Genomic DNA, 144,179 nt, shown 5'->3' on the forward strand with positions numbered 1-144,179 from the left:
AGCTAGTCAGCTAATGCTAACACGATAAACTATCCAAACACCAGCTGCCCGACGCTAACGTTAGCTCGGCTGTTGCTGCCCAGCCTGTTGGGCATATGATACCCACCCAGAAAATATACGAGCTCATGACACATTCTTCATTCAGTTTAATATCACACCACTTGATACAAAGGCAGCGTTACATGTCATATCGTCGTGCGAAGACTGAATGTGTATTAATTGCGAACTGTTAATTACAAGATCGATCATGTTAGCTAACGTTAACTAGCTAACTGCTAGGTTAGTCTACTTACCAAGCGCGGATAACTAATGAATCCGACCAGTCTCCTTCTATTGTCTGTTGTGTTATTCTCTGTCAGACGTATTCACACCTCCGAGGCAATTTGCATCCTTACGGGATCCCTGTTATCAGTGAGCCGATCCAAAACATGAGCTGTTTGGCATATATACTTTGCATAGTGGTACTCAATCTAGCGGGTTCAGTATGGGGCCGTGAGTGGAGCTGTGGGGAGGACTCGGGCGGGGGGAGTGCTAGCCAGCCTCCCCCTCTCCTGCCCGGAGCTTACGTATTAAACAAACATGTAAACATAAATAACAGTATCATGTAATAATGATGCAGTATCATGTGTGTCTGGACGCTTTTTATTCAATTATTTTTAAAGCATGCAGTCAGTGGAGAATAATAGGGTGGATTAGGGTAATGTGGGACATTAATGTGGGAAAATTATGCTCCAGTGCATTTATCTGTTTTTCTATTTAATTATTTTAAAGCTAACTATTATATGCAGAATATGTAGGTTATATTGTTTAAAATGACACATGTGAACATGTGATACAGGCTGCTAGTTTTTTAACCAAAAAATTGTAGGCCTACTAAATTAAATGACCAAATATGGGCAAACACATTTCAGAATGTTTTGGCAGATAAGGTTGCTTTGTATAATTAAATGAAACATTAAAAAAAAAATCTATAGCCATGACACCAGTGTCCAAGGTTACAAAATCCAAAAAATTCTGAAACTTTTGAGTTAATTATCTTCTGTTTTAACAAGGAAACATCTTTCATAATGATAGTAGGTGTTGATATAATGTATTGGATTCATATGCAAATAGGGTAAACAAATCAAAATTGCAAAAATTGTTCCACACTACCCTAATCCACCCTAACAGAATAATACATGTATGCAGCTATAAAGACTTCATGTGCAGCATGCGGTCAGTTTGTGGTAATTTAATTATTTGCAACCTTGTGTGTTAATACTTGTTACACTAAATCACTCTATAAACTGAAATGATAGAGGCCTCAAGACAAAACCTGCTTTATTATAATCTTGAATCTCTATCGTATAAGTTAAAGCTCTATATTTATAGGGCCTTTATTTTTTTGTGCTGACATGGTGCATTCTGTTAAATAAAAGTGATAATTATGTTATCAGGTAGCCACAAACTGACTTAGTCCATACAATTTATGAGGTGCCTGAGGAGAACCTCTTCAATAATGTAAGCTATGACTCTATAACTCTAAACAAGCACATCTCCCCCTCAAGAACATTTACATCATTTCCTTAAACACTTAACATGCTGAGGCCAATTACACAACAGTCAGAGGGTTTTTCAGGCCATACAGGGTGCTGCAGTGTAGGGGGATTTAATGTCAGAGTAAGGAATGAATTTGTTTTATGTGCAAATTTTATCTCACATGGGTTCATTGGTTAGTCAAGAAAATCTTGACCTACGCCATGATCAAACAACTGAGTCTTAACAGTAATATTAAAAATAAAAGAAACAGAGATCTATATATCCTGACTTTCAGTCCCAAAGCACTGGATCCTACATCTTCCATAATGCCTTTAATAATGATAATATATTTTAATATATTTTTGTTGTTTGAACTTACTGCTTGGTAATTTCCCACATTCTCCAATATCCACACTTCCCAGCAGGCTTTTGTCTTAAATGAGTAGTCTTCAAGCAGAGTCTAAAATAACCATAATGACATCAAAATGACATAATTAGGGGCATTTTTCTCCCTTCCAAAGCCACATAAAAATAATAATGATTTATTATAGAACATTTATAAACAGAGTTATAAAGTGGTTACCATGTGGCTACAGTCAAATAAAATGGAGCACTGCAACTTAAAAAACATATTTTCACATGTCCATGATGTATGACCTTTAGCATCTTTAGTTTTTCAGATATCAACTTTCAAACAGAGTCTGTTGAATTTGTTTAGTCGCTGCTTTTTTCTCTCCAGCATGGAGATGTTTAAAGACTGCCAAACCTACTGGTAACCACAGTGAATGTGGTTATGCTATATCTGGATGCTGTGATCATATTTGCATAGTATTATAACATTTATTAAGTAAGGGGCATCTCAGTACGCTTACAGTAGCTTATATACATCTGTATATCCTCATCACATTCTTGAGCAGCAAAGGTTGTAACATGTGGTATTGAGCTGGGCTGTAGTAGAGGAAAAGTGGAACTATGATGGTTTACTTTGAAGCACTTAAGTCATTGAAAAAATGTAATCTTGCTACTAAAAGAGAAAAGAAAGACAGGAGCAAGAGAGCTGTTTTGTGTATACAACGTTCATGCAGTGTTTCAGAATGGTTTAATATTGATATGTAATGTGTTTAGCTAGAATGTTCTGTATGATCTATGTTGTTCATTTGATAACCCTTTCCTGGATTACACATATCTTACAGTCAATGCAAAGCACCAACATTCAATAATACATCCAATTCAGTCTTGCAGATTTTGGAAGGGACCATGGGCTGATAGCTAGTGGAGTTTTGCGACACTAACATGAAGTAACCAGTTTTATTGTCAGCCCATAATTATCAAAATGTTATACAATTTCATGATGCTTGTAATGTACATTAACTTTACTCATTGTTTTATATATATTTGAATTGTGTATTTTTAAAGCTCTTTTTCAATGATACTTCCGTGTTGAACAGACTGGGTTAGCACTGATTACAGCCAGGTCTTATTTGGTTGATTTTTTATTATATTATAGAATACACCAGGGACCAGGGTTTGTCTTATGCTCAGTGTAAAAAAAGGCTGCAAAAAATTTCGTATGGGAAAATAAAGACTATATCTACAATAATGACCTAAAATCCTCTCTTTGTCCAAACTATCAAAAGACTAGTGTTTGCTAAGCATAAAATCATATTGTTGATTTCAATACTGAATCAGATAACAGCATGCAAAAAATCCTCCCTTTTCTTTTTCAGTCTCCTCCCCTGATGCCTTCACTCCACAGTTCTGCTGTCTGGTCAGAAGAGGGTAGCATCTACACAAAATTACAAAGCCACACACCTCAGCTTAGTTTCAAATGTCAGCCATAAACCAGTAAAATGTCTATTGTCTCTGCATAAATGTTGAATACTTTAGTACTCAATGCGCTGTCCAAGTTTTAGAATCTTTTTAATTACTTCTAAATAATGTAATGAAAGTATGTAAGAGTCCACCATTCAATGTAAAAGCATTTTAGTACAAAGGGTCTATGACATAAAGGAATCAGATATGTGAGGCAGTATTAGACAGAAACAAGGATTTCACTACTCTTTCTTTTCTCTACTCGAAATGTAAATTCTAAATGTTGCAGCCCGAATCAGATCTGAAACATGAGAGTGGACAATGCAAAAACACATGGAAGACCGCCACAACAATCTTAGCAACCAAGGCTACAGAATAGATAGATGTTTACAGGTATGTGTCCATTTGCGATAAACCGATATCAGCTTATCTCAAACACATCAGATCACATCATCAGATTGAAGCCCTGGCTTTTGACTTGCAGGGAACATTTCTACATATTAACCTCAAGTTTGGGGACTTTGACCATATTTACGTCCACCTTCATAAGAGTATACAGAAAAAGCATAATATATCCCCTCTAAGGTACAGTTGGTCATTTTTTGCCCTGGTTCCCCAAGCAGTTTTATCTGGCCACATCTACACCAACAAACTACTGTCTACACAGAAGCATGGCAGATGTGATTTTCAGCCTGTCTGCATTAGACGGAACAGATTTGTTTCTATTTTGATCAATACAGCTGAGCCTGAACACATCCTGTACAGACACCGCTTGCATTGTGTAAGGGCCTCAGTATGCTTTACATAAAGTGCTTGTCTAACAGCGTCTGAAACCATGCCCATACCTTTACAACTGGAGGAGGGGGGGTGTCCAAAATAGACAATCTGACAGTCACACCTACTTTCATTTTTGGTGAGATATATGGAGGTGTGACACAAAGCAGTGTCTGAACTTCTCTTTCATGCTCTCTTTTTTCAGTTATCTATGAAAGTGCGCAATTATTTTTCTTTCATCTCTGTGTTGAGACTGCAAAGACATCAGTGAATCAGTGATAGGTGATAACCAACAGTAGGATACTAAGCAAAACATGCCTTGAAGATTCACAGAGTGTCACAGAGCTAGTGTTCATAAATATAACAGTGCAGAAAAAGAAAAAGAACTGCTCAGATATATTCTATCATTCAAAATATTTACCAGGGAGGTAGAAATCTGCTTAGATAGATCTCTCTTCCTGTGTAACCCAGGCCAAACCTGACACTCACCGCCCATAAATGTATTCCAGCAAGAGAAAATTACCTTAGCGTTGCAAAGAGAGATCCAATCTCTCAGTGCATGACACGGGACAGGAAAGGCTTCTTACTGTTATTACCATGTGTCAGCTCGCATTAGGAGCACAGGGAACTTGTTGGCCATTGGGGAAAAAAAAGAGGGGGGAGGGCTCAAGAGCACAAATGTCTTTCAGTCACATCTGCCGCCACCATAACCATCCTCCATCCACTGCACTGCTATGATTACCGGCCCCAGATGGGGTTTGAATGAGGTGGGGTCAGTGATGGGCAGCTGGGGGTGGGGGTGAGGAGGTTGGATAGGCAGACAATGGGGAAGGAGAAAAAAAAGATGGATTTAGATTGTAGTTTGTATACCACCTGCAAAATATACTGATCCACTCTTCAACCTTCAAAACCTAGAATGTTCTGTATGATCTATGTTGTTCATTTGATAACCCTTTCCTGGATTACAAATATCTTACAGTCAATGCAAAGCACCAACATTCAATAATACATCCAATTCAGTCTTGCAGATTTTGGAAGGGACCATGGGCTGATAGCTAGTGGAGTATGTGGGGGAGGTCTCCAGGAAAAAGAGAGGGCATCTGAGGAGGAAGCTATGTGAACAGATGTTGCCATAAGGCATTCAGTGACCTTTCAGTAAATGTTAACTCCAAAAAACAAAGGCTGTAATAATCAGAGAGAGCTCAATGCTGTGTCTGTGTTTGATGTGATGGATGATTCACTGGTGAAACTTAGCAAGGTTTATTGTAAAATTGAGCTACTCACCAACTATCAACCTGTGGGTTGAAGGTTGTATTCCTATACTTACCCCAAAGACTCACTTGGGTATCCAAGCTCAACAACAGCACCAAGTAGACCTTTGTGCACCTTTTAGATCCAGCCCACTATCCTAGGAGATGGAAACTATAATGTTCTGGAGGTTGGGTCAAATTTGATGTGGAAGACTGTTCACCTTTTATTACAGACCTGTAATAGATCTTTTGGGTTGTTTTTTAACACCCTAACTACAATGTTGCCTTACCTTAACCAAGTATTGATGTTTTCTAATCTGAATAAATATAAAAGGTCTCTCAACACCAGAGTAAAGGTACTTTATTTTGTCACACATGGAGTTGTACACAGGGTTGGAGAGTAACTAGTTACATGTTATGGCGTTAAATAATTTAATTATACAAAATAAATGTAACTGTAATCCATCACAGTTACTGAGAAAAAATGTATCATTAAATGACAGTTACTGATGAAAATGTTGATGATTATAAAGGAGGTTACATCTGAAGTCACACCTTTAAGATTGTGCTGATGTTTTAATATTGAACATGTAACTGAATACATATATTGCTGTTTTTAATTCTTTGAAATCAATATTTTTTATATTTAGTAAATACATCATGACGTGGGCTTATTTGGAGCACACATGAGCTTAAATGTCACAATACCAATTAAGCTCATGTCAGACTTTTGACTTCTTTGATCAAATCTCTTTATTTTATATTCTAAAACCTACATGAACTAATGAATACATTTTACAATGAGAGATAAATGTTGCTTTATAAGAAATGATCTCTCTTATAAATCATGTCAGTATCCATGAAAAACAGCTGGACTTAGATTTTGGTGCTTAATGGGAACACTTACCCTAACAGCTGGAAACATTGGTTAGAACATTAGAAAAGTCATCACATGTAATAAGTTACATTACTTTGATTAAGTCACTGAAATAGTTACATTACTTATTACATTTTAAATTGAGTAAGTAGTAATCTGTAACCTATTACATTTCCAAAGTAACCCTGGTTGTACAGTGAGATTTAGTTGCTGCTTTTAGTACTAGGTACTAGCCACTGCAGCAAATTATGGATATTAAAAGATATTAAAATAGCTCTCGTAATCAGGGGCACCACCTTCATAAGAAGGAAAAGATTTTACTTAATTAGTTGTTTGATTAGCCAATTAATAAATCAATAAATCATAATAATTAATAAATCAATACGTTTCTGAATCAGTCAAATATGTAAAGTTCATGGCTCTACGGTTCAATAGATCCCCTGTATCACTTCAAAGAATAGACATACACAATTGATTGAGTCTTATGGATTTTATTAACTACACACTACTAATAAATGATGTATAAATAAATGTAATGATGAGTTTGTAATACAATATGAATTCAACAGATGGTTACTCGATATAGCGACATGAATGAAAGATGATGGTGAATGATGAATTTAAATGAAGGATATGTAATTATGTAATAAGTTTTACTGAGTTTTACTTTTCAAGAAAATTTGAATTACTCGATCTGACATCAACCCTTGATTAAAGCAATATTTTGGATCCTACTTTCATCCATGGAGGGCCTCAGCTGTCCGTCCTTCAGAACCACGCGTACGCACACCAAGTGGAAGATCTCAGAGAGCGTCGCAGGTCCGGGCGGGTTGCTGTGAGGAGGATCCGGGTCGGCTGGTCTTCTGTCAGACTGCCTGGTCAGGTGGTTGTCTGCCTGCAGACTATGTCCCTCTCGATTATGATGAGTCGTAGGATTGACAGATGTTTGTCTGCCCAAAAGCTCTCACAGGTTGATGAAAGATGGAGGAAAAAAGGTCCAATTTAACTAGTTCACTGTTTAATTACTATCTGGAGAGATCTCAGTGTTGGCCACATGTCAAAATCCTCAAAAAGGGTCAAAAACAGCTGACTGCAAAACTTAATGAGATGTTTACTTAAAGGATCTTTTCTCTGTACGTTTGCTGACAAAAGTTACAAGCTTACAAAAACTTAAGAAAACTTAGATAAAGAATAACTAAAGATTAAAATAATAAGATGAGGTGACTAAGGTAAGAATGTGTGAGGTGAAGAAAAGAAAAGATGGACAAAGTAAAACCTGAAACAACGCAAAGCCAAGTCAAGTCAAGCAAAGCCGGTTTCAGATGGGTGCAGCTGGGTTTTGTCCTGGGGAGGGATTGTGTGTCAGCCAATCAGATTCATCACAGCTACTTTGAGGATCTAATTTCCAGCTTTTTACCGTGAAAATGTTCATCATCATCATTCATTCAGTATTTAATCCTGATTATAAAATGCATACTATAACATAGTAACAGGAACACAGGATGTATCATTCTGGCATTAATATAACATCAGCTTGATTCATTAAAACCTGAAAAGGATTAATATGATCCAGCATAATCACATTGTTATTCTACTTATTCCATGATAGATAATTGATTATCACCTTAATGTAAGCATAACATCAATGTAACACTTTCTCAAATTAAGTAACATTCTCATACCAACATTTGTGTTTATGAAAAGAGAAAAGATAATGACAGTTCTTCAAATACCCATTTATCAGTGATCGCTGTAATAACTGTTACAATGAAGGTTTCTTTAGGTAATTGATACTGATATAAGTAATTGGTATTGTTTAAACCATACTATTTACTAAGATGTTCTTGTTTAAGTTTTTAACACTAATTCTCTCACTTTCATGCTCTGTGTGGTTTCAGGAGACACAGAAGGGGAAGTCAGGAATGTGCAGTGTCTTTTAATTTATGACGGTCTGTGTGACTCTGATCTGATGGTAGAAGTCTCTACGATAAGTTATGACGTCCAAAGGAGACACCAAAATCTGTCTTATGTTACTTTTATGTAGTTCTTGTCACTTTTGGTTGCTCCATGGGATGTTAATGGATATTTGTTTGTCCAAGAGAGAGACCATGTCAGTCTCTATATCAAACCTGGTCCACTTTACTCATCTCAGGGTCAAAGGTGACACTGTCCAGATGATGTTCTGAGCCGTACTGATGCTGATGCTACACCACTATGCAGCACCTGGGGACCAACTCCAGTTCTATGGCAGTACCTTGGTCATGGACACTGACAGGAGAATTAACCTAACATATATGTTTTTGATACTGGGAGGAAGCCCATCCAAGTACAGGCAGAACCTTCTTGCTGTGAGGCTACAATGCGAACCACTGAGCCACCCTACCACCCAGTGTCTTACAAGTGTGTCAGAGGAAAGGCTGTGCTTTCTCAATGTGTCTGTTCTTCCGTTCAACTCATTTTTGTGGTTTTCTGATTGGATAATTAAAGCAGCTCCAATTTGTGGTTTTAACTCAGGCTAAGTGATGGAACTATTTTTTTGGCAAACAACAGCCAAGCGTGATACCTGTGTTTGGAATTCCAGGTTTGGTACCATGATAACTGTATGAAAACCTGTTATCACCAGCCATATCTGTTAGACCCTGATTAAACAGATGGATAAATGAAACACAAAATAGTTACATCACGTAGGTCCCCAAATGACATTACAAACATCATTTTAACAAATTCAAATATTTGAAATACTTGCCATGTCATTTTAAATGCTAACATCACTATTTTGTTTTCATTGCAGTGATGCAGGTGAGTTTTGGTGCCTATCACCACTTCATACATCAGGAGACAATAAATGTCTGGTGAATCAGATTGTAGCAGAGACAACACAAAGGTCAATCATTATTAGCCCACTTTAATGATAACCAAATTCACTAAATGTCATGACCTCGGGCCTTATCGCCATGGAAACTACCTCTGGTATGAAAACACTGACGAAGTAGAGAGTGCATGCGTGCAAGGGGTTCAGGGAAATTAGAAACGAGCTTGTTGAATGGTCAGCACAGTTTCATGTGTTGTTAATGGGCATGCAGCATTGAATATGAATGCAGTGTTAAATGTCAATAGTAATCCTTAGTGTTATCTTTGTATTAGCAGTTTCAGAAGATGTGTTGCATTGAAGAACTTTGGTAAACATGACAAACGGTGATGATATTGACAACAGAACTGTTTTGATAAAAAAAAGGGTTGATTAATAGTCAATCATACTTTTGTTTTGCCTATTTATATACAGTAAATCAGTGTTATCTGTTGAGATAAGATACCACCTTCTAACCCTTTGAAATGATTTTATTGTTGAGGGCACTTTTCCACATACTCCTCATCCACTGTAGCCTTGCAGATAGTCCTGACACATTTGGGACATTGTTTCTGGAAAGACGTTGCTTCTGAGTACCAGAGACCCAGAGTCTTAATCAAAGTTTTTATTCCCTCTTTCTCTTCATCCTGCTCTAATCTTGTTTCCTTCCACATATGCTTCACTTTACACAACACAAACTGCAAAGTTTTGAATGTGATGGGATAATGAGCTTGCTGCATGTCATTTTCTCTAATTAACGCAGCGGAAGAGGCTTCTTATTACTCATGTACGGAGAAGACTTTGTTAGCGATAATAATTTATATAAATCATCTCAGTCTGTTAGTGTTGTGTATGGGCTGGGCCATTTATTGTGGCGCCATTTCATGCAGTGATATCAGCCTCAGCTGCTCAGCAAATATGTTTTATTCCTTCTTATTTTGAGCTTTGTGCTCACTACTGAATATACTTATATAGCACATTTCTAGTCTTTTTCAAGTGCTTTTAAACTACATGTCACATTTATACACTGATGACAGGAGCTACCGCGCAGGCTACCAACCGGCTCATCAGATGGAGGCTAACCATTCATAAACATTCACACACCATTGGCACAGCCATCTGAAGCAATTTGGGGTTCAGTATCTTGCTGGTGGATGACCACTCTTCCTCCTGAGCTACAGCCACCCCAGCCAGATACATGTTAAAAGGTATGGTTCAGTAGTTTTTGGGATATACCCTCATTTGCTTGTCTTTCCAAGAGAAAGATGGCAAGATGGAAATAAAGAGAGTCAGGACATAGTTAGTTTAACTTAGTATGAAAGAGTGGACAGAGGTGGGAACATCTAGCTGTCTTCTGCTTGATAAAAGCAATTTGTAGGCACTGCTTACATGCAGGTTGTAAGCAATGGCAGCATGTAGTTTCCAAATGACTGTCACTTACCCTGTTGTTCAACAGGGTTCTTACATGCTCATGTCTTGGTTTGCGAGTATAGCATTTGTTTTGGTTGGTGAATCTTGTCAAAATTGGCAGGAGAGGAAATGATATGTTACAAATTGCAATTTGAGGTTTCAGGTTTGGTGAAACAGGTCATTAACTCTCACCACACAACAAAAATCCATCTACAGACAGGTCACCAATTAACACTTCTGGTTTGTTTCATCTGTAAACCAACAGTTAAGTGAAATAATACAGTTTGTGGTTTTAGGGAGGCAGTAAACATTTCTTAGGGCCTGATTTACTAAAGGTTTGTGCGTGTAAAAACGTGTGCAAACTTGACATCACCCGCAAAAAATGTGCAAGCTGATCTACTAACACAGCGCACTGATGAATAATGAATATGTAATATGAGACATTTTAACCCCAGTGTGCAAAATACAGGGAGGAGAAAATGTAAGTATGTTATTTAACACACACATTGTGATTTACCAAACCTGAAGGTATTATTTCTGACACTAACTGTGTCTATAAATAAAACCTTTGAAGGACAGGTATTAACCTGCTGTTACTATAGAGAGGAGGAGACGGAGGCACAATGACAGAATACACACAGGACAGAGTTTTTACACCTGTGTTAATATTTTTGGAATATTTGTGGTTTTACTAACAGCATTGACTTCATCACTAATACTCTCCATATGTTGGTTTTTCTGGTAATATTAGTTTTTGTTATAACTCAATATATTAGTTAACCTCTTCCACTAGAACCTGATCACATTTCATTTTGTTCTTGCAGCTTTCTGCTCGTCCAAACTCTCCATAAAGACACAAAACCCTCATTTAAATACTGCTGTCTCCACCCTGTTGCACCTGTTTTCATTTACACAGTTATTCTTAGTAGATCACCTGCAAAACGCATGCTAACCAAACGCGGAATCTATTGCACTGTGCACGCAATTTAGTACCCACTATTTGGGATCTTAGTAAATCAGGCCCTTAGTGTACAAAAGTGGGTGCAGTGAAGTTTCCAAGTTTGGTACCATCATGTCTGCACGGAGATCAAACAACATCCATATCTGACTGTATACATCTATCCAATAAACTAAAGAAAAGGGGGGGGGGGGGGGACTGTTGTACGACTACAGCTGATAGAGATGATGCAAAATGATGATGATTAGTGAGTGTCTGAAATCTTTTTGGTGTTCATTATTGAACCAGTACAGCACCTCAGGTAGGTCCTGGGACACACGTCTTTGAGTTGTTCTAAAGAGCAGGACAAAAACCCTTTGGTACTGTAAGGCAACCTTTAGCTTCTACGCTCAGAGCTGTTGGAACTGAGAGCCTGACGAACTGAAAGCAACATAAACTCACAACTTCATTCTTTAGCCTGACTTTTGAGTAAAATATTTATATTGTATTTAATAATTTATGTTATTTGGTTTTATGTTGTTGATTTTTATTCCATCTTACCTATTTTATGGTCCTACATTTTTTTTTTTATTTCTATTTTCAATATATTCCATTAGTGTTTAATATTATTCACCCTTTTTCATGTGTGCTTTAGTCATTGTTTGTACTGCCTACATTTGCTTTCTCTTATTATTGGCTTTACAGTCATCTGTAGACCCCAGACAGAGTGGTGTGTTAATGAGCTATCAGATGAATTAGACAGACTACTCTAACCCAATGAACACTTAAAAGTCACATGTTGGACATTTCCACCAGCATGTACTATTTTTAACAATTTTAGTGACATACATATGAGAGTTGATACGACACAAGCAAGGATCTAGTCAGGAGATAGTTTGAAACCGATAAGACATGGGTGCTCACAGGCAGTGCACAGAAGCAATGCAAAGTGGTTGCATAGAAGGTTGGATGCATAGAAGCAGATTTTTTTCAGTCCAACAAGTGCAGAAGTGTTCAGTCTTTTCTTAAATATTAAGAGGGACACTGCAGATTGAACAGAGTTTTGTGGAACTACAGAAGAGAAGAGTCTAGCAGCTGTCTTGGGGCCTTGTTGTGGTGGTTGTATCAGACACCGCTACATCAGGAGTGTAGTGAGCAGGACGGAGCGTAGACCTGAATGAGGAGGCTCAGGTAGGTGGGAGCTGTTTTGGGAGTAGATGGTAGCAGTAAGTGAGGTAGGGAGACTGAGCACTGACTCTTGAGGAACCCCTTTGGAAAACACTTACCTATCCTACAAGACAGTCTAAAAGATGAAGCCAATGTGGAAGTACCATACAGTTAAAAGGCAATATTTTTTTTAACAAGTCATGGTCTTAATTGCTAAATCCAGTCCCTATAATTTGAAATAATTGATCTATTAATAAGATTTGAAGACTTTTAGTATCTTTGATGTCTGCCATGTAGGCAATGATTGATTGACAGCTGTTATTGACAGTTTGCTCCTACAGGGCTTGGCTCCAAACAGAAAAGATGGCGCAGACCATAAACTGCAACGCTGGGCTTCAAACTGGCTCCAAAGAAACCAATGGGTGACATCACACCTCGCTATGTCAGTCTTTATATATAGGCTATTGTCCAGCCTCAATCACCCTCCACTGTGTTTTCAGAATACAATCACTGCACTATTAAGGTGGGGATTCGTGTGTGTGTGTGTGTGTGTGTGTGTGTGTGTGTATGTGTGTGTGTGTGTGTGTGTGTGTGTGTGTGTGTGTGAAGTAAGTGGTTCTGGGTGAGGTTAGCAATCAAACTGACAGCTGAGGTTAAAGGTCTTTGGTGAAATGTAGAGAGGCAAAGAGAAAACTAAGAGGCAGCCATTCTCAAAGAGACATGTGACCACATCTTACATCTAAGAGACAACACCCCAGCTTATTGTGAGTGTCAAGTGTCAAGTGCTAAATTGCCAAATTAAGAGTAGACTCAGTATGGTACAAAATCCTCACAGACATGCTTTAAGAGATGAAAAATACCTGGAATAATGTCAAAAAAAAAGATGATCTTTAAGATGATATTTCCTCCTCCCTCACTGAAACATCCAGAATCTCTTAACATGCAAATATCCACATCATAGGTCACAAATCATGCTCCTAGGTACATGTGTTAAACTGAGATCTAAGGTGAGCACAGACAAAAGTTCCTCCTTCAGCAGATGAATGTGAACTCTGCACATCAGCTACACCATTCTGAACAAAGAGGAGGACAAGAAGAATGAGAATAACACAGTATTTTGGTAAAGGGACACTTTAAACGTATCTGTTTTTGTCTGTGTAATTTTGGCGCTCATTTTTTGCACAGAGTTGCATTTACAAATAAACCCTGCTATCTGCTGCTAGAAGAAAAAAAAAAACTCGATTTTTAGGATTGGATTTGGACTTTACTCAACATCATTAGTTCACTTCAATTATTTATTTTCTGAAGTCTAACTATTTTAAGACAAATGCACATAAACAGATATATCAAATAACCATTGTAACATTATTTAGCACTACTTCAAATCATTTGTTAATATAAGTAATGCATTTTCTTCTAATTGAATTAATTAATTATGCTGTTCTGATTTAAGATAAATTATACAAAACATTTAAATGCCATTTTATTTCAGAAAACATTGAAAGGTAACACTTGTCACAAATGTATTTGTCAATCAAAAGGCAAGAAAAAATAATAAGTATCAAAACTGCTTGGTAACAATTCTAAAATAACAAGTACTGTTCAACATTTCCTTTGTATCCCTGATGACAAAGGGGAATGAAACCACTTGAGACTTTTGTGTTGTATTTTATCCAACTTAAAAACATAAAAAAACTCAATGCCAAAACAATATCTTCCCTGCTTCTCTAGACCAATGGGATAGTGATATATCATGGTTGACAGAACCAGTGTCAAGAGCTGCTGCTGATGTTAGCAGTCACAAATGCCAGTGTTTTAATATGTGCTCCTAACGTGCTCACAGAAACCAAGGTCTGTGTTTTTGCATCTAACATTATGTAAAAGCACATTCTGAACATATAATGCTCACGTATTCATTATTGTTCTCTATAAAACTACAAATACTTACTTTTGAACAGATGCAGGTAGACACGAAAACATTTTTATATGACAGCACTTTGCAGGTTTTAAGTGTGTGTGTGTGCATGGTCTCCTTTGAGAAAACCCCATATATGACTTACATTCACGCCCTGACTGTGCATTGGCACAGTATACTTGACAAAGTATTTCTTTACATTGCAAGCTGGTTTTTCAATGTTTGTAACTTTGGTTTTAGTTCACTGTGGCCCAACTCAAGAAGTACCTGCTGGATGACCTGGAATGTGAGCTTCACCATGTTCTTAAGTGAATGGACCTGCCTTGCATGGACTGATGTGACCAGACCCATCCAGTAAGTTCAATTCTTATCTAGATCTAGATTTAACCTCAGATGGATTTACACTGAGTCTGATATCTGATAATATCCATAATGACAATAATCCATCTGGAAATCAGTTTGGAGATTTCCAGATGGATTGGAACATATTGATGGACAACATAAATATGTTCTCCATATCTATGTATAATAATATATATAAAACTCCATATTTGTACTATCACTGAAACGACAGTGCCCCACAACTGTAAAATCACAAATAACCTGTTATTACCTGCTGCGGTATCTGCATACCATAAAACAGCCTTACTCTCTTTTTATAGAAAACATTGATTTTTAGCAATTTTATGCCAGAAAAGTGTTAGAACTGTTTAGCAGGGTTTTAACAGCTATAATGAACAAAATAAATGACTTAGGCATGGCTCACTGGTGTTGAACAGCCATGGAGCTCTATAGCTGCAACCCTCCCCTTATAGGGTGTTTTGCTTTCCTCTTGCACTATTGAAGGTCACTTGAGAGGTGAGTGGAGACAGTAAACCTGGCTCTTAAATGGACCAGAACTTCCAATCAGGAGCCAGAGTAATGGAAGACTCTGAGCTGATTTAGAGTCAGATGGGTATCTTCTCCAAGCTCAGGGAGTTTCTCTCCCTGACTTTATGCTCTCAGGCAGTTTTGGATGTTAGACTGAGCACCCCCACCAATCAGACGCTGCATAGGTTTATTTTTTAAAAACGCAAAGGTTAGGATGGGGGTTATGGTTGGGCTGAGGGTCTGCTAGTTGCATTAATTCAAAGTCAAAGGGCCTGATTTACTAAGATCCCAAATAGAACTAAATTACCTGCACAGTGCAATAGATTTTGTGCCTTTTTGCGCGTTTAGTTTGTGTGTGTTTTGCAGGTGATCTACTAAGAATAACTGTGTAAATGAAAACAGGTGCAACAGGGTGGAGACAGCAGTATTTAAATGAGGGTTTTGTGTCTTTATGGAGAGTTTGGACGAGCAGAAAGCTGCAAGAACAAAATGAAATGTGATCAGGTTCTAGTGGAAGAGGTTAACTAATATATTGAGTTATAACAAAAACTAATATTACCAGAAAAAACAACATATGGAGAGTATTAGTGACGAAGTCAATGCTGTTAGTAAAACCACAAATATTCCAAAAATATTAACACAGGTGTAAAAACTCTGTCCTGTGTGTATTCTGTCATTGTGCCTCCGTCTCCTCGTCTCTACAGTAACAGAAGTCATCTGTGAGCAGTGAGCAGCAGGTTAATACCTGTCCTTCAAAGGTATTATTTATAGACACAGTTAGTGTCAGAAATAATACCTTCAGGTTTGGTAAATCACAATGTGTGTGTTAAATAACATATTTACATTTTCTCCTCCCTGTATTTTGCACACTGGGGTTAAAACGTCTCATATTACATATTCATTATGGTAAACTACTAAATGAACAGCGCGTACTATCTTGCACAGTTTAAAGACACAAACCTCAGTGTGCTGTGTTAGTAGATCAGCTTGCACAGTTTTTGCGGGTGATGTCAAGTTTGCACACGTTTTTACACACACAGACCTTTAGTGAATCAGGCCCTAAATGTTTGTTTAATGCACACTGGGTCATTCAGAAGGGAAATTCATGAGACATGGCAAGCAACAACTAAGTAGTGGGCATAAAAGGAAAACACAAATAAGGGCAATAATTGTAAGAATATACATAATATAATAACAAAATAATATGCATAGCATTGAAACACACTGAAACGGCAGTCTCGGAGACAGAAAGTATGGGGAGTACAGTAAGAAGAGTATTAAAGGCTCAATATGTACAAATGTGATGCAATTGACATACATTAATACTTTTTTTTATTGCCCATGATTGAAGCCACACATTTGCTTTCTCAGTTGTGTGTAACAACCTGTGGACTGATTTCTCTGTGAAGGACCTGGGCTGTATTTTCTGTGTAAATCCAAGGGAAAATGACGTTCTTGCACGCTATTGAGTGCTTTGCCTTTCTCCCGCTAACACCAAGAACATGACCAACATAACAAAACAACATGACAAGACAAACGGTGCTATCCGACTAGAAACACCCTGCAGATATTAGCTCTCCAGCTAATGAGACGACTAGCTCCCTCCCTCAACAACAACACATTTCACAACTAAAACAGCTCTGCAATGATCAGTCGCCCGTTCTCCCGAGAACACACACTCCTGAAAGCTCCAGAGTGATAGTAGAACATAGCTTATGTTGGTTATCCAGTTGTCGTAATCAGTGTTGGGGAGACTTAAACTACATGTACAGTAGTTGAACTACATAGCTTAACTACAATTTGCTGTAACTTGCTGGTAGTTAAACTACATTCATATGTTGTGCTGCGTCAAGTATTTCAACTACTGTTTGGGTCATTTTTTATAGTTTAACTCAATTTACAAACTACAATTTTGGCCAATAACATGAAATATTTTTTATTAAAAAAAGACCTATATAATATACATTTTATTTTACCATTATTGTGTTCCAGAACTCTCTTTGAAAAAATGCATGAATCATGTCATGACATGCCAACATTGTTGTTCAAGACACACCGATCTAGAATATGTCTGCCTCTTTGGGTTTTTATTAAATTTTTTGTTGACTGATTTACATTTCTGATTTACATGTGGGTATTGGGGTAGGATTTTCATGTTCTCTTTATATTACCCAACATGTCTATGGTGAACCTTAAGTATGTTGACCAGCTTTTTTTCTAAAAATAAAAAATAAAACTGAGTTGAGAGGCATATTTCTGCTGGCATGTGAATTTTTTGTAGGCTATTATATTTAGTTTCATATACACCACATGTTGATTTATTTAACTCTGAGTTAAATGAGTATAATGAGTATAAGTAGTTGCTAAAGCTTCTTTTTTTAGCTGTAGTTTTACAAACTACATTTCTCCAGGGGTAGAAATTTGTTTGTTCAAACTACTGTCAGGCTGAACTACATGTAGTTTTACAAGCTACGCTTGCAAAGTAGCTTCCCCAACACTGGTCATAATAAGCACACATTTCACAACAAAACCACAGCATGTTGCTCCCTGGACACATTGTGTTGTTTTGGCGGCTATGGCTCAGGAGGTAGAGCGGACGTCCTCCAATTGGAAGATTGGCGGTTTGATTCCCGGCTCCTCCAGTCCACATGTTGATGTGTCCTTGGGCAAAACACTTAACCCCAAATTGCTCCCGTTAAATTGTGGTGATGTAGGAAGTGAGCAGAGCATGCATTGATGATACATGCAGCATATGTTGGTGACCATGTGATAACTCAGATTACTGTTACTGGTTGAGGAGACTGATGGCCCCGGTAGAAAAACCTGTTTGAGTTTGGTAGTCTATGCCTAGATGCTCTGGAAATATCTACCAAACGGCAGCAACGTAAATACCCTTCACCCCAACTCCTGCCAATTCCTGAACTCAAAGATCATGTCCTTAGTCTTGCAGAATTTGAGAGATTATTGTCCTGACATAAATGTGGCCAAGACGGTGAAAGAGTTGGAATCTGTCAACAGTCTAAGTGGAGGAGTTGCCTTAAAGGCATAAATGAGGGCAAAAAATATCTCAGTCTTCAGCCTGCTCACCCAAGAACCAGCCAAGCCCAACAGGCAGGCAGTAATGAGATTCATAGGGCAGCTCCACTGCACTGTGACTGATAGGCCCTTCACTCGGGGCCTTACTGGTCACTCCTCTTAGACCCCCTCCTCTCAGCTACATTATCCCCACCAGCACCCCAAGGGACCTGGGCCAGGAATGCTGATCCAGTGTAAATGATGCTGTGAGGAGGCCAAAGAGATGAAAGAGAAAAGAGCAGTTGATCAGTGAAGCGACAGCAGCAGGTACAGGGTGAAAGTTACTGACTCAACAGTGGTTGATGATCTGGTTAGGGTTAGCTGAACACAATGCATATTCATACTGTACTGTGAACTCTAACTTTCCTGGGGTTGGGGAGGACTACTGCATATGTGAAAACAGTAATATGAAGCATTCAACAGTCAATCTATTTTTATTAGCTGCTAGCACAGCTGGAACGCACAGTGCATGCTTGACACTGCTGTTTATAGAACGTTATAGTTCATAAGTGTGGATGCTCACATCATTATTATAATTATAGTTATTGTTATAGATATTATTATTTTAGACGGCCCTCTACAGAACTATAACCAAATCCAGATCCAACCTCTCTCTGCATTTTACTGGTGTATAGGACACACAATACTTTTAAATGAAAACAATTTATATCAAATGTACGTCTTATTTAGCGTTTCTTTCTGTATTTAGTACCAGATATATTGGTAGAAGTAAGAACTGTTGTCTCTGAACATTTCCTTCATATGTTCAGTATCACATGTTGCAACCTGCCAAATATGCTAATTAAAAATATTTTCTTATGATGAGAGAAAACTTAATACAACAACAATGAATTTAATTTCTAGGAGACAGAATTTGTCCGACACATCAGTATCTGTGAGCAAACTGTTGGAAGTTGAATTGCATTGTGGGTAATGTAGTGTTGCTTTTCGCAGATGGTGGCAGTGCCCCGTTTCACAAATGTTTGTCACTTTGCAAATTGCTCCCAAATGTGTGTGTTCTACACCCGTCTCACACACTCATGCATGAGTCATAAATATAATGTTTCTGTTGACCTCTTAACCCTTCCATACTGTTCATATTCTACACCCTCACAGTATGTGCTGGGTCAATTTTGACCTGGTCTAAGAATCCCCTCATAAAAAGTGTTTGGACCACAATTTGTTTGTTTGAATAGCCAATCTGACTGATCAATAAATGTGTGATTAAACCTTCAGAGAGCAGAGAGAGAGTATTTTTTATGTTTTACATCAAAACATCTCCTATCACACAATATCATGTCCTATTTGACCTAAGACATGTAAATATAACATAGCAATAATGATGTAAATGTATTTTATAACTTTATGGAAGTGTGGGGTTTATTGTATAACCATTAGAGCCATCAGTCTTCACTGCTACATCATAAAAAGAAATCCTTATTAAAACTATCAACTATTCATTTCACTAAAACACATGGCAATAGATCCAGAGATAATTTGACCCAGAACAGCCTCAGTGGACAAACATTTGTAGCATCTATACTACTTTATGAAAAGTCATCAAATTTCAGAATAAAAGACATTTGGGATGTTTTTAGAGATATCCAAAACGGGTCAAATTTGACCCAAACAGTATTTAAGGGTTAAGCATGTGAGTGCTACTGTTGCAAGTTACAGCTTGCATGTTGCAAATTTGGTGAAACAGACCACAATGTCATTTCTGCATTATGTGTATGCAGTTTTGTGCATAAACTGTGTGTACAAGCAAAATCAAAATAGGAACATCCACAGACAGTTTGGAATAATGCAGACAAAGGCTGAACTTGCATTTGGCAAATGGAGCGCTGCACTGACAGCACATTTTAGGGACCGCAGGGATCTTTTTGCTAAAAGTGATGAGTGGCTGATTAATACATTTAAATTGCTTTGGCCAATCTTACTTGATCTGTGCCAACAATTTGCCCTCGTTTTGGAGAGGTCAACAAGTCACACAAAAGCCACCCACTGTGCTCACAAGTCTCATCGGTTCATTGGTTTTCTAGCAACGGGCACATTCCAGTGAGAATTTGGAGACAGGTTGGGAATATCTCAACTGACTGATGCTACAGTGGTAACTAGGGATTTCCAAACTATTATGGCTGTTTGTCCTTCCATCAGTCTGTTGAACTGGACTGAGTGGGAGTAGGACAGATAAGAGAGGTTGCAGATTATATTTAAGGACCACTTGATATACTGTTGTTTGCTACATTGACTTTCCCTTAGTGCAAAAGTGAACTGAAACTCAGAGCAGTCCTATTTATATATTACATGCAGGCTTAATATGCAGCAGTCCACTTGGCAGATTTATTGGTTCATGTTTATGTCGACAACAATTTATGTTTCTAGTCTTTATAGTAAAGCTTCCCAGGTTGGCAATGTAATACTGAAGTTTATTTGCTGTTTCCTAAGTGTGATGTGTGCACTTACTGTAAGTAAGTTATATTTATGTAATTCTCAGATAGTTAAATAAATGAAAGTTAATATGTGAAGAGGGTTGTACATGGTTGTATTATGGACTTTTATTTGTCTCATGGATGAGTTTCTGATTTGTCCTCAGGCCAGAGCAGCTACTGTGTCCTGCCACCTGTCGCTTGTTGTTTCATTAGTTGAGTTTATATTGTAACCAAGTTTCCTTTGTTCAGTCTGCTCAGTTCTGACTCATTGCATGCAACTGTGAGGACGAAACTTAGGATTGTCGGAGGCCAAATGTTTATATAAACCACCTATTATGAGAGGTACATGGGTCAATGACGTGCCTATGACATTTTCAGTCTAACTGCATTTTTTTCAGTTAGAAAAAGGTTTAAATTGATTTAAAAAAATACCATATATATGTAGTACCTTACCTTTATATGTAATCACTTTAACTTTTCAAAAAACACAAGTTATTAGTAATTTTTCTGTTATTTAAAGTGACAAAATATCATGTGGTGTGACCAATAATACCAATAACTGTATTAAATTCAGAGTAAAATATCACTTTTAATATTAATCACTGATACAGTATGCTTAACTGAATTGTATTTTTAAATTTTTTCAATCATTTTTAAGCAATTTACAGGAAAAATAAGTCTTACATACATTTCAGAAGGCAACTGTGACATTATAGAACATAAATATGAGATTATTATTTACAAAAACTTAAAGGAAATGCAAATAATTTGTTTCAAAACACTTAAATTCATTTATTTTAAGATAGATCACGGTCGCACCACATGACTTTTTTAAGGTCAGTTCTAATTCATTGAGATGGGAAAACACATAAAACACCTAATTTACTATTTTAATATGTATTTATGTGTACTCAACCTTTCTTAATGTTTGAATTACTGCAATAGATATTCCCATATTTATTATTTTTAAATAAATCCTTATACGTCATTGACCCACATACATGATAGAAGAATATATTGAACATGTGACTATGAACTGACATCTGCCTAAATTCAAAGCAAAAATAATTGCCACCAGCAGTGTATTATATTTGTTCTTGACTCATTTTAGATTTTTTAGCTAGCTTGTATGAAAAAAGTCCAGTGCTTGTCTAGTGAAAGACTGACATTACTGTGTGTGGGCCCCTTTGAACTTCTAGGGGAAGTGACGAAGGCACCAACAAAGTCTGAGCACAAGTGGTCAGCTGGACACCTTGGAGACACATGTGGGGCACAGGTGTGAATGACGACGTGTCTCGGCTGTCCACTTGTGTTCAGATCAATGAAACACATTTTAAAGTGTGAACAGACTCAAAGTGTTAAGTCTGAATTGACGATACCTGTTTTTAAAATGTCAGATGTGCAATATGAGGCCTTTCTTAATGGACATTTTTTTCCCCCCCCTTTCTTTCTCAATTTTGGAGTAAGAGAAAAGATTCACTAAAGTGAGGTTTTATGAGTGTTCTATATTAATGTGAGATTCTTTATTCCCCTTTAAGTTAACAGCGGATGTCAATCCACTAATTCATGGCAGAACCTTGTTAGCTGTCACATATTGTAAATAGAGGATAATACAACACAGTAAATACATAAACCTATTGATGTTATTTTATTCTAATTTTAGGTTGCATTTTAAACATCTGGGCTGGGACACCAGATGAAAATTAGCCTTCTATGCTAACTCTGGCTTATTTACAGTGATATTTTCTGTTGACCAATGAGCATTGTCCCTGTGAAATAAATAATAAATATATAAAAAAAACTAATATATATGTATGGGCTATTCCAACAAACTGACAGGACAAAGTCATTTGGTCTAATGTGTCCCAGACCGCCTCAGTAAGTGGTTTGAGTGATTGGATCACAGTGCGTCTTGGTGGTCATTCACACTCATATTTAACGCTGTCCACTTGCGATCTGAACCCACAAAACGCATTTAAAAACCAAGTGTAAACAGTGTCTTTGATGCATCGACATGAATATCATTTAGTCTGACGTAGGATTTTGAAATATTTCCCGCTAATCTCCCAGATTTATGGAGGCATATCAAGTCCATGGAGAGCTGTGGCAGATTTATTGCTGTGCAATTGGAATTATTAATGACTGTCAATTTGTGTTGTAGAGTCAGCGAAGGTGCGTGTGTGATCTGAGACTTTCTCCAGGATAGATCTTGTTCTCTCTTTTAAGAAGAATAAATGAAATATAGCATATGAATAACAGGCAGAGATAGAAAGTAATTAAGTTCAAGTACTGAATTCAGTAAATTTAGAGGTTCTGGGACTTCTTCTTGACAGGTTTTAAAATGTTGTTTTTCCAACTACGATCATTTACGGAAATTGTCCATATTGTGTATCACACACCCAAAGGACCCATATGAAATAAACCAAAGCAAACACAGATAAAAGCAGACACATACATTTCAGGGACCTTCCAGCTCTAATTCTCACACACTACTTTATAATCCTTGTATCTCGACAAGAATCTTCCCCTCCTAAGAGCACTCTGACCACAGCCATGGTCTCATCTGTCTTCCCCTGGGACACAGTACCCACCAGCTCTGAAAATGGAACTGGAACGTGGCCTGCAACACCCCCACATCAACATGACCTGAGGCAGCTGGGGGTTTGTGACAGGTCAGCACTCCAATCCAGCCTTTTCCTTTCAGCTCCTCGGGCTCAGAGGGGTGACTCACTGGAGTATTTAGTTGACATGAAAGATCTTGGACAAAGTGTTTACTGCTCGGCTCAGACAGACATGAGCAGAGGTGGCACTTTGCCAGTTTGCGGCTGTGTCTCCTCGTAGAACTGCATTGTTTTGACTCTGCTGACTCAAATGGTCTTGCTGAGACCCATGCCAAGTTTTGCCACAGGCTAAGTTTGTAAGTTTGCAACTACCCAGTCAGGAATCCAGGGAGTAAAAGTAACCCAGAAAGCCCTGAGGCCGTTGACATTCTACAACTCTCAGTTCAGTACCTTCATAACACCCCAAGGGGACAGAACTCCAACAGCCATCTAGTCCACATGAAGTTATGTGGCCGCAGCTTGTTTCTCAGGTCCTCTCGTTAAAAAATTCTCACTTCTTCCATAGATTAAAAGATGGACACTTTTCTCATCATTCTGAAAATTCAAATGGGTGAGTAGTACTTGATGTCTGGTTTGGTTTTTGAGTTCCTCAAGGAAGCAGTTTGGGCCCCATTGTGTGTGTTCTTTATACATTCTCTTTATGTAATAAGTCATCATAATGTCAAACAAACCCATATTTTTACATACATTGCTGGCTTTCTTCTCACACTGTACAGGATCTTTTCAGGTGTGCTATATGATAGTAATTCATTTGCCCATTGTCTCTGTGAGGGGGATATTCAGATTTCCAGTTTTGTAGAATGCTCTTTTTTCCAGCTGTCCCATCATGCAGTATGAAGTACTTTTTACAGTAGTTCACATTAAGTCCTGTATGTCTCCAAAGATCCAGATCTAGCGTCTAGTGGGATTTTTTTAAGGTGTCTACGGTGATTCTACTTATACATGTTTGTGTTACAAGTTGCACAGATCAGTAACCCAGTCTCAAATAAAAATGTCTAATAGCTATGTTGGTCTACAGTGCAAAACATTTTAGTTTCACAATAAAAGCTCTAAAATTGTGAGATTCCTACATTTTTGGTCTATTGTTTTCTATTGGCCTGCGTCCATGTCATGTGACATGTATTCAAACAACATGATTGCCATTCCTTTTATTCTCAGTGGAAAATGCAATTTTTTAAGAGGGCATTAATGTGCCTTTTAATAACATTTCTAGTGAGAAATATGCATTTTATTTTCATAGTCTCCATTCAGTGGATGTCTTTTGTCTATTTTTATTCCTCTGTGGTGTGTTTTTTGGAAGCAAAGGCTGAGACACATTCTGTGTATGTTTGCATTGCCTATAACACATTCTGCAGCAAGAATTAAAAAGACAGAAAATCTCCAGGATTGTGTATACTGTAGCCCATGTATGAATGAGAACAGGTTGGTCTTTTCAGCCAAAACCCTAACCAAAGCACTTCAAGCCTTCCACTAGATTGCACTAGATTGTCAGCAGTATTGTAATATCTGAAGGTGACTCATTTGGTCTCTATTTCCACTAAAAAAGAGAAAAACAAAAACAAATCCTCATTTTATATGTCGGGCCTTCAAATTACTGTGTGAGAGGAGGTCTGAGATGGGTTGTGTCCATGAAACGAGAAAGCTAAATCTTTGTCATAGAGCTAAATCAAATACATGGTTGGAAAGGTCTCGACCTGGAGAGTAACATGTCAGTATGAAGATTCTACATGACTCCTGCTTTTCTGTTTTTTCCATTTGGATTTGCTACAATCTTTCCATTATACCATTATTAAACTCAGTTGCCTCAGTTTGAGCAACCCAGGGTGAATTTGACTCTTTCCTTTGACCTTTCCCTTTAAATTGCTTCATGTTCAGTCCAAATACTCTTTCAGATCTCTCATTGCCATGATTTTCTTTTAATGTACCCGATATTTCCCACAGGAATTCTGCAGCTGTTTTTATTTCCTTAAACCGAACCCCCATACTGTCCACCATGATCTTAGAATGGCAAACTCACTTGGTCAAAAAGAGATGAAAGAACCTTTTAATCTGGCTTTCTCGCTGGCTCTTAAATATTTAATAGCTAGTTAGGATTTTTTATTTTTTGGTATTTAAGAACATTCTAACAACATATTTATTTTATTGTTATATTTGTACCATTATCAAACCTCTACATTTCTCTACATGCAGGGTGCTATACAGATAAAATTCATATTCATCTTGTATTTTTCATTTGAAAAGAAATGATTTCAGCATGTGTCTGCACATAAATGAAGGAATATGTCAAGCTAATTCTCAACATTTGAAATCGGGTCATAAGGCTTCCATTCAAGAGTTTTCTCCACTCCCACCGCAGACAGAAAAATCAATACACATGCCACCAGCAAATAGCTCGGCCACTGCAAATTGAGAAGTGACATCTCCGAGATAAGAGGCTTTGAGAGGGTGAAGCCCGGCTGATTTCTCCAGAGAGAATGGGCAGCAGGCAGAAGACAAAGGGACAAAGACAGAGAGGCAGACGTAGAAAGAGGAAGAATGGAATGGTCAGGAAAAAAGAGACGTGTCATGAAGCTGCTGTGGAGCTGGTGGAGCCTGGTTTGGCCTGTGCATCCTCTTCACCGTTTGACAGGCAGATGAAGGCCTGTCAATGTTATCTGACAACTTTACCTTTGGGTCGAACATGAAAGACCTTTCACACAGTTTGAAGGTGTACGGGCAAATGAAGACAATCCTTTGTGATGGACACTCAAACATCGTCACGGTCACTCAGGCATCTTGAAAAGCCAGCTTTCGCTCACTGAAAAGAAAAGTACTTCAATAACATGAAAGAGAATCATTGACCACACTCAGTGCTGCAAGGATTTTCTTTTACTTTAAAGTATTCTCTTTCTACCATGGTGCCACATGATATCTATGCTCTCATCTTTGTACAAGCATACTACAAATTCACTATGTGTTGAATTTTGCCACTGCTATAGAAACTGAACCCATTTAACCCTGAACCACCAAGTGAATCATATGTGATACATGAGTTTTAAAGACCTCTACATCATCAGTGTGATCATTTCTTTCCTGAAAAACCTCATGTACACAATCATGTAGTGCACAGATGTGTTCTGGGTGTGTCCTGGGGGTCTCCTCTCAGTCGGACGTGCCTGGATCATCACTAAAGGGAGGCTTGAACTCCTAACCCTATCTCTAAAGCTGAGCCCAATCACTCTCTGGAGGAAATTCATCTCGGCTGTTTGTATCCACCATGTCAATTTTTTGGTCATTACCCAAACCTTGTGACCATAGGTGAGGGTTGGGATGTAGACTGACTGGTAAACTGAAGGCTTCATTTTCGGGCTCAGCTCTTTCTTCATCAGGATGGTCTGGTGCAATACCCACATCACTGCTGATGCTGCGCTGATCCACCTGTCAATCTCACGCTCCAGCTTACCCTCACTGTGACTAAGACCCTGATATTCTTAAACTCGGACTACCACTAAAATGGACTGTACTCATACAGCGCTTTTCTAGTATTTTGACCACTCAAAGCACTTTTACATTACACATCACATTCACCCATTCAAACACATTCATACACTGATGACAGGAGCTACCACACAGGGTACAAACCTGCTCATCAGGAGGAAACTAACCAATCATACACATTCATACACCGTTGGCGCAGCAACGGGAGAAATTTGGGGTTAAGTATCTTGCCCAAGGAAACATTGACATGGAGGAGCCTGGAATCAAACCACCAATCTTCCAATTGGTGGATGACCGCTCTATACATGGATACATGTATCCATGTATCTCCACCTTTTATTCGAGGCCAAGATGGTCGTTGTCAATCAGTGAGCCACAATTTTGAGGCCTGGATATTTTTTCCCAATTCTGAAAAAGTTTAGGTAAGTCAAATACTAAAATAGTTAGTAATACTTTAATAGAAATAATTACTGGATTGATGCAATGTTGAATAACTAAATATTTTGTATCTTATTTTATGCTAAATTCCTGTTGAAAATGTGTTTATCAGATTAGATACAGCAGGTGTAAAAGCTCATTTATCTGGAAATCTGTCAACTGTCATTTTATTGTATTTACTGTTGTGGCTGATATGAGCTCTATGCAGGACCTTTAAGGGCTCAAGTTTCAAATAACTAGAATTTTCTGGCAATTATTTAATGGTTCATACTTTACAGTGTTAATACTGTGCAACTTTAAATGTTGCTTTAATATAAATGATACATTTGGAACATACATATCATTAGATACTGAAAGCCCCATTGGCATATTGTTATACAGCCATATCATATCAATTAAATATTTCTTTTCTTATTAAAAATACAGCAAGAGTCTGAGGATTCATTTCTGAACAGGGTCTTTGCCTTAGGTTGGATTATTACAGAGAAAACACAGGCAAATACTTGAGTAATAGTAGTCATTAATGTAAAAAAATCCCCAGTGAATGATATATATGTTTAACAAAGTATTATTAATACTGATGCAGCAGTGTGTGAGAAGGAGTGAAGAGTAGTGGCTGAAGATGGTGATGGATGTGATGTGCAGCAGGACTCTGATGAGGACGGCTGGTTCTGATGAAACTGGAGGTAAATGGGGTGGAGGAGGGTCACATCGACCTGATACTGAAATGACAGCTGATTACAGCAGAGAGGTCGTTTTAAAGTAGACAGCAACACAATTATTGGTTCACGGAAGGTTGTGGCAGAATCTGATTGGTGGAACTGAAAAGAGAGACAGGGATAGAGAGACAGATCCATGTGTCCAAACAAGACACATTATCTATGTGGCTGTAATTTAAAGTGCTTTTATGTGTCTGCAAATCAGTTAAAGTTTTTAAAGTGTGTCTTAAAGCAGCAGTCATGTGACCATATGAACAGTAAAGAGGTTTTCCTCTCTGTAATCATTCCTCCTGTTCATACTGACTATTAAAAGATCTCCTTCAAATGTGCTTTCAATGGAAGTGATGGAGGACTAAATCCACAGTGTGTCCACACAGTCATTTAAAAGTAGATGATCAGCTTCTATTGAGCTTCATCAGTGTGAGTTAGTCATATCAAGTGATATCTGACACATTTACAGTCTGTTTAGCATCAGATTCCCTCTTAGTGTTTCCCTGTTGAGCTGTGGTGGAAGTATAGTAACAAGAAGAGGAACTTTGGTACTAAAAACACTGTAACGTTGAAACATAGAAGATGAAGATTTGACTCATTTGGACGCTGAAGCTTCATATTAGCTTCAGATTAACTTTTAAATACATGTTTACACAGAAGGAGGACTGTGGATTTAGTCCTCCATCACTTCCATTGTAAACATTATGAAGGGATCTTCTAATGGTCAGTATGAACAGGAGGAATGATTACAGCAAGAAAAACATGATTCAATGTTCATTTGGGCTCCTGACTGTTGTTTCAAGACAGATTTCAAAAATTGTGAACTCATCCTTTAAGATAAGCAGTAGTTGTAGTTTGCTGTGGTTGAAGGCTCATCAACAGTGGAGCTGCTTATAACTGAGAATTTAGACAACATGGTGAACAGATATTTTTAGGGACAGGACAACTCAGGACAATCATGTAGCAAAATGACTATTGTCACAGAAATCTCTCCACACAAAAACACACACACACCACCGTCTGTATATCTTGACTGTGATACTTGCTGTAGCTTGAAGGAGGCCTTCACAGTGGATTAGGTTTTGTGCCACCATCATCGCTGTGTGACCCACAGTGTCAGACGCTGAAGACCCTGCCTGCTGTTCTTATCAGGACACAAACCCTGCCCTCCCTCCAGTCTCCCTCCTGTGAGTCAGACAAGCAGAAATAGAAACAGAACCCTGATTCCTATAATAATCCAGCAGGCAGCCGACAACTGTCACACCATCACAAGTTCCACAGACTCTATAGACTTGTTTTTCAATGAGGAAGTAAATGTTACACCTCACAAGCAACCACCTATGTTTCTTTATTTCTTCAGTTTTTTCTCAACATATCGATATCAGTAGTATTTGTCCATGATCTTTATTGCCTGTTATGTATTGCGTTCATATTAACTATAGCCCAGATGTGCTAATAATACTGTATGTACGGTATACTGTGCTGTTATCATTAATACGGGGGGGGGGGGGGGGGGGTGTCTCATATAGACATGAGTAACAGCTGTTATCCAGATGATATTCCTTCTTTTGTTTAGTGAGGGTGAAGGAGATCATCCTCCAAAATCTTCATCTGGGTTAAGATCTGGTGACATCATTTTTATACTCACCCACCCATTTAGTGACATCACTGTAGAGGAGAAAACTCTTCTGTATTCATTTAGTTTGTGCTCTCTTTCATTTCATTTGTAATCTTCCTTAAAATGAAACATTACACTGATCAGATTATACAGTCATGGAACCACAAGCAGCACTTTGTTGAAGATTGGGCCTCATGCAAGAACATTTTTGTATTTTTATCCTTAAATATAGCTGAGGGGACAATACTGACAAATACCTCATACAACCCCACTTCAAGAAATATGAAATATCCCTTTCAATCACTGGTATGTTCCACTTAAGAACAAATCTGTTTGTATGAGTGCAACCGAAGAGAAAACATTGAATCTCCTGCAAGGTATTTTATTGAATTATTTTAGTGTTAAATAATGATGTGTTTATTCACACTGTGAGAAGGTTATTCATGATTCTTTATTTAGTTCATTTTCTTGTTAAGAGACAATAAAAGTAGTCAGAGCCTTTAAGTAAAAGTTTATTTTCTGTTTGAAAATACATACTGACTAACACAGGAGGACTCTGTTTGGTTATTAGCCATATAGAGGTTAAAAAATGAAGACAAAACATATTTACTTGAATACAGCCACAAATATTTACCTCAAAATGATGTACAATAAATTAAAAAAGAACTGGAAGGAAAAAAAGATGACAGACAGAATTAGACAAACAGAGATTTAATATATATATATGTGTGGATACTGAAACTTTGGGGTTTAGTTCATATATTAAAGAGATACAAAAACTCAACATTCAAAATCCTCCTCAGTATTTACAACAGTTTGACTCTTCACCACTGATATTAAAGTACAGAAACTAAACTTTAAATAAAAAGCAGACACTTCCTCTGGTGTAAAAGACTGGAATTAATCATTAAAATAAGTTTACATTAAGCTTGACTGTCAAAATCCTTCATTCATGTGGCTGTTAAATGTAACTTTGATGAACACTCTGTATCTGAAGGCATATCCTGTACTGACCTTAAAGGATCTTTCAAGTTTATTAGTCCCCAAAATAAGCACAGAGATCTGTGAACATAGCATCACATGTCCCCAGATTTTAGGAATGAACTTGTTTAGTATAGTTAATGTTAACGGTAAGAAACTGGGAAAAATAAGCATACACTGTAATAAATTAGAATAATGCTTCAAGTTAGCTGAAGTGGCTGTATTGACCTATGAACCCAGGCCTTTTAAACATCAGTGGTAGGATCTTTGTCACATTGCAATAATTCAACCACTTTTACTAAACTCAACTTTTGTGAGACATCAGCATAGCAGACTTTTAAAGGACCAATGTGTTACATTTAGTGTCAACTAGCAGTGAGGTTGCAGATTCTAACATACTGAATACTCCTCATCTCCCTTCAAATTGTGTAGGAGAACCCTGTGGCCACGAAACTCATGACAAAAAGGCCCTCTCTAGAGCCAACGTTTGGTTTGTCTGTTCTGGGCTACTGTAGAAACATGGTTAGCTCCATGAAAGAGGACCCGCTCCCTATGTAGGTATAAAGGCTCATTCTAAGGTAATGATAACGATTCTTATGTTCAGGTGATTACACACTAATTAAAACATACTGATTAATATTATATTCCATTTCTGCCAAGACTGTTGCATTAGATGTCGCTTAATTGTACACACTGCACCTTTAATATAATTCTGTTGTTATTCTACATTCTGTTATAATCAACAAATCTCATGAAAGACTGAAACAAACAGTAGTTTGTCTCTCAGTCCTGTCTGCAGAGAGCCCATCACTTCCTACTGAAGATGTCAATCAATCTAACAGCTCATATGTATACATTTTTAAAAAAGGTTTAGTAATTTCCTAAAACAGCTGATCACCATAGTTTAACACGTTTCTCAAACCGGAGGAAGCAGTGCATTTGTTAGGGACTATTTCCAGTGGAGGATGAACCTATTTCTGGCATTTAGATGGTGTGTGTGGGATTGAGTCAAAAACTACAAAGTGTGCGTTTATGGTAATGAAGGAATATGTAAGCCTGTGCAACAATGAGGCTTACTGATGTGTTTTAATAGTGTTGGACAGCATTGAGCTCTATGGCACAGAGGAATAATTTGGACACACACACACAATACTTGTTAGTAGATAAGTTCATTGTTTTTGCTTGTGTTAGATCTACTCATGGGATTTGTTCAAAGTATTAAGAAAAATCTAGAATATCACAAGACTTATTCTGAAATGTCTAGTGGCAAAGTGGGGAAGAGTAAGTATGCTAGTGTAAAGAGTAAGTGAAGAAGTTCGATAGGGTGGCTGTGGGCAAAGGATTTCATTTTTTTCGTAATTACAAAAGTTTTTTTTTTTAAAGAAAACATCTAATTCTGGGAAACTCAAATTGCCCTTTAAATGAGCAATTTGAGTTCATTCCTGTCTTATTATGTATTATATTATAAGTGTCTTATTTATCTATCTGCCTATCTTTTGGCTTTGTACACACTACTCCTGTTGCTTTGACAGACATTTTAGCCAGCTTCTTAGTGGTTTTTAAAATGCACAGTGCTGAATGTGCATTGAATGCACAATTTAGTATTTTAATAATATTAAAATGATGTAAAATGAATTTGAAGACTATAAGAAAATCCTTCAGTCTGATGTCATCATGTCAAATTTTACACAGTCGAGGATTTCACTATAAAACAAAGTTCCTGCTAAACCATTTATTTACTGTAGAGTAAAGAACCCTGTATTGCTTTGCCATCTCAGTACATACTGTGTGCTGTGTGTGGTGTTGTGAACTAAGTGCAAGTTAATGCGTTAAATAAAATGTTGACGGACACACCAGAAGGGGTGAGATAAGTGAGAGGCTTTACATAACTTCCACCGGATCGAAACTCACTTCTCACCTCAGTGCAAAATGCAAATGAAATGTGTTTTTGTAGTCTACTGATTCAGTGTAGTTTCAACAACATCCTCTGATCTATCCAGAGAACAGCGGTCCTAAATGTCCAGCGTTGATTGGCTCAGCTGGATGTGTGTGGCTGAGCTGTAGGAGTTAAAGGTAAGGATGACAGTTCCATGGTAACACTGTGCTGAGGTTGGAGAGGTCAGTTTGAGGTATCTGTATTTGAGTGTGCGCTGGCCGGCCCCTCGTTAGGGGAGGTCACTGAAGGAGGTCTGGAGGCATCCTGCCAGCTCCCATTAACCTGGAGAGAGACAGAGAGAATTAAAGCTGCATTTATTGGTTTGTTTGGCCACTAGTAGGCAGCAGAACTCCAAAACAGGCTGTCACATGCAATATCGACATTGCATCATTTATAAATCAAATAATCCAATAATTGTTCTTTGCCTGCTTGTGACTGTGATTTCATTTAGTCTATGTAACTTGTGTTTAACTTCTTCTGTGTTCATCCTTATTACTTTCCATATGATTTCAGATTAATTAGAAAACAGAGCATTTCTGTACGAGAGCATGTATTGTGAGTCAACCTACCCTATATAACTGAAGGTTACATACAATAAATAAAGTTCTTATACTGGACGTGTAAACAAACAGTAGGCTTTTACATATTCAGCAGAGAGAGCAATATGTCATATTTGTGTCCAAGTTACTCTCTTTTCAGCTCTGGTTTGGTCTCCACCAACTCCTGTGAAATTCTCCACTGTGGCTCATTATATGCAACAAGATCTGTAGAAAAGAAGAAGATCGCTTCTCTAGAAGTTAATTCAGCTGCTTGACCTGGTGCATAAGAAGCGTTTTGCATTCTGTAAAATTCTGTCAGTAATATTATCTGATGTTAGCAATACTTAGAATAAACTACTTTATGGACTTAATTCATCTACAATCCACTGAAAACATGAACACATGAGACTAAGACACTAAAACTAACTAAATGTATTGTCAAAACACTAAAACTTAATCAAAATCAGGTGAAAAACTTAACACTTTCACCTTAAACAGTCATTTGATCCATCACTCATATTAATATATTGAGCAGAGAAATACATCAGTAAGTCTATGTTGGATTTTTCCAGTTTGGTTGGAGGGCAAGATCCTATTTCTGAATCACTAGAAATAGAGTTGAGGTTTTCTGGCACAACTTCACCTACTTCCAAGGTGCGCGGAGAATGAACAGAACATCTAAAAAGGTCAAAGCTCCAGAAACACTTGTAATATACAGAAGAACTTTATTGTTAGACCATTTCGGCTTGCGGCCTTCATCAGGGTCTTCATAAAACACAGCAGTTTAATCACTATAAATGAAAAGTACAATCTATTTAGGATGCTCCCTGTTCCAGTCTAAGTCAATACACCAGTGGTTGTAGGATTTCAGACAAACAACACAGCTTAGATATGGGACAATAGTTGTTTAGGTCATGATTGTGACATATTGTGATATAGAGAAAGTGGAAAGGTTTATCAATTGTACAGTAGTTCATAAGAGAGAGGACATTTTGTTCAGATAGGATCTAAAATAACACATTAGTTTAAGCTGTAGTCAGTAATCTTTAAACTTTTAACCTTTACATACTGTTCATATTCTACATCATCGCAGTATGTTCCGGTCTAAGAATCTCCTCATAAAAAGTGTCTATACCAAATGTTGAACCACAGATGTGTTTAGAAAGCATCAATAGTGGATCTGATCAATAAATGTGATTAAACCTTCAGAGAGCAGAGAGAGTGTATTTTTTAGGTTTTACATCAAAACATCTCCTATCACACAATATCATGTCCTATTTGACCTAAGACATGAAAATATAACATAGCAATAATGATGTAAGTGTATTTTATAACTTTATGGAAGTGTGGGGTTTATTGTAGAACCATTAGAGCCATCAGTCTTCACTGCTACATCATAAAAAGAAATCCTCATAACTACTATCTTATTAAAACTATCAACTATTCATTTCACTAAAACACAGGTCAATAGATACAGAGATAATCTGACCCAGAACAGCCTCAATGGACAAACATTTGTAGCATCTATACAAAAGTATAACATTTAAAATATTTTCATTTTTGTGCATTTTGGACCACTTTAGGAAAAGTCATCAAATTTCAGAGTAAAATACATTCGAGATATTTTTACAGCTGTTAAATGTCATAATGGGTCAAATTTAAACTGAACATTATGTAAGGGTTAAAAACATCACTTGACAATATATAAGATGATTTTTCTATTCAAAGAATTTGTATGTTGTGATTGAATATTGATCTCTAACTTGCTCTCACATGAACACTATGAGTTGCGTGTTCCTGCTATTAGCTGAACTAGCTCTGAGCTGTTATCTGCTCTACGTCCCTCCCCCTGCACCCCCTACCTCCTCTGCTGTAATTTATGAATATGTGCTGGCTGTGTTTGCCTCCTTGGACATCCACATCTTTCTTATTTTGTGTATAGCATGGCCTAAATAAGAAGTTGCTAGTGTGAGCAGCAAGAGAAGAAAAGCTAAAAAGGATGAACTTGAAGCTGCTAGAGGTTGGCACATTGTCTCTTCTGCCCGGGGCAAGACGGGGCACTCAGCAAAACCAAAATGACACCATGCTGTCCGTGTGCCTCAGATCATATGACTTTATCCATCTCTTTATACTATATTAGCGTGTCTGCTGGCATGCTGGCTTAGTTATTGCGTGATAACAAACGAGGCTCAAGGGAGTAGTGTTTGTCAAAGTGGAGGACAGGGTGTTGTTGATTTGTTTAGCAGAAATTCACCAGAATAATTTCATAGTAGTTTACTGATAATTAAACATTTATACAGCCTTTATCTTGTTGTCAGTCTTGTTGGATTTGACTGCATGTGTCCCTTGTTTTTCAGACTACTTCCAGCCGCTCATCAGCATGTGCCATCATCATCATCACCACCACTGATAATATCACACATGTCATTTTCACGGCACAGAAATTAGTTGCTATGGTTACTTGTACTTACGTTGAGGCCATGTGAACTGTACAGTGGATGTCGGGGGCCATCACTGAATCCTGTCTGACTGATAACATGGTGTGTGGAATCCCCCTGGAGAAAGAACAGGGGGAGGGGGGAAGAAAGAAAAATGAATATTACACTACAAAAAGAGGACATCAAGACCAAGTAAGAGTTGGTTTGCTTTATAGCATATTTAAATGTAATTTATTCAAACTATATAACGATATGCCACTACTCTCTGTGCAAAATTGTAGTCTAGGATAACAGTGGTGACGCAGGACATATGGACTCAGCAGAGACATTATGGAAGTACAAATGACACAAATAGGAAATGAGACACAGAGGAAGACAAGCACATGCGATTCAGACACAGTATAATTGCGTGTCATAAGCGTGTGTGTGCGTGTGTGTGTGGGGGGGAGGTGAAAATGACATGAGGCTTGATGTGGTATATTATGCTTGCTTATAAAAAGTGATGCTGTCACTTTGTACTTGCTGGATTTTTTTTCACAATGTAACAAAAACACATTGTTACACAACACCCACTTTGCTCACATGGCAATTAAAATGAAAAGGTCAAAATAATGTGGACATAATGTGGGTCGCACGTAGGTTTGTCTGCAGTTTCCATGGTGGCCCCACCTGTGTTTGCCCATATGGGCTTCGAGTGGGTTCTGACTGGGTTTCAGGTGGGGCCCAACTGGGTGAGTTACACATGTGGGCCCATGTTTATGAAACAATATGGGGCCCATACAATTTGCCCTGTTTATGCCCATGCCCGCTTAGCCCACTTAGATCCCTTATGGTTCAGGGCTCATACAGTCAGCCCACATGGGCTTCACATGTGGGGCCCATGTTACTGAAACCATGTGAGACCTGAAAAATGTACCCAGTTCAAGCCCATGCCCACTCAGTACCCATGTTACCCACACTTAACCCATATGGGGCCCACATGGACATGCTGGCTGGGAAAGTAGATTAATAAAATATAAAACATAAAATATAAAATATAAAAAAGGATTAAAAAAATAAATAAACAAGGAATGTCTGTCATATTCTATTAGAAAACAATGAAAGACACATCTGAACATACATTAATAAGGTGGTAAGTTCAAATATTTAGTTTCAAAAAAACATTTGATTCCACAAGTGTGTAATGTTCATTAGTCTCTGTTCTCCTGACCTACTGGCCATATTGTACAGAGCTCCTACCTGGGACTGCACATTGGCTCCAACCTGAGCCCCCAGGTAAGAGGCCCCATTAACACTCTGCATGCTCATGAACATGTCCCCTGAGTTTGGGAGGTTAAAAGAACCAGGAGAACCTGGAGAGGAAGAGATGGAAGCAGCTGAACAGAAGGGCCATGCTGAAAAGGAAAACTGATACATTCATGCATTCATAACACAGGGACATGAAACTGAAACTGAGTCTTTAATACGTTCATGCATCACTGATGTGAAAAAGTTGAAAATTAGGAAGCAAAACAACATAATTTCCACTGAGGTTGGCGGAGAGTGTGGATACCTTTAATATGAAACTTAACCTTTATCCAGTGTTTGTATCTTCTTACCTGCAATTTTACTGTTATCTCTGATCTCGTATATTATTAGTTGTATTACATTATACATCCATTTAAAATGTTTTTTTTTTCTTTTGAACTATTTTTAGGTTCACCACTTCTATGTATGACTTGTGGCTTTGATTGATTGATTAATTCCATTTCCCAATGCTTTAAAAAAAGGAACCCAGAATTTTTTTTTTTTAATGTCTCAGTATCAACAGAAAGTGACTGCAGTTTTTAACAAACGTTACTTGAATAGGAAGAAATAGTACATTTGTTGGGGACTAATTTGAGCAGCAGATGAATCCACATTTGGTGCATCTAGTACATTTTTCTAGCAGCAGGACAATGTGTGTGTGGGAGTGAATCATGTGACCCGGTGCAACAGTGTTGTTAGTAGATCATTCCATCATTGGTTTGGATCTTTTTATAGATGTGTTGACAATGAGAACAAAATAGAATATTGCCTTCCTTAACCTTTAAATAGAGATTTTAACTACTTTCACCACTGCTGAGATGGTATTACCAATAGTATGATGTCATTGTGTGAGCTCATTAAAAATAGGTAAAAATGTATAACATATGTATCTATTATTTTGTATCTTGACCCACCTATATATGCTAACCGAACAATAAACTTCTCAGCACACAGTCTTTAAACAATTCCCTCTTGACACATTTACAGTCTTTTTAGCATCAAATTCCCTCTTAGTGTTTCCCTGTTGAGCTGTGGTGGAAGTATAGTAACAAGAAGAGGAACTTTGGTACTAAAAACACTGTAACGTTGAAACATAGAAGATGAAGATTTGACTCATTTGGACAACTAAAGGAGGACTGTGGATTTAGTCCTCCATCACTTCCATTGTAAGTACATGATGAAGAGATCTTCTAATGGTCAGTATGAACAGGAGGAATGATTACAGCTAGAAAAACATGATTCAATGTTCATTTGGGCTCCTGACTGTTGTTTTAAGACACACTTAAGAACACTGTAAACCTGTACTTTAAGACTTGTTCACTGGATAATAATCCAGTGAAGGAAAATACAAGGTTAAGGCTGAATCCAGTCAAGTGATGAAGGATAGCAGTTATGATATTGTAATTTTGAACACAGCCTCAGGGCCACCTCACTGATAGAAACAAAAGCAATAAAAGTGATTTCAACAGAATCACTAGTGAATCACTAGAGTGTTACATGGGTGTGGCAGTGACATTAAGATGTTCTGTTAGAGGACAGTACCAGAGAACATGCTGGTCAACAGGGAGTTTTTGCTGTCAGCAGCATCCAGTTGGAAGTCCTCGTCTTTCATTTGGAAGCCTACGGAGGAGAAGGAAGAAAGATACAACTTCAGAATCCTTGTACTCAACACAGTGATAATTATGAATATATATTTCACAAGTGAACACCTATTTATCTACATGGAACAAAGTATAAAGGCCACAGTGTTCAGCACATCCCAAAACACTGAAAGTAAATAGTGCACACAGTGAGGTTACTTTTTTTTAGAGCAGAAATGTACAGAAATGTAAATCGTGTCCTGATGTTAGCACTACAGGAAAGATCATGAGGTCATGACAATGTTTTTTTCTCGACATGTACCGTGGCAATTTCTGATAACTGGAAAGATGTATATCATTTATACTGAACATTGAACGTCAGTCAATCTCAACAACATTAAAAACAAATAATGTAAAGAAAAAAGCCTCCCTGAATTGAAAGGTTTTTAAGCCTGTTTTAAAAGAGTCTAGGGTCTGTGCTGCCCTCAGATGGTTAGGAAGGCCTTTCCAAGAAAAATGTTTTGCACAGATGTTTTGTACGGTCCCCACATTAGTGACTGAGGAGGAAAAGGGGAGGTCCTTGCCATCAAATGTGAGATGAGGTATGGGGGATGACTGAATCTGGTGTGGAGTGCTGACAAGAAGAACTTCCGTTTTGTTGCTGTTTAACTGGAGGAAATGTGTTCTCATCCAGTTCTTATCTCTTTAACCCTCCTGTTGTCCTCGAGCCAAGGAAAGAAGGAAAGATGGAAGGATGGAAGGAAGGAAGGAAGGAAGGAAGAAAAGATGGAAGGATGGAAGGATGGAAGGAAAGACGGAAGGATGGAAGGAAGGAAGGAATGATGGAAGGGAGGAAGAAAGAAGGAAAGGAAAGATGGAAGGAAGGAAGGAAGGAAGGACGGGAGGAAAGATGGAAGGAAGGAAGGAAGGAAAGATGGAAGGATGGCAGGAAGGAAGGAAGGAAGGAAAGAAAGAAAGAAGGAAGGAAAGATGGAAGGAAGGAAAGGAGGAATGAAGGAAGGAAAGAAAGATGGAAGGAAGGAAGGAAAGATGGAAGGAAGGAAGGAAGGAAAGATGGAAGGATGGAAGGAAAGAAAGAAAGATGGAAGGAAGGAAGGAAAGATTGAAGGAAGGAAGGGAGGAAGGAAGGAAGGAAAGATGGAAGGGAGGAAGGAAGGAAGGAAGGAAGGAAGGAAGGAAGTAAGGAATGAAGGAAATAAGGAAGGAAACATGGAAGGAAGGAAAGAAAGATGGAAGGACGGAAGGAAAGATGGAAGGAAGGAAGGGAGGAAAGAAGGAAGGAAGGGAGGAAAGAAGGAAGAGAAGACAGATGGAAGGAAGGAAGGAAGGAAGGAAGGAAGGAAGGAAGGAAGGAATGAAGGAAGGAAGGAAGGAAATATGGAAGGGAGGAAGATGGAAGGAAGGAAAGGAGGAACAGTCAAAACAGACGGGGTCAATTTGACCCAGGAGGACGACACAAAGGTTAAGACAGGTGCTGAGGCATGACATGACTGCAGAAGGGCTTGGAGCCAGTTTTGAGGTACAGATGGGTATCATCAGCATAGCAACAACATCTCATGTCTGCTGATGACACAACTAAGGGAGAGTGTGTAGAGGGTAAACAGGATAGGGTCGAAAACCAATCCTTGCAGAGCACCACCAGGTGACAGGGAGTGATCTAGACCTAAGACTGAAACCACTTAAGTGCAGAATCTGACGGCCCAGTGGTGGTGTGGAAGTGCTCTAAGAGGAAAGTGTGAGCCACAGTGTCCAATGCCGTGCTCAGGTCAGGAGAATCAGGAAAGAAGGGGATCCTGCATCCGCTAATCATTCATCAGGTCATTCACAGCCCTGAGCAGAGCTGTTTCACTGCTATGTGCTGAATGAAAACATAACTGAAATGTTTCAAATAGGTTGTTGTGTTTAAGGTTGTTCTGAAGATGTGAAGCAACCACCTTCTTCAACACCCTGGGCAGGTAAGAGAGGCTAGAGAATTGAACATTTTGGCACAATGGTGGTGCTAGATGGAAAGTTAAGGGGTCATAAAAACATGATAAAATGCATCCTCTCCTCTGGGGATCATTAATATCCAGCTATGAAAATCTAGCTCTTAGCTTATAAGATACCTTGGTGTATACTTGGTTATTGGACCAGATGGTGAAGCTAGATCAAAGACAGAGAAAGCACCATCAATAATCATCCTCTAGGATTCAGTGTATCATAAATATCTGTCCCTTTAACAAGCTGATTACTGGGACTGATACTACCTACTAACATTTGACACTAAGGTATATCAAACTTTGGGCTACAGTGTATTTTTTTAAGAAAAAAAGTTTCCTCCACAAAAGCCAATTTGCACTCTTCTGTCAGCTCACGAAACTAACTGCTGCTTTTAAAAGGTTAAATAAGATGAGAGAATGCAGTTCAACAAGTCCATCAGTTTGCAGTTGGCAAAACTTATGTTTCACTAAAGGGGAACTCCACTGATTTTCTACATCTGCGTGTGTTCCCAGGTGCTAGCTAGCACTACTGCATATATGTAAAAAGCAGTATAAAGCCTTGTGTCTCCAGAGTGAGCTGTGTGAAATCTGATAACCTACTCCAACCTGCTCATCAGGAGGAATCTAACATTCACATACATATTCACACACCATTTGCACAGCTATCAGAAGCAATCTGGGGTTAAAAGTCTTGCCCAAGGACACATCGACATGTGGACTGGGAATCCAACCCCTGATCTTCCGATTGGTGGACGACTGCTCTACCTCCTGAGTCACAGCCGCCCCATACTTTTTAAAAAACTGTCCACTGTGAGTCTGACACTGTTTCAAGAGTGTGATGCTAACTCAGTGAAATACTCTTTTAAAATACATATCTCAGTACCCTGGAACATTGGGGCTGTGTATTTCAGAGCCCAATCAATAAAACTATTCTAACTAGTATTCTCAGGCCAAACCAAAGTTACTACAGAAGTCAAGTTTTCTAATATTTTCAACTACAGCCCACCTGAGTTGGGTGTGGTAGGAGAGTCATCCTGACTGTTGTGGACAGCAGCTACTGCCTGGGATGCCGTCACTGCTGTCTTTGCTGCATACAAATTGGCCTCCTCCTGGAACTTGCCGATGTTCTTCTTGTACCGGATTCTCTTGTTCCCAAACCAGTTAGAAACCTAATGCAGAGGGAACACATAGAAAAAGAGAAAAAAATACAGCTAACATTTGTCTTTTCACAACAGCAGACCCAACAGTGTGCTTTTGTTAAATCATTTCATTTGTCAGCCATATGTAAAATAGCTTGTTGTTGTGTAGACACAGTGACAATGCACTCCATAGTATCACAAGGTCAACTGAAAATCAGCACTCTACACTAGAGTCATGGGTGTGTGCTGTGTGGTTAAAGGAAGGCCAGTGTTGAGGACAAGGAGTATTCCAGGTCATAGACACAAGGCTGGTAAAGAGCAACCAAAGATAGACAATAACAACATATGCCATCTTAAAGGTCATTGGCTTCTGTGTGTGTGTGTGTGTGTGTGTGTGTGTGTGTGTGTGTGCATGTGTGTGTGTGTGTGCATGTGTTTGTGTGTGTGCGTGTTGTGCTAGTGGCCTTTGTATGTATGCAGTGACATTTACCAAACAGTTCTCCCTGGAATGAAATTGCCCGTGCTGCCTTTTACAAGGTATCGCTTTTGTTTGGGCTAACTGAAGGGTCAGTAGCTAATTAGCAAAGATATTTTGTGGGAAATATTGTATAAAACTTTTCTATTTCTATCTTCACTTAGATAGAAACAGTGGTACAGACATTCTAGTAATTTAACTCTGCATATATGGGTCCCAAGTGGATTTGTCTGCAGTTTCTATGTTGGCCCCACCTGTGTTTGCCCATATGGGCTTCAAGTGGGTTATGACTGGGTTTCAGGAGGGGCCCAATTGGGTGAGACCCACGTAGGCCCCATATGTTTGCCCATATAGGGTCTAAGTGGGAACAGAACGGACCTTAAATAGGGCCCATTCAGGCAGCCCACATGGACTTCACATGTAGGGCCCATGTTTCTGAAACAATATGGGCCCCATACAATTTGCCCATGCCCGCTTAGCCCAGTTACATCCCTTATGGGGCTCATACAGTCAGCCCACGAAGGCTTCACATGTGGGGCCCATGTTACTGAAACCATGTGGGACCTGCCCAGTTCAAGCCCATGCCCACTCAGTACCCATGTAGCCTGCATTTAACCCATGTGGGGCCACATGGACATGCTGGCTGGTAATTGTGACATCATACTTGCTGGGCTAGATGGTATACTACTGTAGCAGACCAGCTAACATGCTAAATGCCCATTAGCAACCTCGTTGGTCCAGTCACTACTGGGAAAAAAAGTCTACAGTACTCAAGATAAGTATTTGTACCATGGACTGCTGTCTGTCTGTAAACCATGCCTCTTCTGTAAAGCAGTTTAGACCTTGGCAATGGAGGGTTACCAATGGATACTGCAACACGTAAGCAACACATAAGCTACGATAGCTTCTTCTGTTTCAGACTTTCTCAATCTCCATTTCCTCAAAGGTCAGCATGCTGAAGACTTTGTGTCATCGAGAAATGTTGCTCTTTTATATGATGGTGTGAACGTCGGCATTTTTCAACCTGGAACCTATTTTCCCATCTTTTTGAAATTGGTCCAGTAGTAAGTGAGAGCACTTCAGTCGGCAGCTACAAAATAGGCTGCAATGTAATCCAATGGGGCAATAGCACCCCATAAATGTATGTCCACTAAAAGTTCTTGTTTTTGTCAGTAACAGGCTAAGATTATTAATATGTGTCTAACAACATTATAGAAAGGACCATACATACTAAATCAACTAAATATTCAGCCATGACAGAGTCGAGGAGACGATTGTCATGAATAGTTGTGTTGTTATGGAGTAAGCCATCATCCTAACAACACACTGTCCTTTAATGTCTTTAATTGAAGGGTTTTCTGAGTCAACCACAAAAGAAACAACAATGCACTAGTTGTGTTTAATTTTAAGCTTCAGTCATGTTCAGGGGGTCTCTATAATCACAGGTTACCAAACACAGTTACTTCTTCTACCTCTGCTTTTTAAGTCCCTTTCATTCTACACCTTGTACTTCTGTTCATTATGTTTAATCATATTTGCTTCTTTTAATAATCTTTGATTATTTCTGTTATTCACATCTCTTTACTGCTTTGTTTCAATGCTACGGTGTGATGTGCTAATTTGACTCAACTGTTCTGACAAGTGCAGTGTGGAAGGTTCATGTATGTGCAACAGTGCAATGTACAAAAGGGCAAAATATACAACATACAAAGAAGGGTTGAGCGAAATATAATAGAGAACTATGAAGAGAATGTGTGTATTATGACAAACTCCTGACCTGACAGCTTTAACATCTCAACTTCTCTCTATGAGAGAAACCACATAACTGCACTTACTAATTAATAACTGCATACACTCTGTCTTCCTTCATACACTCCCCTCTATGGGAAATACCTGCACCATGTTCCATGTACCATGAAGGGTCTGAAACATTGATGTTTTTCATTCAGCCTAGCAACTGAATTTTACTACAAATCTAAGGATTAGATAACATTATTTTTTTCATTATGTTTATGGGTCAGTGACAAATAAAGGTTGCTAAGATGAGCAATTCATGAATCAGTTAAAACTAGTTTTAAAAGCAGCATCAGTTTTGTTAAAATGTACATTTAGTATTTTTTTGGTTTTGTCATTTGAAATGACATTTGCACCATTTTTTTTAACCAAAAGTAAATGTCAAATGGTGTAACCACAAAAGAATGATAAATATTACATATTTTATCACCTACAGTGTATTTAAGTGGACTTATACTAATAATGACTTCATTTAATAAAATATAAATGTTTCCTGATCTCCATGATTCCCCAGAGTAAATGTAATATTTAGAACAATTGTATTCCATTCCCTTTATTTAATATAAAAAGTTATAATGTAAGATCATGCCAAACTAGTTGATATGGTGTTTTATTGACAATTTACTGTTTTTAAGCAAGTTGAATTATTTGGTACAAAGTTTTTATGGTTACACCACTTAGACATTTTTGCCATAATCCTCTAATATATTCTCTCAAAATGGATTAAAAGCAGAAATTTGATGCTGGGTCCACAAAAAAAGAATGTGTGCAAGTTATTCATACGTTTATTTTCACATTTTAACCCCTTTAAATTTAAATAAACCACATGGACACTAAAAAACCTCATTGAACCATTTGCAACTGCATCAATCTATCACAGTGTTTAGACACGAACCCTATCATGTTAAAGCTGGTAAAAGTAACCAGGCATGTCCTCTGTGCCAGTGCTCTGTAGCTTTTCATAAATTCAGATTGGCAATGTAAGACGGACAGAAAGCTGATTTCTCAAAATGTTGTCTGTTGCTAAAAAAAAAACAATAAAAAAACAAAAAACTATTACATGAATTAATCAACATCATGATGACAGCAGGTGAGGAGGAGAACTGTAACATACCTGTGACACTGTGATGGTGCTTCCCACGCCCTGAGGGCAAAAAAGAATGGGCTTTTTTACAGTACTGGACTGTAACACTCCACATCCCACACCCCAACACAACAAACATAACATGTCACATTCGATGCTTCTCTAGTTGACAGCCAAGATAAACATAGAAGTGTTGGAAGGACAAACCCACACTGTTCTAAAGATAAATTATTGTTGCACCATGAACACATATATGGGTGTAAATTGTGGTTTATAGCCAATGAAATGCATCGTAACTCATTTCAAGGCACAGAAGAGGAGACATGCTAAATGAAAATATTAGGGGGTTAGTTGAACAGTGATCAGCCTCCTGGTTTGCCTGGTTTAGCAGGTATGGGTGACTGCTGTGAATCATTTCTGTTTATAATATTGTTCAGATGATTTAAGCTGCTCTGTGGGGAGGTAGGCAGTGTAGGGAAATCTGTCTCCTGATTCATTTTGAATTGATTACTTTCAAAGTGTATGAGTAGTGTGGTGAGATTCATATATTTTAACTGTGAGCCCAACCTGATGACATGATATAATTGATAGCTTTTGTCTCTGACATTGTGTAAAATGTTAATATTAGAACATGATTGGTGGTTATGATTTGATGACATTTGCAGATCCTACTGAGTCAGTCATAAAAAGTATTGAGAGCGTGTGATCATGTGTGGAAAGCCAGTTGAGACTAAAAAGCTGGAGCTGATATAATGAACCTCATCACAGTCTAACAGATGTTTATCTGCCCAGTTTCAGCTCAGCACTGAGATCCATCAGCCCCCACTATATGTACATCCATCTGCTAACACAAATGTTGGGACAAATACTCGCTGCATTTATTGAACTAATTAAAAAGTGAACCCTGACATACTGTTCATATTCAGATGTATCCACATTATTACTTCATAATTAGTCTCTCAAGGGATTAATGAATGTGTGATTAATCCTTAAGGAAGCTTTCAGAGAGCAGAGAGAGTTTATTCTTCAGTTTTTATGCTTTTTCTTCATGTATAATCAACCATTTACAATCACACCTATGTTACATAGAACAGGGGAACATGATGAGTTCATTGCATTATATTAAATGTGAAGAATGTAACAGTAATTTATGTATGTTTTAATTAAATAAGGGTCAAACACTTGACAAAAATATATATCAGCTGCATACAGATGTTCATAAGAAGTTTAAATATTTCCATTTTTGTATATTCTGGGTCACATTAGGAGAAGTCCTCAAATTTAAGGCTAGAAGAAAACAGTATTTAGGGTGTTTTTACTGCTCTCAAATGTCAAAATGGGTCAAATTTTACCTTGAGGGTTAAAGTGAAAGCATACAAATAATCAGCCTACATGTGTAATTGTTTATGCTGGATATATTTAATGAGGGCAGCAGGAGATGTGTTTTTATTCTGCATGAAAAACACACCAAAAGAAAATCCAAAGCACTAATTCACTACTCAATTCAGTTCCGATCGTATCTCTACAGGATCAACTGTTAACAATACTATATTTTAAAATATTCCAAATACTTCTGTTGTCAGTGTTGTATTTCTAACTTGGGACTTTATCGTAGTTTGAATTGATGAAAATGAAAACGTACATCCTGTTGTTGTAGCTACTAATAGGTTCAGTCAATCAATCAATCAATCAATCAATCAATCAATCAGTCAATCAATCAATCAATCAATCAGTCAATCTTTATTTATATAGCGCCAAATCACAACAAAGTCATCTCAAGGCACTTTACACATAGAGCAGGTCTAGACCGTACTCGTCAGTAGATCTCTTACTGTTACTGTACTGTGTTTATAATATTATAGTGACTGTCAGTCTCTGCCTGCTATCAGAAGCTCTCCAGATAACAGGGCAAGTGAAATATTCAACACACCCTGAAATGAATGATATAAACATGAGTGTGTTATTAGATAACATCTTTATCACAACATCACAAGGAAGAAGATACGTGACCTATGGCCCTTTAAAAATATCATCATATCATATTTTCTGTATTTGAACCAGTGGGTATTATCAGTGGATTTACTCACCTGGGAAACATTGATACTGCACTTTTTAGCCAGCTCCTCTTTGGCCTCCTCGCTGGGGTACGGGTTGCTCAGGTGTGAATAAAAATATTCATTCAGGATTTCTGTGGCCTGCTTGCTGAAGTTCCGTCTTTTCCGCCTAAAAGAAAAAAAAGGCAGAGATTCTGTATTACACATATAGAATAAATATTTTATACCTCAGCCAAAGTAAGGCAGCTTTATTTATATCATATATATATCATTTTTCTGACCACTCAAAGTACTTTCACCATTAGTACACACACACACACACACACACACACACACACACACACACACTGATCACACAGCCTTCAGAGCAAGTATCTTGCCTCAGGCCACTTCAACATGCAGACTGGAGGAGGCGGGGATTGAACTGCCAATCTTCAAATTAGTTTGATGACCTGCTCTACCTCCTGAGCCACACTGTAAATTATCAGCATGCTAAATGTGTACTATAACTTATAGGCTGATACCCTGCTTCTTACTACCTTTATAAAAATTAGAAAAACATCTACTGAGCCTATCATTTACAGTTGGGCAAGGACCTGATGGTGGTGCTAGTGGTCATTAAATCCTTAAAATCACTACTATTCTCTAAATACGTGGACTATAAAATACATATCTTACCAATAGTGGCTAAAATGATTTTTACATGGAGTGCAATGCCATTTCTACAGCTATACATGTATATCTTGTGCTTTACACTCACCTAGCATCCAGGAACCTGGAGCGCAGGATCATGACGGCCTCACAGGTGCTCTGCTTCAGCTGCATTTGGATGGAGCTGAACTTGCTGTGAATGATGTTCACCATGCGCTCAATCTCTTTGGGTGAGATGGGTCGCGTCCGTGACTGCTCTCTCAGCAGGTTCATGACGTGGGTGGTGAACTCATTGCAGGCCTAATGAAAATGTCACATGGACATGACAAGTCTATAAGAGGAGATGTGTAAGACATGCCATCTTACAGTTTAACCATGGTAAGCAAACAGGCTCAAATAATGAACCAATGAACCTTTGTATACTCAACCTTATCAAAAGGCTTTAGTTTTATACAGTATACAGGGTTACACTCATATCTACATGAAAATAACTTTTATCAGATATGAACTCCTACTAAACATTTGTGCTATAATACCATGACCATACCAGGGTTATTATAGTTTGAAATGTCCTTTTTTTTTTTTTCGCTTTATTTAAAAAAAAAAAGCTACTCTTACCTTTCTTGCATTTCACACAGTACTTTGAAAAAACTTGAACAGCAACAACCCCTCCTCCCTCCTATGTCCCACCCCCGCACTCCCTTCCCCTGCGCGAACGCGCACTATATATATATATATAGTTTTCTTTTTCCCCGTGATAGCGGCTGGAGGTGGAAGCCGTGGCCCGCTTTTGTCTGTCATGGTCAGTCACTACTGTCTGTTTACAGCTATCTCCGTGGATCATGGATGTATTATAATGCAGTGGACCCGCAACAGACTCTCTTCCGGGTGGGGGTGCGCACGATTACGTAATGCGGAAGGAGAGAACAGGCAGGTCGCTCGGCCAATCATATCATTCGGACCGAATGATATGATTGGTCAGAGTTTTCACTGAATGTTATGAGAATGGAATAATGATTAGTTTCTATGCCTGGTGGATCTCTCTAACATTTTAGAGTGACATTACCTTATTAATAGCATTTTAACCTAAACAAAAAAATGTGTAAAAATGTAACAAAGGTAAGGGTAGTTTCAATTTCATTTTATTTTTATTTTTATTTTGAGTTGACTAGTTTTAGTTTAGTTTGAGTTTTTCAGGTATTAGGAGGAAAGCTTTGATTTGTAGAGGCTGAAAAGGATAAAGGAATGCATGACACCAAATATGGTTTACCAAGTCATTGTTTATTAAAAGGTACCATATCGTGCAAAGCCATTTTATTATTTTATTTTTTAACCATTAACAATGCTCAACCCACAGCAGAGCTCAGTAATTATCACCTAGAGCTAAATCTAAAGCTAAACTTTAAATGGTCCGTGACAACGAAGACGAAGCTTCGTTTTAGTTCATTTTGCATTGTTCATTGTAGTTTTAATTTATTTTTAATTTTTATTTCAGTTAACTAAATTATGTTTTCACTGCTAGTTTTAGTTTTAGTCTTAGTTATCATAAGCTATAATAACCCTGCTTAGTACCATGACAACATATTGTGAATCTCTAAGCACCTGTAGTGACTCACCTGTTCATATTTCTCCAGCTCTGTGTGATATATCTGTCTGATCTGTGTCAGCTTGGTTCTGTAGTCGGAGTGTTCGATGGAGTTATCAGTTACACCGCCCGCTGCAGCTGCTGTGGCTGCAGCCACTGCTGCTCCACCCCCCTTCTCTGGTCCAGCCACCCCCTCTGCCAGCAGCATGTTATCCAGCCTCATCAGCTGGGCATCTGGAGACTCGATTTCCTGGGCTCCACGGATACTCAGACCTGACAGAAAAACACAATGTTTACACTATTATGTCACAGTATGAACCTGAATCAATATAAACTCCAGACAGCACCACAGTAGTGATATTCTTTGGCGTTTATCACAGAATTGATCAGACTCAGTCAGTTACATTTGCACGTACAAGGAGTTTGCTTTGGTGTTGTGGTGCAGCAATCAAAAAAATAGAAGAATCTACATTTCAAGTACCATTCAAACCTGTTTAGCAACTGGTCGAGGCCAGTGGTGGAGGTGGATACAGAGAGGGGGTTTAAGAGAGAGAATATGGGAGCAGACCAGCTCTTTCATCTAGTCTTTGAACTCCAGGAGGGGGGACGAGGGGGACAGGGTGACTGAAGAGGAGGTTGACTTGGGTGGAAAGTGAACCACCAGTAAGAATGAGGTAGGTCCAAGTAGAAAACAATACGGCAAAAACACAGACTGGACAGAGACAAGTTCAAGATAAGATCTTAACATCTTAAGGGCAGACCCGAGACAGAGACTGGAGAGAGGGAGAGAGAGAGAGAGAGAGAGAGAGAGAGAGAGAGAGAGAGAGAGAGAGAGAGAGAGAGAGAGAAATTCCCAGAGCAACTGCACCAACAGGTCCTAACAGTACCTTAACTTTTCGTTGAAGGAACTGAAACAAAACACAGAAATAATTTGATGAATAGATGCCTAAAGGTACACAGAGCATAGTGGCAGAAGGACATCTCTAAGCCTCAAGATTTTGACGTCCTGTTTCTATTAACATCCTGTTGCTCGCGTTGAATTTCAAAAATAATTTTTCCAGTATTTATGAAGGGCTCTTGTATCGATTATTAGAGAGTGGCATAGGAGGTAAGACCTAAATCAACTATTTGAATAACAGATGTGCAATTCAAATTAGAAACAAAGGAACACATTATTTCAAACAGTGCTGTGAGGTGAAACAGTTCCGCAATGTGAACCAAACGCTTTTTAATACAGTACCAGTCAAAAGTTTGGAAACACTTTCTCATTGATGTGAATGGGAAAGTGTGTCCAAACTTTTGACTGGTACTGTATATATATATAAATATATTTACACAACAACTGCAAAAATCCACAGTCCATGGTGTGACTCATGTCCCCCAAACAACTTTTATTTTATTCTGATTGGATAACACTGCCGTTGGGTGGAAACCTTGTTTTGGACATACTAAGTTTCCAACAGTGACCATAATTATCAACATCAATCATAATTATCAACATGAAAAAGAAATAAAAATATTACCAAAATACTGACTTTTGGGAAAGGATCCAACTCTATGTAAAAGAGGAAATATACAAATTGAGCTTAGAAAACATTAAACATATTTAGGTTTCAATATGAGTTCCACTGGACACTTTGAACTGAAAGAAAAGGTAAGAGGGGCTTTTTATGACATCAAAAGAAAAATTCCCATTGACATTCCAATGCATTGGCATCAGGACCTTGCTCAAAATTCTTACAGACACACAGCTAATAATGCATGCAGGGCAGAACTTCAATACTCAAAATTCAAAAGCGAACCATCATATTTTTTAAGCACTTCTAATCTAGTGTCCCCGATTCCTACCAGTACAAACCCCTTTGGTGCCAAGAGTTGAACGAAGATAAGAATCCCCTCTGCCAGCTGGTCCTGAAAATCTGCCCACACACTGCGGCTTCAGGACACACACTACACAACCTGACCCAACCAAATTATCTACATACAAAAAGTAAATGATGTCATATATTGGAATGAAATCACCAAATTACAAGGAGGAGTACATGGTACCAGAATACCTGACCACCATAACTGACAGTAAGTATGATTTTTGATATTTGCATATTTTGTTCCTTTTCTTTATGTGGTCCTTGGTCTACACTGTCTTATTCCCAGCTTGTCAATCAGCTGTGAAACACACAAACTACATTAACCTGTACGAAATGTGCTATATACATGAAGTTTGATTGATTGATATTTATTGCTAATCATCTGTCAATGTTAATACATTTCTGTACTGCTGTGGCAATATATGTTTCTGATAAGTCATGCCAATAAAGCTTATTTGAATTTGAGTTTGACTAAACTCCATCACTACATACACACACACAATGTTCCTGCTGAAATGTGTGTAAAGACAACAGCAAAGTGACCCAGCCAGCATGTCTATGTTGCGGCCTACTTGGGTACTGAGTGAGCATGAGCTTGAACTGGGCACATTTTGTAGGTCACACATGGTTTTAGTAATATGGGCCTCACATGTGAAGCCCACATGGGCTGACTGTATCTCATAAGGGATGTAAATGGGCTAAACGGTCATGGGCATAAACAGGGCAAATCACCCAGTTGGGCCCCACCTGAAACCCAGTCAGAACCCACTTGAAGCCTATATGGGCAAACACAGATGGGGTCACCATGGAAACTGTGGACAAAACCACTTGGGACCTATATTTGCAACCCAATTGTAACCCTCATGGGGCCAACATGGACATGCTGGCTGGGCGACAAACCAACACACTCATAAAGTAAAGAAGCTGTGTTTCCATGTTGTAGACACATCACCAAGAGGTTGTTATAACCAGAGGTTCATTAGTCATGTCTTTTCAGAGAGAGAACATCGTCGTGGACGCTGATTCGGAATAAACTCTATTAACTTTACAACTGGCTGTTGAATCACACAGAGAGAAAGAGAAAGAGAAATGTATCAGTGACACCAGTATCTCATTACTGTGGGTTTCTCTGGCCCTGTAGGGACTCTATCAGTGGAGAGCTACAGAGCAGCACTCTGCTGCTACCCTGAAACCAAACAACATTCACACCTGATCCCACATCCTGTTCACCACCTCCAACACTTTCACAATATCAGCCAGCTGGCCATTCTCACAAATTACATCACTGCACCGTACTATACTTTGGTATACATAAATACACTCATTTGAATTTCTATTTTCGTGTGCTGGAGACAGTAATGTGTTGGACAGAACAAGGACATATTGACAGTTTATCTATGTGTAGAATTGTAGTGTTGGTGAGGCAGAAAATGTTTGTCTGGACAGTGGTGTTGCAGTAAAGGTCATCCAAAATGTTTATCCCATTCACTCATAATGTGTTCAGCAAATTTCATTATAAGCCATCAGTATGACATAATGTGTATTTTGTGTAAAGTTGACCTTTTTGCCAAAATGTTATAGTGATGTCATTTTGCCACAACAGTGTTTGTGTGTACTGTTTAGCTCCATAAACCCTGTTTAGACTTCTAACAGGTTTTAAGCCTTTTTCTTAACCCTTACTTGCTGTTTAAATCAAATTTGACATTTAACAGCTGTAAAAACATCCCAAATGTTTTTAACTCTGAAATGTGATGACTTTTCCTAAAGTGGCCCAAAATGCACAAAAATTAAAATATTTGAAATGTTATACTTTTGTATAGATGCTACAAATGTTTGTCCACTGAGGCTGTTCTGGGTCAGATTATCTCCGTATCTATTGCCATGTGTTTTAGTGAAATGAATAGTTCATAGTTTTAATAAGATAGTAGTTATGAGGATTTCTTTTTATGATGTAGCAGTGAAGACTGATGGCTCTAATGGTTATACAATAAACCCCACACTTCCATAAAGTTATAAAATACATTTACATCATTATTGCTATGTTATATTTTCATGTCTTAGGTCAAATAGGACATGATATTGTGTGATAGTAGATGTTTTTAGTGTAAAACCTAAAAAATACTCTCTCTGCTCTCTGAAACATGAAGGTTTTAATGAAGGTTTAATCACACATTTATTGATCAGTCTGATCAACTATTGATGCTTTCTAAACAGATCTGTGGTTTAAAATTTGGTACTTTTTTACAATTTTTATGAGGGGATTCTTAGACCGGGTCAAAATTGACCTGCAACATACTACAAGGGTGTAGAATATGAACGTTATGTAAGGGTTAAGTGGATCTTACAGGGATGGAAATGCGTTGGCTTATTGTCCCGATTTTTAAGAGTTAGTTTGTATCAGGACTTGAGAGTCTTATGGCTGTTTCTCCAGTCGATTCACTGTTTTCACAATTGTTGCAGAGGGACTTTATACTCTTTGCTGTCCATTCACCATCAATGCATCAGATGTGGTAAACTCCAAATGGAGCTGATTGAACTGCATTGGAGTGCACTGTTGAAGGATGAATTTGCATCTGTTGGTTTATAAATTCCTCTCACCAAATTACATAAAGTTTACAGCCTTTGCATCAAAGATACTTAGCATGTTTGGGACAATGTATCTATACAAGCAGGCTTTCTGTAATGAACATTGTCCAAACAAGTCCAAACTGTGCAATCAGTTGACACACAGACATCTGAATGACATATTTAAAGTCCCAACTGCCCAGAAGCTGGTTCCTGATGTCAACAGGCTTGTAAAAGCCAGAAGGTGCAAATGTGTGAAAATGTGTAAATAGCTTATTCATTTTCCACTCTGAATTTCATTTATATTATAGGCCACTAAAACCATTGGCAGAATCACACACTCAATCTATCCCTCTTTCTCACCCCTTTTCCCCCTGACTACTATATCACACTGGATTCTAAATCTACTGACCACAGATCAGATGGACTAACTACAGTGTCTGCTACAGCTATTCTGGACCATGGATTACTCAATGTTGCTTTCCTGATGAGTTTGGTGTTGCTGTCTTTAAATAAAATAAAAATGAAACGGGGGGAGGGGATCATCCTATAGATACAGTGAATGTTTCTAGAACAATCTGGCAACAGTTGATCCAAATATTAGATAGACCGACTGACAAACTGCCACCTATTAGACAAAAAGAAAAGAATCACCAACACAAAGATTCCACTGCTCACACCAGGTGATACTACCTCACAGTTCTCTCTCTCCTGCTGTCCACCTCCCTGGACAACACAGCACTGCTGCGATGCATCCAGCCGAGCTCTGATTCTCATGTCAGGTATATTAACTGTAACAAGGAGTCCTGGTGTACTGTTCCCCCCCATTCTGCTGTCACTTCCACTCCCCCTGCTAGCTGTTTGAGCCACTTCACAGGAGGGAAAATTTTCATTCTGTCATCGTGGCTTGTCCAGCTCTTCAGGCTTCTCCACTGCTAACAGCGGGAAAGTAGGTCATCCTGCAGGCTGCCATGTGTGATAATGTACACCCCATGAGCATCAGGGCCAGGTGACATGCAATGGAGGAAGAAGTTGGCTGTGACATTAAAGTAATGCTTCACTCTTCATACTACTTTGTATTGTTACAGAAGTCTAATATCTATTGAAAAAACATTATGCTGCATGCATCTATCATTAAAGGAACATATTCTGCACATTTATAGGTCTATACCCAGCCAGCATGTCCATGTGGGCCCCACATGGGTTAAATGCGGGCTACGTGGGTACTGAGTGGGCATTGGCATAAACAAGGCAAATTGTATTGGCCCCATATTGTTTCAGAAACATGGGCCCCACATGTGAAGCCCATGTGCGCTGCCTAAATGGGCCCCATTTAAGGACCATTCTGATCCCACTTAGACCTAAGGGCAAACATATGGGGCCTACTTGGGTCTCACCCATTGGGCCCCTCCTGAAACCCAGTCAAAACCACTTGAAGCCCATATGGGCAAACACAGGTGGGGCAATCATGGAAACTGCAGACAAACCCACTTGGGACCCTCATGGAGACTACGTGGACATGCTGGCCGGGATATTTTAATGTTGGGTTCTACTGTAATATATTAGCATGATTTACAGTTTATAAAACTCTTGTATTTGTCACAGTCTGTTCTGCTCTTCTCCTTTCTGCTGGTAAATTTCCATTTACCACACCCCTGCTTTACTCCTGCTAATCAGCCACACCCACCTCATCAGTTAACTCTGTTCACCTGGGCTTCATCAGTAATCACCTGGACTCTCAGCTGCACCCCATCTGTAAACAAGCCTGTATATATACTCCTGTTGTCCACTCACTCTTTGCCAGATTGTCATTTGCATTTGCTTCATGCCAGACCTTCCAGCATTTATTCACCGACTGATCCCCTGGTTTCGACCCTGCTTGCTTTGGACCTCCTCTCCTCATGTCTACCCCGGGGAACGCACCAGCCTTCTGTCCCTGATCTCGAGTATCACCTGTTCCTGTCTGCATGTGGCTGTGTGGCGTCCTCCGGCTTCGATTCTGTCAGGAGAGCCCAGAACTTCCAGCTTTGTCAACCTCATGTCCGTGAGTGCTACTGGCATTATCTTACCTGCTGTTTTCTTTTCTTTCTTTCTTTAAATGTTTCTTAAAGCAAAAAAAATTGGCATTTTGGATAAAAATAGTTTTGTGGCATGTCTGTGATTTGCTTTTTTTCTACACAATTAAACAATTGAATGAGCATCCTCCAAGAGTGGTGATTCCATCATTTTTGCGAGGGGTTGTAGTGTGTGTTGCCAAATACAGTTGGTGAACACAGGTTTTAGTTTTGGCAGTCAGTGCACTTTCCTGTGCAATGGTCCAGCAGGTAGCTCCCTCTAAAACCACTAACTGTCATCTTTACATTTGTTTGTGGACAAATTTTAAAAAATGAGATGCATGTTAAATAATGAATTAGTTATATTTTTGAACTTTAACCATTACATACTGTATTCTGACTCATAGTCTCTACACCAATTCACATTCATCAATCATTAATAAATGTTAATGACTCCTGAAGCTGTCAGAGAGCAAACAGGGTGTATTCTATTTATTTATGGGGGAAAAGACATTCACAATCACTATGTTATGATCCAGTAGAACATTTTATAGCATATGAAGGATACAATAACATTGAATCGGTCACATGAGGAAAGGTCTGGCTAAAAGAAATGTGTATATGTTTTTTTTGTTTTTTTCTTTACAGCTCTCAAATGTAAAAATGGGTCAAATTTCACCCTGAACAGTATGTAATGGTTAAGCTTACCATGTCCTGACTCCACCCGACAAGACAATGCCCCAGTCTTGTTTTGTAAAACTGCACAAGTGGAAAGAAGTGTGTAAACTACCATTCACCACCATATTACTGCACACATTCAGGAACACTGAGAACTGGGACAGTACAGGTGGGCCTTAGTTCTGTTTTATGCTGTAAACAAACATGCTTGTTCTTGCTCAGTGTGTTCTATTTACACATTTCTACTCTCCAAAGTCTCAAATCAATAAGCAACATGAAGCAAACTGTTACTGTCAGCTGTAGTCAAATTAGGAGACATAAATGAGTCCTTGACTTTCGATTTAACAGTTAACAATTTCTGGTGAGGGGCCTCTCCTGTAATAATCCACCTGATTACAACCTGAACAAACACAGACCCCTGCTCCTGCAACACGCAGACATATAAAGAGATGGGAAAAAACACAATGCCCTGAGATAGATTTATTCTGCTCCACCTACACACACACCCTCACACACAGACGTGGATGGTGTGGCAGGTGGTCTACAGCTTGTCTCATTCAATAAATTGTGGCTTGTGTGCAGAAAGGGCAGCTGTTTGTCTCTGTGTCCTGACTGCAGCATTGAAATGGACAGGATCATTCCACACATGGCAGCAGCAAATGAGCAGAATACAGAGGTGTGTAAGTGCCTTTCAATAGTGCAAAACACAATCAATCTTCACTCCTTCTCTGCCCATGGAACATTTACAGAGCGGTCTCAGATACTGACTGCAGCTCTGGACTTTGAATCTGAAATTAAAACTTAAAACAGTTTCTCAATTCAGTTAGCCGACCCTTAGGGAATGGATTATCATTTGAATGTAGAATATGCACAGGTGTCTATTTTGGAATACCCGTGGAGTCAAGTTGCAACCGTTTTGCTTTATTTCCTGCAGTGATCTTGCCCAGAAAAGCAGTCAGGTCTGTATCATAAAGCAAGTTCATCTTAGTCTGGCTTCCCTGAGCCTGACATTGACCGTCCTGATAACCAGCATCACAAACCTGGCATCACAAACCAATTCAGTCAACACTAGGTTTTTCAGCTCTTAGTATGATATGAGATGACAGTTATACCAAGTACCAGCAAAAAGATATTCAATGAAGTGTAATGTAAACAATGTAATTATAAACCAGAATGAGACGATGTAGAAGTTATACAGACAGCTAAAATCATCGTTATGTGTTCAGTGTCATAAACAATCTCTCCGAGTGGAAAATAGGCTCCCAGCCAGCATGTCCATGTGGCCCCATAAGGATTAAATTTGGGCTGCAAATATGTGTCCCAAGTGGGTTTGTCTGCAGTTTCCATGGTGGCCCCACCTGCGTTTGCCCATATGAACTTCGAGTGCATTCTGACTGGGTTTCAGGTGGGGGCAAACATGGGGTTCACCCAGTTGGGCCTAAGTGGGATCATTATGGACTTTAAATGGGGCCCATTTAGGCAGCCCACATGGGCTTCACAAGTGGGGCCCATGTTTCTGAAACAATATGGGGCCCATACAATTTCCCTGTTTATGCCCATGCCCGCTTAGCCCACTTACATCCCTTATGAGTCAGCCCACATGGGCTTCACATGTGGGGCCCATGTTACTGAAACCATGTAAGACCTGCAAAAGGTGCCCAGTTCAAGCCCATGCCCACTCAGTACCCACGTAGCCTGCATTTAACCCATGTGGGCCCACATGGACATGCTGGCTGGGCTATATCGCTTTTTTTTACGTGTGACTTTAGTGCAAACTTGGGATTTTGTCCATGGTGGGATCCTGTAGGAATAGTGACTCTTTTTTTTCCAGATATTATTGGTCAGTGGTCAGTGTGTTAAAAGATTGGGATCCGATTCTCAGGAATTAATCTGACTCCAGAGCAGGTTAGCTGTTCAGCATAAGTTACCATGGTGATTTATCCCTGTTAAAAGTGAGCCACCTTAGTAATACTGGAAAACCTGAGGTAAGCCCAAAAATAGCCGGGTAACATCGTTATACAGGCCCCTGATCACTAAACTGGGTTCAGACTGTGGATGTAAGGGTTGACAGCAGTCCTGCAGTAAATTCCTGCAGTGTGGGCTTTGATTTAGTTCAGCTTTGGATTTTACCCAATGATAGCACCACTGCAACACTATCAATCAATCAATCAATCAATCTTTATTTATATAGCGCCAACAACGAAAATCATCTCAAGGCACTTTTCACAAAGAGCAGGTCTTTCATTTAATTTAAAGAGACCCAACATTCCCACATGAGCAAGCACTTGGCGACAGCAGCAAGGAAAAACTCCCCTACACTAGCCAGATGTATCATACATTTGTCACAGTTCCTGTGTTTACATTCTTTAATTTCTTTGTGATACAGTGCCGCTGGTCAGATTTGCCTTGTCTTACTACTTAATAGGACAGTGCTGCTGTCCTGAGCTTTACTTCAACTTGCTTCATGTTGTCTTCGCCCTCAACAATCTCAAACTATTACAAGCTTATAGAAGAAAAAAGAGCAGCCCAAGCTGACCAATCACATATGACACAGTAGCCTTGACTTGTAGTTGCATTTTTGATGGTTTCCCGTTTGCTTTGTAGCAAGGCAAGTGTATGTCCAGCAGTCGGTGACCAGTACACTCCATCAGAACAACACCTGTCTGATATTAGGTGAGAGGAGGCTCTGTCTGACCTTTTTAGTAACTTTCCAAATATTGGGAGTCTGACATTCATACTCACTTCACACCATTCACACCATGCTTGGTCAGCTGTGTGAAGGTGAGAAAGAGGCCAGGGTTTGAATTTCTCTCTCTATTTCAGTCACTTGTCATGTGAACAACCAAGAGCAATACCATGAATACCTTCCACTGGAGACTGTCTCTATGACTGTCAACATTCTACCTTTGAGTGTAGCCATTTGGAACAAGTTTTAACACTTTTGATTTCTTCATCTGAACTACCTCTGATAAACCATCCTTTTGACTGAGAGATATCTTGTGTGTAAAGCTGAAAGCCTTGAATGCAAAGGGTAGTAGTAGAGAAAAGGGTCCAAGATGGAAAGGGTTCATTGTTTGGGGATGATGAATGTTTGATGCATTATATTTTGGTATTGCTTGCACATGAGCAGAAGTTGTGATCTGGAAGTGCTGGATGAAAGGTCACATGTCACCAAAACATCCACAGCGGATTTTATGGATATTGGATTCATAGTTGCTGAGTTACCTTATGTTAAACCAGCAGATTGACTGACCATCTTAACCATCCTTAAACATCACTGCTGTCAGGGGAAAAAAATTCTAATGTTTAATACATGTGCAATGATTTGCTGAGCACGCTGAGGGTGAAATTGGAATTTTTCCAACCCCACTATTGCCTCTGCTCTTTGTGCTGCTGACTTGTAGAACATGAAGTCCTGTGGAACCACTGTGTGCTAAAGCTTGCTATGTTAAACTAAATGTTCACTGAATGAGTTACGCCTGCAATGCATACATTTTATCAGCAGAGGGAAGGTGTCATTAATAAACATCTATAGCATTTACTCACTGCCAACCTTTTCAATGCATAAGCACATACACACATACACACTCCTTGATTAAGTGGTGTGCCTGCCGGACTCCCTGTCTCCCTGGAGTGTGTATATTAAAGGCAGTCACCAGGGAACTGAGGTGTATCCTGTTGCTGGTGAAACAAACCAGAATGTGTGGGAAAGCAGGAGGAGAGGAGAATACAAGGGCGCAGAGGGCTGAAACATGAATAAATATAGAAAGTGGATAATTGACATGTAGCACCTTTTTTGGCACCAGCACCTATTATTGGCACAGCAAAAACTGATACACAACTCTCCACCCTGTAAATCACTGGAGCACCCATTTCCAAGTATAATTTAATCAGTTCACTGCACCACTTGATGCTGACTTCGCCCGGGAGTAATAACATGGAAGGAAAGAGAGCAGGAGAAGCGTGGAACTGTACAGTGAATGAAGGACTGTGGGAGGTAGTGGATTTCCACACTGATCCGATTGAAGCAGAAACAACTTACCTAAATGCATATTTCATGCCAACACACAGACATGTAAAGCTCTCCTGCTGTGCTGTGTAGGCTTTTGTTTTTCATGCCTGCTGATCTCCAGCATTACCCTGCCTGAAAATTAGTCATGTAATTGTTCTGTAGACATACTGCGACACACTGATTATGGGTCAAAGCTAATTTTGTTTTTCTCTACATGAATTAGCAAAAAAACAATAATTTTGTCTCTATAGTACTGAAAACATTTTGGAAAATGAGGTCTGCGACGTGCCATGGAAATAGTGGATTAGTCCTCTGCTCCGCTGTGAGAGTAATCAGCAATTGCTGTTAAAATGGTAACTGGTTTTATAAAATGCAGGATGAAAGGAAATGATTACAGGAGACATAAAAAAAAGGATAAAAAGCTTCTTACGTTTCCAAGGGTTAGCTTGTAAGTGAATGCAAACACAGAGAAGCATACAGAGTTAAATTATGAACAATAAACGTATGTAAAAGTTACTGTAAATTGATTATAAAATATGAGCCACAGTGATTTACAGTAACAAAGAAGTCAGGGCAATTCAGTGAAGTCCACGCTGAGTCAGCATCTGAAAATCAGTTTTTCCAGAATTTACAGTAGAAAAAACTGATTCTTCACTCGTTAAGTAAGAAATACAAAACGGATTTGTTCTCTGTTCTTAAGGTAATGTTTATTTGTTGAAGATTGTAAATGTATGTCATCGGCTACACCTTTCTGTTCGCAAAACCGTTAGTGAAGATTTAATTAATCATGCAATCCTGTCTTTGGTGTTAGCCAGGGTAAAGAGGAGGGAGACAAGGGAAGGACAAAATTAACATGGTGTTATTTTTGTCTCGCTATTATTAAAGATGCATTTCTTTGATCTATATGGTTGCAGGAATTGCCCAGGGTTTGGGTTAGGACAACCAACAGAGGTCTCACCAGTCCAGATGTGACCTGAAACAACACACTCACAAAAACAATGAATAAATGTTTGTGCCTTATTCATTGTTCAAGACTGCTTTTTAATGTAGCCTTATATGTTTAAACAAATGCCCTTGCTCAGTTTTACCTAATTGATTTTCTTCGTGTCTATGCAGCTGATATTAATAAGTAAATGGTTTTAAAAAAGTTAACTGGAATAACTTGCCTTGAGTAAAGTCTTACTGGTCGATTTGTTGAATTGATTATCTTTGTTTCAACTGTCCTTGCTGTTAATGAGATAGAAAGGAACACGCATGATGTGGAGATGGCTACAGGCCTGCATGTTTTAGATATCTCCCCACTCTAACACACCTGATTCTCTTTATTAACTCATTATCAATCCTGTTGACAGGCTTCAGCTGCTTGATAACGAGTTAATAAAGAGAATCAGGTGTGTTAGAGTGGGGAGATATACATAAAACATGCAGGCCAGTAGCTCTCCAGGAGCAGGGTTGGAGATCACTGGTTTAATGCATTGGACCATTTCATATAATTGCGATATTTAACATGATGAACTGACTTGAGAGTAACATGGTAATTAGCTTGGAGGACTAACTGAAGCATGAATGAGTGTTATATGCCATAGATATGAAGTGCTTACTTGTTTTGTGGTTGATTTATCCAATCATTACTTTTGTGTGATGCCTGAGTTACTTTTGTCTCAACCAGGAGGTGCAAAAGTAACAATGTGCAATGTAAACAGCCTGATTGTATCCACTCCCTTATAACTCTGAGTTTAATCCTGCTTCACACTTTCAAGGCCATCCACAACCCCCCCCCCCCCTCTGCCCGTCTGTCCACCATGGGGTACAGAGCCTTCAGCCGCTCTGCCCCCCCGCCTCTGGAACTCCCTCCCCCCCGAAATCAGGAACATCAACTCATTATCCATCTTCAAATCCTGTCTAAAAACCCACCTTTTCAAACTTTCAACTTGCGATGGCTGTACAAACGCTCCCTAGATGTGTTGGTTAGATTGTTCACTAACAGACAGAATACTCAGTGCTCACTGCTGAGACGCCAAGACAAAGGTCAACACTCTCATTCAACTGTCCCAAACTGTAACTGATTATTTGTGTGTTCTATTTCATCATCATCCCTCTTTCATCAGAAAATAAAGTTTTATTCCTCCCATCCACCTGCTGTCTCACTACCAGTGCTGCTTTCTCTCTCTCTCTCTCTCTCTCTCTCTCTCTCTCTCAAAGAGTCAGAATCTCTTTTTTAAGTCAGGAATCCAACAACAAAGCCGAACTTTACTATGTTATCAAATGAAAAGAGATGTCCTCCACTCTTTCTAGCAACGCTTTTTTCCTTTCTCATGGCAGGGCGGTAGAGGTCAAATCATGCCGGCTGTGATTAGCCACCACAGTGTGACGTCTGGTTAGGTTTCTCCAAAAGCTGACTCTGTATAAATTTGCTCGAGCTTGCTGACGGGCTGCATCACGGTCTGGTACAGGAACTACTCAGCAACAAATCACTACAGAGAGTGCTGGAGGTGGCTCAGCACCTCACTGGCGACAAACTCCAAGCCATTCAGGATATCTACCAGCAGCGGTGCCTGTGGAAGGAATGCAGCGTTACCAAGGACCACAGCCACATATACCACCAGACTTATGACGCTTTTCCACTATACAGTTCTAGCTCGACTCGGTTCGGTACGGTTCCAGAACAGACCTTTTCCATTACAAAAAAGTACCTACTCAACGTGGGCGGGGTCGTCATAGCATGGCTGCGCGGAACTGCCGTGACTTCGTTTTATATGCGACACAAAACACATAAACAATGGAGGACATTGAGGCAGTGGTGTACTTGCTGCTGTATGAGGCTTTCTGTCACAAACAAAACAAGAAAATTGAGCCGTATGGCTGTAACTATGGTAACACCGTATAGCTGTAACTATGGTTGTAACGCTGCTGCCGGTATTTAAAAATGCCGGGTTTGATTCTTGTGTGAGACGGCTCATGACTCTTCCAGTGAAGACTCTTCTGACCAATCAGTGGCCGGCAGTCTGCTGACGTCACATTTAGTAGCGACTTGGCTCGCTTGGAACCTCACCAGAGCAGGTTCATACTCTATCTACTCATCCCATCTTTTTTTAAGTCATATTCTATATTTTATTATTACTAGTGCTGAGCCGGTTTTCTTGTCCAACACATTTAATTGTACCATTGAAACTCATCAAACTAGCCTGCATTTAATAGCCATGGTGTCATTTGAATTTGTCTGATATTCTGCTCAAAACACGCTTGTCCTGCTGAGAGATTGACAGTGTGAACTAGAACTAGTTTGCTGGCTAGCTTCATGTAACATTCAACTACCAAAGATTGGAGGCAACCTGCTGCCTATCTTGTGTTAAAGTTATAGTATCATTTTGTCAAATCAAAACATTGTTTAAGCAGAATATCAGAGCAGTTTATATTTCTGTTATTGAATCTGTCCGTTCCTGACCTGTTTTCTTTTGTTGGGGGCAGCTGTGGCTCAGGAGGTAGAGCAGGTCGTCCATCAATCAGAAGATTGACAGTTCGATTCCCGGCTCCTCCTGTCCACATGTCAATGTGTCCTTGGGCAAGATACTTAACCCCAAATTTCTCCTGATGGCTGTGTTAATGGTGTATGAATGTTAATTCCCTCCTGATGAGCAGGTTGGCACCCTGTGTGGAAGCCCTGTCATTAGTGTATGAATGTGTGTGAATGGGTGAATGAGACATGTAGTGTAAAAAGTACCTTAAGTGGTAAAATACTAAAAAAGCTCTATATAAGTACAGTCCATTTACCATTTTCCTCACCACCTTGCCATTCACCTATCACAGCCATCTGACTGACTGACTGACCGAGGTAACTTATCGGCCAGGTAGCTTTTAAGGAAACCCATTGACAGAAAATAGGGAGAACCTGTGATAGTTCGGATGTTTTTCAAGTTCTTACATCACCTCATTTAGGCCAACGTCTACAGCTATTCATAAACATGTTTCAGCCATTGTTTGAATAATTAAGACCAAGAAAAGTGTAAAAATGTACACATTGCTGAAGATGTGCAAAGTTAATTCTCCTCTGATGGCATATCAGAGCATAGGCCTATGTACCAGTTGAACCCCTGCCTTTCTACTGCCAGGCAATTAAACATGCTCTGCCAAACTGTGATGACTCCCTTCAACTGATTAAGTTCAGCTAAAGCAAATAAGCAAGGAGACAAGAGTTAAATGACTAGTTATTGGAGAATGACAGGTGTTGCAGAAGTTCAGCCCGCTTCAACAACAACACACTTCTACCAGTACTTACTGTACGATGCTGTTGGTGGACTGACCTACCTTTCCCTCAGTACAGGGGGATTCAAATCCTCTGTGGGATATGACTCATGTAACCAGCTCACCTTGATGCTTTTCTTGGTGTGACCTGAAAGAACTCATTGTTTTCCCAGTGGAGATGAAAGACTCTGCAGGCAGGACTTCAACTCCAAACAACAACAAGCCCTCTCTCCCAGGCTCAGACTATGACCTGGGACTTCTGAGCTCAGGTAGTCACGAGTATAATAAATAACTACAACAACCTTCATAATGCAATCTAGACTTGAAGCTACTGTAGGATTGTGTACATCAGAAATGGGCATTACTGATAAGCATGAGCTATGGGACAAAGATCTTCTTTGTTCACTTTCATGGCCATCCCAGGAGAGGACAGCTTCTCTGACAGCGTGTCTGTGTCTGTCCTAGCTGGGATATTAACAGAAAGAAATATACAGTCTGCACATAAAGATGAATCCTTGACAGTCATGTTTTTTGGAGACCTTGTCAAATACGGAGGTGGTTCATTCACTAAAGAAAAAAAGAATTGGAGGCCTTATCTTATATATGACTTCATATTGATATTAATGACTCACTGGAATGTAGACAAATAAACTGATGGCCTGTCTAGCTCTGGAGACACTAACATATATTGTAAAAAATCAAATAAAAGAAAGAAATAAAGAAAGAAAAGAACTTTGCTCATTTGTAGAATCCTTACATAGACTTTTTGGAAACTCATGAGTTTGAATTGTGATTAATTTGAAACTTTCTGTAATTTATGCACTGCTGTTATTTATTTTATTTTTGATGTATTTGTTTGTTTGTTTGGGGTTTTGAATGCCAGATTGGGGGATAATGTTTAAAGTCAATAAGAAAATTTCACTAAAAATATGTTTAAAAAAATAATGACTTTCACTCATGATTTAACCCTTGCCGTGCAAATTTGATCCATTTATTACATTTGAGAGCTGTAAAAACACAATATAAACATTTCTTTTAGCCAGACTTCCCCTGATGTGACCCAAAGTTTACAAAAATGGAGATAAAGTTCATCTTTTTAAAATGTATGTGCAGCTGATACACATTTTTTGCAAATCTGACCTGTGTTATATAAATATATATATTTAAAAATCGGCATTCAAACATGTTGTATTCTTCATATATAAAATGTTCTACTGGATCATAAAATAGTGATTGTGAATGTCTTTTTTGCCCCCATAAACAAACATAATGACAGCTTCATTAAAGATTAATTAACATGTATTAATGACTGATGGGGAATTTATGAATTTGAATTAGTGTATAGACTAATTATGAGTCAGAATATGAATAGCATGTGAGATTTAAGAAGACAAAAGCAAATGTAATTATAATTTAATCCATTATGAATTCAAATAATTGCATTTGCTTCTATATCCTCTTGGTTCTAGACACTGGGATATATTAAGGTCACTGATTCATGTGAATGGTATTATTATTATTAGTATGTCAACATTGCACACGCATCTAAGTGTTAGATCAAGTAGAAAACATTCTGCTGAGAGTCACTCTGTTATTTCAGGAGCAGCTAAACACTACAGGATGCTTCATGGATACACAGTTATGCATGTGAAATACATCCCAGTTGGCTTTGTGATGATAAAGTATGATACAAGTGTTTTCATAGTATAGCAACTTAACAGAGCCTGATCCATCATAAAATACTTAGACATGATCTCATGGAGCTTAGCAAAGATTCACGTAGGAACATCGTTTGCATGGATAAGCTGTAGTTACTTTTCTCATGCCATCATACCCTTCACATCTCTCACACATCATTTCCTTTTCTGTCATTATTCGAGGCTCTCAGATGAGTCACACATCTCCATTCTCAGCCAGCTCATATTGTGACTGTTTTTGACAACCAGCTAAAATGGGATGCAAATACCGAAGTGTTGGTCAAACGTGGACAGCAGAGGATTCATCTCCTTCGGATGTTGAACTCCTTTTCTGTCAGTCCAGTGATTCTCTGTCGTTTGTATCAGTCATTTATTGAAAGCCTTTTAACTTACTCTTTTATCTGTTGGTTCAATAATCTGTCACTCAAGGACAGAAACAGTCTCAACAGTATCGTGAGAACCTGCTCCAAGATAATTGGACTTAAGCAGAGAGACCTAAGTTCCTTATGGGAACTACAGGTCATGAGGAAGTCACACAACATTTTGAATTCTTCCGGGCATATCTTAAGAAGTGAATTTTCATTATTGCCTTCAGAGCATCGCTATGCCCAACCCGCATGTAAGGGTAACCGACTTTCCAAGTCTTTTATCCCCTCTGCTGTCCGACTGCTAAACAAATCTTTATGAAGTCCAGTTGTATCGGTTTGTTATTGCATTGTGCAGCTGGATACTGTGGTGCATTTTTACTATAGGACCTGCTGACTTTGCACATTGATTTTTGCACTTTTGCACACAGCTGCCAAATCTTCTTCTTACTTCTGTGTTTTCTATCTTGTTATTTATGTGTACGAGTATGTTGTGGTGCAAGCTGTCAAATGAATTGCCCTCCAAGGGATTAATAAAGTTGTCTTGAATCTTGAATCTTTTAAAAAAAATGCACACCCCACCTTTTCCCCATCATCACCCAGTCTTTGCAGATTCATCACTTTATCATCATCTTCATCAGCACCACCACCAGTGTCTGGACTCCATGGGGGGATCTACCTTGCTGCTGCTCAGGACTCAAGTCCCTTGATTACAAAATCTCCCTGTAGAGTCTAAGCACCAAAGACTTTTGACAAGATTTAATTATCAATATCATCTGTACAAAAAACATTTATCTTTGCTTCATTCTCTTGTCTCTCCTGTTTGAAATATTTTGTGGAATCGTGGAATCTAGATTTTGGAATTATGAGATCTTTACTTCTAATAATGATAACATTATAATTGTGAGATAAAGCTTCCATTGTATGTCTTCAATGAATGTAACAGATTCTGTAGATTAAATGTTCATGTGTCCTCATTCTCAACACAGAGTGACACCGCCTTGCTCACATAACCAGTGTTCCATCACTGCGTAGGAGCAGACATTTCAGACTTGAATATCTATCAGTTCCCAGTCATGCTGGATGTCCACTGGTTGCATCATGCTGCTCCTTCTTCATTGTCAGCTCAGACTTATGATGAGCAAGCTGTTCAGACTCACTTTATACTTGTCTATCTTCCTGATGTGTGGCCATGTCATGATGACCCTTGCAGAGGACACATGAGAGAATATTGACAAAACAATTATCCTTCATTTGATTTTCCATTTCAGCCATGAGGGCCGTTTCCACTGCAGGAACTTTAGGGTCATTTTACGGGGCTGTGACCACTGGTGTGTGTCTCCATAGCAGGAACCGCACCTAAAGGACAATGTCCTAGAACTTTTACTGGGGCAAAACGAGTCTCTACCTCGGGGTATGTACTCCGTACAGCCCCGAATAATTCCTGGGTGGGGCTTGAGGTTGACTTGGAGCTGATTGGGTATACTTAAAGCTGGATGTGACGTCAACAGAAAGCGCCAAAATAAGCGATTACGAGTGAATGGAAACTGTTGCAGAATGATAACGTCACCTCCAGAGACCAGTGGGTCCTATCAAGGTCCTACTCTGCTATGGAGACACAACAGCTGAGAGGACCGAGTTAGAGAACATTCCTGTAAAGTTCCTGCCTCCTAAATTTTACCCAGAACTTCCTCAATGCAAACGGAACTCATGGATTGTTTGACCATTGCATGATCTGGATTTCCTGTCCTATACAGACTTTAAAGACTTTTTTGCTTTGTCCTATGTAGGCCTTTCCACAAAGGCGGGTCAACATGTAGATTATATTTATAGAGTTGCAGTTGATGAACTGGCCAATAGAAATGTCTTTTGCCAATTAATGGATGGTCCTTAAAGCTCTTAAAGCAACTGTATGTTATTATTTCTTATTTCTTACTGAAACCTGGCAGAGGCACTGTCTGTGACATTAGCTCTCTTTCTGAGTTCTGACCTTCAAATATCTTAACTTTCTGTGACACCTACTATTTTTTTATGATTTGAAAGTGTGTACTGAAATATGCTCTATCAATGAACTGACTTAACTAGATGGGATACATTTGTGTGAGGAAGATAATAAGGTGGAGGATGGACTCCGGGTCACCTTCCACACAACAGACTCTAAGTTCTGCTATGCTGTGCTGTTGACAACATGTGAGAATCTTGAAACTGCTATGCTTTGATGAATGGGATGCAGTTAATAGAGACTTTCCATAAGGATCAACAGTAAGTAAATGTGTGTGTGGTCATGGTCTTGACTCAGATTCACCTGGATTGCTCCTGGCTTTTAACTCAGTCTCAGTGGTCCTGAACCCACATGTAGTGTAATCATACAGCTCAGTCTGATGTTGTTCTGCAGAGCTCTATGAAATCTGCCTGGTCATCTCTGATGTAACTAACCAGCTAGGTGTGTTACTCTGACGCTGACATGCTTCATGCGTGGCTGCCTCTATTAGTGCCCTGACATTGATGCACTGCCACTGACTGCTGGTGTCAGGCAAAGTGCACAGGAGCTCAGTGGCTGCTGGGTGAGACAGACTCCTTTCTGTACTTCAACAGTGTTCATTTCATCTGGTGAGGATGAGACTCTTCAGCTCTATTTGCTCTTTTGTTCTTGTGTGTTGATAAAGTGGAGGTGTTGCTGTCTCATTCTGTCTCAGCTGACTGCTTGTCTACCCACGATCCATCTGTGGGTCTTTTCACTCTTCACAGGTTAGCTGAGATCTCAACCTGCACTTGCTAAAATTTCTGTTTCTGTATGAACAGTTTTTGACTTAAACATTTACAACACAATCAGACAGCAGAAGATGTTTGTTCAGTAATTATGAATATCCAGAACACCCAAGAATACTACCCCAGAAAAAGTAACTGTTAGTATGTATTGTTACATATGGCCTAGCAGTCATGTTTTGCTAACTAGGAGCCAGTCTGTCTGGAACACGCTCAGCAGAATGACAGATATAGGTTAGGTTTAGTTGGCAGAGGCCCAGAAGGATGTATCACATTATGTTTAAAATACTTACTGGAAATATCTGACCTTTCTGTAATAGTATAAGAACCTTGAACTCTGGAGCAAATCTTTGTCAGTGTCTTATGCATGCAGGGCTGATCCGGGCTCGTAATAAACCATGCATTAAGAGAAATAATTCATGATTGACCTAATCTTTGCCGAAGTCAAGAGCATCACAGAAACATGTATCATCAATAACCTTTGAAAATTGACCACCAAAAGCAACAATGATATGAGGCACAGATGAAAGAGCAATTGATTTATTTAATAATTTAATGCAAAGTCTTATTCAACAACCTGCATGCATCTGTGGTATCATACATTGTTTGTCAGTTCAAACGTTGGTCAACCTGTTGCTCTAATTCAGAGTAACGTCAGTAACCTTACGTCCATGGCAACTGTGTTAGCAGTGATACTGTATTCTTAATGTTACTGGTTACTGGAGTGAACAAAGGAACAGATTTATGAGGTAAATTCATCCATAATACCACTGAAAGTTACAGATCTACAGTTTTTAGTTTTGCTGCACTGCTCAACATAATAGAGCTCAGAATTTAGAATTTAGCCCTATGTTCCCTAATTTCTAAGAAATTTCTTCCCATCAAAATTAGGCCCTATGTTCCTTCAGCTTTATGTTCCCTCAAGGATTTTCCACCAAATTAAGCCCTATGTTCCCTCAGGCCTACATTCGCCAGATTATAGCTACTAGCAGATCGTCGTGAAGTCACAGTGATTTTGACCTTTGACCGCTAAAATCTAAACAGTTCATCATTGAGTCCCAGTGGACGTAGGTACCAAATTTGAAGCAATTCTTTCTTCAAATTTGGACATACTGTACAGTATATACATACAGACAACCCGAAAACATATTGCCTCTGGCTACGGCTATCGCTGGCTGAGGAGGATCTTCTTTTTTTTCATCTATGAAAACGCTTGAAAGACAGATGAAATTCTTTATTTTATTATTAAACTGAGGGAACATAGGGCTGTGGGAACATAGACATGCTCCCTCTGCATATAACTCTATATTTGTTATATATATTTGTTCAGACCATAAATCAATAGGACGAGCATTTGATTTTCATGACGGGTCCCAAAATGCATTGTATATGTGTTTATCCTGATATTACACAAGTTGAACACAGCTTTGGATGTATAGTAATGAACCAAACAACAAATTAAGTCTTTGCAAATGGAAATAATGTCTGTGTTTATTTGCATATAGAGCAGGGAAGTTAGATCCGATCACAAGTGATGGTTTGTTACACTGAGCCATCTGACAAGTTGTCCTTGATGACTATTTGGAAAAGGGAACTTTCAAAAAAGTAGGACATGTACATAGGACTATGATTGGTCCAAACCATTGATGGTCAAGACACAAGCACATAACTTGAAGTCCGACAGATTCTTGCGTGATCTTGTGATGTGATCTCGTAAATCCACCTGCCTCACAAGGTAACTGCTGCCACTCCACTGCCTCAAAGCTACAGTATGTTGTTGCTTTTTGTTCATATAGTAATTCATAAAGCTCATCTTCATCCAGCATCCAGTTCTTAGTCTAATCTTTTTTAGGGGTTATTATTAAAATCATTCTGCACTTCCTGCTGTGCTGAGTGTGGGGAGTGATGAGGTCACAGCCTGGATGACAAACACCAATACTGACCATATTCTACCTTCACATAGAATCTATTCCACATAAGTTGGCTGACTGAACTAAATCAGGTGCCAAAATCAACAAATCTCAGTCATATATTCTCTTTATATTTGTATATGTGCACTTCCTTATGCTGGATAAAAGCACTTACAGAGCAAAGAGGAAAGGATTTAAATCCCTGCTTCCCTCAATAATTCACTGTCTGTTTACAGCAGAGTTAGAGCTGTTCCATTTAACACATCCAATCCATTGTTTAAAAAAAAAACTGTGATAAACATGAAAATTGCTAAGCTGGGAAATGAAAATGTTGAATGTGGTGTGAAGATTCAGCTTTCTTTTGGTCCCCTCTCCAAGAAAACATCCTACACGACACACTGCAGAAATTCACTGTCTAAAAAGTGAGAACCGCTTCAACACAACAACACAGCATTTTCCCTCCTCTTAGGTTATTGTGTACCTTTTCTCCTATATTCAGAAACAATTTATCAGAAATATTATAACAAAGACAATGATTTTAAACAAAGTTTTGGCTTAAATACTGTATAAATAGAGGCTATAGTAGGGTTCATCCTCTGGTGAGCATGAAACAAGTGTGAAATTTACATTATTTTGGGGAATCTGCACTCTAAAAGTTTCTAGAGGAAATGGCTGGTGTAAGGGTCATGGGGATGCCAAAGATATCTGTAGCTAATCTCATGAAAAGATAGCATTAGATAAATAGGAATCAATAATCCTTAATGAAGCTGAGTGTATTCTATTTATTTATGTGGAAAAAAAGACATTCACAATCACTATTTCATGATCCTGGAGAACGTTTCATATAATATCACAAATACAAAATGTTTGATTGCTGATTTTTGATTATTTAATTAAACATAGTCAAATCTGTATATATTTGCATATACAAAAATGTGTATCACCTGCACACATACACAAACAAACAAACACACCGATAGATTTTATTTCCATTTTTTCATATTCTGGGTCACATTAGGAAAAGTACAGCTAAAAGAAATGTGTAAAAGGTGTTTTTACAGCTCTCAAATGTAAAAATTCATTCACACTACACTGTGAGCAAGACTTCAACCAAAATATGTAGGTCAGTGAATGTACAGCAGCAATACAATATATTCTGAGCATAGTTCACATTAGGTTTAGAACTGGATGTTTCTCTGGCAGGCATTTGAATTGGATTAGGGATTTAGCTTTGGTCTGATGCATAAGTTCCTCCCTATAAATATCCTCACATGAAAATAAGCCTTCCAGCTAATTTGTGAAGCCCTGCAGCAGCTTGACTCACAGCTAGAGGCCTTTAGATCTTCTGTGGACAGATTTTACACAGGCCCTTTTAAGTTTTTACACTTGAATTTTGGCAGATGGCGATATAAGTCGACTGAGCCCTCCGTTCAGTACGGATGGTGTTGGTATGAATTAAATATAAGAAAATGGAATCAAACAAGCCTGTGAGAATTATTTGTCTTTTTAAAATGGTAATGAACTCTTGATGAAATGTTCATGTTGTTGCTGGATATTTGTTGTGGCTATTTCCTCCCTAGGTTTAATACAGGTGGTGACTCAAAGACTGTACAGGATAGTGATTGCTGGAATGATCATATAAATGATTTGTTTACGAAGCTATCTTTAAAGTGGTTGATTGTTTTTCAGTTTAAGTTTCTAAAATTATTGTACCTTCCCAAAAGTGCAAGAAAAGGTGTATTAGGTATAATGAAGTATAAATATCCTACAAGTATCTTTGAACACTCCCAGCAGCCAGCATTTTTTCTGGCATTTGTGATCTTTGATTTACAACATTGCTTAGATTTCAAGTTGACTTCTATTTGCCTGACTAGGAACTCAGATTGTTATTCATCATGTTGACTCTTATTGCCAAGAAGGCATGTCGTAACCCTTACATACTGCTCATATTCTACATGGTCACAGTGAGAATCTCCTCATAAAAAGTGTCAATACCAGATTTTGACTCACAGATGTGTTTAGAAAGCATCAATAGTGGATCTGATCAATAAATGTGATTAAACCTTCAGAGAGCAGAGAGAGTGTATTTTTTAGGTTTTACATCAAAACATCTCCTATCACACAATATCATGTCCTATTTGACCTAAGACATGAAAATATAACATAGCAATAATGATGTAAATGTATTTTATAACTTTATGGAAGTGTGGGGTTTATTGTATAACCATTAGAGCCATCAGTCTTCACTGCTACATCATAAAAAGAAATCCTCATAACTACTATCTTATTAAAACTATCAACTATTCATTTACCTAAAACACATGGCCATAGATACGGAGATAATTTGGGCCACTTTAGGAAAAGTTTCATGGTAATAGAACATTTGGGGTGTTTTTACAGCCATCAAATGTTAAAACAGGTCAAATCTGACCTGGAACAGTATGTAAGGGTTAAATAATATGAGTCAGTCACAGGGTATATGTCAGAAAAAAAAGAGGATAGAGGAAGTAGAGTAGAGAGTAGTGTGCTGTTGAGAGTGTGACTCCTTGTGTTGCAACACTGATGGATAGTGAATGATCACCCTCACCCATGAAGTATCTTGAAAGAGTATTTTGAAGTAGGCATGGAACTACTTCTCCATTAGTTACACTATATGTGCGCAAATTTACGGTCTTTACATTTATTTATACAATATTAGTTGTACTTTTTCTGAATAATGTTGGACAATTATAACATGACTTCAAGTCACTAATCAGTTTAGTTTATTTTGGTTTGCACAAGTTAAAATTTACATCAAAAAATGACAGATAATATAGATTACAGGGCGAGGCAGAAAACCCCGAAATGGGTTTATTTAAAACCTCCACCTAAAAAATGTTAAAATTACACAATATTACAGAAAATAATATGATACAATGCGTGTGTACAATGTATAAATATGATCTGAAGTTTTTGAAATAGAGGAGCAGAGGAGGTATATGGCTCTGATAGGATTGCGATCCTAACGAAACGTTTCTTTAGGATCAACATTTTATGGAGAATAGTAGGAAAAGCACTTCCCAAACTAAATTACAATATGAAAGATAAGGATACATTAGACTGCAATAAAGAGTAAGATCAGGATAGAGAAAAGGTCAACTCTCCACTTTGTAAATTCCAAACACATTTAACATTGAACACCAGCTACAATCTCAACCACATAGACAATCAAGACCATCTCTGCATCCATCTCAACATGAGAGGAAACACCAAGGTAAACATGGAGAGATTAAACACTGACTGCAGTCACAGCCACATGGATCTTCTCTGCCAAGTATCCTGCTAGCCAATTCACAGGCACTGGATAACAAACTGGAGGTCCTCCGTGCCCATATCAGTTTCCAACAGGATATCCGGAACTGTGAAGTCCTTTGTAACTTGGCTAAATCCTGACATACTGGACAGCGCCATTCAACTAGGTGACTCTTTCTGCATCCTGATCTGACAGAACAGGCGGAGGCATGTGCTTTATGGTGAATAAGGTTTACTGTGACAATGGGAATACAAACGCAAATACATGAACTACTCGCAGAGTAATCTCTCATCAGTAATCCTGATGCTGTGCTCATTGTTGTTGGAGAATTCAGTCAGGCTGACATTAAGAAGGTGATGCCTGACTTCCATCAACATATTGACACTCTCTGTCACTGCTATAAAGAAAGGCAAAGCCGAGACTGTTTCACCTTAGACCAGGCATGTCCAAACTATTCCATGAAGGGTCGTGTGCCTGCAGGTATTTGTTCCAACCAATCAAGAGCTCATGGTTTGACCAATCAACTGTCTGAAGACTGAGATCAGCTGATTAAATGAGTCAGGCCTGGTGTGCTCTTGCTTGGAGCAAGAGTGTCTTGACAGGGAACATCAGTGCCTGGTACAGAAACAGCATCAAATGGCGCTTTTCCACTATACAATTCCAGCACGACTCGACTCAACTCGACTCGTTTTTTTTTGTGTTTCCACTAGGGATAGTACCTGGTACCTGGTTCTTTTTTAGTACCTGCTCTGGTGAGGTTCCAAGCGAGCCGAGCCGATACGGCTCGGCTCGCTTGGTACTTTTTGTAATGGAAAAGGTCTGTTCTGGAACCGTACCGAGTCGAGCCGAGTAGTGCTAGAACTGTGTAGTGGGAAAGCGCCAAAAGTGACATGGCCTCCTTAGTCCTATTGTAGCACTAGATGCCTTAGGGACAGGACTTAAATTAATAGTATATTCAGTATATTTCAGCAGTTCTATCACAATCATTAGCATATAAGCGTCACAAAAGTAGTGTCAGGATGGAAATGTTGTCAGGTGGGAACCTAAAAAATTACAAAATTATTGATGACAACACATCACTTTACTTTACAACTGTTTGTGTTACAGCCCAGCCAGCATGTCCATGTGGGCCCCAGAAGGGATCAATTTGGGCTGCAAATATGGGTCAGAGGTGGGTTTGTCTGCAGTTTCCATGGTGGCCCCACCTGTGTTTGCCCATATGGGTTTCAAGTGGGTTCTGACTGGGTTTCAGGTGGGGCCCAACTAGCCAGGCCACTTGTGTGGGGCCCACATGGACATGCTGGCTGGGAGGGGAGCTGATGTAAAATATTGAAAACAACACTGATGCTCAGTGGAACATTTACTTTAGAGAAATGACAACTGAATACCTTAATAAAAGCAAAAGTTCCTGATTTTATTATTGGTTTTATTATGTGACTATGCAGGTGTTACAAACAATCCAACAAGGACATCCTCTATTAAACCTGAACGCTTTAACATGGTCTGACACTTCTACAGCACTACTGCCTCTGACTAGTCTTCTCTACCAGAGTGTCATATGACAATTTTTTTGACTGATGAGACCGCATAAATGATTTGACATGTCTTACGGTATACATTACAGTTTGTTTGGCTTGATATTTACACCAGTTCCAAAATCTTAATGAGCAAAAATACATAAGATTGGATCTGTTTTTTTCAGCATGTAATTGTGTCATCAGATTAGTCTTAGTAAGAATTCCCTCTTTGTGTATCTAGAAAGATGGACCCTGACATTAACTAACAGAATATACACAGACATGTCATTGCTGCAGGGGACAATGTGTTAAACACTGCTTATTTATACTGAAAAGTTATCATTGTTTCTGGTACATGCTCCTTATCATTCTGTGTACTTTGTTGTTTTAATGAGACTGTCCTACCAAGAAAAATGCACAATTGGCCATAATGTCACCCCACTAACCTTAAGCCATGGGATTAATATTGAATCCATGATGATAAAGGTTACCTGCCTTTAAGGTAGTAACTTTAACCCACAGTCAAATGATGTTGTCACTGCCAACAGGTGCACCATTTTTAAAGAATGCTCCCATGTATTGCTCTGGTATCACATGGTCAAACCACATATTTGATCTTTTAATTTTGAGGACTTGTTAGTTTAACTGTACATCCCACATATGGATACTGGCTAAAGAGTTAATACTAACAAGACTAGGTCAAAAAATAATAAACATTTAAATTAAAAGAGGGCTTTTAATTTGAAACAGCGGATATTAGAAGTGGCGACCAATCCCCTAGGAAGTGTGCTGGGCTTTGACTGAAGCCAATTATAGGGCCTGTCTCAATACCAAGTATGCCATGTTTGGACTTAGTTCGGACTTGGCAAGTTGGGCTTGTGAGTACAAACTTCTGAGGACGGAAGGATGCAGTTGGGTCTACCATATGGGCAATCTGGGCAAGTGCCCTGATAATTATCGTCACTGTTGGAAACCTAATATGTTCAAAACGAAATATGGCGTTACAAAGTTTCCACCCAAAAGCAATGCAATTATTGCCGGCAGTAAAAAGTCAAGCAGGGTACATGAGCTTCAGCACAGGAGCTCCTAGAGGTACTAATCCAGCCTTGAGTATGATCATTCTGCAACTGGAACAGCAGCAGCTCAGCTTCAACAACACTACCAGACTGTACTGTGACAACATCTCATCTCAAAGCTCCACTAACACTTTTTTATCACAAACAATAACCTCACTGACAGAGAGATGCAGTAAATGATGTTATTCAATGTGTAATGTAGCTAGAATAAAAATCCAAACTGTTATGTAGTTCAATAAAATACAATTGAATATAGACTGATGTGTTCATTTGAATACATTTCTATGTATGTAAATGTGGTGATAGCTACATATAGAGCCTAGACGCAGCGCTGTTGTTCTGTCCAGTAAAAACATGAAGCTTCACTTTACATTCAGACAAACTAATGTGGCAGCAACAACTGTTAGATTTCATCTATGAGAACAACATTTATCTTCCAAAAAGGAATTATATTATATATCAAAATGCTACAATGACAACATAGCCAGTGTTAAATCATCACAGAACTGCACAGATCAGTTCATCAGATGATGTCTCCCTGCTGCAAGAAGCTGAGATGAAAAGCTGATCTCATCCAGCTAGCAGCTCCGAAACATTTCCAAAATATACGTTATTTGGATCAACTGACCCAATACTATGAATCTAAACGGTTACTTTATCGCCTGAAAAAATATTAAAATCTAAAGAAGTGACATGTTGTCATATTATCCTAAAGTGAAAATTACAGCAGATTTTAGCCTGGCTCAAAATCTCTGCAATTGCTGCCAGTTGGTGCATAATGCATTCTGGGATACTTTGCAATCCCAAACTTCAGCTGACCAACGATGGATCTTCATCACTCAGTCAATGAGCCACTCAGTCACTCAGTCCAGCCTGTGCAGGTGTGTACACAATTGGATACAAATTGTGGGGTGACTGACGAGTGAAATAATTGGTTACTTCTAGGTTGTGTCAGGCTGTCTACATGAACCAACATGAATACCTCTGATTCTATGAGCACTAGTACAGACTCATTTCCCATATTAACAACATTACTACTTTATTTCACAGAGACCCAAACCACTTGGTCCCCTTCCCAGTGTCTGCCTGAAGATTTGCACCTTGCTTGCACGAGACTATGGATTTTGTCCCAGATCTCTTCCATTGTAAGTGCCTTAGGAAGGGATCTTGTAATGGTCAGTATGAACAGGATCAATTATTATGGCAAGAAAAACAGGTTTTGGCATGATTGTCCTGAGACAGACAATTGTGAACCTGTCCTTTAATTCAGTTCAGTTCAGTTTTATTGTCATTCATACATGTTAACAACATGAAGGAACGAACTATGTTACTCAGGTCCAGCAGTGTACAAAATAAATAACAAAATAAATAACATCAAGAATATTAACACATTTAAACTTTCACTTTCAATGTTCTCATTCACTGTCCTGGCACATAGTGGTGCTGTGATCCACTAATGGCATTTCGATGTTCAATAAACTGTTACCATTCAAAATAAATACTTAGCTACTATATACACTGAACAAAAATATAAATGCAACACTTTTTTTTTGCTGCCATTTTTCATGAGCTGAACTCAAAAATGTAAAACATTGTCTATATACAAAAAAGATCTATTTCTCTCAAATATTGTTCACAAATCTGTCTAAATGTGTGTTAGTGAGCACGAGACAATCCATCCCACCTCACAGGTGTGGCATATCAACATGCTGATTAGACAGCATGAATATTGCACAGGTGTGCCTTAGGCTGGCCTCAATAAAAGGCCACTCTGAAATGTGCAGTTTTGCTTTATTGAGGGGGTCTGGGGGGGGGGGGGGGGGGGGGTCAGAAAACCAGTCAGTATCTGGTGTGACCACCATTTGCCTAACCCTAACCTTTAACCCTAACCCTAACCCATCTCCTTCGCATAGAGTTGATCAGGTTGTTGATTGTGGCCAGTTAACAATATCCAGCAAGCACGGCCATTGAAGAGGAGTGGACCAACATTCCACAGAATGAAGTCTAGCCAGGTAGAGTTTGGAGTAAAATATGGACTATTGGGAATAAAAGGGTACGTGCAGTATGTTGTTTATTTATATTTATGATTTTTTTAATTGATTTTCTTATGGACAGGGGATACAAGGGAATGTGCGATATATTATTTATTTACTTCTGTTTGCAATTTTAACTCTTTTAATGTGTCTCTGTATTTACAACAAATTGCCTATTGGAGGACTTCAAAGTATTTCTAAGTCTAAGTCTAAGACTGTATTAACAGCTGTCTGCCTCTCAAACTCGAATGTGTTTAATCCTGCTGCTGTTTTCCACAGGAACAATATGTAGGCATATCAATATTTATGAGAGGTTCTGCATTAACCATTTGGGAGTTAACTGTAGGGGGTGGGATATGAGGTTCGTTCACGTGGACACATTTTCAGGTTGATTGTGATTCATAATGGGAAACGTGCGCACACATAAATCTGATTTTTTTTTTTGCCCCTGTAAATTTACAGTATAGATCCTATGCACTGTTTTATAATTGAGCTGAATCTCATAACACAAAAAAAACAGTTCTTTCAAAGCATTGAGAAGCTACAGCAATCACATCAGAGATTCTACCATTAGTGCTCACACTCTGCTCTATTTCCAAACCACTGACTCCTAATGTGGACTGTAACGTGTCACAGAAGCAGCCAGTAGCTCTAACAGGATACTTGTTGTCGAGGATTGACAGATTGGCAACATGATGAAAACAATCTATTTTTTTTAGCATTTGTTTGCATACACTCTCTATAATGAACACGTGGACAGATTTATTCATCTCATTAGCTCTCTATTTGATTGCCCTGAGACTGAATGTCCCCATAGACTTCAGAACTGCTTACCTCTTCAGTCTTGAGTCAGATGGTAAATCAACTTAATGATTTCAATTGCCTTCACTCCCTTTTACTACAATCTAGGCTCACAATTGATTTAGTCAAATGCAAGTGCAGATAAATGCAGTTATGATTCTGTGTGTTTGAGGAGGATGATTCTTGATAGTTGTACTGACCATTTGACCAGAGCAAAACATCTAATAAGACATAAGTAATATAAAAATCGTATAAGAAAATTGGCATGAAAGTACCATGTTCATGCGCTCCAGAGGATGAACTCTCCATTTGGAGCTTTGACCTCTGTAGAACAACATACTGTTCTGTCAGACATGTGTGACAGACAACTGAAAAATGCTGATTTCAGTATAGACCCAATGTAAGCTGAAGAAAGCTTACACAGTGCTACAGCACGATAAAAGTAAGCATTAGACTCAATTCAATGCAGATAACACATTCTATGCAAATTGTAGCCTCATTAGGTACAAAATAATCAAGGTTGGATTAGTGCACCGAGGGGCCTTTTCTTTGTGTTTTTTCTTTCTTTTGGCAGTCCTGCAGGGCTTTTGGTTACTGTCCATTTTCTGCTAGTTGATGATTTTTTCACACACTCATTGATACAACCTAACCACAGTGCATTGTAGCCTGTTAGCCAATCATCACTTGCTCATCCATCAAACTGACAAATAAAACAGTCAATCATGAGACTTCATTTTCTTGGACACAACTCTTATTTTATTCCAGTTGGATAATGCTGATGTTGGGTGTAGACCTTGTAATTCTACATCCACTAAGTTTCCATAATTATCAACATGAAGAGAATAGTTTCAGCCCTGTGCCATATTTCTATAGAGCCCAACAAAAAAAATTAAAATAAAAACCCTTCCCCCCCCCATCACGAAGGGCCCCTTTCTGCTCAGGGCCCCTGGGCCACGATTGCATATACAGTAGATCCGGCAATGAGAAAAATCCAAAACTGAGTTGTTGTTCCTACAGTGACACCACTGCACTAATACACTGATGTGAACACTTCCAACTGCTAAAGTACAACACAGACAGTTCACTCAGAAGACTAACACCATTTCAGTTGTGAACTAAACCGCAGGAAGAGTGGCAGGGTGATGTAGAGGTTACTGTCTCTTAATATCATCATATAGTCTGCTCTGACATTTGCAGCAGAAGTACAGTGCGTAGCACAAGTGGAAGGGTCAACTGTCACTGACTCTCATTCACCTCTGCAACGTGAAGCTCAGTGGCTTTGACTTGTTTTGTTGCACGTGGCAGGAAAATGTGAACATTCTATATTTTTCTTTTTTCACGAAAAAAAAAATCTTCATAAAAATGTAGTTACTAGCAATTTGATCTAAACTGCTAGTTTCTAACTGCCAGCATCTACTTACTGTGCATTTAATTGGCAACATGTACCCACTTCAATCATTTCACAATATTGTTCTTATTTATTTTAACCTTATACACAAGTAAAAGAAATCAACAATCAGCAACAACCGGTCCAGTAATAAACATAATCCCCACAACAGAGAAATAATATCAATAATAATACAAAAGAAGTAACTGACAGCATTTATCACCGCTAGACAGCTCATGCTTTACACAAAGCCTCTATAGGCATTATAGAGTCAGAATAAGAGGAAAATATATATGTAGGGCTCAGTGACAAATAAGAGCTGGCAAGATGAGCAATTCAAAAATGTTTGTTTTTAAAAGCAGCATCAGGTTTGTTAAAATGTACATTTTGTATTTTTGTTGCTTTTGTCATTTGAAATGACATTTGCACCATTTTTTACCAAAAGTAAGACTGAATGCTCCTGAAAATGTCAAATGGTGTAACCACAAAAGAATGATACATATTGTATCACCTACAGTGTATTTAAGTGGATTTATTCAAATAATGACGTAATTTAAACAATGTAAATGTTTCCTGATCTCCATGATTCCCCAGATGACATGTAATATTTAGAACAATTGTATTCCATTACCTTTATTTAATATAAAAGTTATAATGTAAGATCATGCCAAACTAGTTGATATGGGGACAATTATCATTGACTATTTACTGTTTTTAAGCAAGTTGAATGATTTGGTACAAAGTTTTTATGGTTACACCACTTAGACATTTTTGCCATAATCCTCTAATATATTCTCTCAAAATGGATTAAAAGCAGAAATGTCATGATGGTATTCATGTTTATATTCACGATTTAACCCCTTTAAATTTGACTAAACCACAAAAAATGTCATTGACCCATAGACAAATGACAAGACACAATATCTACACCCCTCCCTGATGGACTTATCTGGTTGTGTTAGCAGCTGATAATTCAAGATTAAAACAAAAAAAACAAAAAAACCCACAAATTCTTGCACACAGTTTGGTTTTGACATTGAATGGAGGGAGCTTCCATAAGCAGCCATCGCTGTAAATAATGAATGTTTTTTTTTTTCATTAATGAGCAGATGAATGAAGAAGTGTCATAGTCCATTAACACAGAGTTCTGAAGTCCTTTACAAAAGCCGGATTACATCAGATTGAGAGGACGTGATATAAAGAAAAAACACAGTAAATGAGCTCCATGATGAGAGCTTTGTATTCAGCACAGAGGAGGTAGGTTGTTTTACCGACTGTGTCAATGCTGTGAATACACAAATACTCTGCTGCATTATGGCTTCTCTCTAGCTCGAGCCAGCTCTGAGCATCACACACATATACACACACACTTACACACACATACACGCACAATACAAGCTGTATGTTTGCAGCACTCCCTGAACACATTTGTTTACATGGTTACCAGGCACTCACTTCACAACCGCTGAGAGTCCTGCTCCAGATGAAGAGATGATGAGTACACCTCTGCTGTCTCAAAGCTTCACTGTCTGCCACACAAATACACACTGCACTGCTTTGAGTATGCATGCATTTTTTTTTTTTTTTTTACTGTTTTCTGATGCCACAGTATTATCCACTGCAGAAACCCAACAATATGCAGCTCCTTATAGCGTGAACATGTTTGACCCAAGCAGGGTTTGTTTTGCTGCCTGAGGTCGTGTGAGAATCATTTTCTTCAGATGGACACATTTGGTGATAAATGGACAGATAGGAGGAAAGACATGATATCAGCGAGATAATAAATCACTCACCTGTTTTCTCTTTGATTTCACAGAGGACGCTGAAGAGTGCAGGCTTCATCCGGTGGCAGTTCAATCCATGTTTCCTACCAAAGCACAGAGACAGTGTAGATTGAAGAGCCACAACATTTAAACAAGATATAATGGAATGATTCATATGCAAGTAAATATTATCAGCTCCTTTTTCACCTGGGGAAGAAGAAAAACATGAAATGAGTGATCGATTATAATGTCAAGTTCATTTGGTGGAATAAGAAGCCACAGCATTACATCAAGTAGGATGGAGAACCTTCATTTTACACCTTAAAAGCCCCTTAACTGTTCATGTTACGTTAAGATTGAATTTATACATACAGTAATAAGTCAATTTAGTGGGTAAAGAGCTGCATTTAATCAAGTCCATTTCAGTCTGTTACACTCAGCACCCATTATCATGGACACCACCTTTTTAATCAACCAGTGACAATACATTGCTTTAATATCTGACTGCTACCTGGTAACTAAGACTTTAATTAGACCAGTAGACTTTTACTTTGACTTTTACCGATAAATGCTGAGTTTTAAGTTGCTGTATGACAGAGAGCAGGAAGAGGAGTCATGTGGGTATAATATTATATCATCATTTTAACCCTGACATACACATTATGTATTTTATGTAAAGTGAAAATGAGCAGAACTTTATGGAGCTGTGGGGTTTATTGTATAACCATTAGAGCCATCAGTCTTCACTGCTACATCATAAAAAGAAATCCTCATAACTACTATCTTATTAAAACTATCAACTATTCATTTCACTAAAACACATGTCAATAGATACAGAGATCATTTGACCCAGAACAGCCTCAATGGACAAAAATGTGTAGCATCTATACAAAAGTATAACATTGGGCCACTTTAGGAAAAGTCATCAAATTTTAGGGTAAAAGAAAATTACATTTGGGCTTTTTTTTTTTTTTTACAGAAATTTGACCCTACCAAAATGTAAGGGTTAAAAGATTTGATTTCAATTGTAAGAAGCACAAGATTTTTAAGTGGACTTCAATTGATGACATTAATCTGATGGGTTATTAAGTAAGCACAATGATTTTTTTGCAGCTTTTTTTTGTTTTACAGTAAGAGCCATTTATTATAAATGCTGTCAAGATATGTCCATATCTATGTACACCATGTACATTTGAGATGCCTTCAAATGAGGTCACTCAACCTCTGAAACATATGAGTGTTATGTTATGCCTACTGAGATGTTTGAGCTGATGGCAGACATAACCAACATGACTGAGGTATCAGAACAATCACTGCCTTTAAAACAGTCATTCAATGAAATGCAATTACAAGAAAATTGCTAAATGAATGTGACTGGTTAAAATAACCATAATGAGAAAGCCCAGGAGACGTTTGGCAATGAGTTGGTCATCAATGTTGTTGATATGAATAAATAAAGACTTTTTAAAAAAAGAGTTTACATAAAAAGTTATATATGTGTGTATATATATTTTTATTTTTATTTTTAGGGTATGTGTACCTATAGATTATATGATAAAGGCATTTCAAGCATGATTCAGAAATGCCCCCTTACTGTATGTTTAGAGACGGTTTTTATCATTGCATGGCATCATTAACAGTCTGTAACTGCCTGTCATTCCTTATTAAATGTGTTGAAAAGTTAGAACTCTTCCCCTCTCCTTTCTTTTCTTTCGCAGGCAAACAGAATACTTAAGTCATCTAACAAGATATTATTGAGACTCAGAATTTTACGCACGAACCTACCGCGTCTTTGGTCCATAATGTGAAAGGTCAGAACATGCACTCACCAGCAGGTTTTATTCACTTCTAACTAACCTACATTATGAGTCATTCATTTCGTCTTTGAAAGCTTTAGATGATTACATTAATATTTCACATTAATGCATAATAATACAGCAGTGTTGTCTGATCAGAAAACATAGCCTACCGTTTCAAAAGTTGCCTATGGCCGTAGTTAAACATTGCAAAAACCTGAGTAAAGGTGTAGCTGCGTTTAATGGAACTATATTTGCATTCATTTAATAAAGCAGACGAACTTTGCCTGCGCTTCATCCAGACTCTGGTCAGTGATGGTCATGATCTGATGCAGAATACTCCCGATGTCTTGGTTCCTTCCGTCCCCGTCGGTACAGTCGTGGATGTGGGGCAGAGGCAGTCCGACGGCTCCCTGCACCGAGTGTCCGGTCAGACTCACGCCGCTCAGAGACTGTATCATCCGGCTCTGATCCTCCATGTCTGCCGCAGCACAATCGATGCGAAAGGGGGGGGGGGAAGGACCGTATTCTCAAAGCTGCAATAATATCCAACAAAGAAGAACCAGGTGGAAGCAGAGCAAGAGTGATGTACAGATGGTAGAACGGGATTTAGGTTAACTCCACATGTGCGAAATATTCTCCGGGGTGGGGGGGTGAGGGGGTGTTCCGTTATGTTCACTTATCAACTTGCACACACAAAGAGGCTGGTGGCTGTTTTCCTCCTCTGTCCGCAGCATGCATAGCCCTGCTGGCTGCTCAGGGTCCCTCACACTGCTCCTCTCCTCGCTGCGTCTCATCCACCACTGCCGCGCCGATACTCCCCAGTGAGCGCGCTGTGCGTCCCCGCCTGACCGCCTGCAAACTTCTCTAGACCTACTACTGACCCAGCGGCACTGTAGGTCCCAACTCGAAACACAGTCAGCTGATGATGTTGAGCACAAACTACTTTTCAAAGTTTGAACAATGGCTTAGCTCTATGTGATTCAAAGAGCAGCATACACAAGCACTCCCATTTAGGATCTTAGTCAAAGGGATCAGTAATCCATTCAAAGATATGAGGATAGGTCTATTTTAAGTTTCGGTAAAACAAGATTTTTCATACAGTAATTGTGGAAAAAAATAAGATAGCCTGAGATGGCCAGGACAATTTTTCTCAGGGGTAAGGATTTAATTCATCCAAAAAAGGGTGCTTAAAGGCTTTTAAAACAGCAGGCTGCTTTGAAAATTGGGTGAAAAATGAGCCTTGAGCTGTTTAAGAGAGCAGCTGGCATGGATGTGAGGCAGTGAAGCACACAACAACAACAGAAATCTGAAAGCTATGATAATGAGCTCCACCTCTTTGGCTGTCAGGACCAGGACACCAACAATAACACTGAGCCCCAGGCTGGCTGTGGGTCAGGAACACATCTTCATTTGGAAGAGAAGTCATTCACAGTGTTGGAAGAATTCAGATCCCATACTTATGTAAAAGTATCTAAACTACAATGTACAAGTAAAGGTCCTGTATTTGAAATCCTACTTAAGTAGAAGTATTAGGCCTACCTGCTAAATATAACTAAAGTACTAAAGATAAATATATTAAATGCATTTAATAGTCGATTCATAAGTGATATACTATCTTATGCTCAGTGGAGTTAGTTTGAACTGCTTTGTGAGGGTCACAAGCAAGGGCGTCACCAGGGATTTTGGGCCCCATGAAAAGATAACATTGGGCCCCACCACCATACACAGGCCACACCAACCATTGCTGTATTGTAGTCCAATACTAACTGTACAATATTCACTAACATTGAACTGTGTATACTCAAGTGAAGTACAAGGACATTAAAATTGTTAAAAATGACTTGCATTTGTTTAAAAATAAGAGTTGCTATAGTGAATTTGAAATTTAAATCATTGTTGACAAGAAGTCAGAAGAATTAATATCTCATCACAATGAAGTGATTAAAAATGTATCATGGTTATATGAGTATTTATTTAATGATGTGCTATTGATTGATTTATTACTGGATACTTTGGATCTTCATGTAACATAAATATATGTACAAAGAATAGTATTTATAGAGTGTATAGACTCAATTCTAAAGAGAAATGAATTTGATGCTGAGGTGAATTAACATTTTGATTTAAAGCTTTTATTGTCTCACTTTAGCCTGTGATGACACGCTCTTAATGACGTCACCACAGTAATAATACACATTCATTCCCAGAGAGGAAGAGAAAGTGAGGATTAATCTGACATATTTCTCTGATTGTAAGTAGAAGAAAAAGATGTATATAGAGCATTTGTATCATGTGTGGCTTGGGTGCAGTTTGGTGATTAACATGAATCTCTGCAGACAGCATGAACTAAATCCTTCTAGTGCCTTTTATTCTGAAAATAAAGAACCGGAAGTAAAATCGCGCTGCTCCGGCTAACAGAATGTAGCAACAGCCACTGCATTGACTTGCAGTTGTATTATGATTTTGCCAAATTATTATGCAATTTATATATATATATTATAGATGAAACGAGTTATTTCCACAGTTCGGAGTGTGTGTAGATGAAATGGGGCATTGTGGACATTTCTTTCCTTCATCGGATGTGACTTCTAAAGGTGAGATACCGTCATAAACTAACTAACTGTCGGAGGCTCTGATAGCAGCTAGCCTAAACATTCATAGTTTAATGTTTTCACAGCCTGAAACCAATAACTATAGCCTGTACATTATCTCTACTTTCAACAAGTGTAACCTAATAATGTGAAGGGGGTTAAAGGCAGGTAGCGAAGGTCAGGAAAAGCTAGGAAACACAATGTAAGCTAACGTCAACCTAGCTGTCGGGAATCACCACTAACGTTAGCCAACCGGGCAGCTGGGTGAGAGTGTTTCAGAGTATCATTTAATATAAGACACTTCCTCCTTTAGAGGGACCGTACGTCAATGTGTTACTGTGTATTTTCCAGTTTCAAGCGAGGGAACAGAAACTTCACGTCGCATTGTTTTGATAGCTTAGCATTAGCCCCACTTAGCTTCCCCTCGGAGAAGCTCATTAAAGTCAACTTGCTGTTTAAATATGAAATAAAGCCTACACTACACATGATTTTTAACTATATGTGGTTGTTTATGTGGTGTTTGTTCGCTAACATTAACCATTTCCTGCCTCTGTAGTGTGTCTGAGCATCTTGTAACACACACACACACACACACACACACACACACACACACAGACACACACAGAGACACACAGAGTTTAGGTAGGTGGGATTGTTTTGCCCTGGCTCTCTGGTCACTGCTTTGTGTTGTAACGATCAACAGCTTAGTGTCCACAGTGTAAACACTCAGGACAAGTGCAACGTCTCATTAGTAAAGAGGGATTGGGTTTATTATTCTATACTAATGTTCAGACATGGCTGACACCAGGTCTGAGGAGTCACTGACAACACCGGTAATATTTTGACTACACATAGTCATTCATTTAACTGGTGAGTGAGTGCAAGCTGCTCCTAATAACACACTGGCAGGAGATATGTATTATAAATGAACTGAGTGTGTGAGTAATCTACATAATGACCAGTATTGTAAATTTAGACTGTAGGCTGACTGTTACTGTTTTACAGGCCTGTGTTACCCACATTGGACAAAATACCTAAATCTCTGGTTTCCATCAGGCTGTGCTTTAATTCTGTCTATTGCAGACTACTTGGACAATGTGACAAATTAACCACATGCTTTTGAGATTCAGATGTTTCATATGTTGTTGCCAATGTCATCTAGAGCTGCAACGATTAGCTGATTAATCAGTTAGGTAAATGTTAAATGGACCGTACTCGTATAGAGCTTTTCTATCAATCAATCTCAATCTTTATTTGTATAGCGCCAAATCACAACAAAGTTATCTCAAGGCACTTTACACATAGAGCAGGTTCTAAACCGTACTCTTCAGGTTTTAATTTTAAAGAGACCCAACATTCCCACATGAGCAAGCACTTAGCGACAATGGCAGCGACAATATTCTTTTTGACCACTCAAAGCACTTTTACACTACATGTCTCATTCACCCATTCACACACATTCATACACTGATGACAGGGGCTACCACACAGGGTGCCAACCTGCTCATCAAGAGAGAACCAACATTCACACACATCCACACACCATTGGTGCAGCCATCGGGAGCAATTTGGGGTTAAGTATCTTGCCCAAGAACGCACTGACATGTGGAGAAACTGGGAATCGAACCAACGATCTTCCGATTGGTGGATGACCAAAATGTCCAAATGATCTGTTTCCAGCCTCTCAAATATGAATATTTCCTGTTTTCTTTTAGTCTTCTATGACAGTTTACTTGAATATCCATGTTGGGATATTGACTGTTGGTCAGGACATTTTTTAGACAAAACAACTATCAATTAATCTAGAAAGTAACGATCAGTATCAGTTCTAAAGATGCAGAGATGCAGCTCCCTCTTCACCTTTAAGAGCAGAATATACTGGCCACACTGACAGGCCTTGTCACTTTCCTCCTATATTTACTGTTCAAGTTACTGTACCATGCATAGATACTGTAGGACCTAACACTTTGAGGGAGATATATAGATTAACTTTGACTCCAAAGATATTAGCTAGGAAACAGTGTGTGCTGTGTTTATTTTTACCACAACAATAGTAGCACATTTTGTGAAAGACTGATTTATGTTGAGCACATCATCTTTCTTCATCATCAAAATTATGACATGAAGAGGTCCAAAAGTGTAGTTAGAGATCTCCTAAAGGTTAAACAGGTCCTGGACCAATGAAACAATCTTAACAAAGAAAAATGAAGCTCTTCACAATGTAGTTCCCTTTACATACTGAAACATCCAGCAGCTACATTTCTAAATACATGCTCTACTTCAGATTAAACTAAATCTATACAGTTGCAATGTGGTCACGTGACAGCTGCTCATAGAGGAGGTGACATTGACTCTTTCCTCCTGTGCTGAGGACTGTTTTGGATTGACACACTGGATCCTCTCACACCGAGGGGCTGACTGAAGACTTCAATATCACACCATTCCTTTGATTGTTTGTTTATTGTTGTTGTGTTCTTCTTCACAGACGCTTTAATTCCCTTGTTGAGAGCTTGATTTAATGGAAGCAAGAATGGCCTGCTTGTTTAGTTTAATCCAGTTTGACTTTGTTTTGGGTTTGAGACACTGGGAGATTCTGCTGTCTTTAAGTCATATAGATGCTATTATCATTAGTTTGTAGACTTTTTTTTCTTTACAAATGTGTGTTTGGCACTTGTGACTGTACATATTAAGATTTCATATAATGGGTTTTGTTTACTATCACAATGATCAATATCATGTGACTGTCATGTGACTGGAGCCTATGATCTATTGAAGATTGTAACTGTATATTTAGTTTAGTGTGAAGAAAAGCAAATGTCTCTGGTGGATGTTCCAATCTCAATAAACTGCATCTAAAGGAGACATTTATCTTATGATACTGAGCTTTAGACACATAACATTCTAATGTTTATACATTCATTTTCTAATAGTTTTTTAATTGTAATTTTTAAGTTGAATTGAGCATCTACAGCCAGCATCATGTAATGATTGTAATGTGTCCTCTTACAGGTACTGGCTCCATTCCTAGCTTGAAGCAGAGACAATAACCAAGAACAGGAGATGGAAGTGATGACTGCTCCTAACTTGTCGTCAGACACTGCTTTAACAGTCTCCCAGAGAGACTGAGATTCGGGGGGTCCTCTGCTGTACAAGCCAATAGGGTGAAGACGGAAACAGACAACATCCACAGCCCTGAGCCGGACTTTAAAAGGAGACGAAATGGCTTTCTTGGACAATCCAGCCATTATCCTAGCCCACATCAGACAGTCTCATGTGACCAGTGATGATACAGGAATGTGTGAGATGGTACTCATAGACCAGGATGTGGATCTGGAGAAGTGCCAGCTGGCTCTGGTACCCGGCAGCAGCTGTGGGTCAACGGGGTCGGCCTCCCTGAGCGACGGGGGCGGCGTCAGCGTGACGGACAACCACGCCTGCGATCTCTCCCAGTCCATGGATATCACCTCTAGCTGGGACTTTGGTATCCGCCGGCGCTCCAACACAGGTAGGCTCAGCTCCTGGTGACACTGATTAGCAGGGCAGGCTTTCTGTTAGGTGCACCTCTCCCCTCTCTGTCATTATGGTGGGGGGCAGCCAGAAAGCCTGTACTGCTGCTGTTTGGATGGGTTGTGTGTCTAATCTTGGCCAGGGGTTCAGTGAAGCTCAACTTAAATTGTGTGCTGTTGAAGATTGCTGCTGCACAGGTGGAAAGTTTGGGATTAGATTAATTGAGTTTTATCAGTTGCTGTGAGGTAAGTAGTGCTGATCAGAGTATGTTTATTACGTCACTGAGTAGACATGAGACACATAGTGAATATATCAGTGGCTATGATAAAGGAGTGGGAGTGTGTGTTCTCTGCTCTGGACAATTTTGATTTTATTTGATTGTTTGACAGTAAAGTGACATGCAACAAACATCCCAAGCAAGAAATCAAAGCAGGGGTGGTCTGATAACACAGTACGCCATCAAAGTACAGTACGACATCACCTACACATAAATGGTAAATGCACTGTACTTATATAGCACTTTTACACTATACGTCACATTCGCCAATTCACACACATTCATACACTGATGACAGGAGCTACCACACAGGGTGCCAACCTGCTCATCAGTAAGGAACCAACATTCGCACACAGTTGGTGCAGCCATTAGGAGCAAGTCAGAGTGAGCAGTCAGACAATCAGACTAGCTGGAAACAAAAGCCCCAGGTTGGTCAGACTTGTGTAAACAGGGCCTGAAAGTCATTTTTAAAAATTGGGGGAATTCCCCCCTTAAATGCTACATATAAGGGGGATTTTACTTTATTGGGGGGGACTGCAGTTCTTACCTTGTCCTATTTGTACCGCAGATTGTATTTTGTCACTCTGCTTCAATTTAAGGTATTCTATGAACTATATTATATAGTAATTAGTTTTTTATTATATACTTAAGTAGTTATATACTCTGAACTACAGTCACCGACCTCTTCATTAGGTACACCTGTGCAATCGAATTTCAGCTCTGCTATAAATTCTACTTTTTTCAATTTTATACATTTTCAGTTTTGTTAACATTGTCAAAGAAGTTATAATTCTACGTTATATTTATTACTTAGGTGGTGGTGGTGTACTGAGGTGCATCATATTGAATGGTGTTCCTAATATATTGCCCTCCTCATGTATGTTAATGGGGTGGACAAAATGGAACTTTAATATACATGGCTGTAAATGTGTGCAGGGATGTCCCACATTAGAAGTGTTAGATTTGCGGTAATGAATTAAAGTATGTGCAATACCCGCAATCTTACACTGAAATTCAGGCCCTGCTGAAAAAGAGAAAACAAAGAGTGAATGATGAAATTATTATCCAAATAATCATCTATCAGTTTACAGAGCAACTTCCTGCTTTAACTTTGAACATGTGCACTCAGTCTGGTGGACACACTTTAAGTTTGACCTCCAGATAAAGTGGTTTGTTTCCTGTCTGATCATCTGACTGCTCCTGTTTGTTGAACGGCTAGACCTTGTGATGTCATTGCGTTCCCAGATGTGAGCAGGTGTGTATGAAAATGAAACCCAACTTTTAATAAACTGGAGTTTCCCTTTAATGCGAATGAACCAATCACTTCGCTACATCTGCAATGCTCCAAATCCAATGGTTGAATTAGAAAGAGGCTTAGAAGTTCTACCTAGGGCTTCATGCATTGTTTTATTGTGGAAGCACTCTTGACTGAAATAAAGAGTGCTTCCACAAAGAAATGATTACATTGTTATGAATTATAATATTAGGCTTATTAAGCTGTATGGAGAACAATCAGTCAGTTAGATGCTGATGTAAGAGAGAAAACTGAAGTGACTGAAGTTAGTCGGATAATTACGGAAGCGTATTGCATTCACTTGAATTTTCTAACTTAACAAGATAATTGTTCCTCTTTTTTTCTGAATAATTGTTCCTGTTTTAAAAAAAAATTCTAAACAATTATCTTGTTCATTCAGACAAACAGAGCTTTTTATTATTTTCAAGTGAATGCAATACCCTTCCACAGATAATCAGCAGCTGGATCATGTACAGTGTATGTAGACTGACCAACCACTGCTACAAACTGCAGAATGTCTTCCTGCCCATACAAAACCTGCTACTGCCAACAAGGTGAATTATTATTGCCTGTGTTATGAGTTTGAAATCATAAAGTATTCATATGTGTACTTTCTCCCAGACTGGTAAACACTGTTGCTGCTGAAGCTCAGAGCGTTCCCGTTGTTTCTGTTTCATCTGCTCACTTTTTGTGTTTTTTCTGTGTGACTTTTCGTCACCCTGTCCATTAACTTTCTAGCTGTATTTGATGTGAGTGTTGCAGCGGCACTCTCACTCCTGCAGGCAGACAGAGCGATTAGGTGTGTTTCCATCCACATGCTTTTATTCACATTTTATGCATAAAAAACCTGTGAGTGAAAACACTGAAAAAAATAAGATAAAATAAACCTGACATATCATAAAAAAAGTTATGTTTGGCTGAGGGGGAAAAGTACAATGGAAACAAACAAAAACTAGAGCTCTGTGTGGTGCATGAGAAGGATGTATGAATCAGACCGAAATAATATATCTCTATCATCATGTCACTGTAATATTGTAGTGTCCTCTCTTTCTTATATGTCTGTTTTAATGGCACTGACTAGACAGCTATTTATTTCATTGACCTAACTCATCAACTTTCTGAAAATCCAGTTAAAATTTGTACAAAATTTGGATGGAAACATACCTACTGTTTATTTGTGAATAAATATAACTTTGAGGCTTTCTTTACACTAGGCAGCAACTATTGGTCTGTTTTACATTTCAAAGTCAATGTCAGAATACAAGGTTTGGTGTCATAATCAACCTCAGATCATCAAATGAGTACAGTGTGTGTAAGGCTGGGGTGTGGGTGTGTTAACATCTAAAAATTAAGCATAGTGAGTTGGAATCAAATGAAGAGAGTGCTTTTATTTTGAAGGTCAGCGTGGTTTGCTTTGGTGTTAGAGGGAGTCCAAAGGTAGACGGTGTTGTCTCCTTTTGGCTCTCTTGGTTCTTTATACTGAGTTCGGTGGAGTGCTGGTCATGGTTCTGGGTTCTGGGGTAGAAAGGTGCAATCCTTTCAGACTGACTGAGAGTGACCTGTGGCTGCGGCTGTCTCATCAGGACTCCAGCAGGACAGCCGTGACAAACCCGGGGCTGCTGGTAAGATGAGCGGGAACAACCACTATACAAGTTTTATTTAACATAAATATCTGTGTACTTGACTGTGTTTATGAGATGGCTCATGTCAGTCAGTATCACATTCCACAGAGTCACTTTGGTCTCTATGTCTTACCTTTTGCATTACCTCCATTAAATGTTCCTTTTCTCTTTGTTTTTGCTCTCACAAACCCATTGAATGCTTTTGAACCAAAGTGTACAGATATATTAACGGTGTGTTTTACCTAATGCTGACTTTTCCCCCTTTTACCAGGTTTTCAGAGACCATTTTTAGCCTGTTTGAATGTGACTGAAATGTAACAATTGTTCTCTTTTTTTCAGCCCAAAGACTTGAAAGGCTAAGGAAAGAACGACAGAACCAAATCAAATGTAAAAACGTTCAGTGGAAGGAGAGGTCTTCCTCCCAATCAGGTAGTGTTCTCAGTCCATATTAAATGCAATACATATTAAAATATCAGATTAAAGCCTTTTTTCACTGCTAACTTTATAGAAAAAGCCTACCTTTTACTTTTCACTTACGTACTGTTTTTAAAGTATATTCTAAATGAAAAGGCTGCTGAGACATTATATCCTATAATGTGTTCTACAATATTATATTAAACAGTAATTATACTTTGAATCCACTAATAGACGACTTAATAGTAAAAATACATTTTATTTGTAATGCACTTTACCTTCAAACAAATCTCAAAGTGCTACATGGTAAAAGCATCAATATAAAAGACATACAAAAAACTAACATAAATGTTATAAAGATATGAGCATTATATCTGAGGCCAGTGGTTGCCAATAGAGCCTGACCGATATAACGGTCAGCTGATATTATCGGCCGATATTGACCTATCACAGATATATCAGTATCTGCATATATGTTGTCTAATATGGACCGATATTTTATTTTTCTATATATAGGCAGCATTTTTTGTATATTTGATACTTTTTCTTAATTCAAGTTTAATACACGTCTTTTTTGTTGTATGTGTTTTATCATTTATAGTAATTTATAATGATTAAATTCACAGTTAAGTTTACTGTTTCAGTTCACTCTCATTTTCTACAATAAAGTTTATAGATAAAAATGTAAATGTAAAATATCCTGCCTTCATTACATATCTTTGTCACAAGTGTTTGATAACCACATTGCAAAAAATATGTATTTTATGTACATACTCTGTACATATACAATTACCAGCTGATATATCATTATCAGAATTTTTTTTACATCCTAATATTGGTATCGACATCAGCTCCGAAAATCCAGTATTGGTCTGGCCCTAGTTGCCAGCCTGGACCTCTTACCTTCTATGACAAGTCAAAGTATTAGCACTAGATATATAGGTATGGATGTATGGTCACTCCTTCCATAATAAGGTATAATTTACAGCATCCAGAATAGTCACAGTAATAAATGGATGAGAAAATAACCAAGTGTTTTGTGCTCCGCTTCTTCCTGTTCAGTGGAGGATCTGGGCTCCTTGTTTGAAAAGCGAGACTTCAAAGACAGGCCTCGGACAACAGGTACCAAATCCACCCTCTCACTGCGGCTGGAGCAGTGTCCCCAGCAGCTCAACAACCCCTTCAATGAATACTCCAAATTTGATGGCAAGGTAAGTTTTTCCCACACTTATATCCTCCAGTATCTTCTTTAAAGGCAACTTATTCTTAAATAATCATTCAAATCTTTTTGTTTGTATGAGGGAAAAATAGGCAGGTTGGTTCACTTAGCTGAAACCAATACTGCAAACCCTCAGTTTAATGATGAGTATTTACAGGAGCTGAGATTTACAAATTCTGTGATTTTAAAATTTCAGTCCACCTTTGTTCATGTGTTCATTTCATATATTGTGAAAACAGAGGCAGTTTACTTAAGGTAATATGAATGGTAAATGTGATTTTCATACGCCATCATATCACCATATATCACCATAGTTACTGATTTGAACTGATTGAATTGGCTGAATTAATACTGAATAAACTTACACACACTCTACCCTCTGCCTGTCTGGAAGTCTTTGTAATGTAATGCTTGTATATTCCATCATGTCTGTGTTTAATCAGCTGTTGTGCCATTTTATCCCTCTACTGTCTGTAATCAGCTTTTTTTCTCCCTGTCTCTTGTTCACCTCTTAGGGCCACATCGGCACAACGGCTACAAAAAAGATAGATGTCTACCTCTCAATGCAAATAGCTCAGGAGAAAGTTCACCCAATGACAGTGGTAACCATCGCCAACGCCCGCGTCCACGACCTCATCGGCCTCATCTGCTGGCAGTACACAGGCGAGGGACGAGAACCTAAACTCAAGTGAGTCCAAACACATTTCAGCGCCAGTTTTCATAGAAAAACTTCTGTGTGACACACTCTTCTTCTTTCTTGCTCTGTGTCTCCACAGTGAGAATGTGAATGCATATTGCCTCCACATTGCGGAGGATGATGGCGAGGTGGACACTGACTTCCCTCCACTCGACTCCAACGAGCCGATCCACAAGTTTGGTTTCAGCACTCTGGCCCTGGTGGAGAAATACTCCTCACCTGGCCTCGCTTCCAGACAGTCGCTGTTTGTAAGAATGTAAGTCAGAAATAAGCAACACATGTATAATTCATATGTACATGAATATGAAGATGTTTGCACTGTGTGTACCAGGGGTGTAAATATTAACATATATCCAATCTGAATCATATACTGTTTGACAACATCTGAAAACTTCTGTGATGTTTCCAAACAAATATTTCAATATATGTATCATGCAACAAATTCAAATTTAAATAAGCTTTATTGGCATGACAGATCATAAATCTATATTACCAAAGCAGTACAGAAGATAACTAACATTAACAGATGATTACAAATAAAAATACAATATAATATCAATAAACATATCAAATACAATATAGTAAAAGGCTTTTGAATTAAAAAAAAGATATTAATAAACATATCAAATACAATATATTAAAAGGCTTGTTTCTTTTTTTTAAATGTTAATAAACATCAAATACAATATAGTAAAATGATTTTTATTAATTTTTAAAAATATCAATAAACATATTAAATTCAGTATAGTAAAAGGCTTTTGTGATTGATTGTGAACACAGACCTGTACAGTCTTTGAATATAAGACCCCCTCTTCTTCAAATGTAAGTAACATTGTATGTAAGAAGCCATAAGCATGAACAGCCAGGTGACTGTTCCAGGTCTGGTAAAGTGATGTTTATTACACTTTTCTGTCTGGATGACTGAGATAAACCTGCAGCCTTTAACATTCCTGTCTTTTTTCCATTTTAGAAATGCTGCTCATGGATTCTCTCTAATCCCTGTGGACAGTCTGAAGGTAACCATGAAGGAAATTCTCCAGAAAGCACTCAAGAAGAGGAAAGGCTCACAGAAAGGCTCAGGTAACTTAACACAGCAGACACATCTCTTTTTAGTGTCACTATGAAAGCTATAGATCAGTGTTCTTCAACCCTGCTCCTGGAGAGCTACTGCCCTGCATGTTTTAGGTATCTCCCCACTCTAACACACCTGATTCTCATTATTAGTTGGTTATCAAGCAGCTGAAGCCTGTCAAGTGGTTTGGTAACAAGTTAATAATTAACAATGTGGAGGACAAATGAAACGGTTTGAAGTTTATTTTAATTCTAATAAACACCTCAGTCAGAGATATAAAATTGGAGTTGCATTTAAAACCAACCAGCGTGTAGTGAACCAACACCTAACCATGACACTTTATGTTGGCTTTTCCTTTAATTTTCACCTGTCTGTATGTCTAGAGGAGGATCCATATATAAAAAAATGGTGATGAAGTTGTTGCCTATTGTCAATGTCAATGTAACTTAACCTCCCTACTGTCTACATACACACACAAACTATGTGTGTACACCCTCACATCACACATACACACTGAAGAGAAAGCTGTTGTCTCATTTACATTTAGATGAGTATTGATCATTTACTGTATTCACACATTCTTTTCTTCTCTCTCACTTCCACACATTCTCTTTTTACAAGGACAGTTCAAGGTCCTGCACTGTTGCTGTGTTGGAATAATTACGAGTGTCTTCTCACTGGCATAGTAATCATGTGATTAATTTACAGAATGTGATCAGCAGCCCTAAATGTCACTCCATACATGCTGATACAATACTAGTGTTGTTAGTTTTACCTTCTGTTAAGTAGCAAAATGTCATCTTTATTTCCAAATATTTGTATTGTTTATGGATATATTGATCTCCAGAGAGGAATCATTATGTGGCAGCAGCACAAGAAGTATTCTAAAGAGGTAGAAACATCGAAAGAACTACAGAACCAATACTGAAGACATCATAACTATAAAGTCATATGGAATCCTTTGTTAAACAAAAAAAGGTGTTAGAATATATATATATATATATTTCATATTTTAGATTCCTCAAAGTTGCCACTCTTTGCTTTGATGACAGCTTTGGACACTTGTAACATTCTCTCAACCAGCTTTACTCTCTACAGCCAGTCAAACAGTCAAACTCATTTTAGTTGAAGGTCCACATACAGCCCAATCCAATCTCAAGTGGACGAGACAATGTATTCATTGTTTTTCCAGTGGATTGTATTCTGGTCAGGATGGGAAAAAACCTCTGAAACAGCAGAAAAATAGCAATTTTCATATTTTGCAAAGTTATCCAGTTGACCAGATTAGACCCCTTGGTGGGCCAGTTCTTGCCCACGGGTCGTATGTTTTACACCCCTGCTCCACAGTGTAGAATGACTGCTACTTAAATGAAATAAGAGATAAAAAAATGTTTAAAAGCAATACACATTATATACAGCTGTATAATATATTAAAGTGTACACATGAACTGTGCTATTACTGTATACATACTGTATGTGTGGCTGGCATAGTGGTTGTCTCCTGGTACTCAGCTTCCTTCCACAGACCAAAAACATGCAGGTTAGCTTCACTGATGGGTCTAGATTGCTTCTAAGTATGACTGTGAGTGTAAATGGTTGTCTGTCTCTATATATGTTATCCCTTTGATTGACTGGCCACCTGTCCAGGGTGTACCCCGCCTCTCCCCCAGTGTCAGCTGAGATAGACTCCAGCTCCCTTACGACCCTCTACAGATACCCTCTACTTTCTTTAGTCCTTTATGACAGTTAACAGGATTTCTGAGTTTTGGAATGTTTGTCAGGAAGAAAGAAGACATTTGAGGACATCACCTTAGGCTTTGGAAAACAGTTTCCCAAAAACCTTTTTTGACATGTTATGGACCAAAAAACGAATTGATTAATTGAGAAAATAAAGTACAGATTAACTGATAATGAAGCATGCCGTCCTCTTTTTCCTGACTCACAAACTGACCCCCCCCCCCCAATCATATCACGAATTAAGGACATTTGAAACACTTTAAAGCACACAAAAATATAATTCTAAAATTCTTAAGCCAACATCATGAAGAAATAGTACTAATTTAGTTTCAGCTCCTGGCAGAAATATGTATGTAAAGAGCAGGCATGACAGTTGACTGGAAGAAGCTGTTAAATATGATGTGCTGGAAAGCTGCAGTGGAATATAAAACAATGTGGCCTGTGCCAGCAGATAAGGGAGTATTGAATGGTGCTTGTGCACATTATCAGGCAAACTGTAGTGACATTTGGGTAGGTGTTGATGGCTGGGTCTCAGATGATGGGCTGTGTTTGAACTGCAAATGAGCTGCCAGAGGCTGGGGAAGTGAGTGTGTGCTTGATGTTTGTACATCATATTTTCTGTTTCAACCTCTCCAGATAGATTATGTACTGCATATGTGGACTGTGGGATGCTGAAAGCATTTAAAACATATTTCATAAATAAGAATGTACAATTTGCTCACTCACAGTACATCACAGTAAAAGATTTCTTTGTTGTATAAGTTATTTCCTTCAACATAGCACGTCCTCTGTGCATTAAGGTGGCCATGTTTAAACCAAATTAAAGGGCCATCCCAATGATTTGCTTATACGTCTACTACAAATGTTGTAGACTTCATGTTTTCAAATTGAACTATAAATAAAAAATCTTTAAATAAAGATTTTTAATTTATAGTTTTCTGTTGTTCTGTAGAAGAAAATATAACAGTCCAATAATTCGTTATATTTAAAAGTTAAAATTTCAAAAGGTCCAAACAGAAAAATCACCAAGAGTCGTCCGACTGAATGCAGTTAGAGTTTTATTCGTCGACGAACAAACATCCTCGGAACTAAAACAACACAGACAGCGTCTATGCAGAAATGATACAAAGAGACATATCAGATAAATGTTTCCTTTTATACTGATCATTTTGCTGACCATCGTGGGAAGTGAAACCCCCCTTGCCCTAGGTAAATTTCAACCAATCAGATTCTATCAACAACTTTTCTTGGCATTAAACTCATAACGGTCTTTTCATTCAAAACTCCAGTCACAGGTGCCTGGATTGTGTGGCTTTGAATCTTCAGAGTGCCATACAGGGGTTACTTTCAGTTCAGTTTGTTCTATACAAGATATACTATCTCAATTATAATACTGTTTCGTGACTTTTGTTGATGCATTCTCATTTTAAAAGATAATAATAATAAAAGTGTAGTACATTTAATCACATATAATTCAGGGTATGTTTATCAAATCATCAAATGTGCTTATTCACTCAGTAAGTGCAGAATCACATACACCTCTTCTATGATCATAATGCCCTCAGTTTTGATTATCTTTAGCAAATAACAATCAATAATCAAGTACCCTTTAAGCAGATACAACATTGTTCATTGTTAGTATTTATCACCCAAAATTTTACACTACAGTTCCTCCATTCATTTCCATTTATTTCTGTATGTTAAGAAAATCAAATAGCAAAATGTTGTAATTAGTTTAATCCATTATATCAATCAATCGATCAAACTTTATTTAAAATGACAATAATAATAATAATAATAATAATTAAAACTGCAAGCAGTGTCGAAGGGCCCTCGCACATCCACGCACGTCGGACTGTGGCACAGTCGGAGGGCGCGCAGGTAGAGGTCTTCATACGCAGGAACGTCAGTGCTTGTCGCAGTCGCAGGGCATTGACAGCAGCCATGTAAAGGTCTTTGCTCCTGCTGCTCCAATGGAACATTGTGTGATGGGGTTAATGTCTCCACTAGATGGCAGACCAAGAGCAGAAATGAAACGGGATAAGGTATTCATATAATGGTTAAACTTTGAAATCTTCCAGGGGGCGCTGTGGAGTCATTTTCTCACTTAAAAATCCCAAACTTTGTCAGTAGGCAATATGTGTGACTGTTGACGTATGTGTACAATTTGGTGATTCTGTGAAGACCGGAAAGTCCTCTAAAGGCAGAGGGAAAAACGGAAAAGTGACGCAGGAAATGCACAATAACTCACTTCCTGTTAGAGCGACAATTTTGAAAAAAATAATTTGGGCGTTTACCCATGAGTGCTATGAGTCCTGTAAATTTCACTAAGATCAGACAAAGTCTTTGGTCACATGACCTGCTGTTAGGGGGCGCTATGGAGACCCCTTGCCACCCCCACCCCCAATGATGTTGAAATTGAAACGGCGTCACCAAGTGTGACATTTCACGTGATGCATGTATAAACATCCGACAATGTATTGAGGAGTTATAAGGAGTTGTTTGTTTATACAAACAAACGACTGCCACGCCCACCTGGTATAACGTAGGTAAAATCTGTTGTCAAGTTTACATCATCAAGGTCTGAGGATGATACAGTTCCAATCTGAAGTCTGTGGAGTCAAAACTGCAGGAGGAGTTCGTTAAAGTGCGAGACCTGGAAATGGGGAAAATGGCGGAAAAAATGCACCTGTGATCCAAGATGGCCGACTTCCTGTTGGACTTAGGGTATGGGTCCAGGAGGCTTTTTTGTGCGTCTGGTCATGATATATATGAATCCTAAATTTCGTTCATGTATGTGCATGTAGAAGGCGGGGCTTCAACTTTTAATTTTCTAGGGGGCGCTGTAGAGTCATTTTGGCACTTAAAAGGTTGCGGTTATACCAAAAAATAATATTCGTGAGTCTTGACGAGTGTGTCCAATTTGGTGAGTTTTAGAGCTTGTCAGTACATCCTAAGTGGGAAAAGGCATTAGGGGGCGCTACTGAGCTATTGGGGCAAAATATTGGGCAAATGTGGTATCAGATGAAAGAGCTCATGATTTGAAACCTACGTGGCAGGTTTCATGATTCTGTGAACATCATAAAGTCCTCAAAGCGGTGTTCGGAAAAATGAAAATCGGTGCACGCCACGCCGCGTGGACGACTTCCTGTTTGGTAAAAAAATTCCACAAAATTAATTTCCCAATGATCCGATGTGAGCTGTAACATATTTAAATTTCATGCCGATCCGAGAGGATTTGTGGTCACATGACCCGACGTTAGGGGGCGCTAGCGAGTCCCCTTACCACGCTTGCGTCCAATCACGTTAAATTAAATACATTTTCACCAGCTGCGACGTGTGTGCAGAATTTCATGAGTTTTCATGCATGTTCAAGCCGCCAAAAATGCGCTCAAAGTGGCGGCATAAGAACGTGAAAAATAATAATAATAGGAATAATAATTAAAACTGCAAGCAGTGTCGAAGGGCCCTCGCACCCCCCCGTTTTTCCCCCAACTGTAACGCCGTACGTGCACGTCGGTGCGTGCGGCAGTCGCAGGGCTGTCAAAACTGGCATGTAGATGTCTTTGCTCCTGTGCCTTTAATTGAACATTGTGTGCAGCGGTTAATGTCTCCACTAGATGGCAAACTAAGACCACAAATGAGTCTGGGTGACTTCTCAGCACAAAGGAATGTGGGTGAAGGGCCAAAAAAGCGTCAAGATTGAGCATTTTAGCCTGGATGGCCGACTTCCTGTTGGATTTGGCTATGGGTCCAAGAGGCTTTTTAGTGCGTCTGGACATGATACATGTGTTCACCGAATTTCGTTTGTCTACGTCAATCTGAGTCGAGGGGCTTGATTTTTTAAATTTTCCAGGGGGCGCTATTAATCAATTTTTGCGTCGGCCATTTCCGCGCTCCTTAAAATATCAAAGTTGTCTCCGGATCGGACATGATTGCAAGTTTTGGTGAGTTTTGGGGCATGTTTAGGCTGTCAAAAAGGCGTACAACTATAATAATAATAAAAATCATCCAGATTGAAAATTTTTGCCTGGATGGCCGACTTCCTGTTGGACTTAGGGTATGGGTCCAAGAGGCTTTTTTGTGCGTCTGGACATAATACATAGACCTTGTCGATTTCATTTCTCTATGTCAATGTGGAAGGCGGGGCTTAAACTTTGAAATCTTCCAGGGGGCGCTGTGGAGTCATCTTCTCACTTAAATATCCCAAACTTTGTCAGTAGTCAATCTGTGTCAATGTTGACGTATGTGTTCAATTTGGTGAGTGTAGGAGTTTGTGAAAATGTACAAAATGGATAAAGGCATTAGGGGGCGCTATTGAGCTGTTGTGCCACGCCCAGAGGCAGTTATGGTCTCAAATTAAAGTGCGCCTGAGTGTGAACCTATGTGGGCAATTTGGTGATTCTGTGAATACGGGAAAGTCCTCTAAACGCAGAGGGAAAAACGGAAAATTGACGCAGGAAATGCACAATAACTCACTTCCTGTTAGAGCGAAAAATTTGAAAAAAATAATTTGGGGGTTTACCCAGGAGTGCTATGAGTCCTGTAAATTTCACGAAGATCAGACAAAGTTTGTGGTCACATGACCTGCTGTTAGGGGGCGCTATGGAGACCCCTTGCCACATCCACCCCCAATGATGTTGAAATTGAAACGGCGTCACCAGGTGTGACATTTTACGCGCTGCATGTATAAACATCCGACAATGTATGGAGGAGTTATAAGGAGTTGTTTGTTTATACAAACAAACGACTGCCACGCCCACCTGGTATAACGTAGGAAAAATCTGTCGTCAAGTTTACATCATCAAGGTCTGAGGATGATACAGTTCCAATCTGAAGTCTGTGGAGTCAAAACTGTAGGAGGAGTTCGTTAAAGTACGAGGCCTGGAAATGGGGAAAATGGCGGCAAAAATGCACCTGTGATCCAAGATGGCCGACTTCCTGTTGGACTTAGGGTATGGGTCCAAGAGGCTTTTTTGTGCGTCTGGTCATGATATATATGAATCCTAAATTTCGTTCATGTACGTGCATGTAGAAGGCGGGGCTTCAACTTTTAATGTTCTAGGGGGCGCTGTAGAGTCATTTTGGCACTTAAAAGGTTGCGGTTATACCAAAAAATAATATTCATGAGTCTTGATGAGTGTGTCCAATTTGGTGAGTTTTAGAGCTTGTCAGTACATGCTAAGTGGGAAAAGGCATTAGGGGGCGCTACTGAGCTGTTGGGGCAAAATATTGGGCAAATGTGGTATCAGATGAAAGAGCTCATGATTTGAAACCTACGTGGCAGGTTTCATGATTCTGTGAACATCATAAAGTCCTCAAAGCGCTGTTCGAAAAATGAAAATCGGTGCACGCCACGCCGCGTGGGTGACTTCCTGTTAGGTAAAAAAATTCCACAAAATTAATTTTCCAATGATCCAATGAGACCTATGGCATATGTAAATTTCATGCAGATCCGAGAAGATTTGTGGTCACATGACCCGACGTGTGGGGGCGCTAGCGAGTCCCCTTACCACGCTTGCGTCCAATCACGTTAAATTAAATAAATTTTCACCAGCTGCGACGTGTGTGCAGAATTTCATGAGTTTTCATGTATGTTCAGGCCACCAAAAATGCGCTCAAAGTGGCGGACAAAGAGCGTGAAAAATAATAATAAGAATCTTGGCAATAGCAATAGGTCCCTCACTGACTTGTCAGTGCTCGGGCCCTAATAATAATTCCGGCAAAAGCAATAGGTCCCTCACTGACTTGTCAGTGCTCGGGCCCTAATAATAAGAAAAATAAATTAAAACTGCAAGCAGTGTCGAAGGGCCCTCGCACCCCCCCGGTTTCCCCCCAACTGTAACGCCGTACATGCACGTCGGTGCGTGCGGCAGTCGCAGGGCTGTCAAAACTGGCATGTAGATGTCTTTGCTCCTGTGCCTTTAAGTGAACATTGTGTGATGGGGTTAATGTCTCCACTAGATGGCAAACTAAGACCACAAATGAGTCTGGGTGACTTCTCAGCACAAAGGAATGTGGGTGAAGGGTCAAAAAAGCATCAAGATTGAGCATTTTGCCTGGATGGCCGACTTCCTGTTGGACTTAGGCTATGGGTCCAAGAGGCTTTTTTGTGCGTCTTTACACGATACATGTGTTTCCCGAATTTGGTTTGTCTACGTCAATCTGAGTGGAGGGGCTTGAATTTTTAAATTTTCTAGGGGGCGCTATTAATCAATTTTTGCGTCGGCCATTTCCCCGCTCCTTAAAATATCAAAGTTTTCTCCGGATCGGACATGATTGCAAGTTTTGGTGAGTTTTGGGGCATGTTTAGGCTGTCAAAAAGGCGTACAAATATAATAATAATAAAAATGATCCAGATTGAACATTTTAGCCTGGATGGCCGACTTCCTGTTGGACTTAGGGTATGGGTCCAAGAGGCTTTTTTGTGCGTCTGGACATAATACATAGGCCTTGTCGATTTCATTTTTCTATGTCAATGTGGAAGGCGGGGCTTAAACTTTGAAATCTTCCAGGGGGCGCTGTGGAGTCATCTTCTCACTTAAAAATCTCAAACTTTGTCAGTAGTCAATATGTGTGACTGTTGACGTATGTGTTCAATTTGGTGAGTGTAGGAGTTTGGAAAAATGTACAAAATGGATAAAGGCATTAGGGGGCGCTATTGAGCTGTTGTGCCACGCCCAGGGGCAGTTATGGTCTCAAATTAAAGTGCGCCTGAGTGTGAACCTATGTGGGCAATTTGGTGATTCTGTGAAGATGGGAAAGTCCTCTAAACGCAGAGGGAAAAACGGAAAATTGACGCAGGAAATGCACAATAACTCACTTCCTGTTAGAGCGAAAAATTTGAAAAAAATAATTTGAGGGTTTACCCATGAGTGCTATGAGACCTGTAAATTTCACGAAGATCAGACAAAGTTTGTGGTCACATGACCTGCTGTTAGGGGGCGCTATGGAGACCCCTTGCCACATCCACCCCCAATGATGTTGAAATTGAAACGGCGTCACCAGGTGTGACATTTTACGCAGTGCATGTATAAACATCCGACAATGTATGGAGGAGTTATAAGGAGTTGTTTGTTTATACAAACAAACGACTGCCACGCCCACCTGGTATAACGTAGGAAAAATCTGTCGTCAAGTTTACATCATCAAGGTCTGAGGATGATACAATGCGAATCTGAAGTCTGTGGAGTCAAAACTGCAGGAGGAGTTCGTTAAAGTGCAAGGCCTGGAAATGGGGAAAATGGCGGAAAAAATGCACCTGTGATCCAAGATGGCCGACTTCCTGTTGGACTTAGGGTATGGGTCCAAGAGGCTTTTTTGTGCGTCTGGTCATGATATATATGAATCCTAAATTTCGTTCATGTACGTGCATGTAGAAGGCGGGGCTTCATTTTTTAATGTTCTAGGGGGCGCTGTAGAGTCATTTTGCCACTTAAAAGGTTGCGGTTATACCAAAAAATAATATTCGTGAGTCTTGATGAGTGTGTCCAATTTGGTGAGTTTTAGAGCTTGTCAGTACATGCTAAGTGGGAAAAGGCATTAGGGGGCGCTACTGAGCTGTTGGGGCAAAATATTGGGCAAATGTGATATCAGATGAAAGAGCTCATGATTTGAAACCTACGTGGCAGGTTTCATGATTCTGTGAACATCATAAAGTCCTCAAAGCGTTGTTCGAAAAATGAAAATCGGTGCACGCCACGCCGCGTGGGCGACTTCCTGTTTGGTAAAAAAATTCCACAAAATTAATTTCCTAATGATCCGATGAGAGCTGTAACATATTTAAATTTCATGCCGATCCGAGAGGATTTGTGGTCACATGACCCGACGTTAGGGGGCGCTAGCGAGTCCCCTTACCACGCTTGCGTCCAATCACATTAAATTAAATAAATTTTCACCAACTGCGACGTGTGTGCAGAATTTCATGAGTTTTCATTTATGTTCAAGCCGCCAAAAATGCGATTCATTACACGGCATAAGAACGTGAAAAATAATGAATTATAATAATAAGAATCCTGGCAAAAGCAATAGGTCCCTCACTGACTTGTCAGTGCTCGGGCCCTAATTAAACCTGCGAGGAGCGTTGGGCGGGACCTCGCGCCCCTGCGCACGTCGTGCCGCGACATCAGGTGCATTTAGACGCATTCAGACCCGGGCATTTATCGGACACTACAATAAGTAGATATACATTACACACACACACACACACACACACACACACATACATATACATACACACACACACACACACACATACATACACCCACACACACACACACACACACACACACACACACACACACACACACACACACACATACATATACATACACACACACACACACACATACATACACCCACACATACATACACACACTCACACAGACAGACACACACTCACACATACACACACACTCACACATACACACACACACACACATACACACACACACACACACATGCACGTGTGCGCGTACACACACACACACACACACACACACACACACACACACACACACTCTCTCTCTCTCTGCCTCTGTCTGTCTGTGTAGACATTTAGACTGAGCAACTGAAATGAACCTCCAACACTTTGATGAGTCAAACAGGAGAGGAACTTATTTCCAGTGAAACCTGTAGATATGTTTGTAGTTCATGCTCATGTAATTCGTGTTTGATCTAGACTTTGACAGCAATGTCAGTGAAATAGTTGACAGACTGCACAGATATCTAAAATCATAATAATACAGTCAATAAACTTGAACTAGAAACAGAAAACTGAGGCACCTTTTCCTTATCAGGTATCATGACAAGTTTTCTCCACTGGGTGGCACACTAAGACCACAAATGAACCTGGCTGAGCCAGCTGCACACACACACACACAGACCCAGTCGTTGCCATGGTAGTTAACGATTGCAGAGCATGTCAGCGCGTGATTTGTAGGTCTTGATAAGACAAAAGGCCTCCAGGCAAGGACTCCTCTGGAGTCCTCGCCCTCTTGCCTTTCGGCTCGGTCCCTAATAATACATAAAATAAATGCACTATAAAAAAGTGGGTAAAACCAGAAATGTTAGAAGGGATGATAAAAGAGGAAAATAAAATAAAACAACTAAGAGGAAATGTGATGAAGTAAAACCAGTCATAGTTACAATATTCTTATTAAATTATTCATATCAATCTGCACCTACACAGGAATAATGACAATGATTACATTGTAAAAACTTAATACAGACTTGATATGGATTTTAATGGATTTGCACAGCTCAAGCAAGCTTCAGTAGTCTTCTAATTGATTTGATTTGATTACAGTAGGGAAACAAATAGAAAGCAATGGAACAGTGGTGAAAATTACATCCATTTTTTAAAACACAACAGTACGGGTTGTTAAATGGTCTTAGGTAATTCAGTGTCCTCTGGCTCAGAGCTTGATTCTTGCTCTTTTGGCTCAAACATGTAGAGCTGAGTTGGCAGAAGACAGCTCGTAGACGTAGCATCCATTTTTCAGGTTGCGGTGATGATATTTGATTGAAAGTTGATACTTGTAAGGGAGCGTGGTTTTGGTGCGTTTGGCGGATTCGCCCACAGCGTTTGGGAGCGGATAAAATGGCTTGATTTCATATATTTGGCAATTTTTTTAATCATTCAAATTTGACAGGGTGGTTAACAACACCCTTTTTTGTGGTATTGTCAAACTCAGAACACATATATATTGTTACTTTACACAGACTTTAATGATGTTCTATATAACACTGACATCATATCTTAATAAATGTGAACCAAGTTTATTTTAAATATGACTTTTCTCTGATGGACTTGTTTGAACCCTGAGACCTCAACACCAAACAACTGCATCATTTTATCTGTGTATGTAAGTTTTCAGTGATGCTTTGATGGCTGGATCTTATTTAATACTAGACAGGCCACAAATGAAAGCATGGATTTTAATTTACAGAAAATTATTTCAATTTCAATCACAGCATTGGTCAGAAGATTTTAATAAAAGAGGGTACATGTTACCTAATGTCCTTGCCCTTGTTTGACAGGTAGCTTTCATGTAGCCTTTTGTGGTGGGAAAAGTGAAAGGAGTGACCAGCCCAGCTCACCCTTCTTTGACCCTGTTGGGTTCATTTTAATGCACTTTTACAAAACTGCAACATTGTCATTCATGGGAGAGCAAATCCAGTGGTACTGCCTCGTCTCAGACATATCCATTCAATCAGAGTCAAGTTCTTCAAGTCTCTTATGGATTTCCTCATGAGCTAGTAGCTTATACAGCAGTGCACATAGCAGCCAACAAAAGTAAAACCATCTCATCCAGCTCAGGCAGTATTTCATTACTGAGTACAGGTAATTGTATCTTGCTTTACTTGACCTGAAGAGGTCAAACAAAAGTGGGTCCACATTACAGGAAAGTCTAGGAATCTAATAATGGACAGAGAGACTGAATACAAGCTTTTGTTGGGCTGCCAAAAGAGGCTGGAGCTGAGCTGGAGGTGAACTACAGTCACCAAGGTAACATTGGTCTTTGATGAATATGACAGGAGCCAGAAAAAAGCTAATCACAGAGGAGGTCAAAGCTTTTCACTTTTCACTCTTCTGATGAATTATCAGTTTGTAAGATATGTAAATTATCGTAAATAGAGTGCATGGCCACAAACTAAGCTGAAATAACATAATTATTTTTAAAATAATAAAGAAACTGTAGGTGTGTTGCTGTGGTCTGACTCCATCATTCACCAACAGGACCCATGTATCGCCTGGAGAAGCAGACGGAGCCAAATGTGGCAGTGGATCTGGACTCTACACTGGAGAGCCAGAACACCCTGGAGTTCTGCCTGGTCAGAGAAAACAGTAAGTCCAGTTCCATTCTTTTTTTCACTTACTGCTCTTCACTTCACCTCTTACCTGACAGCAGATGTAGGATTTAGTTTGGGTCCTGAATGAGTCACTCTCAAGTTCTACTATATATCAAAATCCAGACTAAAGTTTATGTTTCCTTCTTCTTTCTCCAGGCTCTAGGGGTGAGGAGAGCTCAGAGGAAGACCCCCCTATTGACATCACCACAGTCCAAGACATGCTGAGCAGTCACCACTATAAGTCCTTCAAGATCAGTATGATCCACAAGCTGCGCTTCACCACAGATGTCCAGCTAGGTACATACTGCTGACTGCAGGCTAACCTCAACACAAACCATGCTTTCTCTCCTTGTGGAACACTAAAGTCACACAGTAGCTCTAAAATTATTTCATATATTGATTGTTTGCCGGTTACAGTGACATAGTTGGTAGATGTACCAATCTAAACAATGGGTCCTTCATTCTAATTTTTCTTTCTTTAATGACAACTAGTGCTAGCAGATTTTATTAGCTGTAGTCGGTTAGTAGATTAAATTGGTTGGATTATCAGGTTGGCATTTTAATGACTGGCCATTGCTTTAAAATGAAAGGTGTTCTAAATATGCATTTGATGGCTACATACATGATATACGAACTCATTGATGTGTAATGATACTGTAAGATTTCAGTCACAGCTAAAAGGGAAAAAGTCCTCTATCTGATGATCCACATAGAAGACATTAACATAAAGTAATGTTAGTAGAGATATTTAGTGTTACCATATTATACCAGTTTTTTCTAACAGAACTCAAAAGATAATGTAGTTAGCTGATGTTATGCTCATTCTTGAACTTAGAAGACTTGGGTCACTACTCTAGATTGTAAGTTAGCCAGACGAGCTAACAGTAGCAGTGTACATTATAGTGTGTTCCATTTGTACTCGGAAGTTAAAATTTACGAATTCCCTGTTGGAAATCTCAGCTGGAATTCCCTCTGAAGTCAGATTTCTGTCTTGGAAGGTCGCACGTACCTCACCAGCCCCGACCTCAAAATCCACGATGGCTGCCCCGTACATCAACAGTGTGAAAGTTGTAGTAATATCCTGTTTATTAGCAGTTTTGTTTCATTAAATCAATCGTATACACAACACCATCCAACTTCTAAATGTGGACATTAGAGCTGGGTGTCGGTACTCGATACCTTTAAGGTACCAAAATAAATCGATACCGAGTATTATGGAAACGTCTCCCTTCAAACGATACCTGCAATCGATCCTTTTTGCACCCAGAGCTAGAAAACATGACTTTGTATGGAATTGTTCACTGACAATCAACGCACGTTCTTCAGTTTAATGCAACATGTGATTGGCCCACTGCCACAGCAGCTACAACCTGTCTGTGGTGGTGAAGTTGTGGTGAATTTGAGTTAGCACGCTTAGCAGTTCAGCAGCCAAGATGCCACCTAAACGCTCTAAAGTGTGTCTACACTACACGCCTGTTACACTAGATAAAAGACAGACAAAATGTGGAATGGTTACTGAATGAAATATTCAGTTGGTATCAGTATCACTTTAAGGGTACTTGGATTGGTACTGGTACTGTCATTTTTTAAAACGATACCCAGCCCTAGTGGACATGTTGCTATGCTGTTTAAATGAGCAAAATGTGTTTTTATCAGCTGGTATTGCTATCACTGGCTAACCTGCCTAGAAACTCCAACTTCCGAGGTAAATGGAATGCATCATTAGAGCAGAAACAGTGTTCACAGCTACTAATAGTTTTCATAATTTCTCAGATCTGCATGAGGATGAACAGCATCAGTGTCCCAGTGGGACAGTCATACCTGTCTTTTGATTGACAGCTGGCTTTATCTCATGTCTCTTTATTTTCCAATCCTCACTTTCAGTGATGTGATAGGCAGCTGACAAGCCTGCCATACAGCAGCAGCAGCTGTGTATGCTGTGTGTCTGTGTTTGGCTCTGTAATCCACAACTCTGTGACTTTAATAAAGATCACGGAAGTGCACTCAAAACAAAGCCTATAACCACATTCACACAGAGAGATACTCTATAATATAAACACACAACTGTCACCACTGCTGGCTTTGATGAGCTTGAGGTGTCCCCATTCTGTCTAGCTCCCCTGTTTCACAGGCCCTCACATGCTGTTCACTTTCCTGTTTAGTTGTTTTAAATTATAATAAACTCTGACTTAAATCAAACTTGGCTTTACAAAGAATGTACAAGTGCACATCAGCTTCACTGCGGATGCAGCATCAGCACAGTGCTTATACAATATTTAACAGTATGTTTAAAACAGTATGAAACAGTCAACATGAATCTACAGCCATGTTAATAGCACTGTGAGGATGTACTGAGGCACAGCTACATGCTAATATTATCATATTAGCATGTAGCTGTTTGCTCAGTAATGCTAACATGCTGATAGTTAGGTATAATGGTTACCATGTTAGTTTAGTGTGTTAGAAGGCTAATATTTGCTAATTAGCACGAAACACAAAGTACATCTGAAGCTAAAGGAATAGTTTTGCGGGTCTTAAGTAGAGCCAGACTGATAAATCGGTCAATCGATATTATCGGCTCATATTGACCTATCACAGATATATCAGTATCAGTGTTTGCTGATATTTTTTTAGAGATACAGGTAGCATTTTACATATTAAACTCCTAGTGAAGTTTACTGTTTCAGAGCACTGATGTCATTTTTATAAAAACTTACATTTATTCTTAAACTGTTAAATATCACAGACTCTATTACAATCTTTTTCACAAGTGTTTGGTAACCACATTTGGAAAAAAAAGTGTGTTTATGTACATATTCTGTGTAGCCTATATAAGATTATCGACCGATATATCAGTATTGGAATTTTTTTACTCCCTTATATCGATATTGGCATCGGCCTCAAAAATCCAGTATTGGTCAGCCCTAGTCTTAAGTCACAAACCAAAGTATTGAAATATTGAAATTTTGGTGGCGTTAGATGAAAAGTCAGAAAATGTCCAGCAGTATTATAGAAAATAGATGTCTACATTAAATGTCTTACATCCAAAAATGTCAAATTCATGGTGGCACTAGAGGAAAAGTCAGAGCAACATCAGTAGTATTCATCCACTGGGAACCATGAATGTCATGAATGTGTAAAATTGAATGTCAATCTATACTACAGTAGTCTGAACCAAACTGACTCACATTTACATCTCAACAGCCTTCCACTATGTTGTAATTCAGCAGTCTAACAATGAGAGCTTATGTGTGAATGTATTTCTGACATATATTATCCTCTGCAGGCGTTTCAGGAGAGAAAGTGGAGATTGATCCCGTCACCAATCAGAAGGCCAGCACTAAGTTCTGGATTCGGCAGAAACCCATCTCTATCGACTCAGACCACCTCTGTGCCTGTGACCTCGTAGAGGAGAGAAGCCCCAGTAAGTGGACCATGGAGACAGAGACTCACTTATCATATCAACATTTCATCATGCTTTCTTTTTTCAGAGTTACAGAAGCAAACTCAGTAATGTCAGCACCTGAAATCATTCTGTTAAGAGTTTAGCAGCTGTTCTGTAGCTTTTGCTTATATAGCAAGGTATTAATGCTGCAGATGGAGTTTGATTAGGTGTCATGGTAACAGCAGATGTTTCCATTCTTATTTGTCTTGACTATAAAACAATAAGCAGGCTGAAGAAGGCTCGGCCTGAAACATGCATGCAGTAATTTATATAGTCAGAGTGTGTCATTGTACATGATATTTCAGGTAGAAGAAGTGACTCGAGCTGTCTTTACATTTACATTCTTTTCTGAACATCAAAAGGACTTCTCATCCATGCTGACTTTTTAACATTAGACATAGCAGTTGATAATATAATGATAACAATAATAATAATAACCTGACATATAGGTTCATATAGTAGCTGTTATAGGAGCTCCCATCTTCTTCAGCAAATGGAGTATATCCATGATCAGCTCTCATTAAGTCCTGATCCTTTAATACTTAAATGTTGATTAGACTTTTAGGCTATATTGAAATAACAGCTGTTGACCACTAAATAGTGTTTTTCATAAGCTACTTGGTCCTGGTCCTGTTCAAAACTATCAGGTCACTTTCACACACTAAGATCCCATTCACACCTTCCACCTAAAACTCTCTATATCTAGATATGGGTTAATGCTGTCGTAAATGCACTGAGGATGTGTTGTGCAGTCAGACAGAGCAGTCACCACATCTGGAGGTTTCTCTGGGCAGGTGTATATGCAGTCCGAACAGTGATGCCACATTCTGAAGAACATCCACCCAGGAAGTTAAAAAGGTCACCTAACTCCACCTTTTCCTGTTATCTTAAGCAAGTGAGGCAAAAGATGCAAGTAGCAGCAGTAACTTAATGTCTTCCCTCATAAAATAAATGACACCCTTCCACAACATATCCAATTACAAAGTAGGTAGAATCAAGATAACATAAGTTCTTATTGGTATATGAGGTTTAAATGCAATGGCTCATGGATCCAGATTTATATAGCAGGTGTAAACTCTGCCTCATTTTCACTCACATCTGCCTAAATTCTAACAGTGGAGTCTTGCTGTGTTAAAGGAAAGCAGCATCACAGCTGATACAGATCCATTAATAATATCTATGTGGATCTTAAGGGTGGACTCAGGTCATCTCTGCAGTGTGTGTTGCATGCTGGGTGTTAAACAGGATCTGTCTCAGGTAACTGGATTACATTTGATCATGTTAGAGCTGACATAGCCAGTGAAGGAATGAATACACTGACAGACTGTGAAAATTCACTTTGCCCTTTTTTTTGTCATGTAAATATATTTTCATATTAAATCTGGTGCCAGTCTTTGGCTTATTATAGAATCTTCTTCTCACATGATAATCCACAGAACTGAGCCTGCCAAATCAATTTGACATTTTATAAAATCTTTACAAATGTATGCCCCATGAAGAATCTGATGGCTTTTTTTTTCTTTTTTCTTTTGGATTATTTACAAATAGTTGTTTTCATCATCAGTCATCTTCCTCAGCTGAGATGTGAAGAAGGGATGATGTATAGAGTGATCACTCTCCGTGTCAGTGTCATTAAACATGTTTCCTCTGTGTGTTACAGGTCACGCCATATTTAAGGTCACCTATCTTAGCAACCACGACTACAAGCCTCTTTACTTTGAGTCTGATGCTGCTACTGTCAATGAAATAGTGCTAAAGGTGAGTTCTGTGCTGTGGTTGAAGTGTTTAGAGTCAGAGCATGAAAAACTCTTCTAGCTCATTATTCAGCTTTTTATGAGCCATTTGTTCTCATTCAGATATCATTTAGTGACATCTGCTGGATATGACAGAGTAAGTAGCAGCAGAGACTGAAACTGATGGAAGACCAGTCGGTACAAAGATGTACATATTGTACTAAAGTAACATTTTAATGTAGCAGTACTTATATTGTATAAGTCAAGTACTGCCTTATATCTTTATAGTTCTAGTTATTTCAATGTAGTGAGTTTTGACTGGTTTATTGTGCTGCATTATTCTTCAGTCTCAGCTCTGGACTCAAACAGAAGCCTGTGTTACAAACTGGAGGAGTGGACTTTTAAAGACAAAGGCAGTGAGAGTCTCAGGAAAAGATGCTGCTGAGCTGCATGATGGGAAATGTAGGATTCAGTGTTTCAGCAGTTTGAAGCACTTGAGGCTATCTTGTTTAATCTGAACCTTGTGAGTCCCTCAACTTTATGCAAGTGTGATACCTCAAGTTTCCATACCTTTGAATGCAGAACACATTTTAATAGATTTATTATGATGCTCACCCATCCAACAGTGGCTCCAATCACTGTGTATAAGAAGAAAAATGTCACTTATTGTGATGAACCAGCTGTGCACTTCCTCTCAGAGCCTCAGAGCATTATAGCATCTCTCACTTTATTGTTTCCAGCTCATATTGAGCATTTAGCAGCTCTATATTCTCATATTAAAACCTGAAGAGTATGGTTTAGAACCTGCTGCTCTATGTGTAAAGTGCCTTGAGATGACTTGTTGTGATTTGGCGCTATACAAATAAGGATTGATTGATTGATATTATTCTCAGATTTACATTATAAACATGACTCCAAACTGATGTTAAATTTGCTCTGTCTGCTTGAAGTTAGTAAAAATGTCATAGTTTAGAGATAGTGATATTATGTCTATATTGTGTTTAAGCTGTCTTGTGTTAATACTACTTAAACTTGTGCATTTGATTTGCATAAGAGTCAAAATTCTAATATTTTGCAATTCTTAATTGATTCACAAATAGTTGATTTTTATAATAAAAACTGTTAAAGTCAGATGTGAGGGCAGTGCAGCTCATCTTTAAAAAGCCCAGTGTTTAGTTACATTTAGAATTTAATAAGAGCTTCCCCCTGTGATTGTTAACAGCAGATGTCATGTAACATGCCATTAATAATCAGAAAGGCTGCTTCAATGATTCTTATTCTGTGAAGATATATTTCATATAAGTTAGCTGTGTTTTATCATATTCTCATTCATTATGTGTTTCTACAGCAGCCTACACTAACAGGAGGAGCTGTCGTTTCTGATTAATACATTAATAAACACTAATAAACACGTATATATGCTGACAGCTACATTATGTTGTGTTAACTGTTTGTACACTGCTGACACAGTAAATGCTGACTAAGCAGGAAGTGTTAGCAGAATGATATTTTAGAGTGGGGTGAAGCATTAATGAAGAAAAAAATAAATCAAAACACACTTTGTATATAAATAAATATGTTATATTTCATTTATTAAACCTTTTTATATAAGTATATACACATCATACATACACCAGGTACACAATATGTTAACAGAAACAAATAGTAAAGAACAAATGCAAGAAAAGGAGTTAATGGCAAACGCCAACAAACAAAACAAAAAAGGGTTCATTAACATTTCAAATAGTAAAGGCCCAAATTTAAAACCATGATCATAATCATAATTCCTTAAAACAAGAAAATAAAGGCTTCCACAATTCTACAAAAATCTCTCCATGACCATATTTCTCATCCGTCATTCTCTCCAAAGGCAAACATTGGCTAAGGGGTTTAAAAACATATTAAAACTACGAGGTGATTCACTTTTCCAGAGAATAAGAATACATTTTTTGGCAACATATGATAATTATTAAAAGTCTGCGTTTTGTATTATAATAATATAATAATAATAAAATGAAGAATCTGTATTTATACAGTGGTTAAACCGCATTTCAAAGTGCTTCACAAGGCAGCAGACAGTTAGATAGTACAGGATAAAACTGAACCATAAAACATAAAAACAAACTTAAAAACAGGAGATAGATAAAAAAAAAAAAAAGATACAACTTAAATATAATCAGGAAAGGCTCTCCAATAAAAGTATATTTTAAGAAGAGATTTAAAAGCCATTGATTATGTGTTTATACATCATGCAGATGGTACACAGGAGGAGTTGTAGTTGTTGTTAAATGAATATACACCTTAAAAGATGATGTAATATTTCATTATATCTTTGGTGAATGTAACTTTTCATGAATGAAACACTTTCCATCCACAGGTGAACTATATCCTGGAGTCTCGGGCCAGCACCTCGAGGGCCGACTACTTTGCTCAGAAGCAGCGGAAACTGAGCCGGAGGACCAGCTTCAGTTTCCAGAAGGAGAAGAAGACTGGCCAGTAGAGAGACTGAAGCTGCTCAGCCACCTGTCTGTCACACAGAGACACACACACACCAGGCCTGACAGTCTTACACACAGACAGTCTCAGGCTTGAAATGAAAAGGAGAGTGACAAAGGAAAGTCACTTTTCACAAGGACAGAGGAAGAGAGCGACGGAGAAGAAGAAGACGGTCAGGGACATGTGTCTCTGCATCAGCTGAGTGAGGTGGTAGCTTCTGACGCTACGCACCAGAGAGGAGTCCACATGCAAAAACATTTCATATTCTTTTTCTAAAAAAACAAAAAGAAAAAGACAAGAACAGAGGGTTTTGGATGTCATGTTGCCGTCATTTTTTTTGTTCATTCACTGCCTCTGAATTTAAGCTCCGTCCTCTAGGATGGATTTGTACAGCTTCAAGTTGGTTATATACACCCAACAAACATGAATCAAAGCTACAAACTAAATCTTTGCTTCTGTCTTCATCTTTAACTGATCAACAGCAGTGAAAAACAAAGCATCACATTTTTAATGTCATTTAACTGCAATGAATTTTAAGACATTTTCCATTCAGGATTTGAAATTATGACACAAAAATAAAATAGTCCTGCCTGGATTTTTAAACACATTATTACCCTCCTGCCTTCAATCCAGATAAGCAAATCCTTGGAAATGATCTATGAATAGTGTTGATTCAGGGTGTTTAGGAAGCCTCTTATCATGACATATTTTTTTTAGGTGAAAGCTTTGAAGACACAGCAGCAGCTAGGAGAAATAGTCAGATTAGTGTTAGTGATGAAGAGTCAGCCAGCACACAGGGAGGTGATACAGGACACATTTAAACATCTACAGTTTGGGTTTAACACTTCACTCTTTCTGAAGCTAGAAACTGGCCCCTCAGCATGGCCAAGTGTGAAAGGTGGAGACACATGTCAATCAAGCCAACAAGCCCATAAACGTTAAGCCTCTTTAAAGGGGTAGTTTGCATGTTTTTGAAGTGAGATTGTATCCATAGTCAGTGTATTACACAGTAGATTTGAGAAGCAGGCTGGAGTACCAGCATGGAAGAATATCATTATTAGTCTACACTATATGTAGAACATTTTCACTGCTTTATCTTGCCATCTGACAATATCAGACAAATACAACATACACTTTAAACTGATATTGATTTTTAGGTGTCTAAAATACATTTTGCTGCTGACCCGTATACAGCAGTATAGTGCTTAACTTCTGTGGCAGTACTCCTGCCCCCATCAGGTAATACACTGTCTATGGAGAAGTACCTCATTCAACCATACTTAAAAAAAAAAAAAAGCAAACTATTCCTTTAAAGCCTTAAAAGGGACCCTGTGGAGTTTTTGACCACTAGTGGTGTTCCAAAGCAGAAGCTCACAACTGCCACAATAACACCATCACACTATTCCACTGACAGACAGTTGGGGGCGGTGTCGCACCAACGAATGTAGCAATGCTCCAGCAAAAAGCAGCGAAGAAGACTGCTAGACCATTTAAAAATGCAGGTTGAAAATAGTTAAAAATATTTAAAAATAGCATGTTTATTGCAGTACATTTACACAAAGTGGCAGACTCTCTTATCTTTTATGAGCCTGACTTTTTTTAATGTGTATGCATCAAGCATATCATCTATGTATTCAGCACCAAGTAGTTCATTACCCAAATCATTTTTCTGTTAAGAAGTTTTAAGTCTCAGTAGTTTTTTCTCAGCTTTCCCACATCACAGAGACTTTGAGTAGTTGAGTCAGTTTGTTTCTCAGAGTTCATTCCATAATGTAAAAGTGGCATCCAGTCACATCTGGATACACACAATGTAGACTGAAGTGTTTGGTTACAATAAAACTCCACAGGGTAACTGTTAGGATATTTTCAAGCCCAATTTAATACACACATTGGAAGAGGTGTTGCTGTAATTACTCCTGTTATCCATACTGGTTGTGATGCAACCTCATTTCTACAAGCATGTACATTGGGGGTTTCTCCTATATGTGTGGGATTGGAGGAGAGAATGTATAGCTGTTATTCAGTAAAAAAAAAAAAAAAGCATTGTAAAGTTCAGCCAAAGCTATTCTGAGGCTCCAGCTTTCTGAGTTAACTGCTGCATGTGTACATCCTCAAATAATCACATCATGCAGATCCTTGCAGCTTTGTGGACGAGTAAAGAAGTCAAAGTCAATTTAGTCAAATCTAATGGGTCTTTTAGGCCTGGAAGAGAAGGGTTTATTACCTTACTGGTAACAAATCTTCATGTGACTACCAGGATGAAAGAAGAAAGAATGTAAACACAGGAAGAAGGTCCTGAAGACGATCCTTTCTCCAAGAGACCTGGATTACATGTTCCCTCCACAAATAAACCGCTCTAAAATTCCTTTATGACTGGACAGAGAGCACTTCCTCTGAAGGGTCTCGATGTGGGTTTTTTTCTTTCGTTCTTTTTTTCAGTCTGCACCTGAATATGATTGCTGTGTTCAGATCTGCCCAGACTAATTGTGGAAACCAAAGCACAGTCCTGTTCACCCAGACTTTACATCGCAGGTTTCAAAACACCCTAAGAATGCATTTTTGGACACGAACTGCAGATTATTTCCTACATTTTTTTACAGTGTAACTTCAGCAGGGACTGATGACTTCACAGCCAGTTAAAGTTGTGGCCTACCCTCAAACATCATACTGAAACAGGAGAAAAGACTGACTTATTACTCTTTAAGAGTAAAGCTTCATGTTTTCTCATTCACTTCAATGTGGTCAGTTATCTTAAAGGTGTCTAGAGGCCAGTGGGTCAAGCTCAGTATTTGGCTCTCTCTGCTCTCTGTAAGAAAGGGGCTCACTGATCACATGTTTCACTGCTTTACACACAGTGAGTGTGTTCATTTCTCTGCTGCTAAGGCCACAAACTCGCCTAACCTTACTTGAATTTGAACTTTAACTACTGTGTAACAGCACACAGCAGTCAGCAGGTAAAGAACAAAGCAAAAATAGGAACAGCTCTTCGGTGAATGTTTCACTCTCTACACAGCAGTAGCTTTACAAACTAACAGAGTGGCATATTTCTATGGCAGGTCTATGCCTTCATAATAAAAAATCATTCCTCTCAATTTTGAATTTCATATCTCATAATTATGACGTAGAGCATCTTGTAACTACACAAGGAGAACCACATGTTAGAGTAACTCATTATTTATATCCCAGTATTTCTAATATTTACATTTCCTAGAAAGTAACTGATGATGATGATGATGGATGTTTGTAATTCCTTGGGAATGGCGTCAGTATGGAATTTGGTTTTGGATATAGAGAAAATGAAGTATCAAACTGCTACTTTGATAATCATATTTAATTCATTTAGAATGATTGGTTAATTATTTTGATTAATAATAATTGTCTGCTAGTGTAACCTTCTTATTAGTCATGGCAGCTGACTAAGATTTGAGATGAAAGTTCATTATGACCTTGCAAACAGCTTGACAGATTAAAAAAATAAAAAAAAAATATAAAAAACTTTCAGGTTGTGAGAGTTGGTTAAATATGAATCAACCAATCAAACTTCTTGATTCTTTCTTAAAAACGTCAAATAAATCAGCTGGTACTTCCTGTGTGTATGTTTCTATATGTCCTGTAATCGGTACCAAATTGCATAACTCTGCATAACTGTCCTGTTATTATTGAGAAATAACAGGACCCATAAAAATAGGTGTCATTTTTTCTCACAATGCACAGATTAAATTTGATCAATCATCAATCAAATCAATACATAACAATGTCATAATTATGATATCTGAAATTCATAATTAATGTAGAAACATCATTTTTGTTTAATACCATGTGTTTCTGTATATGTCTGTGTAAAATGTATATCAGTTATTTTGGCCTATATTAAGAATCATTGTAAGGTAGAATTTTGTATTAGTTTTATTTTCTGTCTAGCAGTCAGTGGAGCCTGAGCAGGTGCTGGTTTGTGCATACTGCCTCACAGTAAGCATGGCTATGTTCAGAGCTGTGGTTGAAGGCCTCAGTATGCTTCACATAAACTAGTTTGTACGACCTGTCCATCAACCACATGTGAATAGAAAGGTGTTTCTATCTGTTCTGAATGTCCACACTGGAGGTGACAGGTCTGAAGTGATAGCCTCCTCACCTCTCCATCAACTCTGTCCTTTCTGCCACTCTTTGTTGTCCTGACACCACGAAACATACAAATATGGGGAACAACCCCCCCCCATTTCAGCAGTAGAAACAGCTGTTGATGAGTGCTTTGTTTGAAGCATGCTGAGACCTTAACGTTCCTACTGCGTATAGAAAGTTCTGGAGTTTTGGGTCCATATCCAGCTTTAAGATCTTGAAGACCTCCAGTTAAGTATGTAGACCTGTCTGTCTCCCCAAGTTTTCCACTGTCAACTATTAAATAAAGAGGACATGCCATAAACATCATCTCAGAGGACATTTAATGAGGACGTACAGTTACTGGAGTTAGGACTTTTGTTCTGTTGTAGTTTTTCATCGATTTGTGTCATAAACATGATATCAATGTTTCAAAATGTTTTGAAAGTTTGCCTTTTTTTTTAAAGGTAGTTTTTATTTTATTTATTTTAATTTCATTCATTTACTTCATTCTGTTTTTTTATAAATATGTGGTATATGAAAATAAGATAATTTTAAAACAAACATTACAATCTAGATATATTGGTCAGGAGTATAGTTACTCTTATGATTTGTCACTATACAGTATGTCAGATGCACATCATGCCTACATGAATGTGATATATATTATTCATATTTTTTAGGCTTTCATATTTCTAACACCAGTGTTGATAGAATGGCACTGGAGCACTGTAAACATGATCATGAAAACAGGTGTTTGTAGGTTTTTGAAGTAACACTGCCATCTAGTGGTCAGATACCTAGTAATACATCATCTATTGACAAAAATATTCTGTACTTCACAGTGTGTCTGTATTAACAGACACAGCTCCATCATTCTATCAGCTCCATCAAAGAACTTGTTTGTAGAATTGGACTCCCCTTTCTTCTCTCTGGGCCTTTGTAATCAATGAGTTTGCACATCCAGCAATGTTTCCAGGTATAAGGCAGTTTTCACCTGTTCATGTGGGTGTCTCGGGCTTCTCTATCCACTTACCAACTTACCTCATTTTTTAACCAGCACAGCTCTGGGATAAAAGTGACAGTTGGTCGGTCGTTCGTCGGTGTTAGCATCCTTACAAGCATTTTTGCAAAACTAAGATGGTGAACATGGTAAACATAAGCATGTTAACTCTAACACAGACATGAGTGTGCTGACATTAGCCCTTAACTCAAAGCACCGCTGTACCTAAATAAAGCTTCACAGAGCACTTGAGCACAGCTGCAGACTCTTCTTGCAGTGTGTACAAAATCAGCCTGAAAAATGTATGACAGTCTCAATAGTGAATTTTATATTTATTAGTTTAAATGTATATGCAATGACATAAACTCATACACTTTGGTACCACTTTAAATTACAGCCCACGACATACAGAATGGTTCTTCCCAGTTTATAGTGTGTTAACTGTCAGTACAGTAAATACTGATACATACATGTAGGTAGACGGGGAAAAGTACTAATCGGGACATATTCTAATTTTATGGGGTACAGTTTGACCATTACTGAGCAACAACGCTGGAAGTCATTACAATTACACTGTGACAAAAAAAAAGTTGGCTGTTAGATGGACACTCTTCATTTTCTGTTCAACTGTATTTACTGTAGAAACCTGATCATAAAAAAAGTGTTTTTATATACTGTACTCCATAATAACAATGGACAGCAGCAACAGTCTCAAGCCACATAAATCTGAACCACCTCAGGCTTTTCAATCCCCCTGTATGTACAGTGTTTACTCCATAAGGCCTACTTTACAACATACAAAGTTACATACAGGCCAGCCCACAGTGTGTTTCTGACAGCAATAACACAAATGGACCCAATAGTTATTTAGTAAAAAATAATCAGAATCTGTTTAATTACCTAAGTATGCAGTATACAGAGAATGCCTTGGTATTTTGAAACATTGATTGTACAAAGGAAATATGGACTGTGCTATGGACAAAGAAATGAAGTGCCCCAGGAAGAACATCCTCTGTTGGGCTTTGTTGATTATAAATGCGCTATAATATGTGTTTCTAGTCTTTACGCTGCATGCCAACATTCAGCCATCCACACACACATTTATACACTGATGGTAGAGGCTGCCATGCAAGATGGTCATCAGGAGGAGTATTTAATCCTTCACTCACTCAGTCACACACCAATGGAACAACCTCCAGGATCAAACCACTGATTTTCCAATTAATGGACGACCCACTCTACCTTCTGAGCTACAGCCACTGTTACGCAGCTTATGTTGATGTCCCATCCTTGGAGATGGTGGTGCAAAGGAACTTAATTGACTCCAGAGCGGTGACATGGTGCATTTGATGGTGAGTGGAGGGAGGCGAAGAGGGGCTCCCCTGAAGTCTATTGTCAACTCCACTATCTGGAGGGTGTTTAGCTCCAGGCTATTATTGCTGTCTGTACACAGACTCGTCACCGTCCTGAAACAGACAAAGAGAATTGTGTCATCTGTGAACGTGAGGAGCTTGTGGAGGTGCAGTCATTCGTATACAGACAGTAGAGGAGAGGGGAGAGCAAGCAGTCCTGTGGTGCTCCGGGGGTGGAAGTGTGTTTTACCAGCCTCACACACTGCTCTCTGTCTATCAGGAAGTCGGTGATCCAGAGAGGCTCAAACACAGCCAGCTGGGAGATCTTGGTGAGGAGGAGCTCTGGCACAATAGTGTTAAATGCCGAGCTGTAGTCAAAGAAAAGGACCCTGATGTAGGATCCACGGCAGCCCAGATTCTGGAGGATGAAGTGCAGTCCTAGGTTGACTATGTTATCCACAGACCTGTTAGTCCAGTATGAAAACTGCATGGGATCCAGTCAGTGATTAATTTTAGGTGGGACACGACAAGTCTTTCAAAAACTGACATGGCCATAGGGATCCAGGTTAAGCCATTGTCTGTCGAACCTGCAGTAGTACTCATTAAGGTCGTCTGCCAGCTGATGGTCGTCGAGCTTCTCAGTGGGGCTCTGCTTGGCTGCTCTGATTCCTCTCTTCCTCTTGTACTTGGCCTGCCTGCAAATGTTCTTATCTCTAATCCTGTAGGCCTCATGCTTGATTCAACAGAGCTGTCTGAGTTCTGCAGTTAACCATGGCTTGTCGTTGTTGTACTTGACCTGGGTCCTGGTGAGGATGCAGTTGTCCTCACAAAACTGATAGTATGATAGTGTCTGCGTACTGATCCAGATCAGCTGATGTGTCTCTGAAAACATCCCAGTCAGTGCAATCGAGCCAGTGCCCTCACTTGTCCGTCTTTAACAGTTCTCACCACAGGTTTGGTACATTTAAGCTTCTGCCTGTAGGTCAGGATTAGGTGAATTACAGTGATCAGAGAGACCCAGTGCTGCACAGGGAGCAGAGTGATATGTAGCAGTGGTGGAGTGTACTCTGTTCTCTGGTGGGGCAGGTAACATGCGGTCTGAATTTAGAGAGCTCATGGCTGAGGTTTGCCTTGTTAAAGCATCTTAAAACAATAACCACAGAGTCTGGAAAGTTTCTTCTATGTGTTCAGTGACTTGGGTTTGTACTGTTTGCACACACATGGGATAGCTATACACTCCTATGAGAATGAATGAGCTGAATTTCCTCAGGGAGTGAAACAGCCAACAGTTTATGAAAGAGTATGTAGTTTACCTGTCTTCTTTAGTTATTGTATGTATCTATCACAGCAGATTTATGAAGTTATCAAGAACTCATTACCCAATCTTCCCCCAAACTTCCAGCTTTGTTGCTCAGTAACTGTTAAAGCGTACATTGTAATAATCATCCTTTAGTTCAATAATACCTACAATATAATTTTTTTCATGCCTTGTTCCCTTTAACCTACAGTAATTACCTTTATTACCTGAATTTACAATTGTATTTGTACATGTTTGTACAAAAAATGACATTGGAATAACTGCACTGTATGTTGCTGACTGTTATCATGCCTTTGAAATGTAATTGAAGTATCTAAATCCATTCTGGGGAAAATTCAACTTTGACAGCAAAGTAGTAAAATGCAGTAGATCAGATCATTATCCAGACCGATCAAATCAAATTAAAGTCCTTTCACTGCTTTAACTGAAAGCCTGTTTTTCCATAAAACATCTATTTCTTTATTTACTGCTTTATATATGTGAATTATTCTAGGCTTTTACCAGAGCCTCAAGTTTGTCACTGTCCATTGTCACATTCGAGGCAGTCCAACAATTCCACTGTTGGTTTTAGGGTTATATAAGGACTGGAAGCAATGTGGCATAATGAAACACAGTTGGAGGATTATGTAAATGAAGGGCTTATAATGAGCTGCTGTTCAGGGACCACCCAGGTGTCTTGGCTGATGACTGGCTCATTAACTGATTCTTCTTATCAAGAGCTGTTGAACTTTGTGCTGGACTCAGTCTGAAACAGGGTCAATCCAGGGAAGCTGTGATCCTTTACGAGCACCACTGGGTGTTCGGGTACCATGGGGGGTATGGGGTGTTTTGGATCACAATGGTGTAGCGTACTCTCTTCTATGCACTATTTTTTAAGAATATTTTTTTTAACTCCCCCCAACTACCTAATGTATCTCTTCTCCCTCCTCTTTCCTTGTGGGCTGTAGAGGGCTATACTGCTCTTTCTGCCACAATGTGACATGTTCACAATTTTTCACGTCTCTCTTAAATCAAGTCAGGAGCCAAAAATAAACTTTGAAAAATGTTTCTTGCTGTAATCATTCCTCCTGTTCATACTGACCATTAGAAGATCTCTTCATAACGTTTACAATGGAAGTGATGGAGGACTAAATCCACAGTAACAATGTATTTAAAAGCTTTAGTCGTCCAAATGAGTCAAATCAAGTCTTCCATGTTTCAATGTTACAGTGTTTTTAGTACCAAAGTTCCTCTTTTTGTTGAATGTTCTGGATTTTTTAACAAGGGTGAAGATGGAGATGTCATTTTAAGAATTTTTAACAGGGCAAATTAATTTTATGGAAAAACCTGTCAGCCATAAATAATCTAAAAACATGTCAGGAGAGGGCTTTAAATGTTATTCACAGGATTAGGGTTAGAGTTAAAAAGAAAAGGAGAGTCAGAAAAGCAGAAAGAAGGAGAAAAGACAGATGGAAAATAAAGCAAAAGGAAACAAAGAAAGAGGCAAAAGAGGGACAAGGCCAAGGAGGTAACAAGCGGTACAAAAAGTGAGAGGAGAACAGAAAGAGAGGACAGAATCAGAGACAATGATCAGGGTCAAGTGGAAATTCTGCTTCCCTGAAGATTTGAACCTATATGCAAAGAAGGGTGTTGTGGTTAATCATTAAAGAAAAAGAAAAAGAGCCAAAGAAGCATGATTCCAGTCTTCAGCAGCTACACCAACATGGTCAGGTTTGAGCAGACCATCAGACAAAGGGAAAAACATTTGCTGAAGTCAGGAAATATGAGACCACAGGACTGGAAGCTGGTTTAAGCATCCAAGTCAAGGTGGTTAGTTTGCTTAATGGGTCTTGAGAACTACACGTGAGTTAAACTACCCACATGTCTGTGCTGTATGAAAGCACAGGTATATAGAGTGAATGTGAATGTGTGTGCAGTTTCCTTCTTTTTTTAATGAAATAAGTACGTGTCCCTTTAAGAACTGGCTTCTCACCTCATTTCCACTCCACAGAGTGTGAAGGAGACGCTTCAGCCAGCAGCAGGTACAGAGCAGACTGTCAACCTATGCGGGGCTAATGGAGACGCCAAGATTCCACAGGCGGCATGTTGCTGTGAACGTGAGCCATATTGTTAGAGCATGTGTTGTTATGCACAATAAGGCACAGTGGAATGACCTCCACTTGCCCCCAGACATAAGCATCACTGACCCTGATCCACACTCCTCATGCTATCATATCTGTACTGTGCACATGTGGATGTGACAAGTTAAAGCTGAAAGAATGATTAAACAAAGTTCCCAGAAATGAAACACAGAGTGGTACCATGCCAAAAGCATGAGTGTATTACCATTGACAAGTGTTGGGGTAACGCATTACTTTGTTAAAGTACTCAGATTTTTTTTTTAATGTAACGAGTAACGCGCTAGGTTCGCAATTTAAGTACTCAGTTGTTAAATTATGTTTTAAAAAAAAATAATCCATTAATAATTTTAAACAACTATTACTGTAGCTACCTTTTTACCACAAAAATCTGCCACAATTGCACCATTGCTACTTTTTTGGCAGGCAGACACCTGGCTATGTGCTACGGTTATATCACTGTGTGTGTGTGTGTGTGTGTGTGTGTGTGTGGCAGCACAGCGAGCAAGATGGCAGAAGGGACAGCATTCACTTCGTGGAAATATTCACATTATTTTGAATTTATGGGAGGAAATAAAGGCAAGGACATTACAGTAACAGGTAAGTTGTGCCCAGGTAACAAGAGCCTGTTGCTCTGTTGCAGTGATGTAGGGATGTGTAAATGGCCTGTACTTGATGTGTATGTGTTTATAATCTGTATTCAGGTATGTGATTGAAATGCATAAATGTAGTTTTAGAACATATGTTTGAGAAGCCACTTTAGTCCAATAAAGAGCTGTAAATGGGACATTGTGTGTGTCATTCCTGCTATTAGTGTAAAGATTTACAGATTATGATCCAGACTTGGCTGTGTGATGATGGTACAGTCATTCTATTTAAAGGAGGTCTGGACTAAAACTACATGAGCAATCACAAAGTAACACTAAAGTACTCTAAGCAGTTACTTTTCTCAGGAGGTGATGCTGTAATGTAACTAGTTACTTTGTAATGGCAGTCATTTTGTAATGTAATTAGTTACTTTTAAAAGCAACATTCCCCTACACGGTCAGTGACATGTTAACTAATAGGTTTTAAGTTTATGGAATTAAAAATCTAGAATTTAACAGGCAAACTGCGAGCTACTGCACCAGAGACTAAACCCTAAGTGTACGAGTGTTTAAACTCATTGTTTGGTCATTTGATGCATTGCATGTTTACTTGCAGATATACAAAAGTAGCCAGGATGTTTAGCCAGTAAATAAGAAGCATCACTGGGCACACTGGATTGAGTAACCGCTTTGATCCGAGGTTGGCAAAATACCAACGTTATATTTGAATAAGTTAATATTGTTGTTCTCCGTTCCCTGCTGTGGTGGGCTTGATGTTTCCTTGTGGGGAGCAATGAGGTCAGAGCTTTGATACTAAAATATCTTCCATGTGAGTTGACTGACTGAAATGAATTGAAGCCTGCAAGCTAGTTCAAGCAGCCTTACTCCAGTCAGCTGACCCCTCACTGTCCAACACACCCTTTTAATCATGGCAGTGTGCCACTCTGTCCAGGTTTTCCCTGCATCCTTGTTGCCACACTTCTGCTGCACTGCTCACCTAAAAGCTTCACTGCTGCTTGCTGCTGCAGCCACTGCCCCACATCCATCCCATCATCCAGCTGAAGGTAGACTCTCCCTGCATGCTGGGCTCTGTGCTTCCATTTCCACAAGAGTTGGCTGACTGAACTAATTACTGATTACTAATGAATGCACACACAATGTGTGCCCCGGGGGCCAATAGCAGTTTAAAACCCTGTGTGTGCTTGTAACTTGAAATGCTGATATATCCAACAGATGTTTGAACTGTTTTTCATTTACTGATGAAAATGTTGATGATTACAAAGGAGGTTACATCTGAAGTCACACCTTTAAGATGTTGCTCATTTTTTAATATTTAACATGTTACTCAATACTGAATATTGCTGTCTTTAATTCTTTGAAATCAATATTTTTTTATGTGGCCATATTTGAAAAATTCATGAGCTTAAATGTCACAGTACCAATTAAGCTCATGTCAGACTTTTGACTTTTTTCATCAAATATCTTTATTTTATATTCCAGAACCTACATTAACTAATGAATACATTTTACAATGAGAGATAAATGTTGCTTTATAAGAAATGATCTCTCTTATAAATCATGTCAGTATCCATGAAAAACAGCTGAACTTAGATTTTGGTGCTTAATGGGAACACTTACCCTAACAGCTGGAAACATTGGTTAGAACATTAGAAAAGTCATCAAAAAGTCATCACATGTAATAAGTTACATTACTTTGATTAAGTCACTGAAATAGTTACATTACTTATTACATTTTAAATAGAGTAACTAGTAATCTGTAACCTATTACATTTCCACAGTAACCTTCACAACCCTGTGTATAACTGAGTACAACAAGATAGCCTGACCTTGTTGGGATTAATAAAGTTGTTTTGAGTTGTTTGAGGGTTTTTCTTATGTCATATTCTTGAGTAGAGTTCCCTCAGTCAGTCAGTTTGGACAAATCACATCCGCTCTCAGTCCACTCTAAAGGGAGCAGCTACTATACAGCCAGAAGACTACTTTACCCATTTCCCCTCACATTCTTTCACTCACATGGCCTATTCTGTGTGAACACTCTCACACATCATACATATTCACTGGTGGGGCTCAGAGCTCTTGTATTGACTGGGCCTACAGTTGAGTTGGTCTCTTCAATGAACTGCAGTGCATTAATGTGCTGCACTTATCTGAGGCTCCACAGTCCTGTCAGACTGCCAGCAGTCACAAAAGATGCTGAGCCGAGCAGCTTGATGCCCAGCCAGAGAGAAGAGGCCTGCTTTACATTCTTTAACTGTTCTGGCCTACATTCAATGTGAACACACACACACACACACACACACACACACACACACACACACACACACACACACACACACACACACACACACACACACACACACACACACACACACACACGCAGCTGTAACAAAAACCATGCCTGAGAAAGTTCAATGATATATTGATTGTGAAATTGAAGTTGGAGTAAGCAAGGATGTAGGACTGATGGAGGTCAGCTCCTGGAGCAGTGATAAAGGGGGGGGGGGGGGGGGGGGGTCATCTCATCTTCAGAGTCTAAGGCTCCATCGGGTCCCACCCAGGTCCCTGAAGAAAGTGACACAGAGACAAAGAAGACTTAATAGACAGGAAGGAGACAGAGAGGAGGTGGCTCAAAAATAAAGTGCAGTATTACAGTAAAAGTACTGCAGTATTATGAGTGATGTAGTATGCAGTATTATAGTAAAAGTACTGCAGTATTATGAGTGATGTAGTATGCAGTATTACAGTAAAAGTACTGCAGTATTATGAGTGATGTAGTATGCAGTATTACAGTAAAAGTACTGCAGTATTATGAGTGATGTAGTATGCAGTATTACAGTAAAAGTACTGCAGTATTATGAGTGATGTAGTATGCAGTATTACAGTAAAAGTACTGCAGTATTATGAGTGATGTAGTATGCAGTATTACAGTAAAGTACTGCAGTATTATGAGTGATGTAGTATGCAGTATTACAGTAAAAGTACTACAGTATTATGAGTGATGTAGTATGCAGTATTACATTAAAAGTAGTGCAGTATTATGAGTGATGTAGTATGCAGTATTACAGTAAAAGTACTGCAGTATTATGAGCGATGTAGTATGCAGTATTACAGTAAAAGTACTGCAGTATTATAGTGATGTAGTATGCAGTATTACAGTAAAAGTACTGCAGTATTATGAGTGATGTAGTATGCAGTATTACAGTTAAAGTACTGCAGTATTATGAGTGATGTAGTATGCAGTATTACAGTAAAAGTACTGCAGTATTATGAGTGATGTATTATGCAGTATTACAGTAAAAGTACTGCAGTATTATGAGTGATGTAGTATGCAGTATTACAGTAAAAGTACTCCAGTATTATGAGTGATGTAGTATGCAGTATTACAGTAAAAGTACTGCAGTATTATGAGTGATGTAGTATGCAGTATTACAGTAAAAGTACTGCAGTATTATGAGTGATGTAGTATGCAGTAGTACATTAAAAGTAGTGCAGTATTATGAGTGATGTAGTATGCAGTATTACAGTAAAAGTACTGCAGTATTATGAGCGATGTAGTATGCAGTATTACAGTAAAAGTACTGCAGTATTATAGTGATGTAGTATGCAGTATTACAGTAAAAGTACTGCAGTATTATGAGTGATGTAGTATGCAGTATTACAGTTAAAGTACTGCAGTATTATGAGTGATGTAGTATGCAGTATTACAGTAAAGTACTGCAGTATTATAGTGATGTAGTATGCAGTATTACAGTAAAAGTACTGCAGTATTATAGTGATGTAGTATGCAGTATTACAGTAAAGTACTGCAGTATTATAGTGATGTAGTATGCAGTATTACAGTAAAAGTACTGCAGTATTATGAGTGATGTAGTATGCAGTATTACAGTAAAGTAGTGGTTTGGTCCTCTGACTGATATATTATTATTATGACATCATTAGATTATTAATAGTGATATATTATTATATATGACATCATTAGATTATTAATAGTGAAGCATCAGTGTTAGAGCAGCATGTTACTGTTGTAGCTGCTGGAGGTGGAGCTAGTTTACACTACTTTATATACAGTTAGCTAGTTTAGTCCAGTGGTTCCCAACCTAGGGGTGGGGCCCCTCCAATGGGTCAGTAGATAAATGTGAGGGGTGGTGAGATGATTAAAACATTTCTCCAGACCTTCTGAACACAGCTGCTGGAAGCTTTTAGCAGGACAACACACTAAAGAAGAGGAAAGTTATGGATTATAGAACTGTTAGTTTTGATGGATGTTTTTTAAAGTTATGATTACTCTTAATGGATATAATGTTTGAAGGGAGGTTAGTTTGATTCTAGTTTCTCTCTCTCTCTCTCATTTTAAAATGTTTCCTTTGTTAAAATCACAACCTGTCAAACTGTAATTGACATGAAAGAATAAAGAAATACAGTAAGACAGCTTTACTGTGTTTTTCACTTTTGTATGAAGGACAGTTGTGTTCTGTTCTTCTGCACAGTAAAAGTAGACAAGCTAACAAGGTTGCCAAAAACTAGCCCACTGATGCCTTCAGCTGTGTCTTTTGCTCATGTGACACTCACCTTGCAGGTAATAGCAGGCCATTTAGAGTCTCCCAACTAAAGCAGTCAATCGTTCTTCTTCTGCATATTGGCCCTGAAGTACTTTCTTCATGGAGCAACTCCATGAAGTGCTTGGGGGAACAAACCCACAGTCAGCCTGCCCTGTGTTGAAATGCATTCTAACATTCAGCTGCAGATAATATGAGGATGAGGAAGATAAGCAGGTATCTTTGTGTGGGTAGTCAAATTTATGTGTAACGTATCCCTCCATCTGAAGTAATGAGACACTGTCTGTGGAAACACACAGAGGGAATGTCATAGTAAAAAATCATTTGATTTATGTAACTACTGTCTGCTGAAGTCTCATTCTAGCTTCAGCTGAAGGATGCAACAGAGCGAGGGGGACATCCCTCTCAGTTTAGTCATTCATCAAAGGTGTCACTTCATAGTGAGTACAGAGAGGAGGAATGATTACAACTAACTTTCTTTCTTTTTTTAAGATCATTTGGCATTTTTTTTACCAGGACATGTTGCTTGGACCTAGCTGGAATACAGCCAGGGACAATGAAACGCTATGTGTTTTAGACTATGAGGGTGCTGTGCTTGTTGATGATTATTTTATATGTTGTCCAGAATGTATACAACCCTGATTAAAAGAAGACCTCCCCTTTATCAACAGCTTCTTTTTTTAGGGGGCGTTCCTTTTTCATTGTCTTTTGCATAACAATGTATTTTGCAATTTAATATTGTCTCATGCTAAAAATGAATTAAAGAATTGGAAGAAAAACTTACAAATGAAAAATGTTACACTAGTTTTTGCATATTGTGTTTAGTACTATAGATTGGTGTTGAGTGGAAGGAATATCAGTGACCCATTTGCAGATGTTCAATTTTTGGATCCATACAGAATAGTAGGAAATTGTTAAAAAATGGGTGTTCAATCCCTCTTCTTTGAAGCCCTATAACTTGGTCCTTCCTGATGTAATCTAGAAACATTCAAAATGTATTGATTTTAACTGGCTTTCCAACCGGTTTTAACCCAGGTCACATCTGACAGCTTTAAAAACAACCCAGATGTCTTTTACCGTGAAATTTGATGGCTTTTCCTAAAGTAGCCCATTGTAGCCAATGTTTGTCCATTGAGGCTGTTCTGGGTCAGATTATCTCTGTATCTATTGCCATGTGTTATAGTGAAATGAATAGTTGATAGTTTTAATAAGATAGTAGTTATGAGGATTTCTTTTTATGATGTAGCAGTGAAGACTGATGGCTCTAATGGTTCTACAATAAACCCCACACTTCCATAAAGTTATAAAATACATTTACATCATTATTGCTATGTTATATTTTCATGTCTTAGGTCAAATAGGACATGATATTGTGTGATAGGAGATGTTTTTGGTGTAAAACCTAAAAAATACACTCTCTCTGTTCTCTGAAGGTTTAATCACATTTATTGATCAGATCCACTATTGATGCTTTCTAAACACATCTGTGGTTCAACATTTGGTATAGACACTTTTTATGAGGGGATTCTTAGACCCGGAACATACTGTGAGGGTGTAAAATATGAATAGTATGGAAGGGTCGATACCTAAATTTAAAAAATAAGTTGTTTGTAATTGCCTTCCAACACTGTTTTCTGAACATGCACTTCTATGGTTATGGTTTGATTAACTTTAGACTACTCAATCTACCTTCATGTTGAGCTTGAAGGTTTATTCTTGATCTTGGAAAAAGTTACTTGGCCAAAGTTGTTCATTTAAGTAGCCAACTAGTTGTATGTTGGTATACATGCATAACCACAAGAGCCAATAACAGGCAGCAGACATTAAGCCTCTCATCACTTATATCAATAAAATTTAAGTAGCCAGCAGCTGGTTGCAAACCCTCATCTTGACAACTTCCATCTCAAATATCCAAACCTACTGTAGCTTAGCTTCTGACAGTTTATTCACCCAAACCCTAACCCTAACCTAACCCTAACCTAACCCTAACCCTAACCCTAACCTAACCCTAACCCTAACCTAACCCTAACCTAACCCTAACCCTAACCTAACCCTAACCCTAACCTAACCCTAACCCTAACCCTCCCACACACATGACTTTGTGGGAGGAATCTGGCTGTGAGTGTGTGTACTACTGTATGATCTGCAGTCATCTATAAAGCCGTCTTCACTTGTGCTCATCCTAAGTGGACTTCTGTGGTGAACAGACACTATTCACCACAGAATGTTAATGCACATAATAACAGAGAAGAGATAAAGCCTTTTGATTTAAATGACTCCATGGTACTTCTGCCATGGGGTTACCTTTGTTGCTCCACTGGTAATAAAACCACTGTTATTTGTCTGGTGGTACATTTGTATTCTGGGGTGTAATAAAAAGTCTCTTTAAGCATTAGGGTTTACTTTAGGATTCACATTTATACAAAAAATTCAGGAAAGCTCTCCATATTCTCAGGGACTCATCTCATCCAGGACACTCGCTGTTTGAGCTGCTGCCCTCAGGCAAACGCTACAGGACATTGAGAGTACGCACAAATAGATTACACAACAGCTTTTACGCTAAAGCCATAAATGCACTAAACTGCATTCAATAATGGCAATTATTTATTTATTTTTGTTTCTGCACTTTAAAGACGGCATCTCAATTTCGTTGTGCTTCGTACAATGACAATAAAGACTTTCTATTCTATTCTATATATATTCTATTACGCACAACTGATGTGACCTCCATAATTCTGTACATTTTCTATAGTACTCTTTCAAAGTCAAAGGGTGGTTTGTGACATTATAGACACTATAATGTCTATATTATAGACAGGTTTTAGGATAATTAACATAATAAGTAAGTGTTAACACTGCAGACCAAAGATAGAAGAATGCTTCATTTTTCACTGAAATAAATAAATATCATCATGAAGTCATCCTAATATCAATAAATAACTGTACTTCTACTACTACTACTGAATGTAACTGAACAAGTATACTGTTTTCTTCCTCTTCTTTTATTTGGTGGATGCGTCGACCATCTCTTCTCGTTTTTCTTCTCTTTTTTTCATCCACCATGCTAGCCAGAAGAAGCAATCTGTCATCCTTCTCATCCTCAATGCAAATGACCACATATCGTCTAGCAATAACAGTGTAGCTTCAGTGTTGTATACTGCTCGACATGCAACAAAATGATGTAATACCACCATCACCATCTGGATGGAACGTGGATTGTGAATCTGATCATGCTAATAAGATTCTAACCATCTGAAGGGACATCGTTAGTTCAGTAATGAAATCTTTATCATTTTTGACCCAAATTTCATTCAAATGTATTATTTTTTTGAATCCATAATTTAAATGCTACATTTCATATATCAAGATAATTCAACTTATAATCTACATAGATACGGTGGCCGGGAAGTGCAAAACAACATCACAAAGTGTGAAACATGTCACATTTTTACACGTTTTACATGTCATACAACAAAAACACTTTTACCAAAGACAAAACTAATTTACATTAAAAAACAAATATACAAAATGTGAAACACTTTTATAAACGCTGAGACAAATTTACAAGTGACACAATCTTCACGGAAAGATGAACCAAATACTGGAAGTGATGCAGAAGTGATAAGGTGAGTGGTGTGGATGGTGAGAGCGGTCAATTTGTGTCTTCAATGGAGTTTATGGTGACCGAACATGGACCACATTATGTTTTGTTTGTTTTGTGGCTAACACATAAACTCAACAGAAAACAACACAAACTGGCCACTCACTTTATCACTTCTGCGTTTGTAAATTTGTCTCAGGACTTGTAAAAGTGTTTAGCGTCTTGTTCATTTGTTTGGTAAGTGTTTTGCTCGTGTCATTTTTTTGTATGATATGTAAAAATGTTTTCCAAAATGTCAATTTGTCTCAAGCTTTGTAAAAGTGTTTCACACTTTGTAATGTTGTTTTACACTTCCCAGCCATACAGAGCCGTACATAGAGCTTATTTAACAGAATCAAGACAATGAATAAAACTATATCAGAATTTTAAAAAGGTTCTTTTACACATCTTTGTCTAAAATCATTATGATAACAATAAATGAAGTTGGGTCAAACAGTTATCCACTTACAAAAAATAGAGCCCAGTTTTGACTAAATCTAAGGGACTTGGCTTGGATAGATGCGCTTCAACTGAAAAACAAGCAGTAACACCCAGAGTTCCCATTCCATTTATTAGATATAGTTTATAAATAGACACACTCAGACACAGATGTTGAAAGTATAAAAAAATACAAGATTACAGGATTTTCTAGACATTTTAGTGAGGTCTCTTCATCATTGCCTTTGACACGTTATTTTATCTTGAATGGCTGACCAAAAAAAAAAAGTGTTTGTTTTTCTTCTTACACAGCATAGTAGTTATCACTTTCACAAATCCATTCATCAAGCAAGTTACTATCATCAATGTCATGTTAAAATGAGATCAGAGCATAGAAAACAGAATCACATGCAGCCAGCAACTTTTCACTGAATGTATACAGCACACTCTGTCAGCCAAACAAATGAATTTCACTCAGTGAAATAGGTTTTCAAATGTGCTTCAAGTTTCATTATACTTTGTCTTACAAACTCTATGGAAAGCTGAGATCACAGGGAGAAATGTTGAGATAGAGGAGAATGATTAATGACTGGGGAGAGAACAGCTTATTCAACCTTTACTGAGGACTGATTGACAAATGCTCCTTAACGTCTTCCATATATGTTCAGTCATTTGTCCAACCATTTTTCATTTGTTTGGATATTAGCATTTCAAATATACAATATATTCTAGTTACATTATTTGTTTGTTTTTAAACTCAACTGTAGCTTTCAAATCACCATCAGTGCCCCGGCAAGAAATGTATGACATAGGGCAGTATAACAAAATCAAGCATTTTACTGTATCTTTAAAAAAAAAGAAAAAGAAGAATGAGGCAGCATGGCTAAGTTGATAATGTTTTTAAAACCTCTGCAACCAACGAGCATTTTAATGATTTGATTGGCTAAAATCAAAATGGACAATATAAATCACACATGTAATAAACACAAATACACAACTAATGTCCTCTTCAAGCATTAATGTACCATATAGCTACTGCGCCAAATCTGGCTCACCTTGTTCTAAGGACAATAACTCCTGCTGCTAATTCATATATTTTAATTTGTAAATATATCTAAAAATACAACTTATCAACTTATATGAGTTATATGAAATTGCATGATTTCTTGGCATAATACCAAGTTTTGTTCTTATATTAGATTACTCTCATTATTCACAGTGTTTCAAACTGAACAGTATAGGCCAACACCTACTGTGTGGTTGGTAACTGGCACCATTTCAGTGTTCATTGTGGAGGCAGCTATCAAGTCCAGTATTGCTCCATTAATTCTGTAAAGCAGAATTAAAGCACTACAGAGTTTAGCCTTTCTCCAATCTACACCATTAGACTCAGTTAAGAAGAAAACATAAACATTCCATATAGTACTCCTACCTAAACAACAGTAAGAGTTTGTGCCTTCTTTTTTTTCTTGTCTTTTTTTTTTTTTTTTTTTTTTAGCACAACAGTCTCTTTTTCAGTTTTCATTACTTCCTCATGATGAGGATCTATGTTTCCACCAACAGTTATCTCGACAAAATCTTTCTTTACAGATGTGTCTATGATATAATATAATATAATATAATATAATATAATATAATATAATAAACAACTCCTTTTACAGGAACGTGGTACTTAACTCATGAAGCAACTTTGCATAGAAAGTATTTTCGTAGCTAAGAAAATAATGTTTCATATTTTCTGCATGATATACCATTTAAGTCACATATGAAAAATAGTCATGTTGTACTCGCTTACTGAAATGAACTCTCATTTAAAGAAGCTAAGTTTCAAAGAACATACAGTAGTAGCTAATATTCGGAAAAAAATCAAAATACAAGAATGTTTGTTTTCGGTAATCCCTACTAAAGGGAATGTGTTGTAACAGTTAATGGCCAAGATACAGATAAATGACTTGTGGTGAATAAAAAGTATGTACTTGTTAAAAAGATTAAAATAAATAATGTACTGTACTCATTCTGCACCTGACAGGAAATATTCTGATAAAGAATAATACTGACCAAGCAGACATGAATATATATCTATTTGATAACAAAATACTTATCTACAAATGTTTGTAACTGGATTGATATATAAATATGTGTAACAATATATATGTATTTCTATACATATATATTTACAACAAAAGGTGCACTTAAATAATGTCATCAAGGAGATGCGGGGTGCCTACCCAGTCCAAAGTCCTGGGCTCAGAGGCAGCCATAATCATGCACATAAACTGTTTACCGGTCCTCTTGTCAATAGGATAAATAGTAGTGGGTGTGAACCTTCTGTTACTTTCTACAAACTCACAGAGCTGCTGATACACCTTTGGGTATTCGTGGCGTAGGAAAACCCCTCGAATCCTCAACTCCCGTTGTATATTAATAAAACAGATTTCCCTGGCCTTTCTGCCTTCCTCTCCCTCTTTGTCAATATCTGCTGTTCCTGGTGGTGGAGTAAGGATCAGCGTTTCCATGTCACCCTCTTTCTTGTGAACCTTTCTTTCGGGGCTGAAGGAAGCCAGTGCGACCTTTGCATATTTTCTGACAGTTGGAGCATGATTCCTTGGCGATGGCCCGTCAGGCATTTGCTCACCGACAGCAATTGATACATTCAAGATGAAACATTCATTTGGGTCGTACTCTTTACCAGCCTCCTGCAGCTCCTTACAGTACTCCCCTAGATTGTCCTTGAAGCTTTCAAGCTCTCGAAGGGACAGGTATGTAGGAGACATAAGTAGACTATCCAGGCCATACTGCAGAAAGTTACTGGATGACCCAGGATTTGGGAAACCAAGGAAGAGAACTCCTCTACCTCGAGAAAGGTAGCCAACTTTTGCAATACGGGAGAAGGCTTTGTGGACTTCAACAGTCTCCCGGCAGTGTTTGATAATATGACGACATATGCTGCCAATTCTTCCATACACGCAGCTTTCTTTATGAATGTCCCAGTCCTCCCTGCGACAGTTGCGAGAGCAGTAGTAGGTGTAGCAGCTGTGGCAGGATTTAAAATATAGGCAAGCATTGAACAGGGTCTCTGTCCGCCGGCATTTGTTGTTAGAACACATCATTGTATCATCCTCATCTGGGCTCTGATCTGGGGAGCACTCATCTGCACTCTTCATTGCATCACTGGCCCCGTCCATATCGTGAAAAGCATCAGGATTCATTCTTATTGAGGTCGGCTGCTTGTCAAGTGGAGCAGGTTCATCTGTACCTGCCCTTGAGCTCTTTCTGGATAAAGATACTGCTTCTTCCTCATCAATTAGCTTCTTTAGTTGATCCAGAATGTCCTCACTTGCCCTTCTACTGGGTGGCTTGTAATCAGTCACAAGATCTGCCAGAAGCTCATCAAGTTGTTCAAGGCTTTGCTGTAGTGAGGCATTGTCATGTGTCTTCTCTTTGGTTGAGCTTTCAAAGTCACGCTGAGAGAGTTCTGGACCCTCTGTGCTTCTAGAGTCAAGAATGTCCCAACTAGCAGACCGTCCTTCAGCCCTACTAAGGTTCCCAGTTCGAATGTCGTTATCAGTGATTGTTATCTCAGGAGTGACAAACCAGAGTTTACTAGTAGTGCTCTTCGATGTTTCTGTTGGGCTTTTGTCAATCAGTGAGTTATCTGACATTGATAAAGCTGCATAGCGTCTTGGTGAACTGGAGAGATTAACTACCACTGGTTGTGGTTTGTCACCTGTGGCTGCTGCAGGCTTCCTTGAGTCAAGAAGATCATCATAGCTCTGACCTCTCTGAACAGGGAGAGGTTGTTCCCTCTCTACACGAGAGTCAAGAATATTGTCCCAGGACCTTGAGTAAGATTTGGACTCTGCGCCAATTCTTTGAGGTTCTACACATGGGTTGGCATACCATGGTGTTAGCACAGGGTCTTGACGTGATCTGGTTGGAGTGACTTGGGATACATAAGAGGCAGGATTGGTGGAATATCCAGATGCATCTGAGCCGTACCAGTCATCTGTTTGTGCCTGAATGACTCTAGCATGTCTTCGACCCTCTGTGTAATATGCCCTTGCTGGGATATGGTGCTCTGGAGGCATTGCATACATGTCGCTGGAATAATAAAACCTTGGCGGAGCAGTTTGGATTTGGTAAGACCTTGGATCATCCCCGTAAAATATTCTTGTTGGGGGTGTTTGTATTATGTATGGCCCTGGCTCATTTGCTGTGTAGGGTTTGGGATACCCTGCCTGCACAGAGTATGGATAGGCCTCCATCTCAGGATAATAGGGTCTTGTAGCTACAGCATGCACCACTCGAGTCCTTGGATCTTGCACATATTGCACTTTTGGAGTGTATGTTTGTCCTGGTGTGTAACGTTCATCATGAAAGTAAGAACTTGGTTGAGGAGGAGCAGTGGTGACATATCTCCCTGGGTCATCTGCATAAAAGAACTTGGTTGGCACATTAGGGCTGGAATGAGCTCTGCGTTCCCTACCATAGTACTCACCTGATGAAGGCATTCTTTGCAAAGGAATATCCATTGGTTGTATGTAAGTATTTGGCATGCTGCGGGAATATTGATAAGCTTGCCTACTTTCTGTGCCTAATGAGTCAGTGGGAGTTGGTGTTCTTGAGTAGGAGAAATGGCGTGGCACTGTCAGGCTCCTACTCCCCCCACTGTGGTGCCTCTGCCAGGGTATGTCCATTTGAGGTGTTGCCTGCTTCCGTCCAGATTGATGTAATGCTGCGTCATCAGGTTTGATGTCCACCCGACACCTGACATGAGGGCTAGTTGCTGGTTTATCCAGCCCTGCATCCTCAGAATTATCAGCACCATAGTGAGGTGAATATCTACTGCTGTCACCCATTTGTGGCTGCAACTTAATGGGATGTACATCATGCATATGAGCCCTAGTTGCTGCATAGGAGGATTCCCTACGCGGTGATACTTCTGGTCTCCAGCGAGAGTCTCTTGGAGCCCTTTGTGACTCCCTGCCCTTCCTCCCTGAAGATGTGGAGCCTTCAAAAGACACAGGGGTTAGACTGGTTTGGACACGAGTGGCACTTTTTGACCTGGTCCTTCGTTTTTGTTCAGGGACAACTACCTCACTGGCCATATCTGCTGCCATTGATTGAGGAGTTACCCTATGGCTGAAAATGTCTGGAGCAGAAAAGCGGTATCTCTGCTGATGGCCCAAAGCATTCCAGGCAACATCTGGGTTGGCTGCATGCCTATCAGCCTTCCTGTATGGGGACTCCATTGAGTATTTGTGTGATTTTGGGTAATCCAATGACTTATAGTCAAAGGTACGGCAGTGCCTCTTATTGACTTTGCTCTTACTGTCCTCCAGTTTGCTGCAATTTATAGAATCACATTGTTTGGAGGGTTGCAAGGACTTATAATGTGAAGAAATGGGGATCACTTTTATATCTCGATGCACAGTTGATACCAGTATGTCAGGCGGGTCTGTGCGTGTCATCTTAAAGGGACTCCTCTAGTTCTCTCCATCAAGTTGCTTTAATGTTGATGTGGCCTGGGGAGGAAAATAGAGAATTTCAGTCAGTGATATTAATCTGGGTAAAACAAATTTGTTCCACCAGCGAAGCAAGAAATACTATTCAGTGTGAGTTAGTTGATAGTCTGTGGACTAAACTCTGGAAATATTAAACATGCAGTGATATTCAATAATGAACATTAATTCTATACTGCGTGTTTAGGCTTATGCAAAATAAAATCAGTGATTTGATCTATTTATGAAAACTGACATATCCTTTCCACATATCTCCTTGCCCACAATCTTCTGTGGGCAAGGAGATATGTGTTCTGGGGAACATATCACTGAAGTTAGTTCAAAAAAGGTTGAAATGGTGTTTCAAATGTGCAAATGTAAAAGACAAAGTAAATGACTCCACTTACAACGGACGACAATTATAGTTTGAGCTTGAGATTCACAGCTTTTTATGAATCTAAAAACACTGGATACTGTGGGGGTAATAACTGTAAAACATCAAGGGTTTTGAAACAAAGAAGCAAACTATTCTGGGAGCCTTCTCCCTCAATTTCTGTCTCTGTGACAAGACATCCATTTGAAGGCTAAAATAAGTTCCTCTAATGAGTTTTGACCTCATGCTGTCTTCAGTGATGACATGACATCAAAAGTATGCAAGAGTATAAATACATGAAGCTTAATCTGTGTAAAAGCATCCGGAACTGGTTATTATAACAACAAGCAATACAATGGCTGTATTCCAGTTCAAAACTTCACGTTGTTGAAGTTTTTGCATTTTCCATTGACTGCAACTATATCCCAATTTTTAAACTTAAACTTAAAACTTTTAGTCCTCTTAGCATTTCTACTACATGAGAGGTACCAGTTAGATCATGCAAATTAAGCCAATGAGAAATTTAAAAAATGACAGCTGTGCTTGAAACACAGCATTCACACATGATGAAAAAACAACAGATTTGTCCCATTGTTCTTTGTATTTACTTCTGCATTAGTTAGATGTAATAACTGAATGAAAAGGAGATCTGCAGAGGGGAAAAATTAAAGTAAGAGGGTCAAAGTAAGAGTTCCCACTGTAAATCATCTGTTGAGTATTTGATGGTTATTCATTTCTGTTTCAGAACATAATGACACAATCACCCATCATCTCCCACTGTTTTTTCTCTTCCGTTCTTCATCCTAAACTGGTCGTAAATTGACACTAGAGTACTTCCTTGTTTTTTATGAACAAGTTGAATTAGCTGCGCTGTTTGTGTTTGACCAATCAGCGACAGTCATCCCAAAAACCCTGCCCTCAAAGTTCCTATACTTTTTGAAAGTACAACCCCCCAGCAGGGAATGAGGTCCTCATGATTTTGGTCTAAATCAGAGGTTTTCAAAGTAGGAGGCGGGCAGGAGAGCCTCAGTGAACGGAAGTTAAAAAAAATATTACAAGTTGAATTACTCCTGTTCCATCTTAACAGTTATTATGGGTTCATA

General features: G+C 38.8%; 4 protein-coding genes across 8 annotated transcripts in view; 1 reads left to right on the forward strand and 3 right to left on the reverse strand.

Moving 5' to 3' along the window:
• The window catches only part of mvb12ba (multivesicular body subunit 12Ba), an 18,230-nt gene extending 17,774 nt beyond the window's left edge, over positions 1 to 456 (reverse strand). Inside the window, exon 1 of the mRNA XM_062434150.1 lies at positions 294 to 456. The gene's annotated coding sequence lies outside the window, so the exon portion shown is untranslated. The remainder of the gene's footprint in view (positions 1 to 293) is intronic.
• Positions 457 to 32,849: 32,393 nt separating this feature from the next.
• LOC133994913 (pre-B-cell leukemia transcription factor 3-like) lies at positions 32,850 to 85,593 on the reverse strand. Of its 5 annotated transcripts, XM_062434146.1 has the most exons (10): positions 85,397 to 85,593; positions 83,349 to 83,422; positions 49,324 to 49,565; positions 47,817 to 48,007; positions 47,090 to 47,225; positions 41,517 to 41,679; positions 41,117 to 41,119; positions 36,883 to 36,995; positions 35,677 to 35,760; positions 32,850 to 32,948 (listed from the first exon to the last, which is right to left on the reverse strand). In XM_062434146.1, the coding sequence occupies exons 1-10, from the start codon at positions 85,591 to 85,593 to the stop codon at positions 32,850 to 32,852; spliced, it is 1,302 nt and encodes a 433-aa protein (XP_062290130.1). The 5 variants fall into 5 exon arrangements, with proteins under 5 accessions (XP_062290130.1, XP_062290129.1, XP_062290131.1 ...); XM_062434145.1 differs by lacking the exon at positions 41,117 to 41,119; XM_062434147.1 differs by lacking the exons at positions 32,850 to 32,948; positions 36,883 to 36,995; positions 41,117 to 41,119 and adding exons at positions 38,473 to 38,550; positions 45,033 to 45,062 and having other exon boundaries at positions 35,717 to 35,760.
• A 1,952-nt stretch (positions 85,594 to 87,545) lies between these two features.
• mapkap1 (MAPK associated protein 1) lies at positions 87,546 to 118,808 on the forward strand. Its single transcript, XM_062434144.1, has 12 exons — positions 87,546 to 87,711; positions 90,718 to 91,213; positions 94,748 to 94,837; positions 95,885 to 96,033; positions 96,557 to 96,729; positions 96,818 to 96,994; positions 97,709 to 97,818; positions 110,289 to 110,396; positions 110,558 to 110,698; positions 113,688 to 113,825; positions 115,507 to 115,604; positions 117,957 to 118,808. The coding sequence occupies exons 2-12, from the start codon at positions 90,928 to 90,930 to the stop codon at positions 118,077 to 118,079; spliced, it is 1,593 nt and encodes a 530-aa protein (XP_062290128.1). The 5' UTR covers positions 87,546 to 87,711; positions 90,718 to 90,927; the 3' UTR covers positions 118,080 to 118,808.
• A 20,586-nt stretch (positions 118,809 to 139,394) lies between these two features.
• ajm1 (apical junction component 1 homolog) lies at positions 139,395 to 142,673 on the reverse strand. Its single transcript, XM_062435097.1, has one exon. The coding sequence runs from the start codon at positions 142,671 to 142,673 to the stop codon at positions 139,395 to 139,397; it is 3,279 nt and encodes a 1,092-aa protein (XP_062291081.1).
• Positions 142,674 to 144,179: the final 1,506 nt, after the last annotated feature.

The sequence above is a fragment of the Scomber scombrus genome, chromosome 15 (genome assembly GCF_963691925.1).
Source record: "Scomber scombrus chromosome 15, fScoSco1.1, whole genome shotgun sequence".
NCBI lineage: Eukaryota > Metazoa > Chordata > Actinopteri > Scombriformes > Scombridae > Scomber > Scomber scombrus.

Bases quoted from the DNA above. Each gene is read 5' to 3' on its own strand.
- mapkap1 (XM_062434144.1), top strand. From the start codon at position 90,928: ATGGCTTTCTTGGACAATCCAGCCATTATCCTAGCCCACATCAGACAG. The intron at 94,838-95,884 runs GTAGTGTTCTCA...CTTCCTGTTCAG, and splicing joins GAGGTCTTCCTCCCAATCAG to TGGAGGATCTGGGCTCCTTG. The intron at 115,605-117,956 runs GTGAGTTCTGTG...TTCCATCCACAG, and splicing joins TCAATGAAATAGTGCTAAAG to GTGAACTATATCCTGGAGTC.
- LOC133994913 (XM_062434146.1), bottom strand. From the start codon at position 85,593: ATGGAGGATCAGAGCCGGATGATACAGTCTCTGAGCGGCGTGAGTCTG. The intron at 47,226-47,816 runs GTGAGTGTAAAG...TTTTTCTTTTAG, and splicing joins TCCAGGTTCCTGGATGCTAG to GCGGAAAAGACGGAACTTCA. The intron at 41,680-47,089 runs GTGAGTAAATCC...CCTCTGCATTAG, and splicing joins GCAGTATCAATGTTTCCCAG to GTTTCTAACTGGTTTGGGAA.
- ajm1 (XM_062435097.1), bottom strand. From the start codon at position 142,673: ATGACACGCACAGACCCGCCTGACATACTGGTATCAACTGTGCATCGA.